The 144,179-nt window shown below is 31.2% G+C and overlaps 7 protein-coding genes and 5 pseudogenes across 18 annotated transcripts; 5 read left to right on the top strand and 7 right to left on the bottom strand.

The window, feature by feature from the left end:
* Positions 1-3,779: 3,779 nt before the first annotated feature.
* LOC111295969 (GPCR-type G protein 1) lies at positions 3,780-19,501 on the bottom strand. 6 transcript variants are annotated; one of them, XM_022889889.2, is made up of 15 exons: positions 19,113-19,501; positions 17,757-17,857; positions 17,184-17,291; positions 16,453-16,573; positions 14,403-14,532; positions 13,859-13,937; positions 12,700-12,788; positions 11,806-11,898; positions 9,759-9,785; positions 9,580-9,666; positions 8,320-8,391; positions 7,589-7,719; positions 5,533-5,697; positions 5,291-5,348; positions 3,780-4,022 (listed from the first exon to the last, which is right to left on the bottom strand). In XM_022889889.2, exons 1-13 carry the CDS (start codon positions 19,325-19,327, stop codon positions 5,544-5,546), a joined length of 1,407 nt encoding a protein of 468 aa, XP_022745624.1. In that variant the 5' UTR covers positions 19,328-19,501; the 3' UTR covers positions 3,780-4,022; positions 5,291-5,348; positions 5,533-5,543. The 6 variants fall into 6 exon arrangements, with proteins under 6 accessions (XP_022745624.1, XP_022745625.1, XP_089625255.1 ...); XM_089769129.1 differs by lacking the exon at positions 3,780-4,022 and adding an exon at positions 4,226-4,644; XM_089769130.1 differs by lacking the exon at positions 3,780-4,022 and adding an exon at positions 4,226-4,604.
* An 11,339-nt stretch (positions 19,502-30,840) lies between these two features.
* On the top strand, positions 30,841-42,301 carry ORC3 (origin recognition complex subunit 3). The gene is made up of 17 exons (XM_022892008.2): positions 30,841-31,017; positions 31,236-31,439; positions 31,525-31,699; positions 31,865-32,034; positions 32,119-32,246; positions 32,663-32,936; positions 33,075-33,152; positions 33,597-33,673; positions 33,777-33,867; positions 34,461-34,660; positions 35,374-35,443; positions 37,139-37,224; positions 37,843-37,932; positions 39,274-39,349; positions 40,026-40,153; positions 41,235-41,408; positions 41,995-42,301. The coding sequence occupies exons 1-17, from the start codon at positions 30,952-30,954 to the stop codon at positions 42,098-42,100; spliced, it is 2,193 nt and encodes a 730-aa protein (XP_022747743.2). The 5' UTR covers positions 30,841-30,951; the 3' UTR covers positions 42,101-42,301.
* A 26,545-nt stretch (positions 42,302-68,846) lies between these two features.
* Positions 68,847-73,540, top strand: LOC111296546 (gamma-tocopherol methyltransferase, chloroplastic-like). Of its 3 annotated transcripts, none has more exons than XM_022890916.2 (7): positions 68,847-69,394; positions 71,767-71,936; positions 72,095-72,199; positions 72,308-72,511; positions 72,866-72,968; positions 73,056-73,195; positions 73,350-73,540. In XM_022890916.2, the coding sequence occupies exons 1-6, from the start codon at positions 69,028-69,030 to the stop codon at positions 73,157-73,159; spliced, it is 1,053 nt and encodes a 350-aa protein (XP_022746651.2). In that variant the 5' UTR covers positions 68,847-69,027; the 3' UTR covers positions 73,160-73,195; positions 73,350-73,540. The 3 variants fall into 3 exon arrangements, with proteins under 3 accessions (XP_022746651.2, XP_089625254.1, XP_022746650.2); XM_089769128.1 differs by having other exon boundaries at positions 68,880-69,394; positions 73,056-73,155; positions 73,300-73,540; XM_022890915.2 differs by lacking the exon at positions 73,350-73,540 and having other exon boundaries at positions 68,880-69,394; positions 73,056-73,321.
* A 2,026-nt stretch (positions 73,541-75,566) lies between these two features.
* LOC111297110 (uncharacterized) lies at positions 75,567-78,753 on the top strand. 3 transcript variants are annotated; one of them, XM_022891728.2, is made up of 4 exons: positions 75,567-75,732; positions 76,584-76,821; positions 76,895-76,996; positions 77,731-78,753. In XM_022891728.2, exons 2-4 carry the CDS (start codon positions 76,638-76,640, stop codon positions 78,285-78,287), a joined length of 843 nt encoding a protein of 280 aa, XP_022747463.2. In that variant the 5' UTR covers positions 75,567-75,732; positions 76,584-76,637; the 3' UTR covers positions 78,288-78,753. The 3 variants fall into 3 exon arrangements, with proteins under 3 accessions (XP_022747463.2, XP_089625252.1, XP_089625253.1); XM_089769126.1 differs by having other exon boundaries at positions 75,579-75,732; positions 76,883-76,996; XM_089769127.1 differs by having other exon boundaries at positions 75,599-75,732; positions 76,560-76,821; positions 76,883-76,996.
* A 1,269-nt stretch (positions 78,754-80,022) lies between these two features.
* Positions 80,023-83,292, top strand: LOC111297184 (uncharacterized). The gene is made up of 2 exons (XM_022891821.2): positions 80,023-80,359; positions 81,525-83,292. Exons 1-2 carry the CDS (start codon positions 80,331-80,333, stop codon positions 82,528-82,530), a joined length of 1,035 nt encoding a protein of 344 aa, XP_022747556.2. The 5' UTR covers positions 80,023-80,330; the 3' UTR covers positions 82,531-83,292.
* A 676-nt stretch (positions 83,293-83,968) lies between these two features.
* Positions 83,969-86,802, bottom strand: LOC111297447 (cytochrome P450 89A2 pseudogene; annotated as a pseudogene).
* Positions 86,803-88,202: 1,400 nt separating this feature from the next.
* Positions 88,203-90,097, bottom strand: LOC111296200 (cytochrome P450 89A2 pseudogene; annotated as a pseudogene).
* A 3,338-nt stretch (positions 90,098-93,435) lies between these two features.
* Positions 93,436-95,026, bottom strand: LOC111296183 (large ribosomal subunit protein bL17c-like; annotated as a pseudogene).
* Positions 95,027-101,063: 6,037 nt separating this feature from the next.
* LOC111297446 (tubulin alpha-3 chain-like) lies at positions 101,064-102,860 on the bottom strand (annotated as a pseudogene). Its single transcript, XR_016346847.1, has 3 exons — positions 102,736-102,860; positions 101,823-102,645; positions 101,064-101,667 (listed from the first exon to the last, which is right to left on the bottom strand). The product of XR_016346847.1 is annotated as a tubulin alpha-3 chain-like (transcript).
* A 2,024-nt stretch (positions 102,861-104,884) lies between these two features.
* LOC149515595 (uncharacterized) lies at positions 104,885-106,390 on the bottom strand (annotated as a pseudogene).
* Positions 106,391-114,946: 8,556 nt separating this feature from the next.
* LOC111298041 (Amidase family protein) lies at positions 114,947-120,444 on the top strand. The gene is made up of 10 exons (XM_089769125.1): positions 114,947-115,538; positions 115,628-115,939; positions 116,603-116,782; positions 116,876-116,970; positions 117,238-117,313; positions 117,407-117,484; positions 118,271-118,364; positions 118,540-118,589; positions 119,073-119,186; positions 120,042-120,444. The coding sequence occupies exons 1-10, from the start codon at positions 115,008-115,010 to the stop codon at positions 120,132-120,134; spliced, it is 1,623 nt and encodes a 540-aa protein (XP_089625251.1). The 5' UTR covers positions 114,947-115,007; the 3' UTR covers positions 120,135-120,444.
* Positions 120,445-120,800: 356 nt separating this feature from the next.
* On the bottom strand, positions 120,801-134,659 carry LOC111298042 (uncharacterized). 2 transcript variants are annotated; one of them, XM_089769124.1, is made up of 18 exons: positions 134,107-134,659; positions 132,784-132,842; positions 132,570-132,705; positions 131,769-131,909; positions 130,769-130,825; positions 130,001-130,095; positions 129,414-129,546; positions 128,206-128,379; positions 127,339-127,529; positions 127,116-127,182; positions 126,439-126,572; positions 126,080-126,146; positions 123,706-123,768; positions 123,373-123,617; positions 123,162-123,291; positions 122,526-122,618; positions 121,939-122,124; positions 120,801-121,294 (listed from the first exon to the last, which is right to left on the bottom strand). In XM_089769124.1, exons 3-18 carry the CDS (start codon positions 132,594-132,596, stop codon positions 121,001-121,003), a joined length of 2,097 nt encoding a protein of 698 aa, XP_089625250.1. In that variant the 5' UTR covers positions 132,597-132,705; positions 132,784-132,842; positions 134,107-134,659; the 3' UTR covers positions 120,801-121,000. The 2 variants fall into 2 exon arrangements, with proteins under 2 accessions (XP_089625250.1, XP_089625249.1); XM_089769123.1 differs by having other exon boundaries at positions 132,570-132,701; positions 134,107-134,545.
* Positions 134,660-144,179: the final 9,520 nt, after the last annotated feature.

Raw genomic sequence — 144,179 nt, 5'->3', positions numbered from 1 at the left:
TCCTTCCTCCTCAGCTTTTTTTAACATAAGGGAAAGGACATTCTGACAGAGAATGAATAGATGCGGGGAAAAGGGATCGCCTTGTCTCAATCCTCTGTGTGGTTGGATGGGTTTGGATGAGGCTCCATTCACAAGAACTTGGTAACTAACTGTACCAATACACTCACCAATGATTCAGATCTATTGCTTATTAAAGCCCATCATACTCAACACTTCTTTAATGAAATCCAAGTTGATCTTATTATATGCCTTGCTCATATCAATTTTTAATGCACCTATAACACCCTTACCTTTTTTTTTTTTTTTTCCTCCAAATGGTATTGATGATTTCACCTTCCAAAATGATGTTGTCTGAGATAAGTCTACCATTGACAAAAGCATTTTGGTAGGGTGAGATGACATCTTCCATAATAGGCTTTAGCATATTGGCTATTGTCTTTGCTATGATCTTGTATGCAACATTGCAAAGACTTATTGGTTTGCAATCCGTGACCTTCTCCGGTACTTGTTCAACTCTTTGAGCATATAGCTCGGATTAAGAAAGGACAAGGAGAAAGCTATTGTAAGGGCTCCAACACTATCCTAGAACTTCTAGTGGAAAAGACCCGATTTTCCATCAACTCCCAGTGTTTTAGACGCCCAATTTGGAATACGACACTTTTGATTTGCTCTGTCATGAAGGGCTTGTTGAGGCATTCTTGATATTTGTCAATCAATCTAGGTAACTCAAGCTTTTCCAAGCATGCTTTAATTTCCTCTCTCTTCGTTGTGTCTTTAGCTTGGAAAATATTTATGAAGTACTTGTAGAATGCATTTTCAATCTTTTGTGGATCCTCTTCCCATCGGTGATCATTTATGAGTAGTCTTGAGATTTTATTCCTCATCTTCTTCTCGCGGTAGTGGTTGTATCATCAATTTACCCTGGATTTCTGCATCCAGTGGATTTGTTCTTGTTTCGCCAACTATTCCAACTCCTTACTGATTTCCTTTTCTCTTTTGCCTGCATCTTTAGAATTTAGGTACTTTTGTGCTTTGGTGAGATCACTTTCCAGTTTTCCCTTCTTTCTCTGAGATTCCTAAATATATATTTGTTCGTAATTTTCAGTTTCTACACTAGAATGAATGAAAGAGAACCTTTAACCACATTGCACCATAAATTGCTAATGATTTCTTTGCATTGTGGATGTGTAACCCACTGGCTTCAAATCTATAAGGCCTTCTTCTGAAATGTCTCTGTTCTTCTGTTGCAAGGATCATCGCCCCATTATCTGAGAAGGTCACTGGCAGATTAGTCAATGTAGCTTTCTCAAATAGTCTAAACCATGTAGGTTTTGCAAAAGTCCTACCTAGACCTTCCTATACCAAGTCCTCGCCATCCTAGTTATTTGTCCAAGTGAGGAAATGTCCTTTGAGAGGGATTTCAACAAGGTTACAAGCAATTAAGAAGTCGATCAAACAATTGGCATCTTTTAGTGAGAAGTTTCGAAAGGAGTTTATCTTCTGCTCTAATAACTTGGTTGAAATCTCTAAGCATTACCCAACTATCATTCTTTTCTATATGTTTGATTTTGCAATTAGTTCCAAATAGAGTTCCTGTGTTGCAATTCAGGATGACCATACAAGCAAGTTATCCAAAAACTTCTATGAACATCAATAATGCATGCTAAAATCATATGATTATTTTTAAAGTAGATGGTAACATTTAGACAATTGGTCCACATTACTATCATACCCTCATTTTTCCCAGTACAAGATATGCCATCAACGTTTGAGAATGCCCATCCACTTACAATCTGTTTGCCTTTTTCCAAGGCAACTTTAGTTTCCATAAGAAAATAAATATTGGGTTTGTGTTTTGGGATCAGTTCATGGCAGTCGAATGAGATTAGGGGCTGACCCAACCCCCTAACACTCCAACTGAGGATGACCATGCCTGATGGGAAGGTTGTTATGGGATAGCTTAGCTGAACCCCATATCTTGGCCTCTATCTTTTTGTTGTTGCTGTTGATCTGTGACTTCCAATATCTGCATCAAACGTCCTACCTGTCTTCTATTTTCAGTTTCCTAATCACTGTCTACTTCATCTCTCTTCCTCTTCTGATCAGACATCTCATTCGTGTTCTGTGGTTAAGAACCTTGCTCTTGATGGTCATAGCTAAGTATAGAACCTTACTCAAAATTATCCCCTTTGGGTTGATCTTGTATTGTCTACAAGGGAAAATCTTGTGTTGGTTCTGTCTCTAGCCTTCAATCATTTCTAATCCCTCTTTCTGTTAAAGGAATGGGGACCTTTTGCTCATCGTCTTGCAAGCTAAGTTCTTTGCAGAAAAAGTGGGTGTTGTCCTCACTTTCGGATTCATCATAAGGTATAAGTATGTTCTAAATTGTAAAGTTGTAATTTGCTAGACCTTCTCCTTCAGAGAGATTATTTCCTATTTCTAACCTGAAACCTGGCAGGAGTAAGTTGGTGGTTTCTAACATTCGATCATTGTTTCTCCTTTCCCCTATGGCACTACTGTCAGGTCGTTCTTCTCTTGTCTGTTCTTCAAACCTGCCTTTTGTAAAAACAATATCTCCATCTGGCAGTCCTATCCATCTGGGGATGTTATCAACTGGTTAGGTGAAGAGTTCTAGATGTTGTCTGCTATTTGTTGTGTCCATGAGTCGTTCTTTATTTTGAGCCATCTCTTCAAAAAGCTTATCCAGCTATCTCTACTGCTTCTCCCATTCCCTTTGTATATCAGACCGCATTGGTTCTGTTGATGAAAGTGGGTGTAACTCTGGGCTCTGTTCAACGGTAAAACTATCCTCTAGGATCTCGAACGTGTTTCCAAACTGCTGGATGTCTTCATTTTGTGCTTGTGGTTCTTGAGCCTCCGGAGATAGCTGCTCAGGGTCTAAAATCTGGGCTTCTGATTTCAATAGGATCTGCTTTCAATGGTTGATTCTCCATTTTGATGTGGGTTGCCCGCATATTATCATGCATACTTGGGATTCTTGTGGCATACTTAATAGTTGTTGTTCTATGAGTCCCTCTTTTGAAAAGTGCTCTTATACTGTTCCTGAAAAGGATATGTTGCAGATCATAACCAGTGTCTTAGCCAAATCTTTCAGAGATGCTTTCCATCTGTTCGTTAGTCATTCTTTCAATATCTGGATTTTGATGGGGACAATTTGGTTGTATGCGTCCAATGATACCACATCTTGCGCATACTTGCAGATTCTGTCATATCGGAACTCAAATCCACATCATGGCACCATCATCTCTTCTAATCATGCATCCTGCTATAAGTGGATGCCAAGGACAAATCCAAACTCTAGCTCTCATAAGTCGAATATTTCTCGAAATAACATTATCCCAATCAATAGCATTGACTTCACTAGTGATTTGATCGAATCTATTGGCCATTAACGGTTTTTGGTACTCAAGAGAGAGACCCTAAATCTGTGGCCAAATAGGTGTTTGAACTAGATTTATGAAGTTGAGGATCATATTTACATTTTGATTATTCAATAATTATGGATGTAAGTAATATTTGATTATGATTATGACTATAACTTGTACTTTTTATTTAAATGTAAAAAATGTAAAATTTTTGTAATTGATTCACGAGAATGTATGATTACTTAATAAATTTTTTTCTTATATTATTATTAATAATACGAAAATAATACATTATATTTATAATATTGATATGTGAATAACACATTATTAACCTTATATAGAGAAAACATACGGATTAACCTTTACAATAAGATCAAGGTGGAGGTTGTAAAAGATGGTAAACATTTAAGTTTTGCATACATGTTGAAAGAATTGGAATTTAATTGATGAATTAACAAATGTATTATCAACAGAAATAACTATCTTCCTTGCATCATAAACTATGCACAAAAATTATCGTAACGAAACTTTACCCTGGTGTTCTTCATCCTGAATATAGATCACCATAGACCCTCTTGGAGTGTGTTCAGTCTCAAGGGGTTTACAAAGTTTTTTTTTAGTAAGTAAATTTGCAACCTGCAAATAAGTGGCAATGATTCATTTTCTAGAAAGGAAAGGAAAAAAAAAGAAAAAAGAAAAAGAAGATGGAAAAATAACATGCATGAAGCGGTAAAACCATGCAACTATCAACTAACAGCAAATGTGGCGATGGTGAGCAAACAATGGTTGGCTAACTGTTACCATCTTGTTACAATCCCTTCATTGTTTAAACAAGAAACTAGATGAATAAATTTACTTTGATTCAGCTTTGCAGTAGTATATACAACATATCTAAGAAATTTTTGTTGAATCTAATGTAGGTATCCTGAAAAAAAGTTGTAAATAATATACTAGCCAGCATTTTAATTTTCTTAAAATTTGAGGCTTTTGCATTCTTGAACAGCAACACCACACAATGCTTATCTTAAAGATAGATCTAGAGCTGTTTAGCATGGCAATGGAAACCAACTCTTTCTCATGGCACCATCATTCATGGTAGTCCTGTTTCCTTCCTTGCAAGTTAAAGCACCCTCTCCCCTACCAGATCATTCTCTCTCTAAAAAGAAACTTGAAGTGCTTTTCCCTCTCTACAGCACAAGCCATCTTTCTCTTCGACAGCTGTTTATGGTTTTTGATGGGAAAAATTGGTGGTTATCAACTGACGTGTGACGTATGTGGAATGGGTTTAAAAAAGAACATATCAGTGAAGAGATTTTGTGCTGAGCAAAACTTGGTACGATCCAAATTAACCAGTGCAAGGCGGCACATGAAGCAAAACGGAAAAAATATGGTTGTATGTTATGCTTTTGTGAAAATTTGGCAAGTACCAACCAAAACCAACAGTGACGGTATGATATTAACAACAATGATCTTCAATAATTAACCAACAAAATAGGATGCTAATGGATTCCAATAGTATTTCAATGTTATGCTAGTGAAATTATCAGCTGCCGTTCAAGATTCTATGTTATGACTTTCCAAGCCAATCTCAATGATCACAGAACAACAATGTTTTAACATACATGAGATCTTAGTAGCAGCTGCCTATCAAGATGAGCTAGACAAAGTTTAAGCATAAAAAAGAAAGAGGGAACAAATAGTTTTTGGGCCCTAGGCAGATTACTCAGCTTTTAAATAATGAGCAATAACAATAATGACAGACTTAATTCCACACATATGAATATCAATTCAATTCAATTCAATTCAATTTAAAGAATGAAAAAGTGAAAATATGATTCACATATAAAAGGAATGAAGAGGCATCGAATGATATAAATAGCTTTGGAATTCATTCGTATTGGTACCTGGTTTTAGGCTCGAAACTGAATTGAGATTGTATAATAACGCTTTGTTGTGGCACATCTAAAACAAAGAAAACAGTCCAATAAGATGCATCTAGTATGAGAGAAGCAGGCGAGAAGTACCATTTCTTTTTTCCTCAGTAAATTGTGTTGCTTTGGCGGAAATAAAATTCTGTATTGGTGCACTCATGAAAAGGGAAAAGTTATGATGATGGAAATTAAGTGATATGTTGATGTTTACTTACATGATAATACATCAATCAATAGGATGTTTGTCAGCCTGGCGAGATGTATAATGTGCAGAAAGCAAAAGCAGAGAAAGGAATGCACTGGCCACAAAAATTGCATCAAACCATCGGTGGTAGAAGTCAAACTGAATATCTCCACCCAAAACATCCGTTATAATCAACCTGCCAATGGATACACATAGCTAAAAAGGATCCAGGTTTTAATGCGAATAATTTTAAGTTGTAGGTTTTAAACAATAAAAAATAAAAATAAGAGCCTGGTCCAATTTAAGTCCAAAAAGTTCATGCGAAAACTTGTCCACCATTTTGCAGTTCCTATACTGAGAAATTCAACCATGATAATAATGTAATTATATTGATTTAGATATGTCCAAAGACAACTACACAGAGAACAAGACCAAAAGGAACAAAGATAGAGTACATCGAGTAAAAGGTCCATTGAATCGTAAAAAAAATTTGATGTGGTTTATTACCCATGCAGATTATACTAAAACACATAAAACGAAGCTCCATATTTCCTGTGCCCTGCAGCTCTTAAAGGTTTGGTCAACCTTAAGTTTTTCTAGTTAGCAGGATAGCATATATTAAGGATCCAGAAGGCTTCATTTACTAACCTCTGAAAACAGTTCTACATAGTGAATCTAACACTCAAAGGCAAGTCTAATTAATTCTCTTTTAGGCAAATAAAACTTCATAAAATAGCTATCCAACGCACCTTTTCATTGTATGCAAAGACAAGAATACCAAGGTTGCATCAGCTTGACTTCCATGATGGTTAACTAAGAATGATGGGGGGTCCACCACATCACCTACCTGACAAGGAACATCCACTTTTACTCAGACAACCAGGCTTTTTTGATTAAGTGACCTTATTCATCCCTTTCTCCTCAGCCATTTTGAGTCATCTCTAATTATTCATTTCTATGTGTAACACAGCAAGACTAACTTCTGCACATAACTAACTTCATCTTCACCCATCTCCCATTTCTTCTCTCTTGTCTCGTGTTCTACTTTACCACAGCACCTACTGGCACATACCATTTATTTTTACTCAGAAGCCTAGCTGTTTGAATTAAGTGACCTTATCCATCCCCTTGTTTTCTGCCTTTTGAGTCATCTCTAGTTATCCATTCTGTGTAACACAGCAAGACTAACTTCTTTTCATTTCTTCTCGTCTTATGTCCTACTTTGCCAGAGCACCACTTGACACATAACATCTATGTTTACTCAGAAACCTAGCTTTTTGAATTAAGTGACCTTATCCATCCCCTTCAGCTTTTGAGTCATTTCTTTATCCATTCTGTGTAACACAGCAAGAATAACTTCTGCACAGCATTGCATTTTCACCCATTCTCTCATTTCTTCTCTCTTTTCTTGCATTCTAATTTATTGGTGATCTAATCATAAAGTGAATTCAAATTGCACAAGACCAGAGTTTCTGATCAAAGACTCGCCAAATCAAGGGGCTTAATATCATAGATTTAACTTTTTCCTCAACAATCTCTAAGGATGGCCCAGTTGCCAGAAAGGCTGCTCAGATATGACACAAAGGAGTAGTTATACCTGCTTTGGCTATACAGCTCTCAGCTAACTGCTTTATCTAAACAGCTCTCAGCAAAAATAGCATAGCAAGCATTTAATCTGATATCTCAATCCTAGGTTTCACTATTAGCCTTTGAAACTCGGATCTTATATGCAAATCAAGTATATTCAAATTAAAACTGGCATTTCATATGGTTTCTTACAGTACTATTTATCAATAATGAACTCACATCAATATAGAAAGATTTGATTCAAGAGAATTTTGCAGTAACACTATAGAGGTGAATACTATAAATTTGCTGAGAAAGTAAACAAAGTTTTGTGGATTCCAGAAACAACCATTTCACATTAATGATTAAAGAGCATTCTACATGCTTGACACTACATATTAACAATTTTCGTCCCTCTAGAAAGGATCTATAACAAAACATTCAGAAGAACTTTACAAACTGAGAAGAATTTTTTTCCTTAATAAGCAACACAAAAGATATATTAGTTGACATGGGCATACCTGTATTCATTCCTCAAACTTTTTCGTATCAGAAGAATTGAAGAAAGGAAATACATTCCCATAATTTCTGAAAGGAAAAGGACAACATTGCTGGAAGATCCACTACCAACTCTGGAAACTGCAAAGAAAAACTGCATGCAACCAAACATTAGAAGTTAAGCCGCAGAATACCAGACAATAGGAAACACATCCTGCTTCTAAAAGAAAGATGATTTCACTTTAAAATCAATGATGATAGGGCACACAGGTTGACATGATGCCATAAGCATGTATCAGTGCTCGTCATGCAAATAGTGATAAACTGAAGATAAAAAAGAAGAAGAAAAAACAACATTCTCCATAAGAAGAGGTAAATTGATACTAATAACAACAACAGCAATGAGTAAATGACCAATGACAATAATGACAGCCACAAAAGCTGCCAAGCTAGATAATCTTGCAATGCTAGCACGGTGTTAGGACATAGGACCAGCAAGGATGACCAGAAAAAATCCATACTTGATTGATTATATTCTGAAAGGTTTCAAAGTTGTCAATTAGCATCCAATGACTAAACATTTGTTAAAACAACAATGGACTCACAATGCTGACGCTTAAAGATTTTCAGACAAAATCAACTAGAAATAGCATAAGGTAACTAAAACAACTCAACTATAAGAAACATAAAACTAAAATAGCAGTGCACCTCCTTCCCCCTCCCCCAAAGCCCCACAAACAGAAGGCAAGATTACCTTCATTAGATTAGTTAAGAAACCCCGCACTGATATGGCAATTAGGATTCCGATAAACAGCAGGGAAATATACTGCAAACGAAAAACAGAAAAAATGTAAGAAAACAACCATCAACCCCAGCAAAGAGACTGTACATAGCAATTGCATTCATAGCTACTAAAAGTGTTATTAATAGAGTGAATACTGAAGGCAACAAGATGGTCATTTAACTTTTCCCAATCACAAAGTGCTAGAATTATTGGTGCCAACTGACATCTCAAGCCCAATCACCAAGCTTGGCATGTCATATTTTCACACAGCATGCTTTTACATTAAACCCCTCAAATATTGTTTTGGGTTTTCCTTTCCAGGTCAAGCACTAAATTAGTGAAGCATAATGTTGACAAACTTGCCGGATTGAAATACTGTAGCATACCAGTCCATACCATACTGGTTTAAGGCAGAAAGAAAAACGTGGCAACTTTATGATCTGATAATTGAATGTACTAGAACAGTGTAGAAACTGAAATGACACAAATATATTACTGCTGATCTTTAGAGAAACAGATATAATGCCACAATTATTGTTACTAATATTAACTAGGGAGGAAGCCCCCCCTCCCCCCAAACAACACCAAACTACATAAAGAGTTTTAAAACATTAATATAAAAGTCAAAACTTATTTATAAACACTAATACCATAGCAAAAGAATGTTTGCTAATTCAATCTTTGTGCAGAATATCTAAAAATGAATCAAGAGATAGGACTTTAACTGGCTCATTAAAAATCAGACTTATTCAGATAAATCCATCAGCAAGTAATATAATATATATTCAATATTTGGTCATGCACTTGAATGAACGAAATTTAGATCCTGTCTTGTATTTCAGAAACAACTCCAGCTGAAATTTTAAATACTTAAAATTTTTAACTAATTTCACTATAAGCAAGAATTGGGTAAAAGGTAGAGACTCTAACTTGGAGGTCTCAAGTTTGAAGGCTGAAACAGGAAATGTGGGATATAAGGGATGGGAAAGGGCATCGATGTGTCTCCATATGTATCAAAAGAAACAGAAAAAAATTTACTAAAAACTGTCCTCCCGAAAAATTAAAAACATGGAACTTCAAGCTTAGTCAAGTATAGGACAAAAACAGGAGGCGGAGAACATTTCAACACTTAAGTGGTGAGTTATAAGCATATGTTACACGCAACAACTTTGGGTACTTTAACATAGCTGCAGACTATCAATCTATTCAAGTGCAACACAATAGACTGACCTGTGATAGCAATGCAGCATCTATTCCAATGTCAAAAAACTGCAACAATATGGTAATTGACATTGTAACAGGGTCAACTGAACCAGCCTGCGAAAGAAACAGATATTATTGATATATACTGACTGTACAAAAAAAGGGAAAAAGATAAAAATAGCAGAGATCATTCAGAGATGAAATACCTCCTTGAAAACAACACTTTGCAAAGACTGCACCAAAACAACAGATCAATCAGGCACCATTTTCCACATTAAATCTTAAATCAGAAAAAAATTGAGAGTTGAGGAAAATTTGTGAGCAAAAGGATACTGAGATATCAGAAATTTCAGGATTTCAAAATTGAGCACCGAACTTTTAATGACCTAACCTGCCTCAGAACCCCTTAACATAAAAAGCAAATAAATATTTAAAGCTGTTATCCCAAATTCAGTGATAGAAAGTTGTTTAATTTGATCCATCTCAAGAATAAAGCGATGTAGTAAGTCCATGTTCCAGTGTCCTTTCCCACAATATTCTGATGGGATCAAATCCTAACCTTGGAAATCAACAATGCAACCTTCAAAAATTTTGATACACAAACACCTGAAAAAAGATTAGAGGCATTCTACAGTCCAATAAAAGGTCTGATTTTGGGTATTGTGCTAGGTTAAAGTCAAGTAAAGATGATTAGCCTTCTTAACAATCATGGAGATCAAGGGAGCAAACAAAATGAACTTTCAGACCAAGATTAAATAAACAGTATACCAGAGGAATTCTTAACTGAAAATTAGGGCGACCAGAGGAGCAAGAAAAATTAATTTTCAAACCAAGATTAAATAGGCTATCAAAGGCAAATTGGTGAGCATAAGTCATGAGATTTTAGGTGGTTCAAACAATGTAAGAAAGGATGAAAATAAATCTTAAAAGTCAGGCTTCAGCTTTCTAGGAACTTTTCATTGAAGAATATTTCTAAAATCTCACTTAAAGGGAGGAAGTTTTAAGATTTTATTCAGATATCATCACCCAGTTATAGCACCATGAAAATGAGGCCTGGTAAATTGGGAATTGTAATAGTAATAACACTTTTGCTAAACTAACCACTTGTAAGACTTGAACACACGCTATCTCACTTGTTGGCCCGTGAACTTTGCTGATGCAGTTTACATGGCACTAGTGTAAATATGGTGGCCTCTTTTGGGAGTTTCTATTTGCTTTCACCAACTAGCAAGCAGTCTCAAGCTGCTTGAAAAAGGGAATGTGGGATCCTAAATTTTAACACAAAATCAAGTACTTTTCTATAAATTTTTATTTTATTCTATTTCATTTCTAGAAGGGGATTCTTTTTTTTCTTAAAAAAATAGATGTTCTTCCAATTAAAATAAAAAGCTATACAAGTATGTTTGAAATAATTCACTTATAATTGACACGTTGTTATAAAGCCATCATGTACCCATTTTTCTCAAAAATTTTTTGAGAAATACTCAATTCAAACTTAGTTTGGACACAAAATGAATCAATCACTGATCTATGCTCTTCTTCCTATTCTCAAATGCAAGGGTTGCAAATGTTTTGGAGGACTTTTCGACTTTGGCCTAAATGTAGGCTACTTGAGTAAAAGGTTCAATAGAGCTTTTATTGGCATAAAAAGCCTCATCACATCTTGTAATTATCCATTGATATTGTTTTATTATTTCCCTTTGTTAAAGCAGTGGTTGCATAATTTTGTTCTATCATTTTGATAGTATAACCTTCAACAATAGAATTGAAGTTAAATGATTTTGAAATATAAATCTTCATAAGTTATTTAAAGGAACTTGTAAGATGTGCAAATACTGTCTCATATCTAATAAAAGATAAAGTCTCCCTACAACAAGGAAAAGTAAAGGCTTCCAAAAGTAGCAACAAAAGGAAATCCTACAGACAAATTGCAACTCAATTGAATCACTCAGAATATAATTAAGTAGAATTGCATAAAGTCTAAACTCCAAAAATCATCGAGTATCCATGAAATCAAAAGGATTATGAACTTTTAGCACATTACAGGAATTAGGGCTCATTTCCGTTACATGATTGCTGTAGACCTATGGTTGGGCCTCTTGTCAGGCATGTCAGCTTTTTTCTAATCTTAATGATTGTTACCTTCATCATATTTCTTTATAAATGACATCTCATTTTCAGGCCACTAAATTTTACTATTTACTTGAACTTAATCGTGTAGCAAAGGAAAGTAAAAATTCATTGGTCATATACCTTAATCATTTTGTATACACAATAAACTGAACCTGCATAGCCAAGCAAATTCTGCAAATGGCCCCTCCATGTTCGCGAATAAGCAGCAGCCTCCTGCAAAATATAAAAAAGAAGACTGAGCATTGCTTTTACTGAAACAAATCTAAAAGAGAAAGCAAAGAGGAAACATCCATTTTAAATAACTACAGTAGCCGTACACGACTAACTACGCCAATTAGCAGCTAAGATATCAATTTTCATTAAAGAAACAAAAAACATGTCTACAAAACAAACTTCTGAAAGGAAATAAATAACTTGCATTAAAAAGGCATTATAATTTATATGTTAAGTACAAATTCTAACTCCACAAAGCAATTGAGGTCCATCAAGATAGTATAATTGTACATCTTCTGTGAGCAGATCATCACAGGTAGCCAGTATTGTGACAACCCCATGTACTAAAATAGTTAACATGGACTAGAAATTCAAACAATAACAAACTATAAAGAGAACGAAAAAAAAATATATATATATATATTTTTGGCTACCATTCTGTTAATATCAATCTCTTTTTCTGTTTCTCCACATCTTTCTGGTTTAATGCATGGTAAACCTTGTACATGAGAACAGTCCATTACAACAATTTTCAAGACAAATAATAGAAAATGTGACAGCGTAATATCACATGTAAATTTGATTTCAACTCTAGCTAGCTCTAAGGCATAACTCCGCCACCTATAAAATTGGTTTTAAAGTGGCCCTTATGAAAGTAATGGATGTGACTAAGTCTAAGCCTTCATTCATTTACACTTTGAACGATTTAGAAGACCTTAAGAGACGGTATTGACCTCTAGGTCAAAGGCCCACAATCATGATTAATATAGTTAGAATACAAGTGTAGAGCCAAAGGCAAACCTTAGCTTGCCGGAGCTCATAGATTTCCAGGAATAGTTGCTTTGAAAGCTCTTCCAAACCTTGAACCTCAGCATCCAAGATTCTAATATCTGCAAAGAAAGAAGATAAACCACTTCATTGATTCGAAAAGATTGAACCAGAAGTATTTATACCTCTCAAATGTAGAAGTCAAATGCTAACGTAAAACAGTGTAAAAAAACATCTTTGTAAGCTTACATAAGTTACATCAAAACAAAGTAGCAAAGCCACTGCAAGACACCGAATACATCAGAAACACTATGTGAAAACATAACATTAGTAAATCTAAATCGGCAATTCAGACCATCCACAAAAACTTGAAATTTTGAGTTCAATGTTTTTAACACAATAAAGCTGAAGGCCATTTTCAAAACCAATTTAAACCCAGAAAGTTCAGCAACAACTTTTCTTTTCCTGATGCTTATAGCTAATCCATCTTATCCTTTGGTACCAGAGCTAATGCTTAAGGGCAAGATTAATCTCTAAGAGTCCTGTGCAAAATAGACTTCTGCCTTTACACTAGAACAGTAGAACTTGCATTCTATGCTTGAAACACCTTTCTAAGCTGTGGATAACTTGTTAGTTTTCAGCATGCCAAAAATACGGTTAATTGCACCAAAACTACTAGGAAAACAATACTGCATATTTCTTCTTTAGTTCATTCTTACACAATCTACAATCTCACAGTTGATGTGTAATAGCTATAGAATATTCAATGTGCAAGAAGTGCCATGGCACATGCAAACATCACAAAAATATAATCTATCCAATGTTTATAGTAAAGATGGAGGAGGTCAAAATCCAATTAAAAAAGAAAAGTGTGACATATGAATGCATATTCCTTCACTGGTTTAATGATCAAAATATCAACACATAAGCCCATTGCCATCATTAATTAAAAAATGATGTATCCAAAGTTGACACTATTAGATGATAGTCGAGGTCCTAAAAAGTATGATTATCCAAGAAGAAATTCTAAGAACTTTATTGAGGCAACCAAAAAATAAAATAAAAGGAAAAACATAAAAAAAAGGCCTACTAAGACAGATTTTATCTAGAACATACCACATCACAGGTTCATTATTATAGGGAATTTTACAGCATATGACTATATGTTGAAGATGAGAAAAAGAATGCAGACCTTGCTCCTTCTGATCATCTTGCACTGAACGTACAACTGTGCCTACAATCCTTTTGAAGAAGGATCCGGCCTTTAAGTTCTGAAAGATACATCTTTAATTAGCCAATATATATTTATATAGGAACTATAATCAAAGTCAATTCCACGACTTGAAAAATACTTAAATTTTAGGGTCATTTATAAATATATATATATATATATTGAAAAAAAAAAAAAACAATGGCAAGAAATAAAGAAACACACCAGACAAGAACAACAACATGGCAAACAAGTATAATGCATGTAAAATGACTTTTGGCACCATGATATGATCCACTGTGGTAGAACGTGCCAAACCAAATTCAGCCTTGATGGCATTTAAAACCAATGGAATTAGCTTAAAGAAGAACACTATAAATGCATTTTGTGTTTATCTCCATCTTAGCTGCAAATTATGCTTCGCTCATAACCTTACATATTTTCTATGGGGGGTCATAAAAGACCTCAATCCACAACATTGCATCAATTTCAAAGCATTAAGATAAAAGGAGCAAGATCAGTAAACCTCGTCAGATCCTTGAACTCGTTCCATCTCCTTTTGACAAAGAATGATTTTCTTTTTCTTTGCAACACAAGTCTCAATCGATTGCATTAGTTGCCTCTCCAATGCCTTAATCTCTGATTCCTCAATCTCTCTGCCACATTTACAGGCACAAATACATAAGAAATCAAAGTCATCCAGATGCATTGAAACAGACATGATACAAAGAAAACTAAATTCGCCAGAAAAGGCAGCTTTAATCTGTCTATCAGTGTCAATAAAGTACCAGTATCAGCTTTCAGAACACTATAAGATACATTTGAATCTTCTACTCTTTATATGATTATACCAAAACTACAAACTCCAAGCTTTAAAGGGAAAAAAAATGGTCAGCAATCCCTTCACATTGCATGCGTGGTTTACAGGCTTAGCCATGAGAACTAGATCCAAAGTTGGCTTGTGCAAACTGTTACCATGTTACTTTCTACATTTATCAAAATATGAAAGGCTGACAATCATGACATTCACCCCTAAAGACATATACAGCCAATACCTGTTAAGGACCATGCTTGTGATACCTTGCATAGATAGAAATTTTATAATATATTTTACTTTAGTGATTCTATAAAATGTTATCATATAAGAGGTACATCTAAGAGTTTAGCGGGCTATTCACAAGGTTTCTTCTGTTTCTAGGCTCAATTTATCATATAATCAACCTCATTCAGTTTAACATTCAACCTTTAACATAACATTCGAGTATATGAATCAAGGGCAGCATCCATTCATATGATAGTACAGACAGACTGTTACATGTATTTTCCAAGTAAAGAAGCTGGATATCAACACACATATTTTAAAGCTGCATACTCAGCAACTCAACAGATCTTTTTGCAATCATTTAGAGGTTTTTTTTTTTTTGGCCAAACCATTCGTTTAGAGTTGGCAAAGTATCTTTTACAACCATTTAGTTTATCCAAGAACATAGTTGTTCATATCATTCCTGAAAATATTTCTGTAGTTGCAATTATTTGAGAGCATACAATTATGTCTTCTTGTTCAAGTTCTGGAGAGCACTTGAGAGGTTGCAATTATTTTCTTTTTCTTCTTCTTCCTACTTATTATAGCAATAAACATTCTAAACACCCAAAACATTAATTTTCCAACATTTAGATAGACCTTTTCCTCTTGCTGCACCACAAAAGTCAAATTCCCAGATATGTTTTCCAACCATTTTCATTGCATTGTATGTAAACTTTAAAAAAAAAAAAGGAGAGAGAAAGAATCTACCTTTACTTTGCAATTAAATTCCAAAAATTAAAGTAATTAATCTCAGTAATGTTCCCATAAAATCTTCACCTATTCAAACTTCATATTTAACTCTAAATCTCTACACTCGTGCATCTGAAAAATTGAAGTCCCAATTTCAGCAAGAGAATTCAAGTACATCCATCTCAGGCTTCTTCTCCTCAGCCATAATCTTAAATAAGTGAAACCTCCAACTTCTTACAGCTGAACTTTTGTCAAGCCATAACATGTTCATTCTTGACCAGCCAATCCTTGGACATCACACAAAATTACCAAGCTTTCTTACCTTGGAGACATAGTATGGCTTTCTCTGAAAGTCTTCGATTATAAGCACACCACTCTATCTTAATCCACCTTGGCTAAACCTCAAGCCAAGAAAATATCTCTCCTGCATTTATTGGTCAACTCTGTAACTACTACCGTGGTTTTCCTCTTATCCAATCCTCAAGCACTTTTCATCAGTAACTAAGCAAAAATATACATGATGCCATTATTATGTTCAAGGACATCCTATCTTTCTGGAATTGCTTCCAAATAATCATTGGAAGATCACATAAATCAAAGACAATGTAAAAGAACTAAGGTTGAACACAAAGTTATTATCAAACAAAATACCAAGCAAGCAATGAAAAAAATGTGGAAAATGATATTCTAAATACAGTAGAGGGGTAATGGTTATTTAATATGAAGCATGCAGGAATAAAACTCTGTTTAACTATCCTGCATCCAAAAACCAAGAAATCAGACAATCAGTACATGTCAATACCTGATGAAGAGTGACAAATAGCTGTATGGCAAGTTTACGGCACCAAAACCAGATAGGACAGCCATGACAGTTACTCCAACAACACCAATTCGACTGACCAATTGAGGCATTGTGAAGAAACCTGAAAAATAAAAATCAGGAGCTAATATTTCTGAAACACTTGCATAAAAGATGTATGCTTAAAGTTAAAAGGAGACTTTTTTTTTTGTGCTGATATATTAAAATTAAATCATTATCCTTTAATCCAGGTTACTTACAACCTGCTAGAAAATCCAGTTTTTGGCCTCAGATTATTGCCACATAGAAGCATAATCTTCAAAAGAGCTAAGAAATACAAAAATGCAAAGGATGTGACTGATCTCCTTGCCTTATCCACAACACAAAATCTTACTGTAGTGTTTTGTAATTGAAACCTCCAGACCTATCATAAATTTCTCTTTGGCCTCCAAAACCATAAAATAAATTCCAATCACATCATCCAGCTAATATTCCAGGAATACAGCGGCCAAATTTACTCCACTACCATCTAGTTATAAATTCTCCAATCTTTAAGCTAAGTCCCAAAAAATTTTCAGGTGTCGTTCTCAGATAATTAAGATTAAGGTAAAAGATTGAAACCAAATCCAATCAGAATAAAAGAAGAGAAATTTGTTAACAAAACATGGTGAGTTTGTGCCTGTGCATGCGAGACAGATTGAAACTATGAACTTAGATAAATGGAAATCAAAAACCTTTGTCAGGAGAGGGCATGGGAAAGTGAATGCCCATGCGCCAAAAAGCATAGAGAAAAGCCAACAAGAATAGAATAGCTCCCAATCCAGCCCGCTCCTTCCTCACACCTGAGATGAACATCTAGAAAATGTTAGGCCTAAAAGATAAGAATTGAACGCATCTAAAGAAGTTATTTGTTTTATCTTTCACAACTTGCATTTAGGCCTCAGAAATTTCACTCACAATATTGCCAAATATATAGGCTCCAAGTGACTACTTTAAAAACACTCTTAACTACTTTTGCAGATCCATCTAAGCTCAGAACTCAATTGTGTGAAAAAGACATATAAATCAATCATAAAAACAAAATATATTCACCATTCTAGGGTGACGTAACTGATTGAGAATGATTTTCATATTTAAGAATGCAGACATTTATATTTGGGGGAAGGAGACACAGCATAGTTCTCAAAAATGTTAATACCTCAACATTAACTCTCACAAGAGAAATAACAAATCATAGAAAACAATTCTAGATTATAAAAGAAAGTTGAAGTTAAAAGAATTCAATTAGCATTTAGGAAAAAACTCACCACTGTTGCAAAGCATCAAGTAGCAATGGTAATAAGGCAACATGAAAACTAGTAGCAAAATCAAACAGAATAGATCAACCTTCCAGTTTACCAATCTTGCCCTATCAACAAAAGGGAAAATGCGAGTTAACAATAAGACTTATGACTTCAAATAAGCAATCAGAAGGAAAGCAAGACTTAAAGTTAGATGCTAAAAAATGGTAGCAAAAAGTAAAATGAAGCGAAGTGAAAGGACATAATAGACACACACAAGAACTAGCGGCAAAAAGGTCAGTATTACTCTTTTTTTTTCTTCTTGAGATGAAAATGACATCCTGGAGACATCCCTAGTGGCACAATTAATTAAGTTAATGCGTAAAACCACCCTAGAGAGGATTAACAAAATGTAGAACAAAAGAAGCACAAACCAATAATAGTAATTTCTCCAGAACAACAAAAATAAAAAACTTAATATTCAGAAGTCTGATGTACTTCATAATCTTATGACTTTAGAAAAGGGGACTTCTAATAAATTAAATACACGATTTCACATTTCAAAGAGGATCAATTTATTAGAAATTACCCTTTGGACAGAAGATTAAGCTCAGTAGTTGCATTAACACCAATACCATCAAAATCAACTCTAAGAACACACCTTTTCCATCTCACATTCTCTTCCAAGAAACTAAATATCACATATACATAGAGGTGACTTAGTTACAAATAAAGATTCACAAATGTAAAAGCCATGCCCTACAGATTTTCTAACAAAGACAAACAACCACACCAATCTTCTGAAAGCAAATAAAAAAATATGAAAGAAGAAACTAATAACTCAATATGCAAAGTACATTCAGCAGTCTCCAAGAGTTGAATTTGTACCAAACAACCAGGAAAAATGCTCATATAGCCACTCATCAGATTTCAATTCAACTCACTTTTTTCCTTTCACAAAGCAACCAAAAGAGAAACCTAAAACCCACATAACTAGAAACACTCTAAATCACTAAACATAAATGGAAAGTTAACTCCTAGTAAAGCACGAATCACACATGATAAGTTTTAATTGTTAAAATAAATCCAAAACTATCAAAAACCCAATTTTCAAAAATCCTAGCCATTCCCACTTCTCAATAATAAATTCCCCAAAAGAGCCTCTATATGCACACTTACTCATATATATTCAACTTCGTTTCCTTTATTTACAAAGCAAAACCCATAAAATAATTACACTGACAACCCCTAAACATATATAGAAATCTAGTTAACTCCTAAAAAAACCAAAATTAGACTAAACTAACAAAAACCCAATTTCCACAACAACAAAAAGAAAATGCAAAGACCCGCACCGAGAGAGAGAGAAAGGGCGACTCTTACTCTCTGGAGAGAACGGGGATGATCTCGAAAAGAACGAGCTGGAGAAGGTTACAAGAGAAAGCGAATACAATGCTGAAAATGATTTGAACCAAAGCTCTTTTTTCCTCGTACTCTTTGTAAAGTCTTCGGTTTAAGAACCAAAGACCTGTCCATCCTAGAAGAACTAGCGATCCCATAACCACCATTCCTTCGTAGATCGCCCATCCCCAACCCATCTTTTTTCGAACTTTTGTTGATCTCTACTCGAAATCCTTTGCTCTGTCTTGTCTTCTAGAATTTCTCTCTGGTGTTTTTATGTTGCTGATATGGTGTAGTTTCCTTAGGAATGTGAAGGACACTACGTTTCGTTTGGAAGCGCATTTCACTGATGAAATGAGACGTCTTCTTTTGGTTTCTTTTTTTTTTTTTTTTTTTTTTGAATTGATTTTTTAGGAAGAATTACAAAGTGAAGCAGTAAAATAGAAATATTTAATGACTATGGTATTGAAAAAAGATATTTATGAGAAATTGCTCTTACTATATTGCCTACCGATTAATGGACTTGTTCCTTTCTTGTTTTTGTTTTAGAGTTGTACATTATTGTTGGTATTTTCAGTGAGGATGATATAGAGGTTGAGATGGGATTGATTTAGATAATTGTTTATAGTATTTTGAGTGAGGATGAGTTGGATGATGATTTGGAGGTTGAGATAAGACTAGCCTAGACTTGTAGTAGGAAAGTATTGTTCAAGGGTGTTGGAGTTTGTTTTTTGAGGTGCATTTTGATGTTTAAGTCAATTAAATGTCTTAAGATTTTTTGGAAGAAAAAGGTAAATTACAACGAGTATGGAGGAAGCTTTAAAGTGAAGGGTATAGAATGTGTATATGGTTTCACTCTTACCTTATACAAGAGATATGGGCGGTGATATAATTGGAGTCAATAATAATTGATAGAAAATCCACATGAAACTCGAGGAAGGAAAATATTAGTGAATGTGAGTTATATTTAATTATTTCATAAATTATATTTAATAATTTCAGATAAATTAAAAGTAAATTAATTTTTTTATGAAATGATATGTTAATGAAACATTAACAAAAATAATTAAATAAGCTTTTTTCATAAGCGTAATAGTCTTGATAAACGAGTAACTTAGAGGGCGAGCTCACATTACGAGGATGAGCTTGGATATTATCCTTCCTTAATGATGATGTGACAATTAAGCATGCATTAATTTGGCGAGTATAAAAGTTGACCCTGTTGACTAGAGTTAGGTGTAACAATTGTCCCACGGTTCTGATAGAAGGTTAAAAAGTAATCGCCATCAAACTTTACTCAGACAAGTGATCAAGTTAGAATAGTGTCGAATAGATGTTGGCGAAGCAAACCATTCAAGTAGTGTGGTGGAGGTGTTGATTAGCAATAAGGGAATGACATGTTTGTGATGAGTTGAGGTGATAACGTGTCTTTTTTGGCATGACGGCTCATTTTTGTGAGCCTATTTGATGATAAATGATGACAAGTAATAGAGGATAATAGGTAAAGACTTTAGAAAAAAATTTTGGCTTTGTTTGTTGTGGATCCCCTTTTGATGTAGGTGAGGAAAGCACGTTGTGAGGTATGTGATCACATTTTTTATTTATGCAGCTGTATAGAACATGTGGTGCAAGGTGATTAAGGTAAAATTTATTCTATTTGAAATTTGAATGTACAGTTTCATGTGTGAACAAGATTCACCCTAAAATGAATAGTCAGCCCGCTTCAATAGATGTTATTGAGGTTAATGTATGTTTTTAAAAGGCTGAACTGAAATGATCGGTTGGTTCAATGAATGTAACTGAATAATTTCAAAATAGATGGTTTCATTTGAGGAATTTAATATAATTGTTTCAATTAAAATGTTTGGCTAGGTATAAATGAAAAAACAATAAAGGTTAGGGCTCACTTTACTATTTTCTAACAAAAGCAAATCTATTGTGTTCTTTATCTTTTATGATTTTTGCTTCGAATTTTTAAAGTTGTTTTGGTACGTTCATAAATATCTCTTTAAGTTATTTACTTGGGTTTTTTTTTTTTTTTGGTTTTTTGGGAGTGATTAAGATGGTGTTGAAGAGAAAAATTATTGGTGAGGAATTAAATGATAATGAAAGCACAATTGTGCAATTTACTAGTAGTGGAAATGGTAATGTGGCTTAGGGAAGAATAAGTGGGGCCAAGAGAAGAGTAATGAAGTTAGAGGGTTAATGGTTGGGATAATGACATTGTGATTCGAGAAGGAGGTGGCATTAGGTCCATTGGAGGTAGCTATGGTGGTGGTAAAAAAAAAGGGGAAGAGGTGGTGGTGGCAAAGCTAAAAAACTTTAAGCTAGGGCGATGGCCACTGGACGTGTATCAGTCCAATGCAACTACGTGGATGATGAATTAGACCTTAGATAGGGTCACTTCTTAAGAACCTTCTGTTTACTATGTTGTTGTTGTCTGAGGGTTTTACCATTAGCCTAGTTAGGACTGACGAGGGAACTGTAGGGTTCTATTTGCCTAACTTCATATAGAGGTTTCACCTTTCTCTGCACCCATTCTTTCAACTGGTCTTAGCCACATTCAACCTAACCACATTATAGCTATCACTTAAGTCTTAAGGGATCTTGGTGGCATCTTTCATCACCTACCATCAAACAGGGTAGGTTCCATCAATGAATGTAATACTAGCTTGATTCTCTTTTATCTCCCTAAAAAAGAATAATTGGATGTTGTATTACCTTCAAGCGTAGGGGCATACATTTGTGGTTAGGTTGTCTTAGAATAATCATCCCAATGCAACTACAATAGGTTTGTTATGGCGTATATAAAGACCTTTAGCATGCGATTCCCCATTAAAATAAAGTGGTTGTACACTAGTGCTTTGACAAAGGGAACACTAAAGCTAAATGATGATGAGGCAGAGCAAGTGAATGTTTTAAAGGTTGAAAGACTCTTTCGTGGAATTGGTGATGAAAAATAACATTCGTCAACACTACTTGATGACTGACAAGGATAAAGATTTGGAGGCTTTTGTCCAAAAGGTGTTGGATGAAAAAAAACCAACACTTGCATCCAAAGGCAAAGAGGAGTAAGGACCAACCTCCTCAAATAAAAGGTAACCAGTATTATTGCATAAGTTTACTTGTATACTTTATTGTTTATCCATGTACAGATAATGTTTCTTTGGTTGTGAGTATGTGCTTGATATTAATGCAATGAAAAGAGTTACTGTGAAACCTAAAAATTTTGGTGCTAGTTAAAGAATGGGTACGCCAAAGATTGATGGCATGCAATGAATTATTGAAGGGAGCATATCTATGGCTCCTATTGTTTCATGTAGGAGGGAGTTAGCTTGCAAATTGTTTAAAGGCCTAAAAAGGTGGCGTAAGGTAGGGTAATGAAGGTGTTTTAGGGTTTAACGAGTTGGTGGAGTTAGAGTCTGGTGTGCCAAATGTTGGGCCCATAAATGAAGGTAATTAGTGTTGCTTTTATGTGTTTTAAACTGTATGATACTAATTCTAATGTGTTATTATTTATTTTGTAAAAATAGATCGTGCTTCTAAGCTTCAAAAGATCCTAAAGTAAGAGAAGTTGAAAAGGAAAAAGTCATTGCAAGTCAATCCCCCTTCGGCTAAGAAGCAAGCTTCGAGTACTATTAGGGTGCTCCCTACAATGGTGGCTAATAGTGAGGTCTCAATGTCAAAACAACATCTGGCATGACCTTACCATCCATCATTTTTAGCACGTCATCAACTATCACTAGCGTGCTTATGATTTCAGCTTTTGTAGGAACAAGGGCCAAACCGTAAGAAGAGCAATAGAGGGCCTTGACCTTCTAAAATTTTGAAAAAAATCTTTAGAATATGTGTATATTTACATTTTTTTAGCCAAAAAATATATATTTATGTTAAATAAATTTAAATTGGCCCTTCAAAAATGTTAATATTATTTATTATGATTTCATAATTTAATTTTACGTATTGTAATTTAAAATGGGTTAAAATAATATTACTATTTTCTATTTATTTTACCCATTACTCACATTTTTATTTGTCTAATTATTGTATTCACTAATTATTATTTATAAATCCTTAAAATCAAGAGTTTTGTTATAAATTTTAAATCACAATCATGTGATTTTAGTAAAAACCAAATTAACTTTTTAGTTTTCTCAATTATACTAAATCTCAACCAAATATTAAATGTGTTTTTTTTTTATCAAAAATTGAATATTGTTCATCGAACCTAGAAATTCAATACTCAATTAATAAGCCACATGATTGTTGATTATTTTCATTTTCTTTTTAGCTAATTACAAATTTTTCTTGAGTATCATATTTCACTTTTAATTACTTTAAATCTATATCTCATGTTATCTTATAATATTTTCAATAGAAAAAATCATATTAGAATCATTTTAAAAAGTTAGAAAACACCATGGATTTTTATTTCCAAATTTTTAACTTCATTTTTTAAAAGCATATATATTTTTCTTATTTGGATAAAAAAAAATTTTAACTATCGATCCTTATAAAAATATTGATTTGTTATTTTTATGAAAAAAAAGTTAAAATATAATACTAATTGGCCCATCAAAATCAAATGTTAAGATATGCAATTGCTGAGTATCATAATTCTTGTAGAGGTTGTTGTTCCAAGCTCTTTCTCTACCTTGCCTTCAACCATCCCACCAACTGTAGTGACCCTTTTAGTGGTGGTAAGCATTTATACCAGTGCGTCTGCAAATGAGGAAATGGAGGCCTCATTAAGGGTTAATGCCCTGGTAACTAGTTATGTAAGCGAGAGACTGGATTGTATGTCTATTGCAGACTTCAGGGTAGTCCATGATAGGCCTATCAGCATCCTGCCTCCTGAAGTTGCTTGTTTATGAGCTATGACTAGCTTGTCCCACTATGTAAAAGAAAGGATGCAGTAGTTTTCGGTGTTCAAAAATCTACAAAATGAGCTGTTACTCGTAGTTGATGTGTGTATTAGTGTTAGCCAATGTTTTGTGTATGTTTTGAACTGGTAAATCTTTTGCTAATTGCTGATATTTATGTTTGTGTAACTGTTGGCAAATAATGTTAGCTTGTATAAGTAAGGCAGGTTACTTGTAGAGGAGTTGCAAAACAAAGGAGAAATCTTGTAATAAGAGGTCAGGTCATGATAGATCAAAATACCTTTTTGCGTGAGGACATTACAATAGAGGGGGCTTAGAAACTCTAAATGCCATTCTACAAAATAATGTAGCACAGATGGAGGCAGAGTTAAAGAAGAAAATTGTTTAGATGCCTAGCTGAAATAAGCTACTAGAAAGGCCATTACAATGTAGCAATATTTGGATGTTGCCATTATTCACCTAGTGGAGGTTAACCAAAAAATGACCAAACTATAGGGGGAGTAAATGGCAACTATTACTCACATCAATCAAGCAAAAATAAAGAGGGATAAGAATGTGGAGCGAACCTAGAAGTTGAGGGGAAACTTGCCAAACTGAAAGTTGAGTTGGAGACTGAAAGTGTTGAGTCATCGAAAAGGTTGGTTGAAAGAAAACTAAGTAAAACAAAGTGTACATGGTTATCGATGAGCAATATAGGTTTTTAGCCATGTACCAAGTATTGCTCCAGTTGGGTCCCCTAGACATGAGAAAGGTGGATTTTTTTAGATAAGGTGTCCTTAAAAATTTCAGCAGAGAGTTCCTTAATGATGTTGCCTAATTGGAAAGGGTTAGAGTCTTAGAGGAAGTGGGTAAATGTCTGCGGGTCTCGACTTGAATGCCTTGCTGGTTGTGATTTTAAATGTCCAGACAAGTAATTCTATGACGAAACCAATTCCTGGTGACCTTGACACTGGCACCATGTATTCCCTCCAATGTGGCTAATCTTCTATATCTTGTTATAATATATAAATCCATAAAATTACAATTAGATTTGATTTTAAAGAATTATCACTAATTTTTTTTTGTTAAGTATGATTGGCCACTTGGTGAATTTATTCCTTTTAAGGATGTCTTAAGCTTGACCAAGAGACAAAAAAAAAATTCTGTGTCTACTAATCAGAATAAGGTTCGAAAGTTCGGTTATGTGTGAAAAATGTTATAACACCCCTACACACCCATCCAACGGATAGTACCATTTAATTTTAAATTATCCTACAGATCTTTAGTTATAATGATCTTTTTATTAAATTTTAATGTTTAAAATATTAAAAATAACTTTTAAGATTTTTTCATCAATCTAGCAAAATTTCTAAAAATATTTTCTTACCTCAAAAGTATTTAAGAATCTTATTTATTTTTTTGAAGATGCTCTATCGTCGGACAATGACTTAACCATTTATTAAATCTTGCTTTATTGAAAATATGTATAATTCTACCATTCATGCTAAAATTAAAAATATTTTCTCATTTTAAAATTTTTTAGATAATTATCTATTTGCGATTACTAAGAATTTCATCTTTGAATCTTATTCTTTATTTATAAATTTAAAAATATCTTTCTTGGAATTTAGATTCTTACTGTTGAATTTTATTTGTTATATATTTCTTAATTTTTAAAATGAAAATAAAATACAAATTACTGTTTGAAATCTCTTCCAAACTCTTTCACCATTTTGGTTGAATTTTGAAAAAACTTTTACCTAAAAATCTCTTAAAAATTCAACCATTTTTTATTTTTTTGATATTTTATCATTAACTAATTGTCATATATTTTCAAAAAAAAAAATTTATTATTTTTCTTATTTTTGGTTTGAAAACTAATGCAATTATTTTTATTAAAATTTTATCTAAATTATTTCACCATTTGAGCTAAATTTAGAACAAACAATCTCACAAAAAAAAAACTTACCATTTTTTTTATAACGTCATCATGGAAGTTATTTCCATTCATTTCTATAACCTAATTAAAAATTATTTAATTGTACCAATTGGCGTAAATTTGCACATTTACTTAATTAAAATTTACTTGATTTTTTATTACGTTTTCTGTATACCTATGCATTTTATATATTAAATATTTTCTAAAGATATATATAATAAGAAATAATAAATATATGAATAGAAAAAAAAAGTAAACAAATGATAGGAAAGAAAAAATGACAATACCAAAGCTAGGGCAAATTTGAATTCTTGATTTTTGCTTCTCGTTGCAAACTTGATATAAGTTGTTGAATCAATAGATTGGACAGACTATGAGCAAGCTATGCAATGGGTCGGGCTACCTATTCTTTTTTCCCTTTTTATTTATTTAATAATTCCAATCCCACCAAAATGGCTCATTTTAAATCATCTTTACTAACCTATAGTAAAACCCTAATTTCATAGACATTTGTTTCTTTTTATAAGAAATGGCGTCTTTCTCTACCTCTTTCTAAAAAATTCATAAGCAGATTTCAAGACGTTAATAACCTTAGAGCGATCGACATAATTTTTATTTTTCTACATCGCTTGTTGCTTGTATTCTCTGTTTCCTACATTGTTTGTCGCTTGTATTCTCTGTTTTTATGACATACCTTGGGCTAATTGTAAGTTTGTATTTTGATTGTCTATTGGATTTCGGGTATTATAGATTTTGGGTATTTCTTGGCTTGTTGATTTTGGTGGTGGTTGCATTAGGTATAAATGGTTGGGTGAATGTGGGTTTAATGGCTGAAATTAGGTAATCCACAGTGATGTAAGGCTTTCAGGTCTGTGATTTCGATGAGTGATATTCTAGGCTGGGTTGTTTATATTGGTGGTCCTGGTAGGATTGTTGGTAGTTGAGTGTGATTGCTTTGGTGATTGGATCAATGATGGGTTTATAGATGGTAAAAGATGAACTCTAATAGTTGCAATACGACCAAAAGTTTCAATGGCTGATAGTTTGGCTTATGGTTGTGGTGTGTCTATTGGTAACTATGAATATTTTTGTATATGTGAATTGTAATCTCTATGTTGGTGTGTGTTTTTGGGTTTGTGAGGAGTTAGGTTGAATCTCGATTGTGGAAGGCTTAGGTGTTGATTGATGGGAATTGATAGTAGGGAATGGATATGAAGACTTGGTATGCTGGGAATTTGTTAATCAATGGGGTGATCTTGGTTCATGATTTTTCGATGTTTTTCTCTGTGAATTGCCTTGTGGTTATGTCTGTTGATTCACTGTGAGCTCAAGTTTATTTATAGGACAAGCTAAAGGAATTTTAGGTCACTTCAAACTCAGTTTGAAACTGTGGATTATTATTTCTGATTTATTAACAAAGCCAATCTTTTGATTTTTTATTTATTTTAAAATATCAGATAAATTAAAAGATAATTGAATTAAAGATAATTAAAAGATAAAGGTAACAAAATTTTTATTTTTTTAACAGATAAAGAAAATAAAAAAAGATATTAGAATAAATTAGATAAAAAATATATGCAGACAAATAATAAAAATAATCATAATTAAAAGAAATCATTGGGATTTGGATAAATATGAACCTAATAGATTTTGGACTTTAGGGTTTAAAATTAAATTAGACTCAAATGATTTAGACATCGGACTAAATTGGGTGTTTATAATTTTTTTTAATGCATTTTTTTGTAACATGAATTATGTAAAGATATAAATATCCATTATATCCGAGTTTGAAGATGAAATTATTTAAACTTAGTTGAAGGTCAAAATGAATTGACTTAAACTAGATTAACGATAAAAAAAAATATCTTGAACTAAGCCAAAAATAAAAAATGATGACTTAAACTAAGTTAAAGGTTGAAACATGATGACTGAGATTTACCTGTAGTTAGAAAATGAGATAACTTGATCTTAGTTGAAGTCAAAAAATAAAATAATTTGGCCTTAGTCGAAATAAAATATATATATATATAATTTGTATTGAACCCAAAAGTTAAATGATGAAGGTGACCTAATTAAACCAAGGTTGAAGATAAAAGTACCTGGACTGAATTAAGGTTAAAAATGAAAGTGACCGGATTGAGTCAAGGTCGAAAATAAAAGTGACTAGATTGAGCTAAGATCAAAAACAAAAATGATCGGACTGAGCCAAAATCGAAAAGAAAAATGATCGGATTGAGCAAAGGTAAAAAAATAAAGGTGATTGGACTGAACTAAGGTCGAAAAATGAAAGTGAATGGATTGAACTAAGGTAAAAAATAAAAGTGATTGGAATGAGCCAAGATCGAAGATGGAGATGATTTGACTAAACCAAAGTTGAAGATAAAAATGATCAGACTAAGCCAAAGTCTTAGATAAAGGTGATTGGACTGAGCCAAAATCGAAAAGAAAAATGATCGGATTGAGCCAAGGTAAAAAAATAAAGGTGATTGGACTGAACTAAGGTCGAAAAATGAAAGTGAATGGATTGAACTACGGTAAAAAATGAAAGTGATTGGAATGAGCCAAGATCGAAGATGGAGATGATTTGACTAAACCAAAGTTAAAGATAAAAATGACCGGACTAAGCCAAAGTCTTAGATAAAGGTGATCGGATTGAACCAAAGTAAAAAAAAAAAAGTAATCGGACAGAACCAAGTTAAAAAATTAAATGACTTGGATTGAACAAATGAAGAAAATAAGTGATCGGGACTAAATTGTAAGTCAAAAAATTAAATGACCTGAACTAAATCAAGGTAAAAAATAACTAGGTCAGACCCTAAGTTAAAATATAAGATCAAATTATTTTAAAAATAATAAATACATGTTTTAATGATCATGCTCGAATGGCTCACAAATCCTATTCATTATTAAGAAAAACAAAATGCTCTTTGAGACAGAAGAATGTTTCGTGAAACTTTTCAATTAAGAGTTAAAGTTTTATCATTTTTTCAATCAAAGATTATCTAAAATATTTTTCTCAACCAAGGACATTACTAGTTCAAAATTCATTTACTCTAAAAATTCTCAACCTTTTGCTAATTTAAACTTATTGTTTACAATGAATGTTATCAATGCAATGCATGAGAACTAATGAATGCATCCATAATTGTAGTAAAAAGGTTTTCAAGACTTTTTTTTCTTTTCATCTTCAAGACTAGTTATCTTAATAACTTCTATCAACCACTCTATGAATCAAAATATTTTTTTCACTAAATCTGAACTTTTCTAGAAATGCTTATTCCTTATTTTGAAAGTTCTCTGGCTTAACATTTTCATATATTTCTTTCATCACGCTATCTTTATTTTGCCAATGTCACTATCGATTTTCATTTTGAAGTAATGTAAGAATCTTTTATGTATTTTTTTCATTTATTCCTCATCATTTTAATTTCATAAAAAATGCTATTCCTTACATATTTTCTTATTTTAGGATTTCAAAAAAATGATGAAAAACAAAGTGATTTGAAAAATAAAGATATTCGACACAAAGATAAGTCCAGTGAAGGATAATAGACAAATAGATAATCTCAAATAATATTGTTAGGATTAGTTCTTGGATGGGATTTGAACATTCAAAATAATGAATATTCAGATAATTTTTAACACAAATCCAAAATTCTTTCTTAGAAACTCATTTTATTAATATATTTGATCTTTTTGGGCTTAAAATCTAAATCTTGCCCTTAGCCAATTGGACTCTTAAATACTCTTAGGTTGTCTAATTCTTGTTTTCAGCTAATATATTTACTTTTACTTAAATCGTCATTTAGAGTTTTTAATTTAAATATTTATTTTCCCTTCTTTTCATTTTTCATTTTTCCTCTTTTTATTTTTTTGTTTCACTTCATTCCTCATTAGCATTCAATCAAATTCCATATGAATTCCCAAAATACAAAATCTCATTATCCATAAGTATGCCTAACTCAATATATAATTATTTAATTTCAACATTCATATTTGATCGAAATAGACTTTTAAGGCATGTAATTAAGGTTATGGTGAAAGGTTATGAAAAAAATAATAAATAAAGTAAGCTCAAAATATGTATTTGAAAGGGTGTAAACTAAAGGATCATCTTTTATTATTTGAAGCACTTTGACATTTTACCCCATTCTTTATCAGGTGCCTTCATATTTTCTCTCTTTTTCATTTTTTCCTTTCATTTCACTTTTTCCTTTCAAGAAGGATTCACACACAAAATTTTTTTTTTCATTTTTTTGCCTCAATAATAATTTGTGACTCACTTTTTTTTGTGAATATATATTTTTTTCAAACTTTGTCTCCATGATGTGGAGGGTGATCTTTGGTGGATTTTTTTCAAATAAATCATAATAAGTTTAAAAAGAGTGTCAAATGAATGGTTTTATTTATTTTTTGTGAAAGGTAAAATAAAAATGATTATTTATTATTTTAAATATGAATACTTTCCTTGAACAACTTATATTGAATGAAAGCAAATTTGTAGATACAATGAACCACATTCTCTTTAAATAATTTTATTTCTGCCTTTTAGTTTTGGATAAAAATAATTTGAAATGATAATGTGAGTTTTTAGATCTCACGAAAAAGTCAATATAATTAACCATATATATTTGTTTTTATGATCAATTTATTAATTTTTTTTATTTTGATCTATAGGAGATGCAACGATACGGTAAACTCAACTTGCAGGGTTTAAAAATTTCATTATCAAGTTATAAAATCGTTTAAGTTTTGCAAGAAAAAATTGCTAAATTACCAAAAAAAAGTCCATGGCCCAGTTGAATTTGGATATTGGATTTTGAAGAGTTGGACAGAGATCCACAAACACAGCTAAGCCCAGCCCAAACCAATAGAACGATTTTGACACTTCTACACCGAGCCATTTCCCGCCAAAACAGAAAGAGAGAGAAAAGCCCCAGGACTCCCGAAATACTCATAAACCCTAAAAGGGCACATAAAATCCTCTCAAATCTATCAAAACGACCAAAAATAAAAACCAATGGCTTCCTCTCTAGATGATGCTTCGCCGCCTTCAATCGATGCCGTCACCGAAAACAATCTCCAGGTTCCTTCTCTCTGCCTATTATATATATATATATATATATATATTTTCATTCCATTTTTTAAATCATCACTTTATTTTTTTTGTTTGGTTCTCAGGAAAAGACGAATTCGCTGTTAAAAAAAAGAAAAAATATTTAATATACAATGAATCGTTAAAATTTTGAAGAGGTTGAAGTTTTGAATAGATTTGTTAATTTATTTTTTTCAAAAAATTGGCAGCCGTTTTTTGTTCTTCAAAAAGGATCATTGAGGAAATCGGAGAGAAAATCATCAGGAACAGGAAAAACAAGAAGGAGAATTGATTTGTCTCCAGCATTACCTAAGAATTCCGAGAATCCTGAAGACGAAAAGGAAGATGAAAACATGAACTTAAGAATGGAAGCTTTTGAATTTGTTTGGTCAAAAATCAAGTCAACCATCAAAGTAGGTCGAAAGTCCTAGTTTTCATTTTTGTAATGTTTTTTTCTTCCATTTTACACTTTTTAAAATTTTAAAGCTTTAATTGCAGGATGTTCTGAGAGATATTAATACTAGTGTGTTTAGTGAAATACAAAGTTGGGTGCATCAAACTTTTGACACGATTAGATCACTTGGAACTCCTGATTTTCTTGAAGCGACTCAATCTTTCCCTGTTAGAACAGATGCTAATTCTAGAAAGCTATTTACCGGGCTTGTTCTCACTAGTAAGTTTTATACTATGTACTTTTAGTTTAATGTTTGGTCGGAGTAATTGACCTTAGCTGGTTTAATGTTCCTAAATTCTTTGGTCTATATTGTTGGAAGCGAGATGTGCAATAAGTATGTGCTGTTTGCGAGAACTATTCTTTATAGTGTATAATGATTGGCAGAGAATATGGAGTTTGTTGATGATCTAATGACGTTTGACGCGCTTGGGAAACATTTGAAATCTCAAGGATGCCATGTTGCTAACCTTTCCTCACTGGACTTTATTGCCAAAAATGGGATTGGTGGTTGTCTAAGAAGCTTATTAAGACAGTTTTTAAAGTCTACTTTGGATGTAAGTACAGATAGCTAGTTTCTTTGAGTGTTGGACTACAATTTACTTGCAAAGTTTTGTAAGTTGTTTTTTGTTTTTGAGCAGCCAGCTGACATATCAATCTTAGCATCATGGTATGGAGAAGAGAACTACAAAAATCCAGTGGTTGTGATTGTTGATGACATTGAGCGCTGTTGTGGGTCTGTCTTGTCTGATTTCATCCTTATGTTAAGGTATTACATGCATCCTGTTATTCTTTTTCAACCTAAACTGTCTCTTTATCATTTGCTTATCTACTCAGATTCTCCTCTTGCTCAGGATCAGTCTTATTTCTGGAATCAGACTTTGCCTTGTTTGTCAGTACTTTTGACACTAGGTTTAATTTGACCTTACTACTCATCTGCTAGTATAAGCATTGCTTGTTGTAAGTTTTAGGCCTAAGAGCCATTTACTACCTTAATTTATATTTATATTTATATTTGCTTTTATATCGAAGTATACTTACCATCAGTCTTTATAATGCTTATATCCAAACACATTTTTTAATTTTTGCTTTTGGAAACAAAATGCAAGTACCAACTGTAACAACCAAACCAAGCCACAGTCACCTCACAGTCTGTAATGAACTTGCTTTTTTGTTTCTGATCAGTGAATGGGTTGTCAAGATTCCAGTTATTCTAATAATGGGGGTTGCAACAACCCTTGATACCCAAAGAAATATACTTCCTTCAAATGCTTTACAGCGCTTGTGCCCCTTTGAGTTCACCTTGGGAACCCCAGCTGAGAGAATGGATGCAGTTGTTGAGGCTGTTCTTGTGAAACCTTGTTCTGGGTTCAGTATTGGCCACAAGGTTGCAGTTTTTATGAGAAACTACTTTGTAAGCCAGGATGGAACTCTAACATCTTTTATTAGAGCTTTAAAGGTTGGTAACTCCATTGGTATGGATATAGATAGAAGTTTATTATTTTCACTGTGTTTGGAGTGTTGCAGCTACTTTCTCCCGTCTTGTGAATGTAATTACATTCTTGCTGATGTTATGTTTTAAGGAAGTGTTTTTCAGATAGCATGCACTCAACATTTCTTTGTGGAGCCTCTGAGTTTCATTTTACGCGAATTTGTTCTTGAAGAGGAAAACTGGGTTAGTTTTCTTAGTTATCTCTGACAAGGTTTTAACTTTTGCATTATCAATAATAGTGTATGGTTAATTCTTGAATTTTCTTTAATTTATCATGAGGGTATTCTTTATTGTCTTCATGAATAACCATATATTCTAGTGTTCACATTTGCACATCATCTGGTTCTTTTGGTTTTATAATCTTTAAGGATTTGAAGTATGGATTTTCTTTTTTCTTTTGGGGTGCCCTTAAAGAAAGTGATTCCAATTCAGTTAATGGCATGTAGTTGAAGGTTTGTTGCTACCTTTAATGTTCTATGATTCCTTCATACAATCAGAATTTCATACATTGCATAACTGGATACTGATTTTTGCACTACTTTGGTTTAAAAGTCTCTTTGTTTTTACCTTTTTTGTTATAGATCTATGTATCAAAGGTTTTGTTTCGCTTGTATTTTGTCGTTGTAGGTATTAGAAATTGGACGGTATGGATTATCACCAGAAGTGATGTGGAAGCATGTTTTTAACCTCCCATCCTGTCAGAGGTATTTCAAATACCAACAATGTAACTTTTGTTGCATTTGCAGTTTATGTAAATATGTTGAATAGGGAAGTAATTCTCTTATGGGTTCCCAAATCTGCAAGCAGGGTTAAAATGACCAAACAGACCAATGAAAGTTTGGCTCATGCTTTTTCAGAATTAAAGAGATTACAGAATCAGTGGAGAGCTGTGGTTTTGGTGAGATTCAGTCTTTTCCTTTCCCCTGATGTTTTGACATGAATTATGTCATTTTAACATTCTAAGGTGGACCTTTTTTTCTCTCAAATTGCAGCCATAAAATTTTTTATTTTGTTATTTACTCACTTGTGGCATTGCTTGCAATGGAATTTGACTTTAGCTGATGATACTATTGGCGTATTAATGTTAGTGTAGATATGATATGCCAATTCATTATTAATTTATTCAAAATATAAAAAGCTTAAAAAAAAGTCTACACAATCTTGACCAACACATCGGTCAGATGTGAACAATCTGATGCTAGGTTGAAGCTTATTGTTTATGATATTGAAGGTTATGCTAAAGTACTTGCATTTCTGGCCTTTTGCCTTATTTTCACCAAAAAAACTGCTTGATTTTTGGCTAAATTGATGATTTTATGAGTGGAGATTTTGCTTTGAATTGCTGCCCTTCTTTCGTAATCATGCTTGGCTTTATGATTCCACCTTTTTCTTCCTTTTACAATTTTCTCTGGCTTCATCCTTTGATCTGGTTACACAATCATGTCATTCAACTAATTTCTTTTTTGTTTCTTGACATATTTTACATTGTAGTGCCTATATGTAACTGGTAAGGGTGAAAAAGTCAGACTGCTGGATTTATTCTGTGAGGCAATTGATCCAGAATCATACAACAAAAGAGAATTTGCTACTTGCACAAAATTAGAGAAAGATTCTATTTTATCTCCTTCTAGTCGACAACGTCCTAGCTTAGCAAAGGGACGTGTTATCTTTGAGGCAATTCATTTGGTGAGGTATGTTTCAAATTCTTATAATGCTTTGTAGTTGCAGTTGGTCTTATGCATACTGCCGTAGGTTTCCTGTGGGGAACATGGCTAGAAAGTTTTCTCAGTGCTCACTGAAATCAAGTTTGGTTGTGGTTTCTACTATCTAAATATTTTAGAAAGTTCTAGTTCCCAAACATTTTTCACCTCATTATGTCCTTCTCTTTCTTTTTGCTAAGCCATTAGTTCAATTTAATGAGTATCCTTGGTACTCTTGTATGAGAAACAGTTGAATTTTCATTAATCCTGGTTGGAAGGGGTGAATAATTTTTGTGTCCAAACCCTTATCTTCTTCTGACTTCTGTTTGGTGAACCTAATATTACTAAGGGTCCATTTAGTTTTATAAAATGTTTTCCATTTTCTATTTCCACTTTCACTCTAAATATGATTAATAAGATACGGTAAATAACAAAATTTTGGAAATTGGAAAACCATGGTTTCCGTATGTGGTTAAGAAGTTGGAAAGCAATTTATAACTATTTTCCAATTTTACAAAAATTGGAAAACAAGGGATTTCAAATTTAGTTATTGTCCTTATTTATTGATCATGTATAATGCAAATATGGAGATGGAAAATGGAAAACAATTTTTATAACTAAACAGGCTCCAATTTTCTTGCTATTGATTACGTGATAATAGTTTTTGTCATTTATTCACTGTACTGAAGTTGAAATTCAATTAGGGATCTTTCGACTGGACAGCTTGGTAAATTGCTTAAGATATGGAAAAACCTTACTGTGGGCATTCCTGAGGTATGGTACTGCATAAAGCATTGATCCATGAAGTTAACAACTGTATCTCTATTTACTGATACTTTCCTAGAAGGGTAAATATTCTTCAGATGCTTGCTTATAAGGAAATATTAACAAATTATGTCTTTTTAAAGAAAAAGAATGATTTTGATTCTCTTGATCTTGCTTATACAAGAAGTACAGCTATATTATAATCAAAGTTGTTTCTTGGCTCTGTTAGCCTTAGTTTTCTGTTTTATATCTATCTCCATATTGATTATCTTGGTAATAAAGTATTATTTGTTTTTCTTGACTCTCATCGATAGAAGTTTAAGAGGCTTGGCTAGTCTCTTCCAAGCTTTTGAATGAAGCAGTTGCTCGTTATGATATCTTAAAATCCTACCAGCTTAATTATCAAATTTACATCCAAATTAAATTATTTTTGTCTTATTGTTTATGCGCTATCATAATTTTAATGTATAATCCATCTTGAATAATTTTTACATAAAATTGTTTGTGCTTAGCACATCTAAAAAGGTTGCAATAGGGGATGGATAAAGCTTCGATGCAACTTAGGATTTTGTTAGGTGGGCATGGAAATATTCAATTATGATTGCAATAAATGGCTCAGATGTATAGCCTAGAAACTAAAGGGAGAAGAAAAATTTCCAAAGTATGGCATCAAGTTTTCATGTGCATGACACCTAAGGTAAAGAGCTCCAAGGCTGTTGAACTTGTATCTGTTCTGGATTGCTCTTCACTGCATTACATGAAAATATGTAGACCTCTAAATGTTCCTGACATTCAAAGATTTAGACTGCGATATCAGAAGCTATAGAAATTTTATTTTACATGCATGATAATGACCTAATAACATTACTTGGGTCAATCAAAGACACATAGACCATAATTAAGGCCATCTCCTGCAAATGTAACAATTATGAGCATACACCTTTACTTCTAATGCCTAGCTTAAATAGTCTTAAACAAAACCATTAACTTTCCGTTCAAAGAATTATAGGAATGACAATACTATTTCAGTTTCCTGCTTATGGAGGGTTTCAAATAAGGCCGGAAATGAATACAGGTCATATTTGCTAGATCTGTTTTATTCATGATCTCACATTTTTGTTGACATCTTTGTTTCATTGGGGGAAGGGAATAAAGATCCAAAGGTATTCTAATTGCTAGGGGGAAATATGAAAACCACCCTATTTCTGGGCATTATTTAAAATTTATTGTTCTTTGATTCACTGTTTCATGGGCAGCGCAAATGGTTCATTGTATATTGGGCAGATTCCTTTGAGTTTCTGATAGCATGGAGTATTTTTTTCAGTAAGTAAGAAAGAAAAAAGGAAAAAGGAGAATCCTCTTGGTGCATCTTTTAAGAATATTTACTTGAGAGTAATAATACAGTTAAGATTGTGTTGAGCAAAAGAGCTGTTCCTATTCTACAATTTTATATAAATTCACAAATGGATGCTATCTTGAAGATGGCTTTGGTATGACTATGAGATGCTGTGTGAGGATCATATTCAATCAGCAGTTTTATTTTCTAGCCGTTTATGATTGGGAAGTTGAAATGGTCTTCTATCTTCTTTATCCTTCTGTTATCTGATCATTTTTTATTTTTTTTTCTTTTTGCATAATTGCTTTAATGTTCCTTTTTAGCTGGCAGCCCACATGACTTTTAAGATATTTGTATTCTTGTTATAGATAAACGACAAGGTGAAGGAGTTGCAGTCTTTACTAAAAATAGAGGATGGAAAAAGTTCAAAGAAAGATTTGATTATAACACCCAAGTAATTACTATTGCCTTTTCAACTGCTTCAGAAAATAAATCATACCCATTTTTTGGGAAAATTGATCACATAATATGATAAGCTTGGGATTAAAATCTCTTTTCCAGTCTTGTGAATATATACACACCATTTTGAGTTTTAGATTTTGATATCTTTGATGTTGTGATCATTATTAAATCGGAAGATTAACCATCCTTACCTGAAATCATTTTGGTTCTTTTTAGAAAGATTTTACGATGTATCATATGGTTAAATATTTTCTATTGTCATATTTTGTTTAGATAACCTTAATACTAGGCTTTTATCACTTTTAACATTGTCAGATAAATGCCTTGTACCTTCTGTTTTTATTAGTTTTGTTTGGTTACTATTCAACATTCTCTCTGTCTAATAATGTATAAAAGCATAGAGAATTTGGAGATGTTGACACATGTGAAGCTCATATAAAATAGCAATCTTTATGAATTTTTATGTTAATTTTCTTGCAAGGAGTAATTGCTTACTTCCTCTAAGCTTCCGTAGTAGTAATAGCTTGTGATTTCAGAAATGAATTGTGTTTTTCTTTGCTATTCTTTTCCTAATTGTTTACTGTTCGATCCTCACTGATTTATATGACAGGAGACATGCATCTCGAATCCAATTGGATAATATGAAGGACTCAAAATCATTGAGTGATAAGGCTGCCAATCTATTAGAGTGCATGGTTAGGTAGCGGTGCCCATCTTTACAATCCCTATTCTTGGTTGTTTTGGTTTTGCCATTTCATGACTCTGTCCATTATACTTGATGGAATGATACTGATCTGTATCTATATATTCTGATTTTCTCCAATATTTTATCCTATGCATAAGAAAGTGTGTGCATGTTATTGATAAGCAGTTGAATGCAGCCACCTTATGAATGTTTTCATACATTATCATGCATTATAGGTATTTTTCTTAGTGAAAATATGGACTCTTTGGTATCATGATGCTGAATAATCTACAGCATCCAAATTAAAAGTAGTGATGTTATTTTAAACTTCAATTATTTCTAGCTGAGCTTTTGTTATGCTGTGTTTTAATACTCTATTTTTAAAACTCCTGTTTGAGAGTTTTGACATATGTTTAACATTCTCAAAAGTTTCCTGCATTTAAATAATTGAGATGACATAAACATATCAGACACATGAAAGTGAAAATTGAGAGCAGAGAGAGCTAAAAACATTGAGGTGAATTCCATAAAATAACCTAGTGAATGAGATAGAATTTCCATATCATTGTAGTTTGAAGTTTGTTTTGGCCTTCCATTTAGGTTGGGCTTCCATCATTGTTGCCAATTGGTTTAGTTGGGATGCTTAACACTGTTTTATACACTAGGTTGTTTGTTGCTACGTTTTCGAGGTACATGTGAATTCTGATGGACCTACACATGGGTTGAATGAGATAGAATTTCCATATCAATGTAGGTTGAAGTTTGTTTTGACCTTCTATTAAGGTTGAACCCGTTTATTGCCAATTGGTTTAGTTGGGATGCTTAACATGGTTTTATAGCCTAGTTTGTTTATTGCTATGTTTTTGGGGTACATACTTGTGAATTCTGATGGACCTACACGTGAGGGGAGGCACTAAAACTGTTGCTATGGATTTCTCTGAATTGGATGTATTTTACATGTTTATTACTTGTGCTTCTTTCGTGCAAAGTCTGATTGCATTCTATTTGTGCAAAAATAATTTGGGTCAGTTGCATAAATATTTCCTTTTTTCCTTCGGCCCCATCTTGCTCTTCATACAAATGGGAGGCTCTGTTTATGAATGGTGTTTTTCAAATGGTTAATTTCATTCTTATTTCAAGGAGCTGAAGGGAACCGTCTACTGTTTATTCTCTGTTTTGGCATACTGGCTACTTATTTGCATTATAGATAGCATGTAAAACTTGTTATAGCCATCGCATATTGGTTACTGTGTTGTGAAAACGATTTTATTCCCGTGCCTTGTCTGTCTCTTCTGCAAGTTTGTTCACTTTATACCCTGTTTGTACATTACTGACTTGTAATTTCTTGTGAAACAGGGATTATATGCAGCCCATTGAATGCATACCTTTTCATGAAATTTTCTGTTTTAAAAATGTTGACAAACTTCAACTGGTAAGCACTGACTTCTAATTTGCATTATTTGAATATGACGAAGCAAGCTTTTCTAAAGCTGCAAAGAATGTTGCTTGATACAATTTCCTGGCAATCATAACTGTTGCTGCAGCATTAACAAAGTGCTTGCTGTTGTAAATTTGATATGGCAGTTTGTTATCACTTATGTTTGTCTCCCATCTTATTATGAAATAAAAAAAACATGGTTGTCTACAATAGCAGCCTAATTATATGTCTAGAGTTGGTGAACATTAGGAATAAAACCCTTTTTTTTATACTTAAGGTTGCTAGGATTTGAACCTTGGTCACTAGAATTAAGAGACCAGCACTCTACCAAAAAACCACTCGGCTTTCATCAAGGAATAAAACCTTATTTGATATGTTTGATTGAAGCTTGAATTCACTACATTTCATTAGAGGAAAGTAACATAGTGGAATATAAAAGAGTAAATGACTATAAATGAACCTTGCCTTCGATTATGTAGAGCAAAAACCTTTGCATTTCCCAAAAAATATTACCAGATAGGAATTTTTATAAGCAATAATATATAGCATCATAGTTTCTCATTTTCCTTGTTCCTTGTTTTGCATGAAGTTTAACTTTCCTTCCACTTTAGAAGTTCTTGGAACTTAAATTTTGGTGTTTTCAAAGTTCTATATTTTGACTTTGTATCAGGCTTTGATTGGGGACCCTAGAAGAAGGATTCAGGTTGATCTTCTTGAATTCCAGAAACTCCTCCACTGTAGTTGCTGTATCAGTGGCAGCAATGCCCTATTACCATCCATGCATGATACGTCCATAATGTAAGTATTTTTGCATTTTTAGTTATCTTGACAAAGAGAATGATTATTTAACTTAAATGGTAGTTATGGTCTATTTGAAATCGTACTTATGATCCCCAAATTGTTAATGACTGCCATCTCATGTCCTATCCAATTTCATACAAGACTTGTGAGTTATGGACACATATTTGAATGGATTGGATTTCATCCTTTTGGTCTTGTCCTTTCATTTGAGTCTAGATTGCATGACCTGCTCATTTTATTAATACAGCATCTTATTTGGGGTAATGAACAAGGTTGCTGGATTTATTTTCCCTTTTTTTGGTCCCTCTAATGTTGTTGTCGATGGCTTTTAAGCATTTTAGAACATCGATGCATTTCCCGCCTGGTGATTTTTTCTTTATTTTCTCCCTAATGAAGTGATAAGTGATAGATTTTAAGTTCTCAGCAGCATTTATCAACAAAGGCTGCTTCTCTGCCTGTTCCAGCTAAGTAGCTAATTGCTGCCAAAACCTGTTGCTGAATGATACCCCTCCTCCCCTTTGAGTTGAGTTCTGCATGAGATGTCAGACACACTCCTTGTTATAATCATATCAATTCTCTCAACTTTATGGTTTCAGACACTTGGAGGAATAAAATATAAGGGCGTTTTTTCTTCTTTTTCTTCCCTCCCTTCAGAGAATATAATGCTTGCCTTGATCCATCCTGTGAAAGGGTGCTATGTCTGTGGGTTCACATCTTTAGCCTTTCATTGAAGATATATTAGTGTATTCATTCCAGTTCAGCACGTGAAGTTATGTATAATTTCCTTCTTGAAAAACAGAATGGGCAGGGACCATTACTGTAAAATTTTAGCTCCATATTTTGCTTATTATGATTTATTGGGTTTAGGATCTGAAGAGATGCATTTTCCTTAACCCACTTTCTCCAGACCTGTCTGTTTTTAGTAATTGGTGTATCATTATGTGTCAACATCCTTAATGGACCATTATGCCTGCTTGGCTAGTTCTGGAGTTATATATGCAGTTTTTCTTTTTCTTATTGAGACATGGAATATCATCTTTGTTTAAACTTAGTCTATTGCCATCATGTGTGGTTTTAGGTATAAACTTGCTCAGGAGCATGGTGATCTTATCAATCTCCATGACTGGTACCAATCATTCAAATCAGTCGTTCTCCGCCCTAGTAGCAGTAAAAGGAAATCAAGACAATCCCCATTACCGAAGAAAAGAAAAGATATAAACGAAACAGAAAACCAGAGTGAAGCTTCCACACAGTATCCTTTGGTGTAGCATTCTTCTAGATTTATTTTCAGTAAGTTGATGCGGTATATATTTTTTTTGGCATGCATTGCAACTGGGTGATAGGCATATTTAGTACATAATTTTCTTACTTTTAGCTATAATAACAAAGTTGACAAAGCCCACTCGGCATCCAGATCATGAGGACACATTCAATTATTATATTTTGTTAGTCTTTTCACTTAATTGTTTCTGTTACAAATTCTTTTGTGGCTGTTTCGACTAAAGCAACTCAGTCCATGTTAGGAAACCCATTAAATATTCATGTTGGGATCTTATTTGCTGCAGTGCATTGCTTATTGGCTACTGTTAGTCTTAGGTAATTTATGTAACTCTAAAAATTACAAAGTAAACTGGCTCAGCTCAAGATTCCTTGCAGAAAGGAGTGACCATGATATATTACTTTGCCCCAAGTGTATTTTGCTGGAGCCCTTGGGGTGCAAGGTCTTATGTTATATTATGACTTTTCAACTTAGGACTAATGTCCTGTATAAAGCCTGCTTTCACTGAACATTGCTTCTCTGCTTCTGTTATGAGACTCCTTAACCATTCTTGCTACAGAGCACGCTTTTGCAGGGCTGTAACAGAGCTCCAAATTACAGGACTTCTTCGAATGCCCACTAAAAGAAGACCAGATTTTGCTCAAAGGGTGGCCTTTGGACTGTAACATAATTGGTATATTAATATTTGTAGGTACGTTTTTGCTTGCTTTGTTTAAAATTTTAGAATTGTTTCTTTTTCTTTTATAAATATTATAAAAACTGTTCTTAGAAAATGTAAATTGATCTTGTGATTCTTTAGCAACAATATAGTTTTTCTTTGTAAAAAAGGGTATGGACATTATGTTTATACGTACTTAAGTTATGTATGGCGCATAGGATGATAATAATTTTATATTATATTTAGTTTGTATTCAAAGAAAGAGATAAAATTTTGTAGAAGATTAATCATCTTTTTGATATAAAATGATTCAATTTTTTTCAAGCACAGATGATTATTTTTAATCTATGGGATTAAATTTAGATGTTTTATTATTTTAAAAAAATTACATTAATAATTTAAATTATAAAAATTTTGAGAAAAAATAATTTTGAAAAATAAATAAATTATATTTTTTTAATTTTTGTGTACATCAAACACAAAATAAAATAAAAATATTTAATTTAATCTCATTCATAATATTATTTTATCTTATCATAATTATACACCAAACATACCTTTACTATATACGTGAATTTACCTCTGCACTAAGATCAGCGAAGAAAATTGCTTTAGCTGATTGACTATGTTGTTCTGAATATGGCTTGATGTTGAGCGTAAAAAAATAAATCTGCATCCAGCTGTAGTTTCGACTTTTGAGTTTCATATACTTGAGCTAAGCTCGAGGTTTTCCTCTTCACCTTATTACTTGCTCGTTTTGTTGGGAGAAGTATTGTAAGAAACTGTTACTTCACCTTACCTTGCGTATTTTTTTCATCCAGGTCATGGTATATAACTTCGGATAAAATTTGAATACCTTTTTTTTTAAAATTTAAAAAGTAATGGCATAAAATAGGGCATTGTGAATTGTGATATTTATCCTACTATGTTTTTTAATAATTTGAATTGAATTGATTATAATCAAATATATTATATTTTATATAAGAAATTAATAAATTAAATTAAATGTTTACTTATAATTAGATAAATTCAATATTAAAATAAATCAAACTTGTACAGAATAAGACATAATAGGATTTGGACTTGAAGTTTCAAAAATAAAATCAATAAACAAGTTTATATGCTTGCATATTGTCTATTTAACTATAAATATAAATAAATTATCCCATAAAAATTTAATCATTAAATAAGCTCTTGCAGTAAAAGAACACATGTACATGTGCAGTATGTGAACTCAGGAGTAGAGAGAAGTTACACGACTTTGATTTTATATGAAATGTCATTTAATTTTTAGTCTACATTTATTTATACGTCGAATATATAATCTATATTTATATATACAATTTATAATATAAATAAAAACATGAATATGAAAAAATTTTGAATTGACCAAAAGAATCATCATTCACTATATTTGTAAATTTTCGTTTTATATATATAATATGGATGTGAAGCAACTTTTGAATTGATCATTCATTGTATTTCTAAATTGCCATCATAAATATCTTGTATTATTAATAAAATTTATTAATTTATAAATAAATATTTAATTTTATGAAAAAACTTTTGTTTGATAATAAATAAAAAAGACTTGAAGGTCTCATTGAACTGTTTTATTTTTAGAGTTTTAATTTTTTATTAATCTTAAATGAATTTTTTTGATAAATAAAAAAAAAAATTAAAGCTCACATTGAATTTTTTATCTTCATAATTTTAAATTTTACATTAAAAACAATAAATTTTGTATTAATTTGATATAATTTTCACATGGAACACACTATATATGTTAATATAAATTTCGATTCATATACATTTTATTAGTTTTATTTATTTATAAAACATAAAATTATGCGTTCAAAAATAGATCAAACTGTGAGTATTCACCTACATTGTATGCCACAATAAATATTAATAATATGTAAAAGTACGGGTGTTAGTAAAATTTTTAACCGGAGAAGGTAGACATATTGATTATTATATTTTTAAATTGTTATTTTAAAATTCTTACATAAATATTATCCAATTTATAAAAAAAATTTTATCTTCGTTGATAGACATTCATTAAATAGATTTATTTGATAAATAAAAAAATTAATTTTTACTTGAAATATTTTATCTTTAAAGTTCTAATTATGTTAAAAGCAATAAGCTTTATATTAATCTAATAAATTTTGCTCATAGATAAATATTACATATTAATGCAAATATTGTTTAATAATATGCTTTTTATTTATTTGTACGAGATGCAATTTTTGTTCAATATATATTATTATTTAAAAATATATAACAAAAAAAATTATTTACTGATGAACGTTTATGATGGTGTAAATGTTGTAAGGAGACTGAGTTAGAAGATGCTGTGCAGAATATGGGTTAAATTGATGAGACAGGCTGCTTCAAAGATCAATGATTTGGCTGGCGATGGAACAACCGCAGCAGTTGCTTTTTGTTCAAGGTTTGATAACCAAAAGTATTAAAGTATGGATAAATTTTATAAATATATTTTGAGATTTAATACAATTTGAGTTTATTGAAGTTTAAAAAGAGACATTTAATCATTTTAAGTTGTATATTCGTGATATTTCATTAGTTTTTATTAATACTGTTAATATTTAATTAATAAATCATAATTTTTTTTTAAAAAATTTTATTTACTTTTTTTCGTATTCAAACTCTTTTAAAAAAATTGGGTTGGAAACATAAATTTTTTACAATGTTCTTCAATAAGAGAGGATCAAATGTTAAAAAAATATATTATTATGGGGGTGTGTCGCCAATTAATCTTCTCTTTTTTTTTTTTTTCATCTTTGTTTTAAAAACTCAAAAATTTTCAAAAAATTTAAATCGAAATCCACAAAGAGAAAAATCTTTGTTGATGAGTTTTTGTGGCTATTATGTGAATTTGTGGTTGTTTTGTGGGTTTATTGTATGTGAATAATTCAAGTTGGATTTGGGTTCTATGAGTTTTTCTAGTGGTTTTGTGATTTTTTAGTGGCTATTAGGTTTGTTTCTAGATTTTTTGGTTTGTTGATGGTTGTTCCTGGATTTCTAGTGGTTGTCCAATTGAAATTGGTTATTTGTTTGATGTTTGATACAATTCCTAATTACAAAATTTTCATTTTTAAAAAAACACAAAATTTAAAATTTGAATACAAACAGATAAATAAAAAAATTAAAAGTCTCAACCAAGAATAATCAACACAGCCAAAGAACATCATAAATCCAAGAGTAAAATCAAAATTTTGGGTTTTGGTTTGAGATTGCTTTTTTGGGTTTGTGAAGAAGAGTTTTCTATGGTTTTGCATTTAGTTGTTTAGAGAGAATTTATATGATTTTAGAGAGAGAAGATGAATTATAGAGAGAGAAGATGACTTGAAGATGAAAAAAATAAAACAAAAAACAAAAAAAGTAACATTTTTGGATAAAAATATAATAAAACAAATAATAAAGTAATTAAATGTCATATTTTAAACTTTAGGAGGTAAATTCAAATCACGTTACACCTCATGATATATTTATGTAATTTACCCTCTAAGGTAGTTGCTATTGCTACAAATAAGTACACTGATTTTATTAAGGCCATGAAAGCTCTTAACATAACTGGAATCGATCTAAGGGTGAAGAAATATTATGATGCCACATACTAATGTTTTTCGTGGACTTAACAAGCAATAGTTGTCACAATGTTCAATTGCAAAATTGGGTGATCAGCTGGTCTAATGAAAGAATTTCCCAAGCTTTGCCTAGAAAAACTGTTAGGTGATGATATACAAGATCTTAGACTTTCAATCATTTGATGAATTCATCTAGAATGTAGCCCCAGCAAAGAATAAGTTAAAAAAAGATGGTATTATGAATGTTGAGGTTGCTTCAAGGATCCATATGCAAGATTGGAATGAAGATAAAATTCCATGTTACACCATGCTTGGCCTTATTCCATATTCTGCCACCACTATAGGGATTTTGATTTTTAGTGGCGTTTTTTTTTACTGTTTAGCGACATTTATTAATGCCACTATAAGGTTTGCGGCGTTTGTGAAAAACGTCATGCAGAGTGTCGCTTATATACGTGTTACGATAAATAGCGATATTTTTAAAAAATGCTTCAATATTAACGACGTTTATATTTGAAACGTTGTCATTTTAGCAGCGTCTATATCTTTGAGATGCCGTTACTTTAGAGGTATTTGAATATGAAAATGACTTAATATTAGCGGCGTTTGTATCTTTTAGTCGTCGCTAATTTAGTGATATTTTTATAAGAAAAATATCGTTGCATTGACGGCATTTGTAACAGAAAATCTCGCTACTTTAGAGGCATTTGAATCTGAAAATGCTTCAATATTAACGGTATTTATATCTTGTAGACGTTGCTAATTCAATGGCATTTTTATGAGAAAAATGCTGTTACTTTAGTGGCATTTCTATAAAAAATGCCCATAACTAGTGACATTTACTGGAAAGAGCGTCGCTACTTATAGTGACGTTTTATGCTACAAACGCAACTAAATTATTCATTTAGCAGCATTGCTCAACGCAAACGCCGCCATTATATAAAAATATATATATTTTTTATTTTTTTATAATAAATTTTATTTTTAGTAAAGAGCTTAAATTCAAAAACTGAAATTAATTTTAACTTCATTCACGTTTAAATATACATCTAATTAATACAAAGTTTAATAATTAGTATAATAACATTCAAATATTTTTAATATATTAACAAAATACAAAATTAAAATGTATGAAATGGATGATTGCATATATTTTGCTGGCTACCAATTGATGAAGAAAAATTTTCACCTTGGTCACTAGCGTGCTCAAAAACCTACTGAATAATACCATACAATTTTTAACACTTCATTGTATACTTTTTTTATTTAAAAATTTTAATATTCACTAAATATAATACCTGAGTTGGTGGAGCACCAAGATCATTTCCTAAAAATTATTATTGCATAAAATTATAAAATGATCGAATCGATCATGCAACTGCTAAAATTTTGCACGCTCTAACTCTATTCTAGCATGTTATTCTTCAATTTTGGCACGCTCATGTTCTCTTTCTGTTTTTATTTACTGAAAATGTTGTTACATAGTTTGTAACTCCTTTCTCAATATTGAAATATCTCACGAAGATTGACTTGTTGAGAGTGTAAATTACAGAGAGTTATGTCCATAGTAGACAGATGGTGTTGGACCCAATCCAAGGCCTCGGACCCGTCCATGCTTTTCCTTTCCAGCAACTTCTATGAATATCCGATTTTTCATTTTTTGCATATTGAAAGAACTTTCAGATGCTACTTCAATATCAGCAGCTATTTTCTCTTTCATTTTTTCCTGTGAATTTGTCATATACAACTATCAAGTTTAATGATTAATTGATTATATGTTAAAAAGAGTAAATATTTATTTTATGTTAAAATAGAGGATACAAATTATCACAATTTCTTGTGTTTCGACATTCATGTAAGATCTTTTTTTTTGTGTTACACGAAAAAGTTTCACACATCTAATGTACCGCCTATCTCATTCTCTTATACAAAAACATATGTTATTTGATAGGATACATATCAACTGTAACTTATTTATGCATATCAATTATGGCAATCAAGTATTAAAATTTTGAATAATTTTAATCTCATTTATTTATGTTTTAGCCCTGTAACAACACAACAGTCTTAAACATACGCAAAGAATAAAACATTTTGGGCTTTCACACATATCGATCATGGAAACCAAATTCAATTATTTTTTTCCCGATTTAATATGAATGATTGAAGCCATTTAATATGTTGAAAGGCATCCAAAATTTATTTGTATATTTACCTTTTACATGTAAAAATATTCTCAAACAGACATAACTGACAACTTTTTCTTTCATATCAACCATAAAAACCAAGTTCAATCAATCGAACAAGCTTAATATCAAGTATTGAAGCTATCAAAACTGTTAAAATACAACAATAACAACAACCAAATATTAAAAGCGTAAATATACGTAAACAATAATTTTTCATACATATCATCTGTATAACTAAGTTTAAAACTTTCGATAAGTTTAATATCATATATTAAAAAAATCAAATCTATTAAAACAGAAGAATAAATGTTAATTTGCATATTTACCTTTTAACGATAGAAAAAATTCATTCATTAAAATAAGTTAATTATCATAAACTTATGATTTCTTTTTGCTTTCTTGCAAAACTTTTTGATCCACTTGTGTGGCTATATTTTTGTTGCTTTTTGCTACCAATCCCAATTTGTTCTCTTTCCTGTCATAAAAAATAATTGTGTATATGATAGAAAAACAAATATTACCAACTAAAACTATCAACACTTTCATCATTTCATTATATTATACAAAGTTATAAACTAGTATCTCTCTTTTTCTTAAGAACTAAAATCTAACCAATTGTTCATATTACCACCTAATCACATTACGAGGTAGATTTTGCATCATCGCCTCTACAGTAGTATTTTGATCAAAATACTTATTCTTTAAACTATGCTTATACTTTTTCTATTTCTTTCCCAATGACTTAAGCATAAATGAAGTTGGTATTTCAAGTATAAATCTTGACTGTAATAATACAATAAGAAAAGTTTGAATAAGTAAACAAAATGTAAAATAAAAAATTTGAATATATCTAATTAATTATATTAATACCTCAATAAAGTTTAACGCATCGACCTTAATTTCTTCTGGAACATTATGCCATGTTTCATAATGAATAGGTAATTTCATTTCATTACGGGCTAGCATGCCTAGAAATTCAGCCAATAATTGAGCCTTTTCACCAATTGGTTGCCTATTAGAGTTTGCAGATACTATAATACACTCATTAGGAGGTAGTGTAAACAATTCCTTCAAAGTTGTTCGACCTTTGATCCTCCGTTGACCATTGTTATCAACTGTAACAAATATAAAATATATTTGTAAAAAAGCAATACTTTTATCATTATACTCAAATTCTAAAATTGGAGTATATCATACCTGCATTCAAATTTAAAGCATAATCAATTGATGGGGTACTATCTAAACTTGGACCTCCCATATTGCTAGATCCAATATCAGTTAAAGGGTTAGAAGTGATAGAGTTAGATCCAACAGTATGATCATTTGCTTCTAAAGGATTTAGTTTATAGCCAATATCTACAGGTGCCACAGACGATTCTGAACTAATATCTCTGATATGTTTTTCTTTCAACCTACTTCTCCGTATTATAGTTTACCTACATCATAAAAGTAAATATAGAAAAAATATTAGTTCAGAAGATATATAAAGACATTGACAATTTAAGAAATCAAAACCTACGATATATAAAGAACATATCGATTTAATTAAATCAAAATATAATGTATGACTTAGAAGACAATAATTATACAATAATGAATGTGACATTATTTACATACTATTATTTACTACATTATGTCTTAAATACTCGAATTACAAATTATAGATGCACGAAATCATAGTTCGTAAATGTATAACATCTTTGCGAAACCACTGAGTGTAAGTACTGGAGATATTCTTATCCCATATCAAATAAGTCTCTAAGTGTGTTTCAAAGAACAACAAACCAACCCAATTCTTTCAGATCTTCAGAGTAAAATACTTGTTTGACTTTAGATGAAAATACATAAGGTTCATTGATGAGTTGTTGTCCAGTATGAATTAATTGAGAAAAATTCACAAGTGTAAATCCATATTGATCTTTCTTAAGACCCATCAACTATTCGCATAAGCTCAATTACATCGAAATAACACAACTTTTCACTTACCATAATAATCCAACTCAATGATGTCATTAATCATGCCATAATAGTCAACATTTTTCTCTAAAGGGTTTGTGTCCCTAGCACTAGCATAGCTAGTAGTTGATGAAGTCACAAAAACTCTTGAATTTTGTGTACTTCTAAATTTCTCATGAGATTTTGTGTAAAATCTAAATCCATTGATGATGAAACCTTTGTATCATTTCACAATCCGATTCAAGCCGTGTGAAAGACACTTCACCTTTTCACTAACAAGCCTTCCACTTTAAACCTATAAAAGTGGAATATATATATATGTTATTAATGTTATTTTTATCGTAAGCATTGTATGTAGATAAAAAATAATGGGAAGTATGGCATTACTTACAGTTGCTCCTAACCATTCATGAAAGTTTTCAGCAAAGAACTTATCAAGCTCCGAGGATTTGATCGTTAATAATATGTAGGATCTCTCATATTATTTCTATACTCACTGTAAAGCATCATGATAAAGTATTAACAATAAAAAACATAATAAATTATGCCTAATGTAATGAATAATTTTTTTGCTAAACAACTTACGTGCAAAACGATTCAATTGAGTCATGTTGAAAAAAACATATCGATGTGCTTGTGCCCAAGATTTGTCATCTAACTCCACCAATTCAGCTTTGTCTATGGGTTGTCCAAAACTTTGAAAAAGATAATTGTAGGTTGAGTCTGTATGCTGTATACCAATATTTCTCGAAAGTCTATTAAATCTCGTTTCAACATCTTCCAAATAACGAGAACAAAATGTCATACACTCTTCTGCTAAATATCTTTCAGCAATAAAACCTTCTGGATAGCTTTTGTTGCGATAATAAGACTTTAACCTCTTCAAAAACCTATAGCATAAAACATTAGTCATATGTTATTTTAAATAGATTTGCTTGATAATCAATAAATATGTAATCAATCTATTAATAAATAATACCTTTCAATTGGATACATTTATCGATAATAAATCAGTCTATCGACTTTTACTTCATATGAAAGATGGATAACTAAATACATCATAATAGTGAAAAAGTTTAGAGGGAATATCTTCTTTAAATGGCATAAAGTAATCGTGGCTCGATCTTGAACTTTGTCAAGCTCTTCCACATCATACATTTCTGACATAGAGATTTAAATATGTTACTCAATTCAATTACCACAAAAGTCACTTGCTTTGATATTGATGAACGTAAAGCAATTGAAAGTAAATCTTGCATCAAAATGTAATAATCGTGTGACTTCAATGAAGAAAGTTTTCGCTATTTCATATTCACTCATCTTGATATATTTAACGCATAGCTATCCAAAACTTTGATATTTTTTAAAACCTTACAAAACACATCTTTTTTAGCTTTAGAAATCTCAAAACAAGTAGCAGGCAATCGATATTTTTCATTTGAAAGCAACATCGGATGAAGGTCTAGTCGAATCTTCATATCAACTAAATCAAGCCGACTCTTTAAATCATCATTGGATCTTGTATTCATATTGAGAATTATCCTGACAAAATTTTCGTAAACATTATTCTCTATGTGCATCAAATCAAGGTTATGGCGTAATAAATTATATTTTCAATAAGGTAATAAAAAAATATGCTTTTTTTTTCACAACTCATACTCATTGGGGTCATCTGTTTCATCATCTTTTTCATCATTTTGAACATTAAGATCATCAATTTTTGTATGACTATCACCAACTTACGTAATACAAGGTTAGACACCTTCAAAGATGTCCCTCACTCTTTTCTTTGATGGAGTCATTTTTCTATATGCGAAATTGATATATTTTAACTTTGACAAGATATTAGACTCACTAATGGGTAAAAGCAATCTCTTCAACTCTTCAGTTCCATCAAAGAGATATTTTTAGAATCTAAATCGATGATTATCATTTAACCATCGATGATGTTCTATATAACAGAACTTCTTACTATTACATAACCACGTCGAACATGTTTGTGCAGCACAACATGGATAAGCATAACAACCTTTTGTACTTCAACTAGATAAATTTACATAAGCAAGAAAATCATTAATAGTTCATAATAAAGTAGCACGCATATTAAAGTTTTTTATTTTTAATGCATCATAGGTCTCGACTCTTTCTTATAACTACTTTAACTCTTTAATAAGAGGTTATAAATAGTATCTATATCATTATCCAAACTTTTTTTTTAAAATTATCATAGACAATATAAATGACTATTACTTCATAGCAATTCATAATGGTAAATTGTAAGGAATCAATACAACTGGCCAAATACTATAAGAAGTACTCATCATTTTGAACGGGTTGAATCCATCAGATGCTAGTCCAAGCACAATATTTTGAGGATCAGATGCAAAGTTTGGAAACCTAGAATGAAATGACTTTCATGCCAAAAAATTTGTATGATGCCTCAATGATCCATCATCCATCCACTTCTTATGATGTTACCTCATTGAATCTGTAGTTTTGAAAGACATGTAGATTCGTTGAAGTCTTGGTATTAATTAAAAATAGTGTAAAATCTTAACAGGCTTCTTTTTGACACATACTTCATCACCATCATCATTCAACCTTTTATCAAGATTTTTATCGACCCAACGAGAAATATCACACAAATGACAAGATTCTTGATTTTTTCTATCCCCATAATACAACATGCAATCATTGGGACAACTATGAATTTTTTCATATCCGAGACCTAAATCTTTTATCATTTTTTTTGATTTTTTATAAGATTATAAAACTTTTGCAAAAGAAAACATTTCTTTCATAAACTGTAATAATAAAGCCGGAGAGTTTTTCGTCCATCTACATAAGCATTTCAAGTGAAAAAGACAAACACAGAAAGACAACCTTGAATGCTTCGATCTTTAAAAAAGTTCTTCATTCATTTCTTCAAGCAACCTATAAAACTTTGATACTTTTTTTCTAGGTTGTTGGTCACATATACCTATCCCAGGTTCACCAAATTCATGCATTTAAACATTGGACTGATTAAATCCTTCATTTTCGAGAGAAAGATTATAAAAATTTTGGTTATGAATGTTAAAAGTATCTCGCAATATGCCTTCAATGTCATCTGTTATAAAAGGATCATGTTGGTGATAAGGAGTTTTTGATGTTAAAAGAATTGTAATGAAAAACTTTGACGGTACAGACTCTCCATGAAAATACCAATTAACATATCCTAATAGAAATCCAATACAAATTAAATGCTCATAAACAATTTGATGCATTTGCCACTGGATATTAGCATATTTCACACATGAGCATAATATCATATTATCTTCACTTGTATTCTCAAATACAAATTTAAGAAAATTTTTCACTCTATCTCTATACTGTTGACTTAGTCTTGATTTTTGCATCCAACTCTTATCCATTTATTAGTTGCTACATTATCAGACCAAATGTATATCAATAATTAATATGATAATGAACATGTACAATACTTAAGTTTACTATATTTTAAACAAAAGATAATAACAAGACCAGTACTTGCACAAAACAAAAACTCCTTGTTGTGAAGTAATTTATTAGTTACTAGATATTATGATTGTTAAAACTCTGCTGCTAACGTAGACAGTACCCAATAGTATTTGTAGTTGGGGTTGACATAAGGTGAAATAAGGTGGGTTTTGGTGAAAAAATTTTTCACCAAAAAGAAAATCGTAAATTACAAAAGCTGAAGGAATAGTTGAATTAAGTAAAAGCTAAAGTCAATAAGTAATAAATAGTCAAAATAAGGTTCTAAAAGATAATACTCGAATACTAAAAAGGAAAGAAATAGAAAGTAAATTGTACTTGGTCTGAAAAGAGAAATAGTATAAGAATGAAGATGAAGCTTGAAGTTGGTGATTGGATGCGCTAAGTTTGAGAAGATTTTTATTGGACAGGATTATGAAAAGCGTTTACTAACAAAAATGCCAACAATAATTTCCTCTCAAATATTTTGTGAATATATCACCTTGAACATATTGTCACATAAATTTTAACACGGTTATTGAAGGCGTATATCCAAGAAAGACGCCTTTAATAATTCATATCACAATTTGTAGATAATTAATGAAGGCGTTTAAAGATAATTAGTGAAGGCATTTTCTACGTTAACGGCTTTAATAATTTGCTTAACAAAAGTTTTTTGGATTATTAAAGGCGTCTTTTATTATGAAACGCCTTCAATATATCACGATGGTTATAAAAGATGTTTATTTGAAAATGCGCTTTCAATATACCTTTAAACTTAGTAATTCATTATTGAAGGCGTTTGCTAATAACATACGCTTTCAAAATTTTCTCACTAAAAATTTTGGGAATCATTAAATGTGTCTTCTACTGTAAAATACGTTCTATATACCGTTACACAAATTTTAACATAGTTATTGAAGACGTATATCCAAGAAAGACATCTTTAATAATTTCTATCACAGTTTATATATAATTAGTGAAGGCGATTGTAGATAACAACGCCTTCAATAATTTCTCTAAAAAAATTATTTCAGATTATTAAAGGCATCTTTTATTATAACATGCCTTCAATATACCACAATGGTTATGAAAGGCGTTTCTTCGAAAAGGTGCCTTCAATATACTTTTAAACTTAGTAATCCATTACTGAAGGCGTTTGTTAATAACAGATGCCTTCAAAATTTTTCCACTAAAAATTTTAAGAATTATTAAAGGCGTTTTCTATTGTAAAATACTTTCTATATACTGCCACACAAATTTTAATACGGTTATTGAAGGCATATATCCAAGAAAAATGTTTTTAATAATTTCTATCACAGTTTGTAGATAATTAGTGAAGGCGGTTACAGATAACAACGCCTTCAATAATTTTTCAAAAAAATTTTTTTCGGATTATTAAAGACGTCTTTTATTATAAAACGCCTTCAATAATTTGTTATAAACTTTGAAAATCCATAATTATTGAAGGTAATTTTTTACTGAAAATGCCTTTTATAATTTTTAAGAATTAGAAAAGGCACCTTTTTTTTTTATATAAAAAATGCCTTTAATAAGTTGGTTGGACAATTTTAAAGGCTTATAATTAAAAGCGTCTTTTTTTGTAAAAAACACCTTCAATAATTTCTAATAAATTTTTTAGGTGATTATTAAAGGCATTGTTCCATGGAAATGCCTTTAATAATTAATTTTATAATCATTTCCCTGCCTTGAACATAAGAATTTACAGAGGGCTAGTACACAAAATGATTAAAAGCTGCATTATTCAACCAAACAAACCAAACCCTTAAACACATTTCTAGCAGACCATTGGTTTCTTTCTTTCATTTGTCGTCATCGACCTTCAAAAAATCACGCTGTGAACCTTTGTTTTAATCGGTAAGTCTTTTTTTTTTTAGTTTACTGTATTATTTACAATATTCAATAGAGAATTTTTGTTTTTTCGATTCTTTAATATTGACATATGCATTTATATATTTTCATTAACATCACTATTAGCATAGTCATCCAAGATTCTATTCATTTTACAAGTATGTTGTTTCTATATAGTACGCATTAAATATTATGGTTTGTTAAACCTTGTTGACTAATATTGTATTATCGAATGGTATTGTATGATATTAGGGGTTTGAATCATATTTCATGCTGAATGGTTTGTTGAACCTTGTTGTCTGATATTGTTTTACTGAATGGGTTTGAATGAAGTTGGAGGGTTGAATCATATGTTGAATGGTGTTTCCGAGTGGTTTACTGAAGGGTGTGTATGAGCACATTGTTGAATGGTGTGCTAAATACTGTTTCTGTACATAGTATGGTATTGGTTGTATTAAATTAAGTATAATGATCAATTTAAAAAGTCATATTATGTAATTCGTATAATTATGATCAATATTAATGGTATTATAGACTCTGAACAATATCATTCTCCTTTAAATGAACATACAGAAGAAATAAATGTAGGCTAAAAAAGAAAAAAAATGGGCCCAAATAAACAAATCAAAGTGGCTGACACAAAAATTCATGTTGACTTCAATCAAAGTGGGTAGCTTGTGTCAGAAAGAGCTGTCAAGATGGCTACTCATATTGGAGCCATCGTCCGTCGAAAGATTTCAATTATGTACACCGATTGGTGATGAATTTCTGATGATTTAAAAGATGAGATATGACAGTCCATTGTGGTATGTTTATTCAACTATTTCGTAAAATTTGTTAAATGATCATTTAATTAAAATTCAATGTGTTGATACTAATTGTGTTAACTTATTTAAGAACGGTTCGATATCCAAATTGAGTGTAAAAAGATTGTGTTACAATCTGCTGGAAAAGCTTTCAGAGACTTTAAAAACAGACTGACAACCCAATATATTTTACCACTTGCTAGTGAATGTGATGTTTTGACTGTTCCACCTGCGGCATATGCAGATGTCATAAGTGTTAAAGATTGGACAAATTTTGTTCAATATCAACTTTTAAAAGATTTATTGGTATACGAACCCATTACCAAAATAGTCCAAGTTTATAAGTCTTTATGCAATATAGCCTTTGATTTTCATATGTGATTGACGTAATTTTTTGATTTTATAAAAAATCAAAGAACAACATCGAGACATTCGAGCCAAATAGTAATATCACCATCGGACAGTAAGAAAAGGATATGCAAATGTGAAGTATGAGCTTGTATGTATTCACACACTTGTTTTATACTCATTAATGAATATTTATGAACATTCATTTCATACATTTTAATTTTTTTATTGTGATAATTTAATAGGAATCAGTGAGCTCAAACACAAAAGTTTTCATATAGGATGTTTGGAAACAAGGACATCTACAAAAGGATGGATCCTTCGCAAATGAAGCAACTGAGAAAATAGTAAAAAAGATTATATGTATAGCTACTTTTTTGATATAATGTATGATTGACATTGTGGTTGTATGCATGAGTGTATACTAGCTTGTGTAGATTTGTTCTAATAGCCCAACTTATTATTGTCTTTTAGGATAATTATGCTGCCAAAGTAAAATCTAGTGAACTGATAACCCAATATGGTGAAGATCTTTTGTCTTTAACATGAGGCGCTAAAGACAGGCTTGGTCGGGTTCGTGGGGTTGGTAAATTTATCTTGCCATCAACGTATTTTGGTAAACAACCAAAAACTCCGTGAATGAGAAATGCACAATATAAAGCAATAATTGAGCAACAACAATAATAAAATAATGACCAAGAGCAACGCCTCAATGACCAACAGTAAAGACTCGCTACTTTGGAGTCCATGTTGGCAGCAATGCAGTAGGTTATGCTAGTAGCCCGACCTGATAGCATCTTTCCTGTACGAAAAGCTTTCGTTGTAAGTAAAGAAGCGATTCCATCATCTGCTACCACCTAAGAAGTATGATATTGTTTATAATTTGAATATTAATTAATTTATTATATTGATTGATTTGGTTTTAATACTTATATTTCATTAAATATTGTAGGAAGATGTTCAGACTCAAAGTATAACCCTTGCCTAGGCTTCCATGGATGAGTTGACAAAATATTCACTGAAGCATTTATCCGATGAAAACTTTATATCCATTGAGTCTGAAGAAGATTTATTTGATAAACAATCATTTTCTTTCATTGGTGTGGAAGAGGTGAAAGAATTTTATGAAATGGATGAATTATCAGCTGCTGAAATCGTTGCTTATATGAGGTTAGCTTATAAATAAAAATTTGCACATTCAATATGTAGTAAGTTAGTATCAGGGTGTAATACTAACCAGTAGTGTTGATTATTATCGTGTAGCTTCCTATATAGAGAGTTGAAGGGAGACAGCTGATGAACAAATTTAGATTCATTAACCCCAACTTCATTAGTGAACAGAGTGACACAGTCGTGTATTGTGCTAATCATGTGATCCTATGCATGAAAAAACCAACTGATTATTATTTGTTCTCGTATAATGCGTAGTAAGCTATATTCCAACCTTAATTACTCCAACCTATTCCATTCTATGATCTGATGTGTACTCCGAGTATATCATTGTTATTATTTTGCAATCGTCATTGGGTGCTTATTGTGATTAACACCAAATCCTTAACGCCATACCTTTTTAATTCTGTTAATCTAATGGTGATGCCTAACCTCGATATTCAAACTTTTATAAAGAGGTATTACAGTACTTTATTATATTATATATGTTATGTTTTTTCATAAGTAATTTTATTTATGTTTCCACTAATTTTTTTTCAATTTAAGGTAATATCTGCATTCAATAAAAAGATAAAGAAACCGAAATGGGTGTCATTACCAGTAAATGTGAAATATATTCTTTTAATACTGAATTTGTGTAGATAAATATTTTTTAAACCGACTCAATTTAATTTTCAAATACCTCGTCAACCCGATAATGTTGAATGTGGATATTATGTCATTCATTTTATGCGAGAGATAGTGTTACATGATTTTATGACTATACCATTCAAGGTTAGTATAAATTTCATAAACTTGTTATATATTCAAAAAAATAAAATGGTACATTATGTTCTCATTTCTTAACATTTACTTTTGATTTTTTTTTAGTGGGAGGGTAAAGAAAGCTTCACGGAAGAGGAGCTGGATGAAATTCGTAAAGAAGGGTGTGATTATGTATTGTCATTTATCAATGTTGATAAACCTTCAGGTTAGACATTGTTGCTTGAATGTAAATATGAACAAATTGTTATAATGTTTTTAACATGCCATGTTGAATGGAAACTTTAAGTTTGTACATTGGGGGTATTTGTTTAATATTATTGTTATACTTAATATGAATACACTATGTGTACTTAATAAATTACTGAGTACGATTATTTCAGAAAAGTATATTAATATGACAACGTTATTTGTTTTAATTTCGGATGTGTGGTCAATTTATTAAAATACAATAATGTTCATTATATAAATTCTAAAATGTAATTCATAGTATCAGTTATATAAACTAAATGTTTTCTGGGCATAAATATATAACTGACAGCGAACGTTTTTTTGGACATAAACCTACAACTGACTTCACATATATAATATCAAATATGTTTTTTTGATGCGATTAATGAAGGCATTTTTAGCAAGAAAACACCTTCAATCACCCCTAATAGAAACATTGAAGGCATTTTTTTTATCAAAATCTTCTTCAATAATCCCCTCAGAAAATTATTGTGTGAAATATTAAAGGTATTTTGGGTAAAAAATACCTTCAATAATACCAACTAAAAATTAATCGAATGGATTATGAAGGGCGTTTTCTTACGGGTAACGCCTTCAATAATCCATAACAAAATGTTTATGAAGGTATTTTTGGATATAGTCGTCTTCAATAATCCGATCATTAAAATTTATCGTTGGGAATATTAAAGGCGTTTTAAGCCAAAAACGCCTTCAAGCATCCCATCCAAGTTTTGTCTATGTAATATTGAAGGCGTTTTTTACAAAATCGCCTTTAAAAATCACAAAAAAAAATTTATTGATTAGATTATAGAAGGCGAGTTCAACAAAAAACGCCTTCAAGAATCAATTTCATACTTTTTCTATAGATTATTAAGGGTGTCTCTCCAAGAAAAACACCTTCAATATTCTATGCAAATTTTTTTAAAGTAATTGGTGAAGGCATTTTTTTCAAGAAAATGCCTAGAATAATCAATAAAAATAATCTGTGCAAAAACTCAAAAAAAGGTTAAAGGACGGATCGAACCAACAATCTTATGATAAACATCCGTACAATCCAAACAATTTGATAAGCTTAATATTGAATTTATTTTTGAACAAAATAAATTCAATAAGCCTTTGAAATTTTTTCGTCCAAATATTAAATGCGTTTCTTGTAGACAACGCCTTCATTAATCTCATATAATTTTTTATGACATGATTATTGAAGGCATTATCTGCCAAAAATATTGTGTGGTCACATACCAAACCTTGGGAATCATTTAAAAGAGGAATTTCAATTGGATCATTCTCATGTACAATGGATAATAGTTTGGTCTGTTACAAAGCATGATTTTCAGATTTTTTATCCTTTAGGACAACGATGCTTTAAAGAGGAAAGCATTGTTACATGCCACATTTGGATGAGTAAAACACAACATATCTAGTCATTTTATCTAGTTGTTAAGTAAGATTTAAAGGTAGTTTTTTTTTTTTGTCTAAAATTTTTTGGTATTTGATAACTACTTTGGATTCCAATTATTCTAGAGATGAACCCCATAAGAGGGATAAGTTCTCTCAGCGCTTATTTTCTCTATTCATAAGACCCGAAACCGATACTTTACTTAAGAAGAATCAAATTTTTTACCATTCGAACCAATAAACGTTAATGATTTGAAGGTAGTTAATATTAGTTAATCGCCAAATAATGTAAATGGATGGGTAAGTAAAAGGGAATGGCTAGCAATTGTGCCAGCACAAGAAAATTCCATATGCTCTCTCTCGTTGGTTACTCTTTCATTCTCTTTGTTTTTCTCTTCTCTTTTAAAAAACTATAAGTTTCTCTTTATTATTCTTTTTTTTCCTATGTAATTGAGTTTGCAGTTGTCTTTCTCTTTTTGAACTGCAAGACCATGTCATTTTTTTCAATTTCTTATTTTTTGAATATATTTTTATAAAAATAATACTGCATTAACTAAATAAAATAAAAAAGTAACATTTTCTAGGTTTTTCTCACAAGTTGAATTTTCTTTAAATCAAGAATTACAAGTATTATACAAGAATAATTTAAGTTGGTTCTTCATTTTTGGGTTTCATTTTTACTATGAAATTAAACTTTTGGGCTCTTATCTATGTATTTAATAATATGAAATTTTCATTTACGTGCTTAATTACAGTCGTTTCCTAGGCAAACAAGTTTATCGGAGGAATCAAGGCCACGACCTTAGTAGCTTTTTCCCACATAAGAGTGACAAAATCTTTATTTCCTAACAAAAGTAATTTTAAACTTATTTTCTTTAATAGGATACTTTCAGCCAATTAGTTTCATGTCATTTTTTCAATTTCCTATTTTAGATAAATAAAATTTGAATTCAAGGCAATGGATACTTTGTAATTCGATAATTATTATTAGTTTATTGAATTACAATTAAACTCAACCCAATCTTTTACTAAAAGGATTGAGCTGATCCTATTATCTATATTTTGAATAGATATATTTTTATTCAGATATACAAGATCTTAAATACAAAAATAAAATAATATATCTATTTTTATAAAAAATAAGATGATATTAACTAACTAAAATAAAAGGTAAAATTTTTAGGTTTTTCTCACAAGTTTAATTCTTTTTAAATTAAGAATTACAAGCATTATATGAAATAACCATGACAATAATCTAAGTTGGTTCTTTATTTTTGGGTTTTGTTCTTACTTTGAAATTAAACTTTTGGGCTCTTCATCTATGTACTTAATAATCTAAATGTGTTTTTCATCTACATGTTTAATTGCAATCGTTGCCTGGACAAACAAGTTTACCAAAGGAGTAAAGACCACAAACGCTTCGATCCTAAAGTCGATCAGATTAAGATTTGGGTATTGTTACCGCTCTTGATTTGCTAAGGTTACGAATGACGTTGGTAGTGGTAAATTGAGCCATATTGGTGTCGGATTAAAAGTTGAGATATGACTGTGTGGTGGTACTTGTTGATGATCTTGCAAGAAGTTAGGTTGCTCATTTTTGCAATTGAAAACAAGAAAAAGGTTAGTGTTAGAGATTACAAATAAGAAAAGAGAGAAGGGGTTGGCAAAGGAAAGATTGAGTCTTTCAAGGATTTATTTACTTTAATAGCAAGAGAGGAAAATGAGAGAAAGAAAGGTGGGATTGTGGAAGTGAGATATGTTAAGGTTTACCTTAAATCTCTTAATCCCACATTAAAAGTTAAATGAAATTATAAGTTGAGACTTTGTTTTAAATCTCACATGAAAAGTTTAGTAAAGTTATAAAGGTTTCCATTTGCAAATAAGACATTTTGATTTTAACTTGATAATCCCAAAATAGTTAGATAACAAGAAAATAGCTAACTGAGTGGACTATTAAAATGTTATAATTGGATTTTAGTTTAAGTTTTAAGTAAAGAATTTTTGGTGAATTTTCTAATTGCAAAAGTTTCATAGTTGTAAAGATTTATTTGTTAATGGACTGGATTTGGAATATGTCACGTTGGGTTGGGTCAAAATAAATATATTTGTGTATTTTTATTTTTGTTTTAGGCTTGCACTATTGTTTGTGTGTGTGGGTGCCATGCGTGATTGTTTTTTGACAAGTAGTTTCAGAGCTATTATGATCTTAATAATTGGTATCAAAATCGGGTTTGAAACTTGTGGGTTAGTCGGTATCAGAATGAAAGTTTAAAATATAAGAAAAGATAAGTTTAAAAGAGCTCTAGTTAAGGGAAGAATTTAAGTTCATGTTTTAATATATCAGTTTGTATGAAGCATGAAGACATAAAAAAAGATTATTATGACACTTACATTACATGTGAAGTCAAACATATCTAGCATGAAAATTAAAAATTGATGGAATTTAAGTCTAAGTAGAGATTGTTAGGAATAGTGACCAAATCCAATAAAAAATTTGTTTAAAATTGGTTAACTATTGCTTGATGGATAAAAAAACTTGCAAAAGAAAAGTTATAAGAGGAAATTAATTCTTGATAGGCAAGCTAATATGCTTATAAACATATAAAGTCTCTGTAAGGTTAGATAAAAAAAATGTAAAAGACTTTTAAGATTTTATTAGGTAGACACCTTATAGGACTAAAAAAGTTGAGAGCGTTTTTATGGGTGTATATGAAGAGAGGGTCCACATAAATATAGTGCATGGATGCATATGGATATATGTTTATTTGGGTTAAGAATACTTTATAGGACTAGAAGATAATTAGAGGGTCTATGACTATTGATTGTAAGTGAAATTGATTTGTTGATGTGTTTGTAATTCTTTACAATTAGTGAATTTTTTTTATCTGTGAATGTAAGCCGATTGAGCTGAACCACGTTAAATTACTATTTCTTGGTGATTGATTGATTGTTTAATTTTGCTTTCATTGGCTTAAATGTTATTAAACAAACAACTCCTAATGAATTAACCATTCAAGCCAGCAAAAGTATAATTAAACAATCAACTAACTACAAAAGAGATAACAATTTAACGTAGTTCAACCTAACCTGTTTATGTCTATAAATGAAGAAAAAAAATCTACTAGTTGTAAAAAATTACAAACACATATAAAATCAAATACTTATAATCAATATCCATAGATATTTTCATTCTTCTCTAGTCTTATGAAATATTTTCAACCCAAACAAATATATACATAAGTACACCCATGCACCATATCCATGTGAACCCTTTTATTCTCCTTTAGTCCACTCAACATTCACACTCATAAGAATCTTATCTTCTCTAGTCCTATGAGGTGTTTATCCTATAAAACGTTTTAAATTTTTTTATCTTTTTCTTATACCTAACCCTATGAAGATTTCATTAATTTATAGTTAACTTAACTATCAAGAATTTCTTTCTTCTTAGATTTCTTCTCCTATAAGTCTTATTATTCCTAAATTAATACTAATTAATCTCAAATAAATTTCATATAGGATTTAGATTAATGACAATCCATTACTAAAAAAATAAAGAGGAGTTTGAAAAAATAAAGACAATCCATTATGAAATTAATAAGATAATTTTAAATAATGAAAATTAATATTGAAATAATAAAAATTGTAAGTGAATAATAGTATAATATTAGTAAAGTTATAAAGGACTTTATCCTTATAAATAAGATATTTTGATTATAATTTGGTAATCCCAAAATAATTAGGTACCAAAAGAATAGCTAAGTGAGTGTGCTATTAAAAGGTTGTAATTAGATTTTAGGTTAAGTTTTAAGTAAAGAGTTTTTAATGACTTTTCTCATTCCAAAAGTCTCACAGTTATAAAAATTTATTTGTTAATAGATTGGGTTTGGAGTAGTCACTTAGGGTTGGGTCGAAACAAATATATTTGTATATTCTTATTTTTGTTTTAAACTTGCTTTATTATGTCTGTATGTGGGTGCAGTGTGTGATTGTTTATTTTTTGACAAGTGATTTTAAAGCTATCATGATCCTAACAACTAGTATCAAAACTAGGTTTGAAACTTGTGGATCAGCTGGTATCAAAATGAAGCTTCAAGACATGGAAAAAAAAAAAACCTAGAAGAGCTCAAGTTAAGGGAAGAGTTCAAGTTCATATTTTGATAGATCAATTTGTATGAAATATGAAGACATAAAAGAAAATGATTACAAGATTTACATTACAAGTAAAGTCAAACATGTCTAGCATGAAAATTGATAATTAATGGAATTTGAGTGAAAGTGAAGATTGTTGGGAATAGTGACCAAATCCAATAAGAAATTTATTTGAGATTAGTTAAATATTGCTTAATGGATAAAAAGACTTGCAAAAAAAAAAAATTTTAAGAGGAAACAGATTCTTGATAGAGAAATTAGTATACTTCTAAATATGTGAAGTCTCTATGGGTTATGTATGAGAAAAAAATATAAGAGACTTTAAGGTTTTATTGGGTAAACACCCCACATAGGTATGATGCATGGGTGCATATAGATACTAAAGGAAAATTAGAAGGTTTATGAGTATTGATTATGAATGAAATTGATTTGTTGATGTATTTGTAATTCTTTACAATTAGTGAATTTTTTTCTCATTCATAGACGTAAGCTGGTTAGGTTGAACTATGTTAAATTATTATATCTTGTGTGATTAATTGATTATTTAATTTTGCTTAGATGTTGTTAGACAAAAAAAGCCTAATGAATTAACCATCCAAGCCAGCAAAAGTATAATTAAACAATCAATTAACTACATAAAAGATAACGATTTAATGTGATTCAACTTAACTGACTTATATCTATGAATGAGGAAAAAAAATCTACTAGTTATAAAAAATTACAAATACACATTAAATCAAACACTCATAATTAATATCCATAGGGCATCGCATTTTCCTCTAATCTTATAAAATATTTACAATCCAAACAAATATATACTCATATATACCCATACACCATACCTATATAGACCCTTTCATTCTCTACTAGTCTACTCAAACATACACATTCATAATCATATTCTAAATTTTTTCTAGTCCTAAAAGGTGTATATCCCATAAAAACTTACAACTTTTTTTTTTTTATCTTTTTCTTATATCTAATCATATGAAAATTCTACTAATTTGTAACTAATTTGCCTATCAAATTTTTTTTTCTTCTTAAGATTTCTTTTACTGCAAGTCTTATCCATAAAATAATACTAATTAATCTCAAATAAATTCGTATGGTATTTTTAAATTAATCATAACAAGATAAGACAATCCATTATTAAAAAAATAAAGAGGAGTTTGAGGTTAAAGAATTGAAAAAAAAAAAAAGCTAAAAGAAATTTAATGAGACCTCAAAAGTGTATGCTTGAGAAAAATAAATATATTAAAAAATTAAGGAGTAAAAAAATGTGACATGACAATAATTTGTCTTAGACTATCTCTTTAACAGAAATAAGTTAAAAATTATCTCTATTAAAAAATAAAAAATTTAAATTATCCCTCACAAAAAAAAAAAGAAGAAAAAACAAACCTCCTCCAAAGGAACCACTTCTTAAATTCCCTTGCTTGGTTTTGTTTGGTTCCCGAGAATCGGCAAGAGAAATCAAGTTAAACAAAAACTAGAATTTTCAGTGTCAGATTCTTAACTGATTGGCCCTAAAAAAACCATTTTCTGTCAAGAAATAGAAAATTTCCCCAATTTTCTTCAAATTGTTGAGTATGAAAGTTTATGGAAATTACTGTATATATTAACTGAAATGAAATAAATTTAAAAAAGTGCAGATCTACGTTGTGGAAGAAAACTGCTACTAACAATAACTTTGGTTAATGCCAATGCTCACCAAGTTACTAACAATAGCGATGGAAGCAAACCCTTCAAAATCTTCGTTGGTTATAATCCACGTCAAGATCTAGCGTATGAGGCCTTCATTCGCTGAAGGGGATGAGTTGGTGAGGATCGTAACCAATGTTGTTAATTTTACTTTCGTACGGATAAAAATGATATATTTAAAGGTAATTTTTTGTATTGAATTTGATATCGAGTTGAAAGTTGAATTTATTTAATTTTTTATTATAATTTAATTTTTTATATTTTACTTTTTAAAATTAAAATTTATAAATATTTCAATTTTTTTTAAAAAATTTATATTCTCTCTTTAAAATTTAATAATAATGAAGCTAAGATTAATTTTTTTTATTTTTATTTTAAAATTTACATGAAAAAAATTATTTTTTAAAATATTATACGATCATACTAAATGTTTAAAAATATCATAATAAATTAATGATATTATTTTTTATAATTTTAAATTTATTTATTCAATTTTTAAAATTATTACATATTTTATTTTATAAATTATTAAAAATATTATTATGTATAAATTTATATATATTTATAAATATATTTACACTAAATTAAAAAATTTAAAATAATATATTAAAATTAATATTATATTTTAAAAAAATCAAATAGTTCTAACACCTTACTTGGGAAATTACCATGGTTGGGCAATGATTGATTTCCTTTACTTTAGCTGATATCAAGGAGTTAACAGAGTTGCCAGATGATAAATACGCAGTCATGTCACCTGTGTTCATCATGATTATTCCCCGAAACACATCACGAAAAATGAATGATTTTCATGAAAGATGAAGCTTTGAGCAAAATGGAAATCATGAAAGCTGAGTGAAAACAAATAGTTGAAACCGAAAAGCATAAAGAATAAAGCAAAATATAAAGAAAGAAAAAGATAAGATGCTTATTTGGCATAAAAAACATCATTTTGAGATATAAAAATAAAATATCTTATTACAGATATTAGAGAATATAAATTTTATTTTATTCTAATGGAAAAAAAAAATCCTAAATAGGGATTATTACAATAAGTACCAGTCATACTTAATCATTGCAATAAGCACCAATCATCATTAAAACCCTTTTACTATAATTTTTTTTCCTAAAATCAAATGCCATCTTTTTTTTTTTAAACAAGTTCTTGAAAATATAAAATGAATTTATCTCCCAGAAGCTAATTTTATTTTTCAAAGTGAACAAATCAATAAAATTATAATGTGAATATGCCACATTCAACATTTTAATCCAACTTTACAAAAAAGATGTTTTTCTTCAATAATGTGTACACATAAATTTAAAATAAAAAATTTTAAATAAGATCATAATTTCAATTTATCAAAAATGAAGAATACATATTTTAAAAAATTTTAAATAAAAAAATTTTACTTTTTTTCTTCAACAATAATTCTTGATCTTAATGATTATATAGTTGGAAACTCATTTGGGATGGCTAAATTCTTCGACACAATCAAATTGAGAGGAGACGAATTTTTTTTTATTATTATTATAGGCTTTGACTTTTATATGCTCATTAAAAAAAAAAAAAACATTCTCTTTCATTTTCTGTAAAACTTTCAGAGCCATACGACAGATGTGTTAGATCAATATGTTTTTTAATTAATTTAAATTTTGAAGTAAATAATAAATTTATTAAAAAATTTGAAATATAATTATAAAAGTACATCAATTAAAAAATTAATAATAAGTTTGAATCACCCAAATAAATAAATAAATAATTTGTTCTTTATGCCAATAATAATAATAATAAGACGCAGCCACCTAAAGCAAAAAAAAAAAAAAGTGCAACTTTTTACAGCTTAAAATTCCTCCTATCTCTTTTTTTTTTTAAAGATTGAAAGGAGATTTTTTTTTTTTTTTTGGTTTAGGGATATATTGATTGACATTTAAAATTTCAATAAATTTTAATAAATAATGATTTTAAAATACATAAATAGAAAAAAATTAAAAGTAAAAAATCTATTAAAAATCAAACATGAAATACTCCTAATAAAAATAAAATAAAAAATTATAAGGTACAAGAAAATCAATAGTAAAAAACATTAGTATTATAAAACTAAAAATTTCAATAAATTTTAACAAATAATAGTTTTTAAAATATTAATAGAAGAAAATTAAAAATAAAAAATTCATAAAAAAGTTAGACAACCAAAATTAGAAATCCATAAAAATTATGTAAACAAAAGCTTAGTTTGTTTAATGTAATAAAATTAGGAGATATAGATTTTAAATTTATGTAAAAAGATTTAGCATTTATTATAAAATATTTAAAAAATATATATGATATATGATATGATGATTGTGACTTTAAAAAAAAAAAACAGATATAATTCAAATAAGCCAAAAAAAAAAGGTGTTAACATAGTATAATTGATACATGAGATTAAGATGATACATAAAAAAAAAAAAAACAATGCGTTGTTTTTTTAATTTAATAAAAATAATACATTAAATAAAATATTTTTATTAACAGTAACACTTCTTAAAATGCAATATTCACACGTTAATAGGATTAAAAGAAAATATCCTTAAAAATATATGAAATTATATAATGATATCATTATATCTTGTGATATGAAGATGTTTGATAGAATCGGTAAATGGTAATTTAAAATACAGCACATGTAATATCATGATAAAAAAATGATAAAAACAACGAATATAGATTAAAATTTTAATAAAATTTATATATGAAATTAATAAAAATTAAAAACAGTTTTAATTGGTATGTTTTATATTGATATAATTATGATTAATAATTTTTATATAAAATATATTATAAATATATAAATTAATAATATTTTATTTGATATAAATACACGAATAATTAATTTTAATATTCTAAGTTTATACTAATATAAAATTTTTTGACGTATTTAAGTTTGTTTTCCTCCACTCAGTTAATTTGCAAGTTTGTGGGTAAACCAAGGGCACAAATTTGTAAGTTTGTGGGTAAACCAAGGGCACAAATGTCAAAGTACCCATGAAATAGCAAACCCTCACATTCCTCGAGCGTCACTCTTCAATAGTCCACACAGTCTTTCCACATTATTCCATTCCGTTCGTTCACTCCGTCGACTGTTTCCTGAATTCCGACGTCCCTCCTTCCCCACCATTCTTCTCTTTTTTATCCTTCACACACTCCCAGAATCATCCGATTGCCACCACCGTAACTGAACTAACAAGAACTATAAATAAATGACTTCCGCGTTCCAAACTTCCTACTCCCCACTCCCCTACTTCCTTCGCACGGGCCTATTCTCTCCTTCACCAACTCCACGCCTTTCTGTTTCCTTCCCTTCCTCTTACACCCGCACGTGCCAATCCCACCCACGCTCCATGTCGACACCCGCCAATGCGTCTGCCTCGACCACCTCCGACGTACGTGCGTTGCAGGATGGAATAGCGGAGTTTTACGACGAGTCGTCTGGTCTTTGGGAGGACGTTTGGGGTGACCATATGCACCATGGCTTTTACGACCCGGATTCGAATGTTTCTGGTTCAGATCATCTATCCGCTCAGATCCGAATGATCGAAGAATCGCTCCGCTTCGCTGGAATATCGGGTTCTTTTTTTTTAACTTTTATTCACGTGTCGCGTTTTGCACAGTTGGTTTTATGTGGAATTTAAGTTATGTGGTCACAAATATCGTTGTCAACATCAGGATTTAAAGAAGAGGATCTTAATTCTCCAGCTCGCTTGACTAAAAGGCGGCTATTTAAATTTGGTTTTTTTTTTTTTTTTAATTTTTTTAAAGGTGGATTTTACCGAAGTTGGTCTACGATTTAATTCAATTGATTATTAAATTATATTTAAGAAAGTAATATTTAATTAAATAATAATATCTATAATTTTTTTATTTTTTAAAAAAATTAAAATTAAAATTTCATCATCTACAAATTTAATTTCTTTTTTCAATTTTCCTTTAAGTCTTGACCAAAAAAACTGCTATTAATTTATGATTAATTAATTAATTTTTGAAATAAATAAAAATTAATTAGAATAATTACTGTGTAAGTAGGTCATGTTAATTCATGATTTCTGGAAAAATTCGTTTAAACTTTAATTGATTGAACCTTAGTGCTTTTGTATAAAACTTTCTTTATGCTATGTTTGTCTTATTTATTTTGATGATAATAGAGAAAATATATTTGACTTATTTCAATTTTTTACATAAATCCCTCAAAATACGCTTTAAGTTTTGATTTCCATTCAAATAAATTCATTTGAATGCAAGTTAAAAATTAAAAATTTATTTGAGCGTAGTAAAAATTTAAGAATTTATCTAATTAATGTGAAGAAGTTCAAAATCTCTTGCTAAAAGATATTTTAAGTTTTAGAATCTTGATTTAAGTGTGGTTGTCATTACCTTAATACCGCTTAGCTTTCATAAGCTTTAGATGGAATAAATCTAACAATTTATATATTATTGTCATTTTTATTTTGTATCAAATACATGTAAAATATAAAATTATATGTCAAATATAAAACATATTTTTAAATTTTGTTAAATTTTATATGATTTTTATCAATTTTAAATAATGTTATTTTTTGTATTTTTTTCATATATTTTCATGTCATATCTAAAATTTATCAAATCTAACATTGATCTAACTACTTTTTTAAAATATAATTAAATGGAATTTTTCATTAAAAATAAATTTAAAATTGAAATTAAACCTAACACTAAACACAATGTTATTATTAAAGATTAATCGTCTGTCTCCATTCCAATTCGGGAAGTTGCTCTTTTGGTGAAAGTTTAATTGATTGTCACCTTCTTTTGGTGCAACTTTAATTGATTGTCGCCTTTTATTTTACCCAAGGAGAAAAAGTTGATTGTCTCTATTACAAATATGTTTTATGTGGGTTCCCCGTGAATTTTTTTTTTTTAAAGGCTTCTAACATATGCCTAACTTAGTTACGGCTTATGATTATTGTTGTTATTTGTTAGTATTATTATTTTTTTCTTCTCAGAATAAATGATACAAAAACTTGTTTGAATAATTGGATTGGAAAAATATCGTAAAAAATTTAATATTTAATTCAGTTAATTCATATAAACATTCTTAAAAGATGACATTTAATAGGATTTAAATTTAAACATCTTTTATTTTTTATTTTTAGAGTACAATTTTTTTTGTATAAAAAATATATTGTTAAGAATTAAAAATTAAAATGTGAATATTCTTTTAAAGAACAAAAAAATTATGTTTATACAAAATAATTATGCTAAAATCGGTAATCTTTAGGGGTAATTTTTTTTTCGATCAAGTATAATTGCTATGTTTTCTAGTAACTTTTTTAGAAGCAAAATGTAAAAAAGATCAAGACGTGAAAGCAACATCCAAAGATAGTCTTAATTGATTGCTGTAAATTGATATATTTCATTAGTTTTGTGGCGATGTTTCTTTACCTTGTCATGATTGTTTCATTTCATTCCTGTAAATTCAGATTTTTATTGTTTTGGTAACAATTAGATCATAGCAACATTGGCAATTGAGAGAGTGGTTAATTTCTGTTTACTCTCTTCTTCTTGACGAATTTAGTTTAATCATATCCTATTTGGTCTCGGGCTCAGGTTTAGTATGAGTTCAACATGGATGCATATGTTTAAAATGCCTTCATTGACACACAGATTCTTAATTTTTTGTATGGTATTTGTGGAAATAGAGAATAGGATTTTTTTTTTTTTTTGTTTACAAAGGAAATCATAACTTATGATAGGAAAAGAGATGGAATTTGAATTTTGCGCAGACGAATGCCAATGTCCTAAGAGTCACTATTTGATCTAACTGAATTAAGTTTCGGGCTCAAGCAAAAGCAATAACAGTAAATATGAAAACGTGTTGATCTATAGATGCCCTTGGTCCTTGTTGGCTGGTACTGTGAATGAAGATAACTAACAATTGATTTTACCTCTGAATTGGCTTTCAGAGGACCCAGCAAAGTGGCCCAACAGATTGGTTGATGTTGGGTGTGGGATAGGAGGCAGCTCTAGATACCTAGCAAGGAAATATGGGGCAAAATGCCAAGGCATTACTTTGAGCCCTGTTCAAGCTGGAAGGGCCAATGTTCTTGCTAAAGCTGAAGGACTAGCTGACATGGTATGTGCATAACTCTCACAGTTTGCTACATTTCAAGCCCTTATCCTGTCGTTTTCAGTTGATAACGTGATTGTTTTTCTCCATGCCAAAAACATGTTTATGCGGTCTTTGCAAATATTTAGTTTTATTAATTGAATGATGGCTACTACATACTGCAGGTTTCTTTTCAAGTTGCAGATGCTTTGAAGCAACCATTCCCTGATGGGCAATTTGATCTAGTTTGGTCTATGGAAAGTGGAGAACACATGCCTGATAAAGCTAAGGTTTATTTTGTCCCAATTAATATGTTTTGACTTGTTGAGTTGCATGGAACTCTGACAACGACGCTTGAATTTCATGTTAATTTCCCCCCTGCCTCCAAAAAATGGCAGTTTGTAAATGAGTTGGTGCGAGTTGCAGCTCCTGGAGGGACAATAATAATAGTTACATGGTGCCATAGGGATCTTGGTCCCCATGAAGAGTCTTTGCAGCCATGGGAGAAAAAGCTGTTAAACAGGATATGTAATGCTTACTATTTACCAGAGTGGTGTTCTACTGCAGATTATGTCAAATTACTTCAGTCCCTATCTCTCCAGGTAATTACTTTCTTGAATAGGATGAAAACCTCTTTCAAATTCAATATTTCATTTAATTCAAATGCTTGTAAAACCTTTTGATGAGATATAATAGTTGACTTAATTATGACGAAAACAAACTAGTTAATCGTGCCAAATGACTGATTAAGGCTTGATTTGGACGCATGGTGGGAGGATTCCCACTGCAACGTAGGTGCCGTTTTATGACTAGACCCCTAATCCTGATCAGGTCTAAAACTGACCTGAATGTTTTTGAACGTTCATATCTGTGTTGTCACGTCTTGCTTCACCGGGTTAATAAGTTAATTTTTGCAATACTTGTAACATATAATCAATTCGCAAGCTGCAATGCAGGATATAAAGGCTGCTGATTGGTCTCAGCATGTTGCCCCATTTTGGCCAGCAGTGATACGCTCAGCATTAACATGGAAGGCCTTCATATCGCTGCTACGTAGTGGTAACTAAATCTAGCACTAACAGGTGTATAGTCTCAACAGTGATACTTTTCTTGTTCTTGATTTTGCTCTTATTGTGAGTTGACTAGGATTAAAAACCATAAGAGGTGCGTTGGTGATGCCATTGATGATAGAAGGGTACCAGAAGGGTGTGATCAAGTTCGCTATCATTACCTGCCGGAAACCTGAGTAAATCACTAGGATAACCAAATGTTATCTGTTTGACAAAGTACTAGATTCTTAGTTTCAGTTATCAAAGTTCAAATCCTTACAATCTCATATATATATATACATACATATGTGTATATATATATATATATATATATATATAAGATAACCAAATGCTTGGAGTGTATTGATTATGCTGCATTCAATCTTGGTAGATGGTGGAGGAGGATGGTGCATTATCTGAAACATCCAATATTTTACAGCGGTCATAATTCAACTTGAAAGTCATGGTAGGGGTGTTTCTGTCACCCCAATTGTTTACATTACAAGTTTACAAAAAAGTGAGATTCAAATATTGTAATATTTTCATCGATAATAAAAACTTCATTCAGGCTTTTTTTTTTCTACCTCGTGCGGTCTGTACCTTAATAGAATCTCCCGAGAAAAATTGTCGTCTTAATCAGTTTATTTTGGAGCTATGGGACTAGTGGTCCTCTAAGTTTAAGTGGGGGAAGGATTTTCAACTTATAGCTGTGTTTTATGACTAAATCTAAAGATGAATAAAATAGCATATACACTACGATGGGAGTTCTTTTACCATGCAATATCCAAAGGAATTCTTTAATTTTCGACCAAAAATCCTATTGAAACTAAATCTTTTATTAATTATTTTCAAATTAATTGCTTATTTCCATATGTTTAATTAATACAGGAAGAGATTTTCCTAATGAAAATATGAAGTTCTTCGACAAATTAGAATTATGAGACATCGGTAAACCTGAAAGTTGTATGCAGACGTATATAGAGTTAACAGCAGACTGAAATTGGAGGCTTGTCAGTGTAGGATAAGGATTTGTGTAGATTGTTTTGGGTAGATTTTATAAAAAAGGCAGCAAAAAAACAACAAAGAAAAAGATAATATCTTAACAGGGAGTCCCAACTCCCAAGTAATTTAATTTCCCAAGAAAAAAAAAAAAAACATGCAATCCTTCTCTTGTGAGTGCAACAGGCATAAGCTTAAAACTTTTTCGTTCCTATCTCCAGCTTCATTGAGCTTCGTTTCCTCAAAATTGAAAATTAAGTTCAATTATTAGTAAGTCAAAATCAAATATTTAAATTAAATTTAATTAATTGATGTAATATTTTTATTCAATTAGATTTGATTATTAGTAAGTCAAAATCAAACATTTATTGAACATAAGATTTAATTCAATTAATTTATTAAATCATTCTTAAAAAATACTATTAAATAAATTTAAGATTTAAATTTTAATATTTATAATTTTTTTATCTTTAGGCTTTAAACTTTATACATTGTAATTCAAAAAATTAAGCTAAAAAATCTTTTATGAATTAAAGTAATTATTATTTTAAAGCATCTATTTAATAATTAATTTTAATAAAATAATTAAAAATATTTTAATAAAATATTTATCAATTATTTAATTCAATCGATATAGAATTTAAAATTCTATTATCAGTTTATAAAATAATTTTTTTATTCTATACAACTCGTAATTAAATTTAATTTACTTATAAATAGGTCTTTTACAATAATTAAAATTCAAGTTAATTTAAAAATTTTTATGTCGAAATTTAAGAGTGAGATAAAGATTACATGATACAAGTTTAAATTTTTCTGATTTTTTAATATAAAATAATGAAATTGATAAAAATTTACCATTATATTAATAAAGTATCACGTGCAATATCTCAATTCTTAAAATATTTTTGTCCAAAATCAACAAAATTAAAAGTGAGAGAGCCAAATTTTCATTCAAAAAATATGTTGAAAAATATTTCATTTTTATTATTTTTGTCTAAAATTAAAAAAAAAATCAAAATATAATGATTAAAATTCAATAAAATAAAAATTTTCAACTAATTCCCTCAACCGATCAATCAAATATATGGTTGGTGCCTCTAACCTGACCGATTTAATCAATGCTTTCAATTTTTTTTTTTGAAGATATAATTAATGCTGATTTAATCTTTCTAACATATCATGATAAATAACAGTAATTCATGGACAAAACAATGGTCAAATATCAACATTAATCTTTATCAATTTTTTTCTACAAGTTCAAAATAATTTTTGATATATAATTTTTTTTCTACTTTTGCATTCAAATATAATTTAATTCAAATATAATGTACTAAAAATTTAAATAAATCATAACGTATTATAAATTTATAGATTAAGGGCATGTTTGATAAAGTATTAAAAATTTTTAATTTTTTAAAAATTTAATCTTTAATATATTTGATAACTCATGATAAATCATTACCCAAAACTAACATTTAAACAGAAACAGACGGAAAAATAAAGGCCAAAACGACACGCGTCGTATGACGTGGAAAATTCCATATTTTACATTAAAAATTTTATTTTTATTTTCTAGTTGAAAAAAAAAAGAAGAGGAAAATCATGTACCAGCCAAAACGTGCATTTAAAAAACCCTCTGTTCTTGTCATTTCTAGAGAGAGAAAGAGGCAGAGAGTGAATAGTGACAGAGGGAATCACTTATTGAAAACGACGCCCTGTTAGACTTTCAGGAGAAACTTGGTTGAAATGAACCCTAATTTTTCTTGAATGAGGTTTGTTTTTTCACTCATCGATTTTTTTTTTCTTTTGCTTCAGTTTTTTATCGATATCTTTTGTTAGTGATTAATATTACTCGATTAAGTTATAGTTTTCTGTATGATGTAATGTGAGCTTTATTTGTTCGATTGTGAAGCCATTTTCTCTTGAAGCAATAACTAAGAGAAGGGGAGGAATGAAAATGGAAGGTTAAAGATTTAGTTGAGGATTTTTTTTGTTTAAATTGTTCAGGAATTTTATCGAAAACGTTTAGGTTTTAGCAATACTTGGACTTTTTTAATCAATTCTTGCGGGGTTGAGAGAAATGTAAGCTGAGTTGTAAAAAATGCATGCTTGGGATTTTATAATGTTTTTGGAATTAGAACATGGCCTTTGAATTATCAATTTATCATTGCATTTGGTCGTAAAATATTGATTTCATTGCATTGTTTGTTATTCAGCTTGTTACATAAAGTAAAGCACGATGAGAATATTGTGACTATGTTATTCAAAAGGTTTTTGTTTTATGATATTGAATCAATTCGCTGTGACAAAAGCTCATCTTTAAAGAGCTAGAGATGCCTTGTCACTATGCAGCAATCTATCAAAAAGTTTATAATGTTTAGAAAGTCTGTGAGATATGTGGAAGGTGGATATTGATTTGTTATTTAAACATCCAATTGCTCTCAAATTTAAAGTCATGGAATATAAGTATTTTACATTAATGTATTTAATTTCACGTTCAATTCATGAGACCCCTTTTTTTCTTGTGAAGATAGTGGACTTAGTAGAACTTATGGCTTTCTTGATGCAATTTCACCTAAGTTCTGTTTTACTTGGATAGTTATGGCATTTGGGTGCACTGTAGGTCATATTTTGATGATTCAGAGTTTTCCCCTCTGACCCCTCACTTGTTCTTAAAATGAATACAAGAGGTGGCCAGGTATCTAGGGGTCAGAAGTCAAAAAATTTTCAGGGTGAGGGGCCAAATTGGATTCTTATTGCTGGTTGTGCCTTGCTGAGTACCTTATCTATCCGCCTTGGTTACAAACTGAAGCAGGCTCTTGAGACAAAACAACAGGACAATGCTACTATTAGCTTGAAAGGTATACTAGTATCTACTGCTCTAATAATTTGTATTGAATACATAACTGTTTATAAGTTTAGAGTCTGTTACAGGGAATGGAACTTCTGACAGGAGGAGATCATCGGGTTGCCATTTACACTCAAACATGTATTCATTTACCCAAGAAGATGATGATTGTTTCAACTGCATTTCAGGTGTGATTTGGCTATCTTATAATTTGAGCTGTCCAAAGGTTATATAAATAAATAAATGTGTGTATATATATATATATGTATATATATATATATATACATATATACGTATATATATGTGTGTGTGTGTGTAATTGCTTTAGTTTTCACCTGTCTTTGCTTTTAGTTTGGATCTTTGGATTGGGATGGTAAAAGCGATGAAAGAGTAGTGCTATGAATCCTCCAGTTTGATTTCTCATCCAAAACCTCTTTTTTCAGTGTAAATAGTCACATATTGACTGAAATGAGAAGAAACGAAGTCTCATTTTTAGATTTTCCTCTAGGATAGAGTCTTTTATGGATCCCATCCTAACCTCAAATTCCTTGCCTTCTGGTATTAATACTTAGAAGTTTCAGTTCGAAATTTTTAATCATACCCACTTCGAGCATTGGGTGTTAATGTGTTGCAGACACTGTAGTTTAGAAAAATTTAGTTAGATCAACATAATTCTGAAATGTTGGTTTTGGCATTTATATTTCCCTTTTCTATAATATGTTGCTCTTCATAGGACAAGGTCCTTTTGGAGTTCTCCATAGCACTCAATTTCTTGCCATTCTTACTTTGGCTAGTTATAAATTGATATTCTCTCTAATGCTTTGTCGATTTTGACAATGAAAGTTAAAGTGTGTGTGCGCATATGATTTTTTATGTTTCTCTGTACCTGTTGGTTTCTTATTTAAGTTTGGATTCCGAACAGGAGCTGAAAGCATAGGGGGGAAGCACCCACCAAATGGCCAGGTGCTGCCTGCATCTGAAGTTGCTCTCTCTCTGGTGACAGTTCCCACCTCTGAGTTCAACAAGGAGAATAGTTTTATGTGGGCATCATCTCCTGATCGCCTTGAGTTGCCTCCAAAGCCATTCCATCATTCTAACTGCTCTGACTCACCATGTGTCTCAGAATCAGGCTCTGACATATTTAGCAAGCGGGAAGTGATACAGAAACTAAGGCAACAGTTGAAGAGAAGGGATGATATGATTCTAGAGATGCAGGACCAGATTATGGAGCTGCAGAATTCACTGAATGCTCAGGTGGCACACTCAAGTCATTTACAAGCACAGCTGGATGCAGCAAAAAGAGACTTGTTTGACTCCACGAGACAAATCCAAAGGCTAAGGAAGGCAATTGCAGATCATTGCATAGGACATGCTGGTATGAATGAGAAGACTTCAATGGTAACAGCTTGGTCATCTGACATAGGCAATGGCCATGCCAATGGGTATGTTGATGCAGAAAGCAACTTGGACTTCCCTTAGAAGGGAAGGGGAGATGGGGAGAGAATTGAGATGCTGAAGATAGAAGTAGGAGAGTTAAAAGAAGTGATTGAAGGAAAGGAGTACTTGTTGCAGAACTACAAGGAGCAGAAGATGGAGCTTTCCATGAAGATCAAGGAGTTGCAGCAGAGATTGGATTCCCAGCTCCCCAATATTTTGTAGGTATTGTTTAGGATTTTGTGCATTCTGGCTTGTTTTCCCCTGTTTCTTTCTTTGATTCGAGGTTAAAAAAATGCATTTTTTTCTCTTTTCTTTCCCACTATCTTTGGCTTTAAGTTTAGTTTTAGATATGATCTTTGCTTGTGCACCTGTATGTCTGAGAGAGAGGAGGGAAAAGCAAAGCAGTAGGCACTATTATCTTGGTTTGTGATTGACATTTCTCTTGCTTAGCGATGGCTTCTTTTATATAGAAATTAAAAACCAAGAAAAAAGATGGAATTACACATCATTGCATTTGATAAGGTGAAAATGTTTATATAAAATCAGCTTTTTAGAACGTCAATATGTTTAAAGGGACAATAATCAGGTAACTAAAAAATTAGTATGATCCGTCCGTCCAGATTACCAGCCCATTTGATGTCACTAGATCCAGCATGGGATCAAATGCTATCATATGTGATTAACTCAAAGCCCAGCTGCTTCTATGGCTACTTTGAATTTCTCCTTTTGGTTTGGTTGAATTTACCAACTATGTGCAAAGAACATTTAGCAGGATAAATAGAAGCCTCAAGTAGCTCCCAAAAGCAAAGAAACTCGTGCACGATGCACCTATTTTGATTGCTTGCTTAGCCAAGACATAAAATACAGATAACACAAGGCAACCTAAAATGAAAATGCCATTCTAAGCACCTTTCATGACTCAACCACCATTCAAATCAAACTCTCCACCTTCGCGCCAGTCGTTCTGCACACCTGTATCCCCGTTTTCAGTCTCTTCATCATTCAAGAAATCTTCAGAGGGCTCCTTTTCATCCCTTTGGTCGTTGTTCCCCCATCTCATTAGGGTTTACACCCATGTCATTACCAATTGGAAGGTTGCTTCCTTGAGGCCCAAGTGCATTTGCCCTTATAGGTCCTCGAGCCATCATTTCAGTACTAACAAAAACAATGATAAAAACTCAAATCTAAATATTATACATCCAAATTTTAAACTTTAACCATTTGCATCAACCCCTATCCGCAACGCTAACTCTTTATTTATCAGGCTCCGCATTGGATAGGCTAGCTTGGGCTTTGTACTTTCTTTATATATATAGAGAGAGAGAGACACACACACACACACGCATACACGAAAGAGAGACTTGTGAAATGTTAGCGGCAGTTTTCCTAGGAATCGCTTTGGACATACGAGCCCTTGTAAAGCCACGTCATTTAATATTTTTTATCTAAAATCGACAATTTTAAATCAAAAGTTACTTGAGTAGTATGATTTTTTCAAAATTTTCTTTGGCCTTTTCATTGTTCAAGTAAGAAGGAAAGTTCATAGCTAAGTCTTTTTTATCAATAACAATTTTTTTGTTTTCTATTTTAAAACTTTTCATTAACGTTTTCTTAATACTTTTTTAAACTTGTATATTACAGTCATTAATAAAAATTATAAGAAGAAAAGCTAGAAAAAGAATGCTCAATAAAAAAAAAAGGACTTTTCATAAAGTCAACAGTAAAAATTACAGAGTACCTATAAATTGGAACAAAAATATTTATCGGTAAAAACGGTGATAAATTTTAAATTAAAAAATCAGAATGACATGACTCTATGAGATTTCGGGTATTGAAAAGCATCTGCAAGGGAGACTGCCCCTAGCATTGCGATATTACTGTACTGTCCATAATCGAGTCAGTCTATTCGTGTTGCCAAACACGTTTCTTTTCCTCCGTGTCTAAAACACTTTTAGCCTAAAGCCCTTTCTTCTTAAACTTAAACCCTGCAACTTCATAGCTTCATTTCTCAAAGGAATTTTTTTTTTTTTAAACATGAATTTAATTTGAAATGATTTCTCTTTCGTTTCCCCAATCCCTGTCTCTATGCTTCGTCCTTCTCACGGGCTTTCGTGGTTAGTCCTTCTCTCTTTCTCTATCGTGGATTTTTTTCTTTTTTTAATGTCTTTTCTTAAACATTTGTAAGTGTTTGATTTTTTGTCTCAGAGTTCTAACATTTTCTTTCTTATAAAAATTAGATGCATGTTTTTATACTTTTGATTTTTTTAGCACAAATACCCTTCTTTGCTTGTTGTTTGATTGTTTGCCGACGTTGTCCCTTATAGTTTTTAAGTGTCTCCTCTGAAGTCAAATAATCACTTTTATTTTCTAGGAATTAGTATGAAATTCAAACATTTGAGGCTTTTGATGACTTTTCTTTCTTTATGAAGAATCAGAGTTGTTGATTTAATTGTCGGACAGGTGGTTGTAGGCTGAGCTGTTGTGCATGGAGAATAGAAGGTCAGGGGTACAGGAGTTGGGACTCCGGGCCTTGCTCCGGAATTCAAGCTAGTATTTTCCTTTAGAGGGGACGATATGAGAGAGAGATAGATATATAGATAGTGAGAGGAAGTAGAGAGAAGCTATTGGTAGTACTTGTGTTACCTGATCTATCCTACCTCTTATAGCTTCTGGGTGATGAAATGGCTAGATGGGCTGCCATGTGAGTCATGCTGGTGTGGCCTCTTATGTGTAACAAGAGTCTTTTTGAATTATATTGCGAATGGACTTGTTTTTATTGGTTAGTAGCACTGATGGTATATGACAGTCCAGTGACAATATATAAGTGTAGGAAGCTTTTGATTTTTATAGCTTTGTTTGTTTGTTGTTTGTTGTTTTTGCTACGTGTTTTTTCCTACTTGATTTTTGCTTCCCGAAAAGTTGTTAAAAGAAAAAGTAGAGTGTAAAAAGCAAGACCATATTTTGATTAGATGAGTAAACGGCTTGAATGGATCACACATTTAAACATAATTGATAATTGTTCCCTCTAAATGTAAACTTTAGGTGTTTTATAATTCAAAAGGTTAAATTTCTAAAATTTAATTGATCAAAATGATTATTTGCTTTTTGTATAAACACATCTTCTGCAAATGGAGCCATGATTTTTACAAAATTTATTGCTTTTACATGTTGTATTTTTTTAGTGATGATTGCTTACCTTACCTCAATCAATTTGTATTATAGATTCCTGCCTTCGCTCATAATGAGTTAATGCAACCATTATCTTTTTCTCTTGGGCAGTGAAGAACTTGCATATCGCTTTCCCTTAATCGTTCAACTATCACGTTACAAGAGCAGGAATAAGCATAACATTGGTTTGCTTGTCAGTGATTTGAAGTATAGGAGAACGTATTCTAGCCAGAATCTACTTGAGCCAGTTAGTGAAGGGCTCATAACCAGTAGTCAATTTCTAAATCATCCTCAAAGAAGTTCAAGTCAGTCTAGTTGTTATCAGAAATTTGCACCTGCTGAAACTTATTCTATTCTTAGGTCCAGTAGTCTTCAGCACTGGTTCAAAAATTGGCAAGAAGAGAGAAGGCATAAATTGACCGCAAGCACATTTGCTGGGGCTATAGGCTTTTGGCCTTTTCGAAGGGCCCAGCTCTGGCTAGAGAAACTTGGGGCAATCGAACCATTTTCTGGTAACTTGGCTACCTGTTGGAGCAATATAAAAGAAGAGGAAGCACTTGAAAGATACAAATTGATTACTGGAAATACAGTTGCTTTTCCTGAATTTCAGGTTTATGGTAAGATGAACCCAGAAGACAGTTGGTTAGCAGCTTCACCTGATGGTTTAGTGGACAGGTTTGTTTATGGGTTACCTCTTAGAGGAGTATTGGAGATAAAGTGTCCATTTTTTTGTGGAGATATGAGCAAGGCTTCCCCTTGGAAGCGAATCCCCCTTTATTGTATTCCACAAGCTCAGGGTTTAATGGAAATCATGGACCGGGATTGGATGGATTTCTATGTTTGGACACCTAAAGGAAGCAGTTTGTTTCGGATATATCGAGATGTAGAATACTGGGAGGTTCTCAAATTGGCGCTCTCTGATTTTTGGTGGAAGCATGTTCAACCAGCAAAAGAAATCTGCAGTAAATATGTGATCACAGATCCCTTCAGAGAATTAAAATCTCTAAGGCCAACAACCAGGCATGAATTATGTAGCTATATAGTTTATGAAAGCAAACGTGTTGTTGATAATTCTAATTTGTTGATGTGTGAAATAAATGGAGAACTGCAAAACTGATTTGATGAGTGAGATATTGAATTTTAAACCAAGTCTAACTTATTTCTGGAAATGCTTTCTCCGAGGTTTGAACAGTTATTGAGAATTTCAGTTACCATGAGTTCTCTCCTAGGAAGATCAAGGTTGGAAGTTTTGGTTCAAAATAGTTGTTAACCTGGATGCATGGAATTACCATTAGGTGCCATTCTTCCTTTAGTTGGACAAAGTTGAATGCATAGGGCTGCTAAAAGAGTTCTACGAACCTCAGCTGATAAGGCAATATTGAGAAATAAGGAAGGCCTAGGCCATGTTGCTAAATGGGTTCATCTGAACTGGTAAGGCAATATTGAGAAATAAGGAAGGCCTAGGCCATGTTGCTAAATGGGTTCATCTGAAGTTTGTGATCCATCATGCTTTTGATTGCATGATAATTTGTTTTCCTACAGTGCTTAAATTGGCTTGGGATAAAATGTTAAGGTGGTTCTTGGTTGAATCTGGTTCACTTTTGTCATGGAGTTTGGACACCAAAATCATCTAAGCATGATTTCAAATACAGTTCTTGTAGGAATGATTCTAGTAAAGCAGGTCTACATGGTTGTAGAGATTTCTTCGTGAGAGCTCAGCCTTGATATGTTTGGTGATCCTTCGGCTCTTCCGATTCCTTCCGTAACAATTGATTCTTTTTTGTTGTTTGGGTCTGGACTTGTCATAATAATAACACGAGTAGCCTCAAAAGCGGACAGGAAACCGCATTCCGGTTGGGACCTGCAATATTTTATGTAAGTCTTCTTTCAAGTTCTATTTTACTTGCAATTCATGTTAAAAATTCATATCATATCCTATGCTCAACAAGTTGTGGCTGTGTTAGGATTCCTGACAGAAAGTTCCTAACTTTTAATATTTCATTCACAGCCTCTAGGTGATGGTTGCATCTCCCTTGGTTTTATTCATCAATCAAATTACTCATGAAAGTTAAGAATAAAGATTTAGATGTCGGCCTGAAGTTCACAACTGTGACAAATTGGGAGAAAGGCTACAACCCAATTCAGTTACTTTCTTTTTCTCTTTTTATTTTCATTTGGCCTCACTTTTTTATTTGTTAAAAAATAAATTTAATATTTTAAAAAATATTTATTTTAGCAAAAAATTTTATAAAAAAGTAGTTATGTCACGTGTATATTTTTGAAACACGTGAAATAACCACCATCATATTTTATGATTTGTTCGAATAGTAATTTAAACATATTAACAAACTATTTCACGAATAGTTTATTTTAATTAGTTCTAATCTAAAATTCATTAAAAATGAAATTACAGTGGCAAAATTCAATGAAAAATGAAAGTACCATAGCAAAATTCAATATTCACATTAGTATATCCTAAAAAATTTTAAGTGAAAATCTTAATTTATGTTGGTTTTGTGAACTATTAATTTTTTAAAGTAAAGAAGATCAAATGATACAAAAAAAAAATGAAAATCAGAATCTTTAAATTGATAAAATTGTTTAATAATTGGGGACTATTGTAACTTCACAGGTATATATAACTCTAATTCAGGTAAAATGAATTGATGTGTACGACTATCGTTTCATTACATCTTAATTAATTGGCATTCCAAACATGTTAGCTGTTTAATCAACCACAGCCATTATAATCACCCAAGCCTTGGAAGAATGTGAGCCTGCAAGGGATTCTTCATTACCATTGTAAAGTTTTCCTTCTCTGACAAATCAATGTCATCACCATTCACAGGCTTCCACTCAAAAGACCAAACTAAATTTGCCACAAAAAACTCCAAATGTAGCATAGCCAAACCATAACCAGGACAAATCCTCCTTCCTGCCCCAAATGGTATCATCTTCATCTCCTTGCTGCCTGTTATATCAACCATTTCCTCCCCACCATTACTGTCAAGAAACCTTTCAGGTTTAAAAACCATGGGATCTTCCCAAACCTTGGGATCCCAACCCATCTCAGCAATGAAAAAGTATATAATACCTTCCCTTGGCACCAAAAAGTTCTTCAAAACAGTATCTTCTGTTACTCTATGAGGCAACACAAAGTGTGTAGGAGGGTGCCTTCTTAGCCCTTCCAAGATCACTGCCTTCAAATAAGGCATCTTTTCCAAATCATCTTCTTTGACCTCTTCTGCATCTCCCACAACCCCTTTAATCTCCATGAATAGCTTGTCTTGGATATGAGTATATTTCACCAAATTCGCCATAACCCATTGCAATGCTGTGGACGTAGTATCTGTGCCAGCATTAAGAAATTCCGAGCACAAACTTACAATTTCCCCTTCATCAAGTTTCCTGTTCTCTTCCTCAGGGAGTTGCAGATCCAGCAGTGTATCAACATATGACAAAACATGTTCACCTTCATATTTTATATCTTTATCCTCTTTTACTTTCTTTCTGGCCCTTATCAAAGGGATCAATATATCTTCCTGATTTTGGCGAATTTGCAAGAACTTTTTCCACTTCTTATAAAACAAGATCCTCGTAACTCTTGGCCAAAAGTTTAGTATATTGAATTTCTCTAAATTCAATAGCATGCAACGCTGAGCATCCTCAATTTTTTTAATCTGAGTTTCATCAAGCTTGTCACCAAAACACATAACGACTAATAAACAAAACTTGGCATATCTAAGATGGTTCACCACAAAGACAGCATCACCAGCCTTTATGGTGAGCTGCTCTTTGAGTACTTGCAAGACCCATTTACGGGCATGGGAGTAAGATTTGGCACGAGAAGGATTAAGCATTTCTGATGTGAGGTTTCTGCGTAGAATGCGCCATATAGGTCCATAAGGAGCAGTATTGATAGTATGTTGATTGCAACTAACTATTCTCCTTGTGGTAACAGCCGGAGGACGATCAGCAAAAACAGCACCATTTTGGATCAAGGCCTGGTGGATAAGGGAGCGGTCAGAAACAAAGATAGCAGGACGAGAGCCAATTCGTACTATAGGACCAAACTTTGAATGGAGATTTCGGAGGAATGATTCAAGTTCAGAGAAGGATTTGTGTTGCCAAAAGTAGAATCCAAAGAACTCAAAGATAGAGGGGCTCGGAGAAAGGTTATGGCGGGTGCGTTTTCTTGAAGATACAGGCAAATTAAAGAGAGCTCGAAAGATTGCAGCAATGAAGACAGAGGATATGATGATGAACAAGTTTCCATTCTAGCAACTCAGAAGTTACTAACAAAATAGCTCCTGGCCTGAAATATTTGGAGCAGTAATTGATAAATGAAAGGATTAAAAGCTGAAAGAGTCTATATTGACTGCCATTTTCGTTTTTTCTTTTTTTTGTTATATCAGAATCAATTAATTTAATAAACTATAAATCTGGGTTTCAGACACGAGGATCCTTTCTTGTTCTGCAAGGATTAGAAATCAACTCCAACACTCCTACAGATTATTTTATTATCTTTTATTTCTCGTGACAATACCATGCTTAAGCACTCAACACTTTTTAGTTGGCAACTGAGGAAATGAATGATTGCACGACGCTTGCTGTCACAATCAGACTGACTTTTTAACGGTTTTCACTTTTTTTTACAAGAATATAAAATAAAAAAATAGATTATAATAGTTGGAATTTAAATTGTAAATTTGTTGGATATTTAAAAAGGCTGCCTTCTCTCTTAAGTATACGGTATATTGACAATCAAAATTTTCTTTTTGTCTGATAATTCAGAGTTGGACATAATGAGATTATTATATTGAGACCTAGAAAAATGCATCCTATGGTGTGAACACAGGATTAACTCTATATTAATTTCATCTGAAACTTGAGAAATCACAGATGTACTGGTTGATTGAGTCTTGATTAGTGCAAATTGAAAAGGAGTTTCACTTTTTTTTAATATTTCTAAATTCATTATTTAATTTGATTCATAAAGAGTGATAGATAATAAATTATTTAAAAATAGCTATTACCTGTTCATTTTGTACTTACCTGCTGGAAGCAGCTGCGAAGAACATTAAGGAAACTTGAATCTGGGATACGGATGAACCGCAATAGTAATAATTTGTGCAGGATTGAATGTTTCCTTTTGAGTTCTGACCAAGAGCTACATTGGCCAAGCTGGAGAAACTTGGAACTTAATTAAAGATTTTGTTTCCTCCTAATGACTTGAGTTCAGGAAAGTTACACAAAGTTCACATTGTTTTTTTGTTGCATGACCGATATCATTACTACTTCTGTTAAGAATTCATCCAAGAAAATAGAATCCTCGCATGAATGGATACCTGTTAAGAAAAGTGGATGAATCATCTAAGTTAAGCCTCATATTTGTGCCTAAACTTATATTTGAATCCGAGAAAACAGAGAGACTCAAATACTTATTCCTTGCTACATTAAAGTAGGATTACCTGACAATTCAAGTTAATTAGGTGTGGTTCAAAGTTGAACATGGACATTATTTTAAGAGATTTTTTTTTTTTTTTTAATTTGTGTTGGTATCATGATGAATTATTCACTTATATAGGCAATAAAATATATACATATGCCAAAGCAACATATGGCAATCTTATGATCCGATTCAATGGAAAGAAGAAGAGCACCAAAAATTGGAAACTCGAGGGATGACATGCAGGTAAGGGCAAAATCTGAAGGGAGAGACTCGAGAGGGCTTTAGCAGCTTCTCAGTAAAGGATTGTCTAGATTATGCAAAAGTTCCTAAAAAACCATCATCAACAAGTTTCTGTAAAGATGCATTTCCAAAAGCGAAATGAATACATCGACATTTCATTAACAGTTGTTGTATTATCAGCCAGCGCTGCCTTGCCTATGCCTGCAACAAATGCAAGCTCGCAATGGTTTTTTCATCACAAATGTAAATTCTTTTTTCTCTGACAAATCAACATCATCCCCATCCTTGGCCTTCCACTTAGAAAACCAAACCAAATTTGCTATAAAATACTCCAAATGAAGCATACCATGGGGTCAAACTTTGGGTTGAGACTTCGAAGGATTGGTCCAAAAATCCGAGAAGGATTTGTATTTGTGAAGCCATAAGAAGTTGCCAATGATTGGAAAATTAGGGGTCCCGGAGGGAGCTTGAGTCCAGGTTTTTGGGAGGGGAAGAGATTGTTAAACGAGGCTTCGAGGATTGAAGATAGATCCGCAGTGAAGAGATCATAAGTACCCAAGTTTCCAATTTTGCCAATAGTAACTGATAAAGTATTAACTCTTAATTTTAATTAAATCTTGATAATTTTAATTATGAAAAAAACTTATTCAAGAACCTTAAGTAATGATCAATTTTGCCAACAAATAACGTGTATGTTGGTAAAGTATTAATATTTTAATTTTAATTATCAAAATTCAAAATTTTAAAACTTTCGAATATAAAAAAACAACTTTTAAAGATTAGTACTTCTATAAGAGCAAAGTTTGTGAAAATCTCTTAATTTAGTGAAAAAAAAAAACCTTAAAAATGCATAAAAATTTTGAGTTTTCCCATCCCTAAAACCCTCTGATAAAAAAAGCCTGAATCGAGAAAACAAAAGTAGCAGCTGCCTGCTACTGTCATGTAAAGAAATTTCAAGAGTGACTAAAATAGGTTTGATCACTTCTTGTAACACTACTAGATGTCAGGGTTTCATTGGATGATTTTTGTGACTAGGGAGGAGGATTTGGTTAGTGAATGGTGTTTCTTTTTGTTGAATTCTTTACTATAAATTAGTGTAGAATAATAAAGAAACCATTTATACAAATCTGAAAGATATAGATTAAATAGTGTTCTGGTACTCATCTAGCACAAAAAGTGAAGGACAGGAAAAGAAAAGAAGAAAGAAGAAGAAGAAAGTACTATATCATCAACCATAGCTTTATCGAGGCCTGGAATATAAGTGAGCCTGCAATGGAGTCTTCATCACCATTGTAAATTCTTGTTTCTCTGACAAATCAACATCATCTCCATCCACAGCTTTCCAATCAAAAGACCAAACTAAATTTGCCACAAAGAACTCCAAATGAAGCATTGCCAAACCAATGCCAGGACAAATCCTCCTCCCTGCCCCAAATGGCATCATCTTGATTTCCTTGCTGCCTGTTATGTCAAACAATTCCTCGCTACCATCACTATTGAGAAACCTTTCAGGTTTAAAAGCCATGGGATCTTCCCAAACCTCAGGGTCTAATCCCATCTCTGCTACCATGAAATTTATCATACCTCTCCTGGGAAATAAAAAATCATTAAAAACAACATCTCTTGTAACTTTATGTGGCAACAGAAAATGTGCAGGTGGGTGACGCCTTAGACTTTCCAAAACTACTGCTTTCAAATAAGGCATCTTTTGCAAATCATCCTCTTTGACCTCTTCCTCTCCTTCTCCAACAACCCCTTTAATCTCCATGAATAGCTTCTCCTGAATGTGAGGATATTTCACCAAATTTGCCATAATCCATTGCAAAACTGTGGATGTAGTATCTGTGCCAGCATTTAGAAATTCTGAGCACAAACTCACCATTTCCCCTTCATTTAGTTTCCTTTTGTCCTCAGGGAGTTGTAGCTCCAACAAAGTATCCACATATGATAAAACAAACTCATCTTTTACCTTGCTCAAGTTCTCTTGCTTTGCCTTCTCTCTTGCCCTTATCAATGGGATCAAGATATCTTCTTGATTTTGTCGAATTCGCAAGAACTTTTTCCAAAACTTATGAAACAAAACCTTGGTATATCTAGGCCAGACATTGAGTATGTTGAAACCTCCAAAATTCAACAGCATGTCAAGTTGAACATCCTCAATTCTTTTGATCTGTTTTTCATCAAGCTTATCACCAAAGCACATAAGGGCTAACAAACAAAACATGGCATATCTAAAATGGTCCACTACCGTAACAGGTTCTCCACTACTTCTAGACTTGATCAGCTGTTCCTTGAGAACATTCAAGGTCCACTTACGAGCATGAGAATAAGATCTAACCCGAGAAGGATTGAGAATTTCGGAGGTGAGATTGTTTCGAAGAATACGCCAAGTGGGTCCATAACTAGCCGAATTGATAGTATGTTGATTGCTGCTATCAATTTTGGCAGTGGAAACAGGAGAAGGTCGATCAGCAAAAACAGCACCATTTTGGACTAAGGCCTGGTGAGCAAGGGAGTGATCAGAAATAAATATTGCAGGGTAGGAACCGATACGGAGAGTTACAATGTTCCCAAATTTTGCGTGGAGACCTCGCAGTATTGGTTCGAGTTCGGAGAATGATTTCCAATTGCGTAGCCATATGGAGCTGCCTATGAAGGGCAAGGTCGGAGGCCCTGGTGGGAGCTTGGGTCCAAGCCTTTTATAGGGAAAGAGAAGGTTCAACAAGGCTCTGAGGAAAGCAAATATGCAAAGAGTGGAAATGATGAGCAACCAAGGTTCCATTTTCACGAAGAAAACAACTTCCCAGAGAGTTAATTGCTTGGACGAAAGTGGAATTGGTGCAGTTATGCAGCAGATACTGGAGCTTTAGCAAACAGTTAAGCCCATGTTTGGAAATTACGAGAGAAAATGAAGACGAGAAAATGGAGTGAAAGGACTCGGTAGATTTCTCTATTCAGATTGCTCAAGTTCCAAGAAGAGAGAATAGAGGGGATTTGATAATAGTCATTGGTTTATATTTGAAATGTATAATGCTAATATTGAATTTAAAAAATTTTAATATAGTATTTTAATCATAATTTTATTAAATAATATTATATTTAAAAAAATTTTATCAGCAATATTTATTATTTAAAGTTGATCTAAGACATAAATATTATATTAATTAATAAATTTATAATTTAAATGTCATATAAAAAATTTTATAAAATATAAATATTTTATTATAAGTTAAGGATTATTTTATTATAATTCATGGGTAATTGGTGATATTTGAAGCTTATTTATTTGTGGTTGAGTTTTAAAACTTTATTACAAGGTAAAGGATATTACAAAGCAATCAAATTCAATAAATGGACAACCCAAAGACTCCAAAGACCATGCTACACAGCGGCATCATGTGATTGGATACTACAACGAATTGGAGTCTCCACTTGTTCTGCTATATATCTCTGGTCAACATTTACATGCGCGGATTTTTCCACGTATTATGAAACTTGTTCATAATATTAATTTCGTATAGAATGGAGGACGATGAGGTGTTTACGTCGTATTTTTTTATTTTTTTATTTTTTTAATAAATAAATTTTATAAAAAAAATTAATAAAAATAAAGATAATAAAATAATTCATATTTGATTGATTTTATTCGCTTCAATCCAAATAAGTGTATTTAAAAAAAACACAAATCAAATCGAATTTTTATTTTAAAATAAAATAATTAGAGACAGACTTAAGATATCATATTTCATCTTGGGTGTCCATGTGATAACTTAATTTTTTTTTTTTCATATATATTTTTTAAGTTTTTACCTTTTTTTTGGGTTTTTTTAACTTTTATTTTTTATTAAATAAATTTTATAACAAAAAAATCAATAGGATAAAATAATTTTATCTATAAGTTTCGTTTTGACCTTATCAATTTGTGTGCTTTTTAATTCGAGATAATTTGGTTAAATTTTTTAAATCAAGCTCAGATCATAACGAGGTTTTGAGTGTTACCTTTCGAATTTGGTATATATATATAAAATATTATTATTTATTTAATTTTATATTTATATATCATTAAAAATATTATTAAATATTTTAATTTAAAAAATTTACATACCATCCATTTGGTTCTGTATTTTGTTATTTTCTTTTATTTTTTAAAATTTTATTTATTAGATAAATTTTATAAAAAAAAATCAATAAAAATAAAGATGACAAATCAATTTATATTTGATGAGTTTCGAGTCACCACCATCTAATTGATACAATTTTTTTTTTTTAATGTGGTTTAGGTTAAGTTTTACGTTTTTAAACAATTTGAATCAAGTCAATACCGGGTTTGCGGCATTTTACCTCGACCTTTCTTAGGGTCTATAAAAAATATATTTTATTATTTATTTAATTTATATTTATTTATATATATATTATATTAATAAAGATGTTATTTAATACCTTAATTTAATAAAAAATTACATTTATATATAATTAAATTATAATTTATATTAAAAAAATAAATACACTTATATTTGTTTATATATATTGTCATTGATTAAAATTTGACAAAAAAAATTTTACTTCTCTTATATTTAAAATATAATTTTTTAAAAATAAAAACTATCTTATAGCAAAGCGCTTGTCAAATTCTAATATTTATAAATAGTGATTAAATGTGTTAAAAAATAATGAAAATAAAGTAATTAGGTGCGTAATTGTGTGTTGTTGCAGATAAATTTTTTTTTATTTTGTCATCTTTATTTATCGATTTTTTAAAATTTTGGTTAATTAAAAAAATGAAAAAAGTCAAAAGGTATAAAAAAGCTTAAATGAGATGACATGTAGATATTTAAATTGGCATCTTACTTTCACAAAATATATTATAAAAAATAATTTTAATTTTAATTTTCTTGTTTGTATGATCTATTTAGTACCAAAATTTCAACAAAAAAAAAAAGGTGAATATATATAAATAAACAATAAAACATATACTTTAATATATATAAATAAGCAATAAAACATATTCGTTGGTGAAAAATCATTTTGGTACAAATTCACCTCGATGAAAATTACTTCGACATAGATTCACCTTGGTATAAATTACCATAGTACAGAATTATATCGATATAAATTATCTCGATATAGATTCATCTCGATATAAATCTCCTAAACACAAATGAATTTAAAATCTCATTATAAAACCTATTAAGTATTATGTTGGTTATTCGGTAACTAACTTAAAAGACCTAAAGGCTCCAAGTCAGTGAGCTATTAACCTCAGCCAAATAGCAAGCAAAGTCAAACCATTATTGGGATCTCAATAGTCATCCACATCAGATAAATCATAAAATGACATTTCATCATGTCGATACCTCAAACCACTTGTGTCCCTAAAAAGTTGGACAACAAAATTGACGCTTAAAGTTCAAACTCGAATGTATCCTTAAATTTTAACAAATCAACTAAACTTAAAATAGGTTAGAGACTTCGTCTCAACTTTCATTTGAACATTCAGATTGTTTGTTAAGGGACATAATTTTAAGAGCATTTTTTATTCATAAGGGTATAATTATTTTTTACCTTAAAAGAGTGGCTCACAATTGGACAAAGGGTGTTTTTATTATTTAATTCAAGCTGACTTGTATAAATACCCCACTCCTTCTAGGTAAAGGGGCCAATTTTTCTCTCGACTCTCTCATTCTTACTTTTGAGCTTTTTTTCGTCAACTCTTAAATTCCTACCTCTGACCTCTTTCCTCAATCTGAACTTAGTACCAACAAACTCTATCAACTATTATGTAATGTATATATGTCATGTGATAACAAATTTGAACTTTCACTTATGACTTAGAATCCCCCTTCTCATAGAAGATAATCGATAACATATTTGTATGGTAGAATAGATGAGTGATAGGAAAATGAACAAATTTAGGAACAAGTATCTTAAGTAGTACATCTAGTTCTAGGGCATACATGTGAATTTGGATTATTTAGTCCTTTTCACTGAATGTTCACCTGCCATGTGAAATGTGTTAACATTGCACCATTAAAAGACAAATGAAAAGGTAAACGTAATTAAATTTATTTGAACTGACTTAGCGAAGAAATGTACTAAGAAAATTCTAGAAACTAGTATAGGTGTGTCAATTATAAAGAAAAAGGCAATCCATCATTCATTAGTATTTATCTATGTGGATTTTCTTATGATATCGTTCATTCAACAAATATTAAATAGGTATGAAATTTAGCTAAAACATCATTTAGCATCAAACTACATACATAGTTGAAGGTAAAGGCTTGAAGAATTAAAAGAAATCTTGTTTAGCTGTACTAATGTATGTCAAAATAGGCAATTTTTCATATAATTAAGCAATGTTCCATGACACCAGAAGGTACCTAATCAAGTTCGATACAGGCCATTAGTGCATTGTCCCCTTGCCTAGGCAAGGTTGTAATATTTTTGTATATCCACCATTTGAATTACAATACCAGTCTGACACCTTAACAAATAACGTATGTACTATTTGTTTCTCATTTCTCATAAATGAAGCGAAGGGTTTGCCTTATTTTGTGAAAGAAACCATCTTTGGCTAAGGTGATAATTTTTTCAACATACTTCCTTATGGCACTTGCCCTACTTCTAGTGGTTTTGATCCAACCATGTTTAAGGAGCAGAATGGTGAGGCCTCAAAGGAGAGCACGTCACTGGTCAGGAGGCCTACTAAGTTTAAGTACTCGTCTGCAATGCCTCATAGCATAGATAGAATCGACAACCATTATCAATTATGGCAACATTATACTCAAAATTGGTGAGGTCTACCAGCATTTATGTTATTAGTAACATAATAGAGTTATAGATCTTAAAAGTATCTATTTTATGTAACTTCAAAAAAAAAAAAAACTAGTCCATGATGCTATTGCCTAATGCCTACTAATAAATATGGCAAAGTTCTTAGAGAGGAGAAATGATGTAGAATAAGTGATCTCAAATAAAATAGTCAAGAAGTAATAAAATTGAATTCTCTAATCTCAAATCTCAATAGTCAAAATCACAATTATCAAAAGGTATAACTTTAAAGTCTCGGTAACCTAAATTTTAGTAATTCATAGTAAATTAGTTATCAAGGAGCTAAAAAATGCATAGTCTCAAAACTACTAGAAACTAGAATAATAACAAAGGTAATTCCAAGAAAAAAATCTCAAATCCTTAATATATGCAAAATAACAGAGCATAACCCAAAAAAACCCATACACACTAGAAATAACATAAAAATCCCATAGAAATACAACAAAGTAATTTCATAAAATCCTAAATAATTTTAATACTTTAGTCAGCTTGTCTTTGTTCTACATCAAGAAATGGAATAAAAACAAATGGATAAACCAGTCTTCCTTCCAATCTGTTTAGTTTTAAAAGGATTAAGTGATTAACAAAACATTTCACCATATTCTTTACACCAAGTTTTTAACTTATCAAACTTGGAGGTTAACTTAATTCAATTGGCCCATATAATCATTCAATAGCTTTGATTCAAATTTTAATACATGTAATCTCTTCCTTTATTTTTAGGTTGCAATCTCCTTTCTACAGTTTCTAGTTTATCACAATAAAGAGTCAGCTGACAGCTATTTGAATGATCATCCAATAAGAAAGGTTTTAAGTTTTTCAAATGAATGATTTAAAGACCTATTGATTCTAAGAACTGATTGCAAAGTTGATCATTTAGACCTTTGGATTCATAGATATGGATCTCAAACTTATGAAAAGGGATATTCCCAATGAAAGAGCCAACAAGTTGAGGGCATTTGGTAGGATGAGGAGGAGGTGGACATGGTAATTTAATGGAATAAACTATGGAAGTGAGTGGTAGCATAGCTTACTTTAAAGATACCATGCTCCATCGACTAGTTCCACAATTTGAGGTCATTGCCATTGCCATTTTCAATTTTGGGTTATTTTAGCTGACCTTTGAAAATGGTGAAATTTGGAATGGATAAGGAATTGTTGTAGAAGAAAAATAAACTGAAAATTTGAAGAAAAAGTTGAATGAGAGAAATTGAGCTCATATGGAACTGGATAGAGATTCAGAGAATAAGGTTGGGTTTATAACAAATTTGTACATCCTTCGTTTTACTTTTTGGGCTCAGATTAGTAAACTGAATCAAAATTATATTTTGTCAAAAAAGGAAAAGCCTTTTAGATTGAAAATCTGTCAAATTTGGCATGCTTTGTTAAGAAATTATTTTGTTTCAACTAAAATGTAATTGAGCTGAGTCGAGTCAATACACTACTATACTTGAGCTCAAGCTAAACTGAAAAATTCAAGCCGAATTTTATTTTTCAAGCTCGAACTCAACTCGAGAGACTAATTTTGAGGCAAGATGATTATTTTTTTTAAAGTTCAATGAAACAATCATACGGTAAGAGATATGATTGCAAAACTAGAGGAATGAAATGTGGATGTAAATCAAGTTTTGAGGACGAAACTTCTTATAAGGAGGGGAGAATGTAATACCCCAGCCCAAATAATAATTGGGCTAGACTAATACTAAAGCCCATCAGTTTATTAAGATATTATTTAGTAAAAGAAAAAGGGCTGAAGTATTAGATGAAAAAAAACCTAACTATCGTGAAATATAAAGGAAATAGAGTTCTTCTTTTTCATCTTCCTTAGAGTTACAGAATATGAAAAATCAAGTTGGAGATTCACAATCAGAGGTTACAATCAAGTTAATCCCTTAAAGGTGAGTACATGCCCTCTTTTTATTTGAAAAGAAATATCAAGTTGATTACTATTATTTGGAGTTGAAGTTTTGAGAGAAAAACCAAGAAAAATCATGAAATCCTTCATTAATCTTGATGATCTATTTGGATAAATTACTGGGCTTTGTTTATTTCATGTTCTTAAGATTTATTGATGATTATTGAATGGAGTTTAAAGGCTGAAAGTAAGGATTTGAGTTTTTAAAGATTGAAGGAGAAATTCTGTTTTTGGATGAGATGTTGTGATATGAAATAATGAATTAAAATAGAATTTCATATTAATGGATAGATTATTGCTATGATTATTATATATCATTGGAAATCATGTTGAATCTAGTTTCTAATGAAACAAACGAAAGTTAAATCCAAGTTTTCTATGAAGAGTTGTCTAATTTTAACTTAAGGATATGCAGGCTATACGATAACAACATCAGGGTTGAATTACGAAATTCTTCTTAATTTGTATACAAGGATTTACAGATTAAGCCATATATGTTTGAAAAGCTTATTGAGTCTACTTTTCAATGAAATAAGTGGAATTGAATTTGAAATTTTCTTTAAGATAATACGGCCATGTTACGTCTTAATCTCGGGACGTGACAAAGCAGAGCTAATGTTAAAGTTTTTGTTGGTGACTAGGGGTTTGGGGCGGTTAGCAAAGACGGCACCATTTTGGATTAAGGCCTGGTGAGCTATGGAACGATCGGCAATGAAGATGGCGGAGCGGAAGCCAATCCAAAGGGTGACTATAGGGCCAAATTTAGCATGGATAGACAGGAGGCTATACATAAGTTCAGAAGAAGACTTGCGGAGCTATAAGAAGTTGCAAATGATGGGGTAGGTTGAAGGCCCGGGAGGAAGATTGTGGGAGGGTTTTCTTGTGGTGAAAAGAAGGTTAAATATGAACTTGATGAAAGCAGAAATGCAAATAGAGATGAGGATTATGAACCATGGCTCCATTTTACCATAACTTGTGGTTAGTTGTAAGGCAGTAACAGCCTATTTAACTTGAAAAATAGAGGAAATGTGTAATTAGTTTGATGTTGAATGATTTTGTTGATTACTGATGTCCTGTTATGAAGACATCAGGTTTTTGAAGGTAGTACTCTTAATTTGGCCTCACATTTGTGTATGTTCTAGACATTGTTAGGATTGCTTACATGTTTATTCACTTCAAAGGTTTGAAATTGCAATAATTAATTTGATTAGATTTGATACATATATACAATATATATAGTTTATTCTAAATGAGCATTTATGCATTTCTTGTATTTGATGTAAAATAGTTTCTCTGTTGTTAATCTAATAAAGAATTCCTTTAGACATGCTTATTGGTTTGGAAGCAGAGCTAATTTTGAAAAGATTGTTCTTATGTTTCATTTACTTCTAAATGAGTTTCGCTTATGTTTTACCTTGTTTGTGCAGATGATGCTAGAAAATCTGGAAGAGGTAGTGCCAATGGTTTTGGTGTTAGTTAATGATTCACATCCTTGGGTTCAATTGGCAGCTATTAAAGCTATTAAACAGTTGTTTATGGGCTTATGTACGAAGTTGCAATACCGATATCATGAGATAGTTGTAATCACATTAGTTGAAATCATGAATGCTGACCTAAGTCCCAAACTAAAGGTCTGTGTGCCCATTAACATTTGATAAGCATTTACCATTGGTACTACTGAGTTTCCTCTCTACTTGTTTCTTCACTGTTAAGTTGTTGCATTTCTATATTTATATATGGTTATCAACTTTCTGCTAGGAGAGAGATGCTTGGTTGTTGTGTTTTATTGTATTTGTCTTTTTTATGTTATTGCATATGCATTTAATGATAGTTAGACGCTAGCTTTTCATACTTGTCAATTATTCATTTTTCATTCACACCACTCAGTTAATGCCATTTGCTTTCTGGCAGTCATGTAATTTGCAAATACATAAACAATATATTATGCAATAATATTTGGATTTTCTTAAAATTGTTCATGCAATTTTTAAATATTTGAGCCTTTCCTTAGGTTAGGACTTAGGATTCAGTCAGTGAGGGATATTAGATGGAACATAGGAAAATAAGCAAAGGAAGAGAAATATTTTTGTTTATGTGTTAGTGTGATGTAGTGTAAGAGATGTAGATGGTGAAAGTCGCTAAGAGAATAATTATCATTACATGCACTGATTATTTTACATACATTTTAAGCAAAAATAAGGTGAATTTTCTTATCCATTCAAGTGTTATATTTTCGATTGTGCTATCTTAGAATGAATAGTGATAATGTGTGTTCACTTCTGACACCGCAAGTTAATTATGGAAGTCTCCAACAACTATCCAAGACCAGTAAACATGCCTTACTCGTTAAATACTTGTTTCTGTTTTGGTTTTTTCTTCTTTTCATTTTCTAGTCAAAATTGTTTAGGATAAGTTAAGCATTGAAATAACCAAATTGGTGAATGTATTAGTTACAGATCTAATAATATAATATGTAAAGAAAAAAGGTCTAACAGTGTCATAGAAAATATACTACTGAAGTTTGAATTGTTTACTCACCTATTCCTCCGCTTCCCAAAATGAAGAAGAATCAAAATTTCAGTTTTTGGAATCTTTATTGGTGCACAATGTTTGGTAAATGTTCTTCATAATTAATTATGTGTTCTAGAAGCAATAGCATGGTATCTTATAGTGATTCATCATTTTTATCTTATTTCTTCATTTAGTTGTTTGTAAACTATATTTTTGTAGTCATGTTTGTTGTTTCTGTGACATAGGCCCCTGCTACTTCAGCAGTCTTCAGTTTCATCAGAAATGGCAGTGAACAAATCCAAGTTTTTTATAGGTGGACAATTTGGCATGAATTTTGAAAATTCATTAGGGTATATAATCTTTTACTCGATTATGGCATTTGTTTATGAGAAATTATTTTTTTAACTGAGTTATGGAAGAAAATTTTAAACTACGGCATAAGATGCAACTATCATCTAATTTATACTCGAATCATGAGTTGTCCCTTGCGTTGCAGACTATACCTTTGTTTTCTTAATCCAATTACTAGCATTCTTTCTCCTCTTTAACTACTAGGTAAACTCTAAAGCACATTTTCATTTTTATAGCTTTGATGGTATACTTAGTACAGAACATGATTGATTAATATCTAACTTTTGATTTTTTTGCTTATCTTCTGTTCTTACTTCGCCATCTCATAAGTTGCTTCCAAGTCACACTACAGGCTCATTACATCATTGGTCATCTGGATCTATGGGTGTTGTCATGTGGTGTTGATGAGCTTTTACGGTGTTCAGAAGATTTTGAAAGAACTATAACAAAACTGTCGAAATTCAATTTTCAACAACCAAACTGAAAATGATATTAATGATCTTAAAAGTTTGCTCGAAGTGGTTCGATGTTAAATGTAATAAGTCAAAAAATAAATTAAAATAAAGTATTATGTGTTGGGAATTTACTTATGGACTATAATAATTTAATGTTGATTTGATAATTTATGCATTTATATTATATTCGTATTGTATTAAAGAATTATTATATTAAATTTTTATTAAATACATATAATTTTACTAAAATTTTAAGTATGTTGTTTTTATGTTTTTTTTTTTCTTCTTAATGGGTGTCAACTGTTTAAAATTATCAAGAATTTTTTTTTATTAGCAAATTTGTTGGATGAATCTAATGTACATTGATTCAAACTGCAAGGTGAAGATAATGTTCTTCAAACATTATATTTAAAAAAAAAATAACACTCTTTCGTCGTTTTTATTCAACAATTGATTAATTAATTTAAACCTTGGTCGGATCATTTTAATTTACCAAATTGCCATTTGGGTTAATAAATTAAGTACTATAGTATTTCCAAATGCGCACAAATTAATATAATTAATCTTAGTTAATAATGAGTTATGGTGAACTAGTGAATAAAAACCAATAAAATTTTATGATCTGTTAGTAAAATATTTTACCTATATTTGAAAACTTTAAATATTATAAAAATAAAATAAAATCTTTTTAACTACAATGAATTATAATTGATAGCGTAAATTTTAATTTGTTTAAATAATATATAATGTAATATAATTTAATTTTGATTCCTTCGTATAGTTATATTACTCACGTATCAAAAGTTTATCATGGATTCAAATTAAAATTTATTATCAATATCTTTTTTAAAATAGTTAAAATATTATTATAATAAAATTATTATATTAAATGTTACATTTGACTTTTAAGGGTTTGAATTTTATAATGTAAAAAATGATTTAATATAATAATAATTTATACTAACAATAAAAATTATACTTTTCTTAAAGTTAATGCTCAACTCTTAAAGGATATAAGTTTTCAAAGTTGAAAAAAAAATCTAAAACTTTTGAAGATTGACATGGATAAAAAAATTTAAAAAAAAAAACAATGAAAAAGAGAGGAAGAGGAATCAACCGCCTACTCCATAAATACTTGTAATTTTAAAAATTATCTCAAGATAATCATTAACAAAATCGTCTTTTATTTAGTCAAGTCTAACGACCATTGATCAATAAATACTATTGCTGATAAAAATTAGTTAGTATTATTAGACATTATATTTAAAAAAAATCTTTAGTCAATAATTTGATAAAATATTAAAATTTTAGTTTTAATAATAAAATTTCGATTCTAAACAATCTCAAATATATAAATATAAGTAAATAATCTATTAATTAATTTATTTTTGATGTCTTAAAAAATTATTCACCAGTCAAGATAGCTATATTTCTATAAAAAATTTTAAATAAAATTTATGAAATTCAATATTAAAAATGATTTAATAAAATTTTTAATTTGAAATCTTTTAATTTATGAATTTTGATTTTAGATTAAAATTTTTAATGAATCATTTTTAATATCGAACTTCACAAATTGTAAATAAAATTTTCATTAAGTCCTAACTCTCTTTGTAATAGGAAAAAAAAAGTAAGGTTCTCATCTATTTAAGTTATTTATTTGATGAATAAACGAGGCTCGTAATTACATTTAAAATAATAATAATAAAAACTCATTGGAAATTTTTTAACAACTTGGACTTTATTCATCAATCCTTTTGTTTTTTCTTTTTTTATTAAATTCTGTTTTTCTTAAATGGAAAACTTCTGTTTCCAATTACATACCTCTCAGTTTGTAGCAAAACATTTAATCACCCACCAAACAGAAATTTATCGGGAAATCTTTAATTTCTAGATGTTTTTGTTATTTTTATGGGAAATTTTGACTTGCACTGTATTAAATCATGGCACAAGGCAGAAGCTTTATTAGACATTGAAAGGGGCCACATCTCATAGGACACAAACTATAGGTTCTCACAAGTACACTTAAAACTACCCACGTTCAGAGCAAAAACATACAAAGGTAGACAAATTGGAGACATGAAGTACACATGGACAAATTTACAACAGTAAGAATAGCTGATGAACTGAAATGAGTGCAGGAACATGATGGGCCATTAGCTGCTGCTTTCATGAAATATAGATCTAGTAATCTTCTGGTTCTTCTTCGTCTTCTGTACCTTCTGGCCCAACTTCCTCATAGTCTTTCCCGAGAGCAGCAAGATCTTCACGGGCTTATGAGAATTCGCTTTCCTCCATTCCTTCACCTACATACCAGTGAACAAATGCTCTCTTGGCATACATGAGATCAAACTTGCGGTCAATTCGGGAGAAAACCTCTGCCAATCATGCATAGTGGGTGGCTGATCATGCATGCTGCACATTGAGCCCTAGCGAGATCACCCCCTGGTGCCACAGTGGGTGGCTGATAGTTGATACCACACTTGAAACCAGTAGGGCACCTGAAATAAAAGATTCATCACAATCATTCAGATAACAAACCGAAGGCAAAATCAATGTTTTCCCCTTGGCAAACTCTATGTAATAATGATAATCAGATTGCTTATGCATAATTATTTGGAAATGAAATGTAAGAGATGTCTACTGACCAATATAGTAATATACTAACTGAACAGTCCGCTTAGTTTTGATGGTAGCAACAGCAGCATTGACATCCCTAGGTACAACATCTCCACAGTACATTAAACAGCATGCCATGTACTTCCCATGCCTTGGATCACATTTAGCCATCATGCTTGATGGTTCAAAAACAGAACTTGTAATCTCAGGAACTAATAGCTGCTCATGGGAAGCCTTTGTAGCTGAGATTACTAGGGCATATGATGAGAGCATGAAATGGATACAAGGATATGGCACAAGGTTAGTTTGAAACTCTGCGATATCCAAACTCTGCGATGTCCATGTTTATGGCATCATCAAAACCTAATGAAGTGGTCAAAGAAGAGATAATTTGGGATGTCAAGTGGTTCAAGTTTGAATAAGTTGGTCTTTCAATGTCTAAGGATCTCCTACAGATATCGTATATGGCTTCATTGTCAAGAAGCACAGCAACATCATTGTGTTCAAGGAGAGAATGAGTTGAGAGCATGCTATTATAAGGTTCCACAACAGCAGTAGAAACCTGCACAATTGGGGATAATTGCTCAGTGAATTGCACACACATAATAGTTCAAGCATAGGGAAAATGAAACCTGTACTTTTCCTTAAAGTCTTCAAGAAATTACCTGAGAAGGGTAGATGGAGAAGCCAAGTTTTGACCACTTTCCATAATCTACAGACAAGCACTCCAAAAGCAACGAACCCAAACCAAAACCAGTTCCACTGCCAACAGCATTAAATTCAAAAAATCCTTGAAACCAGTGCAGTTATCAGCCAATTTTCTCACTTGGTCAAGGCAAAGATCCACAATTGCCCGACCAACTGCAGTATACAACACCAAAGAAGTTTAAGCCAGTGATCAAATCTAACAAAATTGCGAGTACTTTGGAAATGCAGAAAAGATGCTTGTACCTGTATAATGTCCTCTAGCAAAGTTATTAGCAGCATCTTGTTGGGAATAATGACTCAAATCCCATAAGAGATTTGTTTGGGATTTGTTAGAGATTTGTTGGGGATTTTTCAGATATTGCTTGATGGACAAGAAGACTTGCAAAAGAAGAATTCTAAGAGAAAGAGGATTCTTAATAGGTAAGTTTGACTTGCAAGAGAAGAATTCTAAAAGGAAAGGGATTCTTAATAGGCAAGTTTGACTTACAGGAGAAGAATTTTAAGAGGAGAGGCATTCTTAATGGGCAAGTTTATATGGTTATAAATAGGTGAAGTCTCTACAGGGTTAGGTATGAGAAAAAGATGTAAGAGAGTTGTAGGGTTTTGTGGGATAGACACCCCATACGAGTATTGGGGCTCTACGTCTTATGGGTGTGTATGTTTGTTTGTGAGTGGACTAGAGGAGATTGAGAGGGTCCACTACGTCTTATGGGTGTGTATGTTTGTTTGTGAGTGGACTAGAGGAGATTGAGAGGGTCCACATAGGTATGATGTATGGGAACATATGGGTATGTGTTTGGTTGTGTCGAAAGGGTGCACAAGAGTTTGGGTTTGTGTTTGTTTAGATAGAGAATACTTCATAGGACTAGAGGAGATTGAGAGTGTCTTATGAGTATTGATTGTTGAGTGAGGTTGATGATTTTATGTATGTTTGTAATTCTCTACAACTAGTGGATCTTGTTTCTCATCCGTGGATGTAGGTCAGTTGGACCGAACCACGTTAAATTGTTGTCTCTTGTGTGTTTGATTTATTGTTTGATTTCGCTTCCGCTGGTGTGATTGGATTGGAGGCTTTGAGCCTAACACATCTTCCTTGCCAGAAATAAGTTGCTCCGGGTTAAAGAGTTGTCTATAAGTCCCTCCTCCAACTTCATCAATGACAGTGGACTCTAGATCAACAAATATAGCCCTTGGCACATGCTTGCCAGACCCAGTCTCACTAAAGAAGGTATTAAAATCATCGTGGCAAACACCTAAGGTGGTGTCACTGCAAGCAAACACAAATGAGTTTTATAGGTTCAGATCATGAAATGATAAGAGGGAAAACCATAATTCAGTGATCGATTTATAAATCCCATTCTATGTTTATGTCCACTTTGATCTGAAATTTATTTTAAGAAAAATAAGTAGTTTCTGGCATGCATTTGTTGCTATTAAAGTTGTACTATACATCTGAGTATGATAAGCAAAGAGTAAGGCAAGTAACACAAAAGAAATTACACCAACCAAAAAGAGAAAATTGCAGGACAAGAAGTTTAATCAAATTGTTCAAAGTCCCTTACTAGGAACAATAAAGTAGAGGAAAAATTGAGAGGAAAACTATAAGAACATAACTACATAAATTTATATAATAAGGAGAATAAAGGAAAACAGAGATGCATTATATTAGAATCATGTCAATTAATAATAGATCCAGGGCAATTTTTTGAATTTCAGTACATAGAATTCAACAATGTGATCCTATCCCTGTAAGATGTTCAGTTAGAGCAGACAAGGCAGCTAGCCATGCCAGTTCCCCAAATGGTGGAAGATCAACAGAAATCCTGCACCACCACAGGAGATAGCTCTGGTGACTTTGCCATCTAAGCATAGGAAATGCATGTCAAATGGAAATTTATGTTAATAAAAAAGAATTATTTAAATTCTATACCATTCACTTCAATTCAAAACCAAATATCTCATTTCCATGAAACAAAACTCACAACAAAAAACTTTCAAATGCTTCCAGTTCCAAAGAAACACCACCAGGAAAAGACAATATGATTATAAAGCAGGATGAACGAGCATTGACATTTGTTCTGCGAAGGAGAATATTTTATGTTTTGCATGGTTATCAAAACTAGAATGAATGTTAAACCATTAATAGAGCCAAACGCTGCTATGCCTATAGGTGCCCTGGAAGAAAAAAAATCAAAAAAAAAAAAAAGAGAAGAGAAAACGGTAGAAAAAAGAGTACCTGCAGGCTGAAAAATTCAAAATCAGCCCTCTTCCTGAATTTAATAGGATACTTGCATGCTGCCTAATGCCTAATCAAGGAGTAAAATACTGCCTTCTATGAAGTTCATATAATGGAATTAGGGACTGCTTAGATATTTATTAGCAACCCCTACAGATTATAAAATTCTTTTGGATTTATTGCACCAATATTGGCTGGGAAGAAATCACTCCATATTAGAACTTGGACAGTCTTCAAATTTTCTGAACTACTGCACGAATATAGTCACCCGTTGAATAACTAGACATCAGATCCACTAGCATGGCTGCTACAGATGCATTTGCAGAAAATCCTTTGTTAACCATTTCACAAAGAATGTGTACTCCCCTTGATATGTCATTGTTTCGAAGAAATCCTGTAATCATCACATTATAAGAGCAACTATCTGGCATGCAGCCATCCACTTCCATTTTACTAAACAGTTTGTGTGCTTCATTCTGCAGCCCTTCTTTACAAAGTCCTCTGATCATTATATTATACGTGTAAACATTAGGGTGTATCCCTTTGACTTTGAGTGCACAAAATAATTTCCTTGCAACTTTAAGTTGCCCAACTTGCCCACTATTCTGCATTACATGAAAAAGTCCCAATGCGTCATGAATATGACCACACTTGCATAAGCCAACCAACAAAGTAGAGTAAGTGATCACGTCTGGAACTAGGCCACGAGCACTCATTTCTTTGAAAAGTTCTTGTGCAACTGCAAGTCTCCCAACCTGTGACCTGCCACCTATAAGAGTGCTGTAAGTAACAACATCAGGGATTAATCCATTTTGAGTCATTTCATGAAAAAGTTCCATTGCCTCATCAATCCTTTTAGCTTTACAATATCCATTGATAATGATGTTGTAAGTAAATTCATCAGGTACACAACCCTTGTTAGTTATTGAATTGAATAATTTTCTAGCCGCATCCATTTCACCTTGCAAACAATATCCACCAAGCAATGAATTATAAGTAAACTATATTAGGCTCAACGCCTTGTTGAATCATTCTTTCAAAAATATTTTGAGCCTCTAAAACCCTACCTTCTTTACAAAGGGCATCAACCACTATATTATATGTGATGACATCAGGTTTGCAGTTGTTCGCCATCATTTCATTCAATAATCTTGTAACCTCCTTCCACTGACATGAATTACACATAGCATGAATTAAGGAATTATAAGTGACAACATCAGGAGGAATGCATTTACCTCTCATTTCTGAGAAAAGCTTCAAAGAATCGGTTACATGCTTGTCCTTACAAAGGCCGTCGATGATAATGTTGTATGTTGCAATGTCAGGTGCAAAACCTATTTCTTCCATAGTCCTTAGCAGTAGAATAGCCCGAGTAGTGTCACCTATTTTACAAAGACCATTTACTATGATATTATAAGTGATTAAATTAGGCTGACACCCTTCTCGAACCATGTCATCAAACAACCTCACAGCTTGAGCGACTTTACCTCCAATGCAAAGTCCATTGATCAGAGTGGACAGTGTTATAGTATTTAGTTTAATGCCCAACTTCAACATCATCCCCAAAACCGAAAACCCAAATTCCACACGATGCAAGCGGCAAAAAGAATTTATCAAAATGCCGAGAGTACAAACATTAGGACAAATTCCTACTAATTCCATTTGTCTAACTCAGCTCACACGCCTTCTTTTAAAGGGAGTTTTGCCTTAAATAGATCAAAATCTTCCATTATTAGGTTTACATTAATTTACATAAATAATTATTTATTATACTTGAAATTTACAAAATTTATGATGATATCATATTAAGATATCAAGATAATTTTTATAAACTTGATTTAATGGGGTACATGAAAATTAGATTAATTAGCTTCACTAAACAATTTATAGTTTAATCATTACTAGAATTTTAAGCATTACCGACAAAATTTTATAAACAAAATTTTTTCATCGTTAGACGAAATAATAATAAAATTTTAAAAAAATCATTTTTATTGACAGATTACTGAATAAATTATTGATGAAATTAAATACGTCAATAATCCGTCGCTAAAAGTGTGGTGTGAATTGCAGCCAATTTTATTGATAAATTTTTTTGTCTGTAAATTCATCATTAAAAGCTATTGATGGATTTACCAACGAAAAATTTCATTGGTAAAAAAATTTGAAAATTTTTTTTTTGACATTATCGACGGAAATTCTATTATTAAAACCATTGTTAAAATTATTTTTAAAAAAATTTAATATTATTGACGAAAGTTTTGTCGATAAAACCGTCATGAAGAGTTACAAAATTTAAAATCCTTTGTTGAGGCAACTCATTTTTTCTCCAATTTCTTTACTAAATCCTGAATTCCCTTTCCCCTCCCCTCTTCTCTTCTCTCTCTCCTTGCCACCTTATTGTTCTACACCGCCATCCAAGTGCTCAGACTAGCATAAATGAGTCTCCTCCCTCCAATAAGTTTTTTTAATTATTTTATTTTATGTTATATTTAATGTTGTATATTTGTTGAGTTTAAGGTTTAATTTTTTGTTATAATTTGTTGAAACTTGTTTGAGTTTTGGTTACCAATGTGTTGAGTTTTTGTTAGTTATTTATTTGTTGAAATTTATTTAGGTTTTGGTTACCAATTTATTGAGTTTTTGTTGGTTTTATAGTTGTTGAAATTTGTTTCGATTTTGATTAAATTTTTGTTGAAATTTGTTGGTTATATATTTTTGTTAGATTTTTTGTTGAGTATTAATGTTGAGTATTATTAATTTTTTTATTTGTTGAGTTATTTATTTTTTATTTGTGAAAGTTTTGTTAAGATTTGTTAGGTTTTGTTTTAAATTTATTAACTTTTTTGTGTTTAAGATTTATATTAGTTAATTTAGGTTTAATATGTATTAAGATTTAAATATATTTTGATTGATGTTTTATATTTAATATTTTTTACATTTTAATAATAATTATAGAAATTAAAATTATTTATGTTGATTTGAGGTTATAATTTATATATTACTAATAGTTTCTAATTTTGAAGTAATTTATATATTATTAAGATTTATATTTGTTTTGAAATAATTTATATATTTGATAGTTTAGTGAAATTTATATATTATTAATTATTGAAATATTGTGGTTTTATTGTATTATCAAAATTAATATAAATAAATTATTTTATTTTATTTTATTTTATTTTTACATAATCTATTCGTGAATGTATGTTATAAAAATGAATTTAGGTGGATGTATATTTTGCAATGAATATAATTTATTATTCATTTTTATCATACTAACATCTTTTATTCTCCATTTCAACTACTTTGAAAGTAAAATAAGTTTGGTATGTAGAAGTACCTCGATAAGAGAAATTCTTCGTAAAATCAACAGAATTGCATTAAAAAGGTCAAGATCAAAGGTAAAATTCTGTCATTAAAACTAATAATAATTTGTTGTGAATGTATTATCTTGTAGTATGTATGATGAATTTTTGCAAGACCTTTTGTACCATTGATGCACTATTTGTTAAAGTAGACCAATGATTATTTCATATTATCATTTAAATAATTTTATTTAGTACAACAATAATAGTTCATATGATCAATTAATAAAAAGGTTTAACACTTTATATGACTTTAATTACTCATATTTCAATTCAATTAAGATTCAATAGTGGACAAAAATTGCTCTTAGTTGTACTCTTGTGTAAGATTAAAATGATACATAATTTCAACCATGGTAGTTTAGTTTGTAGTTAAAATGATAAAATTTATAAGTTTTAGGTTTGTCTGTTTGAACTTTGTTATTCTTTTTCTCCTTGAAATGTGATTCAAAGCTCTGACTTCTTGTTGATATGATAGTTGCACTCAATTATGGTTGAATTTTTGTTCATTATTTATTTGATTAGATCATTTTATATTGAAATATTTGCATTAAATGTATTTGATAATTCATTACAAAGAATTGCTATTATTTGATAGCTCTCTTATTTCACAGTCATGTTTCAAATTTTGATATATTTTAATGAAAGATCAAATTACTCAATTATTGGGGAATCAATTGTGCTTTAGATCATGTTATGAGTGTGAACCTAAAAGGGTAAAAAGCCCTAAACAAAAGTTTAAAATCTAAAAAAGCCTGATGAGATAAATGAGCTTTTGTTATGTTATGTTACCAAAAGTTTCATATTTATCAATTGCTACTTTCATATTTATAGAGAAAATCATCAGTTTTAGCTCTTTCTTCAAGAATAACAAAGGTATTCTACATGTTAAGTGAGGGATCGAATTCAAAACATGAGGTAAATTATACATCCTTTGATTTGAGCTTGTTTGAATACATGAAAAAAAATACTATTTTTCATTAATGTCCGTCTCATGTCTCTACTATTATTTTTTTATTTTTTTATTGCATGTGTTATAATATCTACTGTTAATCATGCGAATTCAAATACCTGAAACTTAGAATATAACTCTGTTCAAACTATACTTGATCAAGTATTTCCCACAATAAATCTAGTTGTTCTAGATCAGTTGTCAAATATGGATTATATTATTTTTATTATGGGCTCTTTTTTCACTTCCCTTCCTTCTGCCCATCACTAGTAATATTCTTGATTATTTGTCATAATATATTTTTCAATCTGTTAATATATAACAAAGACAAATGCAATAACATACCTCTTTAATATGGATTACCCTTTTATACATGCAAAGACAACACATCTACATGTAATTTACATATATGGATTGATGGACATAAGCTCTTGAATGAGCACATGTAGACATGTGATGGTAGTGTAGTTATTCTTAAAGATACTGAAGATACCACCAAAGTTAGAATTTATAACCCTTTTGAAAGAAAGATTAATCCTAAGAGTACTATTGCTTTTTCGTAAAGTATGCAAATCATTTTAAGGAATATAGGTTTATTATCTTGCATGTGGAACTAAGATTGTTGAGTCGTAAGTGGCAAAGTTTCTTAAATTGGACATTGCTGATAAGGATATGACAGAAGCTGTCAACAATAATAAATCTATTAGACAAGTCTCTATTCCTTTGCCTAGAACACAGTGTTATATTGTGTTAGTGGCCATAAAGAGGAGATCAGGGGTAACAAGATACAAACCCTTATTCTATTGATCTTGCTCTTATTGATGTACCGTAAGTCCAAGAAAATAATATTGAAATGCCTCTAAAGAAATCTACCAAACATAAAAGATCTACCATTTGTAATGATTCTGTAATTTATTTTGAAGAGAATGACTATGATATTAGTCATGTAATTGACCTTGTAACTTTTGGTGAAACTATTAGGAGTTCATAATCTGATGTATGGATAGATGCAATGAAGGATGAACTGAATTCTATGGCTCAGAATAATGTCTACAAACTTGTTGAACTACCAAAAAAACGTAAACCCATTAGTTGTAAATTGGTGTATAAAACCAAGAAAGATTATAAGAAAAAAATTAAGAGGTTCAAAGCTAGATTGGTGGCAAAGGGATTTAATCAGAGGGATTGATTAGATTATAATGAAACCTTTTTACCATTGTCTTTCAAAGATTCTTTTACGATTGTTATGGCCTTGGTAGCACATTTTAATTTGAAGCTTCATCAAATTGATGTGAAGATAATTTTTCTTAATGATGATCTTAAAAAAGAGGTTTATAGTATAGCTTGAGAAATTTCAAGAATTTGAAAATGAGCATTTAGTATGCCAACTTAATAAGTCAAGTTATGGCCTTAAGCAAGCTTTTAAGAAATGGTATCTAAAGTTTGATAAGGTAGCTATTTCTCTGGTTTTTTTAAAAAATAAAGTTAATCAATGCATACACTTTAAAATTAGTGAGAATAAGTATATTTTTTTTGTTTTGTATGTGGATGATATCTTGCTGGCCTGTAATCATGTTGGTTTGTTGCATGAGACTAAGTAGTTTTTGTCTAAGACTTTTGACATAATAGATCTTGGGAATGCCTATTTTATTCTTAGAATTGAAAGTCATAGAGATAAGTCTCAAAATCTATTAAGACTATTGCAAAGGTCTTGCATTGATAATGTGTTTAGTAGATTTAACATGCATAACTATAAAATCGGAGACACACCCATTATGAAAGGTGATAGACTTAATCTTAGCCAGTGCCCAAAGAATAATTTGAAAAAATAATCTATAAAGAACATACCATATTCTAGTGTAGTTGGGAGTCTCGTGTATGCACATGTTTACACTAGGCCAAACATTACTTTCGCAATGGAAGTTCTTAAAGGAGATATCTTTCAAATCCTAGTATAAATGATTTAGTGTTCATCTTCAAGCACTATTTTTTAATTGTAATATTGACATTTTGGATTGTATTTTTGTTTAGAATAGAGTAACAAAATCCAAGAAAATAAGAAATCACATTGTCTATTTGTGAAATAAAAACTATGATATTTCAGAGAGATTAAATTTTCTTATTGATTGCATCATGAATTTTAAATCATATGAGAACAAAATATGATCGATTTTTACAGGGCAATTGTATTCTGCATATTAAAGGTTGGTGAGCACTAGCTAAAGATTCTATAAAGAACTTTGGTGGCTATTAGAATGGTTCTTGTACTATTCTTTATATTTTTTATCTATTCTTTATATTTTTTATCTTACTTTCCATGTCGAGATATTGTGATGATCTTATATAAAGACATTTAAAATTATATTTATGAAACATTTTTTGAATGATAAAATTATAAAATATTTGGATAAAAGCGAACAACACCTTATAAGTTGAATGTTAATCTTCATATCATTAGGTGAAAAAGTTTTAATTTAATATTGTTTTGGGCAAGAAGAATTCTCCACATTAGCCCTTTGATAGTCATTTAAGCCTGAGTTATACTTTTCCCTACCAGACTTAAATCCTTTGTTTTTTTTTTCTTTTCTTTTCTTTTTTTTAAGAGAACAGAGATTGTTTTTCAATAAGAAGCAGAAAAAGCTATTTTCTTCATATTAAAAGAAGTTATTGAATCTCGGATCCATATCCTTTATAAGATGCATTGTTTTATAGTAGCTTTGTGATAATCGGTTTTTTAATCTATTAATTGTGTTTTTTTACCTTTTCATTTTTTTTATTTTAAAAATAATATTTATTAATTAATTGTATATCTTTAGCTTTCTTTATTTTTTTTTATTTCTTCAGTTTTAAAATTAATGTTTATCTTTTAATTATGATCATTGGTTGTGTCTTTTGGGTTTTATTATCTCTTGATTTTTTGCACTATTAAAGATAATATTTATTTAAAATTAGATTAATTGTGATCATTTATTGTGTTTCTTGGGTTTTATTTGCCTTTTGATTTTTTTTTTATTTTAATAAAAATAATATATATTTATTAATTGTGATAATTGATTGTGTTTTTTTTTTATCTTTTAATTTACACAATTTTAATGAGATATATTAAATTAATTATGTATTACTTTCTTTACCTTTTGGCTCATACAACTCTCACTTTAAAAGAGGTAAAAAACCATAAATTACAAGAAAATCAAAAGTAAAAAATATAAATGTTATAAAATGAAAGGTTTGATCAATAAATTTTAACAAATAATAGTTTTTAATAAAATGAATACAAGAAAATCAAAAGTCAATAATCAAAATAATATAACAAACAATAATTGAAATAAAAATATATAATAGAGACATGAAAGACGCTCGTATAACTTTTACTTTTAAAACAGATAGAAGATTATAACTCATAAGAAAATTAAAAGTAAAAAATGTAAATGCTACAAAACTAAAGGGTTAATCAATACATTTTAAAAGTATTGGTTTTAAAAAACAGAATACAAGAAAATTAAAAGTTACTAATCTAAATAAATATTAGACAATCAAAAGTTTATTGTGTTTTATGTAATAAAATTAATATGTATAAATTTATAATTTATGTAAAAAAAAACTTAGCATTTATTACAAAAATTTGAGTTATATATATATATATATATATATATTTAAATTCACTTATTACTCCCATCAATCTCTTTTCCTTTATGAATAGTTGAATCCTTATGTGATTATAAACGTTTAACTTTTCTCCAAATAGATTAATTATTTAATGCTTTATTATTCCTAAATTAAACATTATTGTTGTATTTGATTTTTATCTATTTTGTGACTATTGTGATTCTTATATTATTTTCCCTATTTCTTGATCTATTGTCATTGATCCATAAAACATTTATTCATATATTATCTTAGAATCTACAAAATTATCCATTCATAATTCATCAAATTTATAAACGAATTTATAAATTTATTTTATTTATTATTACAAATTCATAAATTGATTCTTTTTGTCATTTTATTTCGTTTTTCTTTAAATTGATTTGTGAAATGTTTATGCATATGCCATCTTAGAATCTATAAAATTATGCATTTATGATTCATCAAATTTATAATAAATTCGTAAATTTATTTTGTTTGTTATTACAAATTCATGAATTAATACTATTTGTTATTTTATTTCTTTTTTTAATAACATTTTTTGACAATTTTTCATAAAAATCACATTTTAGAGACTTTTTAAAGGATTTAATCACACATACATATAAATTATTCAAACTCCAATGTGTGTGTACCTTAAGGGTTCTATTCCAAAATTGTTTCCAATGGAATTAACCAAAATTGAAGGCTAATTGTGCTTTCAAAATAGATGGAAATGCTTTGTTAATATCCATGCTCTCAAACCTCAAGATTTATTAAATTTCAAATATAGTGAGGATATGATTTTTGAGGTTTTGCTCTCTGCCTAGCCAAGTACATTTATAACTTTAAATGAATTGCTGATAAATTAATTAGATGACTGTTTTATATATTTATATTATGTATATTTTCTCTATTACAGTGAAACAAAATCAAATGAATGATGCAAACTCTTCTTCAGTTAATCAACCAAATTCTATTGAAATCATTGATGTTGAAGTTTCGAACAACAAATCAAATAACCAATGTCAAGCTTATGACCATGAGACATTTGGAAATGATGAATACGTTGATGATGATATTCTAATGTTTTACTGCTTAATGAATGAGACAAATGTTGAAACATTTTACATATTAGTAATAAATCACATATACACTCTTTTCATACATCGTTATATCATTTTCATCATTAGCAATTTTAAACTTACTATACATCAACATATTTATGGTTAACACCTTATAAATAATTATGCCTCAATACTTTTCATCAAATAGTTTTTCTTATGGATTTCACTGATGACTTTTGAAATAATTTTCTTATAACAAGAAGTTTCATCCGAATACCATGGCTATTTGCCAAACTACATTGTATCTATCGCTATATTTATTCTTTCATCAAATAAGATTTGGATTGTGTAATGCAAATGTAGCAATTGAACCAAAGTATTTATAGCAGGATAAAAGAAAATTTTCTATGTCAATATCTTAAAATCCGACGATCTTCATCTTTTTTAAATTATCATTTATCGTAATTATAAATGAACACCTATAATTAGGGATGTAAATGATACATTAGTATTCGTAAATTATTCGGGTTCGATTCGAAAAAAATTCGAATTCAGTTCGATTATTGTCGAGTCGAGCTCGAGTAATTCGACTTATCGATCGAGCCGAATTCGAGTATTTTTATATTTGACTCGAGTAGCTCGCGAGCCTAATCGAGCTTTTATATTTAAATATATTTTTATTATTTTAATTAATAAAATATTTCGAGTCCGAGTTCGAGTTTAAGTTCGAGTATGAATAATCAAACTCTTGTCGAGTATACGAATTATTCTTATTTTTACATATTAATCGAACGAGTTCGAATAGCTCGAATTCGATCACGAATCGAGCTCGAGCTTAAAAAATAAAACTCGATCGAGCTCGAACCGAATATCAAACCCCGAATTATGAGTCGAACTCGAACTCGAACTCAAGCTCGAACTTCTCATTATTCGTTTACAGCCCTACCTATAACAACTTAAATTAGTAAACACTTGATTTGATTTTTTTTCTACTTTTATGGTCGTTAATCAATTTTATACTTTTATTATATATTATTATCTTGTTTTTAATTCGTGAACAGATATTATTATCTTTTTATCCCCTTTTTATGAGATAAAAATTCATTTTTTAACTAAAAATCAACCCACGGCAAAGCACGGATAAGCCTAATTTTAGCGTAGAACTTCAAAAAGGCCAAAAAAAAAAAAAAAATCATTAAAATAACTTGCTACCGCCCTTAAAAAAAAAAAGTCCATAATCTCCGTCCTGCCGGGTCATCACTCTAAAAATGCTATCAACAATTCAACCCCCGCGTTGTCTTTCTCGCATTGCAGTCCGCGGCCGTACCAAATCCCGCTCTCTCCACATCCTCTCTTCCGCTCAATCCGTCACCTCAGCCTCCCTCATAGGCCATTCACAAATCCTGTCCATCCGTGACTCCCTCCTCTCTCGCCACCTCAGCGCAGTCCAACTGACCCATTCCTACCTGGACCGCCTCAAACAGACGGAACCCCAAATCAAGTCTTTCCTCCACGTCTCCGACCCGGACAAGGTTCTGAAACAGGCGCACGAGATTGATGAGAAGATAAAGAGGAATGAGGAAGTGGGTCCCCTTGCTGGGGTCCTTGTGGCTGTCAAGGACAACATTTGTACGGCTGATATGCCTTCCACCGGTGGCTCCCGCATCCTGGAGGGGTACCGTCCACCGTTCGATGCCACAGCCGTGAAGAGGTTGAAGAACTTGGGTGCCATTGTGGTTGGGAAGACCAACTTAGATGAGTTTGGCATGGGGAGTAGTACTGAAGCTTCGGCTTTTAAGGTTTGGTTAAAATCTCACTACTACCTCAATCTCATCCTTGGTTCACTTACTTCAGGTGATAGTTAGAGATACATCTATTGGTTCATTAGGTGACAGCAAACCCGTGGGACCTCTCTCGGGTGCCAGGAGGATCATCCGGAGGCTCGGCTGCAGCTGTTTCTGCTAGGCAGTGTGTTGTATCACTTGGGAGTGACACTGGTGGAAGCGTGCGGCAGCCAGCATCATTTTGCGGTGTAGTTGGTTTGAAGCCAACTTATGGACGGGTCTCAAGATTTGGGCTTATGGCATATGCATCATCCCTTGATGTTATTGGGTGTTTAGGTTCATCGGTTGCTGACACCGGGATTCTTCTTCATGCAATTTCTGGTCACGATACACTTGATGCCACTAGCAGTAAACGTGTTAAGTGCTCTTTGAATTTTAAACCTCACTGGTCTTTTTCTAGGTGCCAATAATTATCTCTTATGCTTCGCTGCAAAAGAATATCTTGTTAAGTTTAACCATCTAATTTCTTTTTTTGAAGATTCTGAAAGTGATGTACATATTCAGGAACTAACTTGTCATACATATGTTATTCATTTGTCGAGATGTTTAGGAATTAGTCTAGCTCAGTACTACCATCTATGGTTTAAGCAGTTGCGTCCTTTATCAACTCTAATGCACCATTTGACTGTACTTGCTGAAGCAAAAGTACTTATGATGTTATTAAAAGATTAATGTGACCAATTTTGGATGAGATAAGGTTATTTATTTGTTTGATTTTTCTGTTTACCTTTTTTGCTACATATTCTCCTAAACCCTGATCTAAGGGCTTAAGTTTTCTCTTCAACTTATTGGTTATTTTTTCTTCCTAATTCTTCACTTACATCCTATATTTTCTCTACCCCTCATCTTTTAGTCACATCAATGGTGATACTATGCATTAGAATCTCAGACTTTGAATTCTGCTACTGCTCCTTTGGTGCTATCTGCTCTATTTTTAGTTGAACACATGTGAGCATTATTATTTGTTGGCTTATTGCTAAAAATTTTTGTTCTAATTGTGTAAGAATTTTGCATTTCAGGAAGTGCCTGATTTCACTTCTCAATTCACTTCTGCAAGTTCTTTGGAATCCAGACCATTGGAAGGGCTAAGGGTTGGTCTTATCCGTGAAACTGTTGATGGTGGTGTTGATTCTGGAGTTAAATCAGCAATACAGAGTGCTGCAGCTCATTTGGAACAATTAGGATGTATTTTGAAAGAGGTTTAATTTAAAACTTCGATGTGTTTTTTTTGCTGAATCCCATGAATGTTTGTTTTATGTATTCATTTGAGTTTTCTTTTGAGATTATTGCAGGTGTCATTGCCATCCTTCTCTCTTGGTTTACCAGCTTACTATATTCTTGCATCATCAGAATCATCTTCAAACTTATCGCGATACGATGGTGTCAGGTGATATGCTAGAATGTTTTTTCATTTTGAACCTTGTGTTATGTAGATATATAAAAGCTAGTTTATAATTAATAACCATTTATTTTTACTTTATCTGTACATATTTGAAAGAGCGAGGTCAGAGAGGGGGGAGGGATGAGTGAAGAGGGAGATTCAGGAAGCAGCATCTAAATTTGAGAATGCAGCCTTCAAAATGTATTTTTAAGAAGACATGATAAAAGTTTCTTATACTATGGTTCCTGGTTCCATGATTTTTAACAAATCCAGGTATGGAAGCCAAGCTTCTTCTGATGAGCTAAATTCACTTTACAAAGAATCCAGAGCTAAAGGATTTGGGCCAGAGGTCTGTCTCTGAATTAATTGTTGAGAAACTTGGCATGATGTTATATTAGATTTGTAACAATCTGGAATCTTGAAATGAATTTCATTTTTGCAGGTGAAAATGAGAATATTAATGGGAACTTATGCACTTTCAGCTGGCTATTATGATGCATATTACAAGCGTGCCCAACAGGTATCATTCCTATTGCAGTAAATACTTCCCTATGTTGAATGTCTTATGGGTCCTAACCTGAGGAAGATGGATAACTGGCTGGGAATAGCCCTATATTTGCATTCTCATAGAGTCTAATGTGTCACCTTAAATTCAATTTTCTAGCTGCTAAAATTCTTAATAGCTGTTGCAGATGCATGAAACCTCTTTTTGATTTTTAAATTAATTTATTTGATTAAGTAATTATGTGCTCATGACAATTAAAGTAGTGATATTTTAAATCACAAAGTTAATTTATACTTTCTAACAAACTCTTGGTTTTTCATTGGTATTCCCAAGTAAGATATTTTTTGGTCCTGCAATTTATTTATAAAGGTTAATTACATATACGGTACTCAGCTATGGTAAAATGTTCTATTTGGTACCTTAAGTCTAAAATTAGCTGTATGTTACTCAAGCTTTGTTTCTGTTTACCAGATTACACATTCTACTAATTGAGTTTGAGAAAGTGTGATGTGTCCACAACATTCCACCCCACTTGATGACATGGTGATGCTACACACTTTTTCTGCTAATGGAGTTAGTAATATTTCCAATTTGGTAAACGGAAGAAAAATTTGAGCACCACATTGCACACTTTTAATTTTAGTTACCAAATTAAACATTTGATATAGTACTGGTACCAAATATGTAATTAACCATATTTATGGACTAAGTTCGTCTTTTAAGTTGTTATATACTAAAACCCATTATATTTAGGAGCTTTTGCTATTAAAGGAGACATTTGTGTTTATAATAATGTTTTAGGTGAGGACCATAATTCGGAAAAGCTTCAAGGCTGCATTGGATGAAAATGACATCCTAATTTCTCCTGCAGCTCCTTCTGCTGCATATAAGATTGGTATGCTAATTGTATTGTCCTTATTCTTTTTCTTATTTTACTTGTTTGTGTAATCTCCTTTTTGTTCCTTCTTTGTGCATGTGAGGGGGAGGGAATGGTGGTGTTATGACTTTTGTATTGGGGGTCTTCATTTGCTGTAAACAATGAATTACTAAGTTGCTTGTGATGTTTGCAGGTGAGAAGAAGAATGATCCATTGGCGATGTATGCAGGAGATATCATGACTGTAAGCACCTTTTAGTCTGCTTCAATTATATTTTATTTAAGTCATTCCTTCCCCGGATAAGGCTTTGACTTCCCATCATGAATGTTTGGTTGGTTAAGAAGTAAGAATCAGGAGAGAGAGAAAAAACCATTAGGGCATATGGGGAGCATATTTAAATTAAAGATATGGCTTTCCACATGTTAAGATTATGGAAGCGATTCTAGGTTATTAACACTGACCTTAAATATGCTTTGGCTTCACTTATTGATTCTCTATCACTTTTTTTTTTTTTTATGCGAGTAATTTTATGTCACTTCTTTAAAGATAAAAGAGGAGTAGAAATAGTATATTTGATTTAAGGATGCATGAAAAATGAGAACTAAGGTTAGCCCATTTTCCTATTATCAGAAATTGTTGCATGTATGTGCATCTGTTAACTGATTAAAGCATAGTTTATTATTGTATACTATAATAAAGTTTATTATCTCGAATACTCAATTACAGGTCAATGTTAACATGGCGGGCTTACCTGCATTGGTTTTGCCATGTGGATTTGTTGAAGGGGGGGCTGTGGGGCTTCCTGTTGGCCTTCAAATTATTGGTGCAGCATTTGATGAGGTATGCAGCTGCCCCTTTTTTATAAACTTATTAATTATTTTTACTTTCGAAAATTTTCCCTATATTAGTTGAAAATAAAGAAGATTCAGGAAGGATCCAACACTGCATTTGGTTGGTGGGAAAGAGGAAGGCAAGGCGGTGGAAGGAAAATGGTTTTTCCCTCAGCTTTTTCCTCTGTGCTGGAAGAGGGAAATAAGAAGAGTGATAAAAAATAGGTGGATTTGTACCTTTCATTTGCCTCAAAATTTAATCCTTTCACCATGACAAGTGAAGGAAAAGTTCTCGTTCAACTTAAATCAATCATTTCTTTTATGATGTTATCCTCAACTCCTCACACTTTTCATTTCTTGTACTAAACATGATGAAGGAAAGACAAATGTCCATCCTTTCCTTCCCCTTACCCTTCCCTTCATTTTTCTTCCTAGTTGCTGCCAAACTGTGTTAAGAGTGAAGGGAAAATAGGAACAAAGAGAAATAACCTCCTGATTCAGCTGATGGTATCTCTCAAGTTGGCAGCTTTTCGGTTTTGTCAAGGACCCATATTCTTGGAATGACTCGTTCTAGTCTAGACTATAGTTTGGAGACATCCAGCACGTGATGACCATTACTCAAGGAAGGGTTGTTAGAATAGTTATAGCTATGGTGAGAAAATATTCATTTTAGGAAAAAGCTTGTACAACCATCGTGTTAGAGGAGCCACAGATATACACTGACAAGCGTGCAACTTAATATATGCTTTGTTTTAATAGTTTAAAGTCTAGATCTATCATTATTTTTTCCTCCTTTCCTGTCCTAACTCAATCTGCTGATATTCAAAGTCATCATTCTTTTCTTCTTTGGTCTTATTTTTTTCAGGAAAAGTTGCTCAAAGTGGGTCATATCTTTGAGCAGACACTTCAAGGTTACAATTTTGTTCCTCCACTTGATGCAGATGGTGTTTTCGCCTAAACTTGGATGATCCATGCTTTTCTGAGGACGCTTATGGCTTGAAATACAATTGAAACCTGTAACGAGTGGATCTGCTGGTTCAGTGGGTTGTGACTTTTAACTCTGTTTTAGTGAGATATGGTTTATGGCATGTCTTGATGACTAGAGCTTTAGACCCCCAGCAGCATTGAAATACAATTTTGTTCTTCAAAAATATTGGTAAGCAGGCGTCTAAATTTGGCAGTGTCTCCATAATATTTCAATGTAGTATATTGTATGCTAACGTTTTGGGTGCATATTCATGAAAGTCAGTGTTGGATTTCATGGCCAATTCCAGTAAATTATAGAGTAGCCCTCAAATTTTATGACTCTGTTTTCATAAAATCTTTATACTTTTATTGTATTTAAATAAATTTTTAATTTTTAATTTGTATTTAAATGAATTCTTAAATTTTAATTTATATCTAAATAAGTATATAATTTTTAATTTGTACTTAAATAAATTTTCATACAAATAAATCTTTTATTTAAAATAAGAGTTTATATAAATATAAATTAAAGACAAAGGGACTTTGGGAAAGTTGAAAAGCTTTAGCTGTCTACCTTTTTCCTTGCATGGCAAACACTGAAAGATCTGAAGTAGCTGTCATGCATGTCACCCAAGTGTTTAATAGGAGGGGGTAGAAGTAGAGAAATTTTGCCTTTCATTCATGCTCTACAATTTTCTGTATTTACATTGAATGTCAATGGAATCCAATCACAGACCATCATGCCCTGCATACTTCGACTCCACTCACCCATATCAACTACTTTCACACTTGATAAATAAATTCCAATGAATTCTGTTTTTCCCTATGATATATGCAAATCAGTTATGTCACGTATATTTACAATCTTACTTCTACGACATCACCATCTTTGAGCTCTGTGCCAGGCAATACAAGTTGACCATTAACTAGAACTAGCTTTCCCTCGAGTCCTGCTCTTCTTGCAGCATCTGCAGCAGTGCTTCCAGTTCTCAATCTCATTATGTCACCATGAGGCCAACATATAATAACAACCTCCCCAAGGACAACAGAATCAGGGTTGACATTGGATTTTGCTCCACCATCTCGTCTTCCAAAACTTGATTCCGAACGTAGTTGCTCTTCCCACCGAAGCATTTTCCGCAACAAAAGCACCTGTGTAATGTTTGCATTTAGAGAAAAAGTGTTTGAATAGGTTTACTGTTGTGAAAAGTAGAAATGTGCATTCAAATGACGAGAGGATCATAGGATCACTGAAGTAGCAAAGCAGGATGGTTGGAGTAACTGAAATCTCTAACTTAATAGTTGGATACATGCCATCCAGATTGATAGTCTTAGGCTCAAGTCCAAGAAAAAAGAGAGAAATAAATATAGGATCAGAGGAAAAAAGTTTATAAAATTGTTTAAATGTTTAATAATTTTTTAGAGCAAAGTTTCATAGATACAAGAAACAAGGAAAAGCAGCTCTCTGCATATTGCATGTTAGGAAAGTTACACTCCTACAACCCAACATGTCTTGCATATACAAGTACCAAGAAAAAGCATGTCATAATTCCGACAGTTTTATCAAAAATTTCTTAGTCTAATCTGATATTTTTTGCATAAATAAACAGGAACGTCTCAATCTAAATAACCCTTAAATTAAAGAATTAGATTCATGCCATGTGCTAGCTAAATGGAAGTACTAACATGGTATCTTTGAGTGGAAAATACGAACAGAAGGAAGATACTTCTAATAAACCCAACTAATCACAATGCCTACTTTAGTGATAGAAATGGTAAGATTATTGCAACCAGACCTTGCGGTTGATGCTAGCTTCAATTGAATTGGAAGCAACATACTCTAGGCTGGGCCAAGATGCAACGGATTCAACTGGTTTGCCTTCAAAAACAGCAGACACAACAGCCCAATATTCAGATTCTTCCTGATCTGTCAAATCAATCACTTGGATGAAGGTTGGCAAAAGGCGTTCAAATTGGTCTTGCTGCATGGAAATAATTCAAAAAGGTATGTAAATCTGCCTATAGTTACCAACTATAATGATCAGTTAAAAATTGAACAGTCAAAACAGGAGATGCTGGAAGAATGAAAAGCACACTGATGAGCACAAGTCCTGAAAAGCTTAGTAAATACAGTTACTGCTGAAAAATCTGAGATACTCACTAGATATGGGATGTGCCATTGATCTTCAGACAAATTCGAAAATGGTAGCAAAGCAGAATAGATTTTATAAATTCTTGGATTCTAAATTGCTCCATTTCTAATTTCCCTCATTTCAAAGTCTAAGAAATTTTGAAATACCTCATCCAAAGACACCCTAAGCATCAGCAAAAAATTGAACACATTTAAATTCATCAATAAGTGCATGCTAAAGCCTAAATATACCTTGTGGTATATACCATCTCGACAAAGTGTATATTTCTCAAGGCAAGTACGCCAATCCCCATGTCCTGGTTCACACCACCACTCGTCCGAAACCTGGTAAGCAAATTTGATATCAGCAAAGCTAGTAGTTCTAAAGCTAACAAGAAAAATCACCCCAGTTTCGGTATTAAGACTATCAGAACATGTAAACCAATCAAAGCTCAAGGCATTTTAAAGATTTGGAGTCCTAAAGATACTGTGATGTTGATCCAGTATGAAGGGTAGCTTAATCAATACCACAACATTTTGCACATGGAAACCAGCTCTCAAACTCCATAAAGAACAAAAAAGTCCAAGCACAATACAAGTTGTGAGATTCTCCTCTAAATCATTTCAATTTTCGATTTTTAATGGCCAGCTTTTCTTTTAAATAAAGGCAGCAAATGGCAAAATTAGATTAGACCCAACATTGTATTGCAGATTTTGAGAATCCTTATTTCTCATTAGTCTCCCAGACATCCATCATTGGAACCCACACAGTGACACATGGGGCCCAACAGGTGACATATGGCTGGTGATTCAGAGTGGAGTGATTATAGCATCATCCATTGCGATGTACTAGACTGAATAATCAAGATTAGAAGCAAAGCAAAGCACCTTTTTGTATAACCTTGCATAAGCTTCCCATCGCTTTATTTGGAAAGAAGACCTTCTGTTAGCAACTGCTTCAGAAGCTGCCAACCCAAAGCTCACAGCAACAAGCAACTCTCTCCCCTCCTTATCAACTCTGTAAATGCAATTTTTTGCAGCAGTTAGTTAATGTGAAGGTTATGAGGTAGATTTTGAACATTGGCTTAGAGTTACAAACTTGATTATAACTGCAGCGAGTAAGTTACTTCCTTCCACTCTAAGGACAGGATGTCCCACTTTCAGGGAGCTATACTTTTGAAACAAATCATAGTCCAGGGAATTTTGATCATCCAGATTGTTGGGGAGATAAGATGATTCTTCTATTTCAGATTCATCCAAGGTGCTTATGGAAGGTAATTCATTTCCTGTTTCTTTATAAAGCCAATGGGCAGCAAGTCCATGTTCAGCATATTCATGCATTCTCTGAGCAATTATTAGCATACTATTAGATAAATCAATCTCTCTCTAACTCAAGTATGAAATCATACAAAGAATGGAAGAAGTTTGGAACCTGTGTTCGAATCTGAACTTCCAAAGGTGAGGCATCAGGGCCTTGTACTGCAGTGTGCAGAGACTGCAATTGGCAAAGGAAAGTTTGTCTGAAAAGAGACCCAAAATGTCGGCAGAAAATATATAATGCTTTGTGCTTCAAGCATGAGGAAATTACTTATTTGTAGATTTTCATTTTAGATATTTAGTAAGCCTATATGTTTCTTGTGAGTTGTAACTTCATTGTGTAGTCTATAATTATTGAACATATAAAAATTAACAAAATCTATTACTATTGTCTCCTATGTACACTCTTTTTCCAGTATTGCTTGTTTGTTGTTTGAGTCAATATTTGCTTGGGTACATAAACTGTTGCTTGCAAGCCACACTGTCTGTATATAGCAGATCACTGTTCCATGCTCCTATTTTAACTTAAGCTTCATCTTTCCAAATTGTATTCTCTTCATTGGATTCTCTGATGATCACATATAAATCAATAACAATCATCATATGAAAATACAATGGTAAATAATATGATAACTTCAAGAATGATATTTCATATTTTATTTTGTTAAAACATGCAAGAATAAAAGACAACCTCCAAATCTTTAAAGGCCCTCTATATTGTTAATTTTTCAAATTGTATTATATTCACAAATGATTTGGCTCAATTATCACTAGTCATAATGATGCTCAAATCAGTACAGAACATTGTTAAGGTCACAGATAGAAAAGCTTACACCAAGTCCAATACTAAGATTACTAGCAGGATTCTAGGAGTATTTCCAGCTGACATGATACTATGGAGAGATTTGACTTAACCTTAGTGATGAGAGATCATGGCCATGTAGAATCATTAAGGTGATACCAAATAGGGTGATCCTATCACCTATAGCTCTCACCCTCATCATCCCCTTTATTACTTCATGCCAAATGCCTTCACAAATAACATCATCTAAAGACAACAGCAAAGTTAGAGATTTTACCCTCCAATAAGTGAACAACTTCTTTGAGAAAAGAGAACTCCTAAAAGAATTCCTAATAAACTACAAAATGTCTATCCATTAATGAATTCAGTCCATTGTCAGATTAAAAAGTTGATAAACTGCCTAGCATTACCTAATGGTTTAATTGAACTCACATGGCAGAAACCAATTCAGCCAATTCCCCAACATGTACAACAACACAAGATCCATTATTGAGTGCAAATTATTACTAAGTTATGAAATAGACATTGTAATTTGATGCGGTACCTTGTGAAAGAAATGAGTAAGCTAAATTTAAGGAACCAATAGGCAAGAATAGAGTAAACAGCATGAGATACATCAATATATAACCAAGCTTATTTGAAACTACAGGAATTAAATAGGTGAGACTGTCAATAAAGATGTCTAATCCCCTACCATATGAATCTCTAATTTCTCAAAGACTCGTATGAAGTGACTTCTAGGGGTAGTAACAGTCTTTGAACTCTTCTTAGGTCCAACATCTACTTAGGCACAAAAATGATAGTTTGTAAACACGACAGATATTCAGATAAATTAAATAAAGCATTTACCCCAAAATTTAACATCAAGCACTATTTTCACATGTTGACTCCATTAAAATGACTTGAAAGGGCATCTCAAATTAATATACTGACCATTATATTTATCTGAATATCCTTGTTACAGCTACTTGTGCAATATATCTCCGACTTGCATAGCACATCATTGTGGAATATTAGGTTGCCTGACTTTAATGGTTCAAGGTTTAGATAGTACTTACATACTTCAGATTGGAACAATAGTCTTGCTCAAGGATATTAGGTATTCAATCCCAGCCCATGCCCTTATCAAAGTTAATGTCCTTCCGGGTCTAGCCTTGTTGCATGATAATACTTGTACATGACGTGAAATTCAGAAGGAAATACAGCTTAATACAGTCTATGAATCTATGTTAAACCTTTACATTGGATTAGTGGTTCAAAATTGATGTTAATAGTCCATCCAGAGGACAAGTTAGATTTCAGATGTTCTTAAAGTCACTTTAAGATTTAGACTTTGCTTGGTAGGAAGGATTGAAAGGAGAAAAGATAAAAAACTTGTTAATCTAATGGTTAAGCTACAAAGTGGGAAGTTCTTATGAATTTTAATAATGGGATTAACAAATTTTTCATCCTCACCCTTTTCCGTCCTTCCTACGAAGCAAAGCCCTAGCCAATAAGGTACTAGTTCTCACAAATAATTTTCCAGCTACTGTCTAGACAGGAATATTTGAAGGTAGAAACTTATTACCATTTATTGTGCATATATGTATGCAGCATGTTATATACATGTTTGGCCTATATTTGCAGAAGGACTACTGTTGATATATTCACTTCTGCAATAAATCAATAAATAATTGCAAAATATTACCTGATAGCCGCTGGCCTTTGGATTAACAATGTAATCATCAAATTCACCATCAACTGGAGTCCAAAGCCTGCAGAGAAAGAAGTGTGAGTAACTAATAATAATTTCTTTTAAAATAAAATCAGCATGGTGAGAAGTATGGCTTAAAGAATTTTGGTAAAACTGAGAACTTATACATTCCTATAAAATATAGCTACAACAGGCCAAAGAAATTATCCACAAAAATAAAACTATAAAAAAACAAAAACATCTATTTTGTTTCTTCTACTATACACATATTTTCTACAAAAACACGATGCATTAACTAAAATTAATTCCAAAGAAACCAGGCTAATTATAATAGAAGAAACACTTTGAAATACCTGTGTACAATGTTGAGAAGACTGTAGCAACATTGCACTGCAGGCCCATGTAAGGTTCCATTCTTGTCTCCAACAACTACCCTCAGTGCACGTGCATCATATATTTTATTGATGCCAACATCTTTCCTTTTCATCTACAGCAAGATAAGAACAAGAGCTTCAACATCAGCAGGAGACTGTAAAGGGCTTTTGGAACAAAATTACAGTCACACTGCTTGCTCATTTTTCACTAAAAGATTTAAGAATTACGTTTTAACTTTAGCTTGACTGACAATAAGTTCTTCTGAATGGCCAAGTGAAATGCTTCAAGGATCCAATGAGTCATAAGGATTTTCAGTACAGAAAGTCTCTTATATAGATCCTACATGATGATAAGCGTTCAACAGCATATAAGAAATTGAGTTCAAGATTGATTCTTAGATGTCTCTTCAAACCATGGAGTGAAATTAACTCTACTATGAGATATGCAGCTAAGAGCTGCAGTTACCAAATAATCACAGTTGTACACCTTCAACAATACTGTTAATTATATATGAAGACCAAGCAAAATTTTGAACTATGGCAAAGAAAAAGATTTGATTGCATTTGGCTCTAAAAACATGCACAATAATATTATTTTACAGTTAAGAAATAAAGCATCCAAAAGTTGATACAGATACTTCAGTTGTTACTCATACCTTGCTGTAAATGCTATACAAACTTTTTAATCGGCTAGATAAAGTAACCTCCATCCCTGGAACGTAACTGCAGTGCAAAAGAGGAGTGAATGAGAGCACCTAGAAGATATGATTAAACTAACAATAGTTGCTCCTACATGCACAGGAAGTAAAACTAAGAAAACCAAAATAGTTTTATTAGAAACAAGCAGCAGCAAGTGATTATAAGAAGAGCAAAACATACGAAATTGATATTAACAGCTCCCTCTCAAGTGCCTCCTCACAAACAACAAGAGATGCCAGAGCAACTCCAGCATCCTGCACAACCTTCGGTTTTGGTTCCATCTTTGAACTTCTTCTTACATTATTAAGAAAGTTAGCCCGTTTTCTCCTATCCAACAAGATGTCAAAAGGAACCACAGCTTCCAAAAGATCCTGCACATATAAAACAACTGGAACTAATTACTCAAAATAATCAATTTGCTTCTTGAATTTTATTTTATGGTAAACAAAAGGTATCCAACATATAGTCAAGGAAAAGCATGAAACTCTTCCAAAATATCCAGTAAAGCTAAACAAAAGAAATGTGACAGAAAATTAACAATAACTACAGATTGCAATCATCACATGGTATTTGACATGCCTAGTTTGGACAGAAAATTCATGTCAACAGCAGAAAGCTCCAGCATTAAATTCATCAACCAAATGTCTTTTACTTAAAATTTGAAGCAAACAATGCTGTTCAGTGGTCAATATGCGGTATAGAATTATAATGTAACAGACATCTTTCAAGATCATATGTTGAAGGTGCCCAATGATGGAGCATATTAAGTGTTTTGATTACACTATCTGTGGTTCGCTAAGAAGAAAACAAGTTGTATTTAGTCTATCAAAGGGATGCTAAAATGACCTGTCTACCAGAAAATTTTCATCCTTTGTTGATTTCTGGCAGGAAGACAGGATTTCTCAACGTTATGCATTACAACTTTTTGCTATCAGCAGGCGGTCATTAAAATTGGCAAAATCCTAATACATCAAAAGCAAGCTTTCAACCAACCACAGAATATAATGAGCGTATAGACACATCACAGTTTCTGTCCTATATGCTTACCTTAATGCTAGTGATATCTTCATCACTGATAGAATCTTCATCCTCAAGCACTGAATCATTTTCATGTATAGAGGACCAGCTGGCTTTTGCAGATATTCGTCTAGGATACACTCCTTTATTGATGGGGCTCCACATTGAAGCCAGATCAGCTCGCAGCTTCCTAAATATTTGAGGCTGCACCAGTGTCCACAAAATTGAAACAAATGTGGTTACAAAATTTATTTGATATGCATAATCTGAAAGGATTCAGAATTTTAAATTAGAGGTCAAGCAAAAAAGAAGCTATACTATCTGCCAGAAAAGAATTTTAAGTCATGACATTGATTGTTATAACACTATGGCATAAGGGTTCCCAACAATCAAAGCTTGCCATTATTTTCTCATTCTATATCTTTGATAATCTTAATCATGCTATATGCAACATTTATATGCTTGATGGCACACTCAACCAAAGTGTGCATATAGCATGGACCTAAAAGTCAATGCAAAATATTGCTGTTCCTGCATAAATCTAAAAGGTAATAAAAAGCCCATCTGATGCTTGGCTGTCAAGAGCCTTGTAACCACAGTTTCATATGCCACTGCTGGATTATGAACATAGAATCCATAAACCGTACTCTAACTGACGTTAAACTGTATGAGTGTTAGGACCCATATTTTGTGTATTTACAAAACAATTTTCTTGCTACATTTGGAAGAAAAACAGAAATATATTTCTCATTCAAAAAATAAGTGAAAAGTTCATGATTGATGTCCCAATTTAAAAACTCATGCAAAAAATATGTATCCCACTTTCTGATAAATTACTTTAGCCTCACTGAACAATAATTTAAAAACGAAAAAGAGAAAGAGGGCTATATCATTTGGACATCATGAACATAGTACCATGAAATGCTCTAATATCATGATAAGCATCCGACCAAAATCCAATTGGCAATAAGTAGAGAGGCCCACTTGAAAGGCCAAAATACACCCCTAAGCATAATACCACTTAAAAATAACATTACCAAACTCATTGTATCAAAAGTTCCAGAAAGAAATATATGTCCCACTCAAACAGAGTTAATAATGCTCAAACTACATGATAAATGGATTACAAGGTTACAGACCATATGCAGAATAAAATCATCAAGAACATCTAATATTTTTAATAATATTATTATAATATGCTCTTTCAGATCCCACGAACTTGAAACACATTCCTTTACCTGAAGAACAGCAAAGCACAGATCTTCGAGCTCTGCTTTCACTGCCCACAGACCCAATCTAGAAGCTAGGAAACACCAAACAAGTAAGGTTTCCTGTGCGAAAGCCTGAGCCTTTGCTAGTGGCAGGGCATAACTGTAAAGAATGATCACACCTTTGAGTGCAATTCATACAACAATACCATTATGATTAACCTTCAACCCATTGAACCATAAAATTCAAGAATTATAGTACCACAGATTTTGTCATAAATTTCTCAGAGCTTGACACGCATGGAGCAACATCTCCTTATACATATGTTTAAAGGATGGGAAAAAAAAAACAGTGTCTATAATGCAAGATTCCTAAAATTTAAAATTTAAAAGATTCAATAAATGAATTAACCAATTTTCCATTTCAATGAATTATAACGAAGTCCAAGGGGGGTAGTGGATCCAAACCTTGGACCTTGACCCTCTTAAGTAGGGATAACAACAGCTAGGCCAAGCCTTGGTTGTTTTTTCAATGAACTAGCATATAGAGAAACAAACAGGAAATATGTTTTCATCATATATAATAAATCTAACAGGTAAAATTTAAGAAGCATTACATGGTTCTCATATTGTGAAGACGGTCTGCCAGCTTGATAAGCACCACACGAGGATCATCAACCATTCCCAAGAGCATCACTCGCAGATTATTTGCCTTAAAGGAAAAAAATAGAATGTGAAATTTAGAAAACAACAGCTTCTAAATGGTGTTCACATACTTGTAACTAAAATCCAATTAATTTATTTATCTATCACCCTATATTACAGTTTTCTACCCAGCTAGTTCTTTAAGGGCATGCCATCCTCACCACCCATATATATTGAGATAAATATAGAAGAGGACCACAAGAACAAGTGCTTCAAACTATAGAACTTAACACGCCCTTAGGGATAGAATCAACACAATTGCTACCAAGACCCTTATATCACAGTGACTTGTAACTACTATCACTTAGATCCATGCAATATGCATTTTCTACAGTTTCTTTTTTCCTTTTCCCTTATGTATTAAAAATTACTTCTTGACCACTCCTTTTTAAGTGTAAAACAGTACAGACTTAAAAGTTCACTGCAAGTCAGCAAATGCACTCAAAACCATTATGACTGACCTCCCAACCAGAAGCACTAAAAATAAATAATTAAGTCATACACTGAATTTACAATTTAGTTATATCATAAGGAAATACTCAGTTGATATTTAGCTTATTTTAATGTGGACCACATAAATCATGAAGTTTCACCTATGGTTTAGCTTACAAATCAGTTTCTAAATTCCATCAACCACGTTACGCTTATTTTTTTATAGTGAAAATTCTCTAACCACATACCTCTTCATGACCAAGGGTACTCTGGTTAACACTTACCCTCCGATGTCTCCGTAGAAGCTGCAAAACAATATATTAGATGAATCACATGACAACATTTATACATACACACACACACACACACACATATATATATACTGGGATGGGTTAAACATCACCATACAAGGATCCAAAAAACAAGAGTATGATCATGAAAATGGAACATTGTACAACACAGAAAAACATCAAAGATGGCAAATATTACACTAAGGAAGCAGAAGAAAAAATAAGAAGACAGGACAAGAATTTATAATTCAAACTTTCTACTTCGACAGCAATGTCATTATGGTTCCCCTATCATTGCCATCAATTAATGAGACATTTTTCCCAGACAAACCATAATAGATATCAGAAGTAAAACCCATTCTGTTTTTTGTAATAGGAAAAAGAAATAAATAAGGATTACTTTGAAAACCTAAGTCGTAAGTTGTTTCTAGATAATTTCTCCAAATTTCCGAATTGAAAAAAAAAAATTGATAGGAAGATACAAATGCCTAAGTTATGTTTTTGTTTTCTGAAGTTTGAATATGGTGAAAGAGTTGACTTACACATTCTCGGAATTTCTCTGAATACAATCTCCAATTTTAGAACTAAAATATTTTTCCAACAATTAATTATTGAATGCAAAATGACTTATAACTGCAGAGTTGCTGGACCTTTCCATGTCAATATAAGAATATTTTATTTAACAAAAAAAAATGATACTATACTTCCATCAATATGACACTTATTTTCTTTACTTATTCTTTTCTTTCTACTTTATTTTTTCTTTTACAATTTAAAACATGCCCAAACAACCAACTATGGATTGCATGACTGGAGTCAGCTCTTCAAGACCCCAGCAAGTCAACAAGGCATAAGATACCAGATAGAGTAAGCTTTCTGCTTACAAATATTTTAATGAAAAATAAAGATTAAGGATGATCCACTCTACAAACAGAACCAATAAAAATTAAGATTTTACCTGATTTATATAACTTAATCTAGAAACAGCAGCTACCAACCTTGCCACCTCATCACCAAACTCTGCTTCTATGCTAAACAAACTTTCACATGTATCATCAACTACATCATGTAATATCCCAGCCACAACTGTGTCTATAGCCTGCAGCAAACTTTCGGACCTTAGTTAAGGAATTAATTGAGTGAAGCATGTTTTTGAGCAACCCTGGAACTTCTGAGGGCTACTTTTTGTAATAAGAAAAAATAATGCAATTGACTCAACATGATATTATCAGAAAATAACAGAATGAACTAAGTTTCCAGACCATCACCAATTGAGTTCAATTAACTATCTACCCGAGTAATCATTGTTATCATAAGAACCAACAATTAACCATTAACATTAGAACATAAAAATGGCTAGAGTTACTGTTTAAAACATCACAATGGCTATTTCTTTTACTGTAAGATGTTTTCCAGCCCTACAATAGGGCAATGATCCTTGTCCTGCATGATATCATAATGGCTCCCTAGCTTCTCTGAAAGACAGGAATAGTCATATATACTGGTTTACAAGTATAGAGATGGATTAATGAAGTAAAATACAAGTCCAATATAGGAGTCAAACAGCATCATATGCTGAAGGAATAAAATAAATGCACCTTACATGCAATTTGCGTGTGTGTGTGTGTGTGTGCGCTATTGAAGAAACACAAAAAAAAAAAAAAAAAGTAAGCCGTTGAAAGATTATCAGAAGAACAAAATAACACAGACACATCACAATGCAACAAACTTAATAGTAGTTGGTTATACAGTTTCATACTCGTAGGCCACTTGATGGAACCAACATAGCTAAGATTCTTCCTGTGTGAATGCAATGTGATAAATATGGCTCTCCTGTTTTCCTGAACTGCCCATGGTGAGCTCTTTTTGAAAATGCAATAGCCTTTTGCACCTGCCTTCACAAATTCGGTGTTTTAGTCGAAGAAGAGGACTATATACAAGTCAAACTCATAAGGCAACAAGAAATGGCAAACCTTTGCCTCCTTAAATATAGGATAGCCAGTCACATCTATTCCTTCCACTGTAAAAGAACCTGCACCACATTCAATGACATTGTTAACATGAAAATTGAAACAGAAAACATGAAGAAAATATTCAGTAAGTAGACAGTGAATGATAAGACATCTAATTATAAATTATAAAGAGCATAAATTATAGTCATGCTCTTGCTAATAAGCTAACATCAAGAATTAATAATTAATTTAATAAGGAGGAACACAAGGTTTCTAATGAAAACTATATCCATTATGCTAAACTATTATTCCATAATTTTGGGAAGGCATCAAAAGCAGTGTCCTCTAGGCTCAAATGTGTAAATCAATGTGCATGAGAGAGATAGAGCTTCCTCTAAGAAAGACACACTGAGTTTGAATCAAGATAAGTAAATAATTGAATCAGAAAGAAATTATCAAGTACAAAGCAAGTGATTAATCATAAGCTAAGGCTACAAGACCTGGGGAAGAAGTATATAAATAAATGTTTAGCTAAAATATTATAAAAAAATATGTTCTCAAATTTTCCAAATAAGCTCTAACTCATCTATTGCATCCAACTGAGCATTAAAGTTCTATTTGTGTTTTATTAAGTCCTTATTTTGAACAAAACTGTTGAAGTCAGCTATCTTTGTCACATCAGCGCACACGTGACTGTTACCTTTGCCAAATCATTGTCTACATGGCAAAATAAGAAAATATATGCTGAGTTGGTGCCTACATGGCATGTAGCACAGGCTACATGACATGGCATAACACATCAGCATTTACAGAGCTCCTACTTTGTCACATTTGTGACATTTAGATCCTAAGATAGTAAAGATAACGGATTCTTATGGTTTCCATCCAATTAAGGTTCAATTAGACAAAAGCAACAATAGAAGGATAGGGGCTTATTTGGGAAATTTAACAAAGAACAAGGGCCTTTTTTAGTATTTTAGCCAAAATGTTTTCGTAGCGTATAGCTGTATGCACAATTGTAAGAATTAAAAAACTGAAAACCAGTGCCTGCAGAATAAAATGAACGTCCAAAAAACTATACACCAACAGACAGGCTTGAAACAAGAGTTAAATTTAAAACGTAAAAGATAACATAGTCTGAGATTATTAGGAGGTTCTTAATAGCCAATTGATAACATAGCACACAACTAGTATTCCCCAAATATAGCGCTTGCCTAAAATTGAATGTAGCAAAACACTATTATTTCTAATTTATTGATGTACATAATTCTAATTCCAAAACTGCAAAAAATCCCAGCAAATAAAAACCCACAAGAAAAAGAAGAGGAAACAACAGAAGATTACCTTGTTGCTCCTCCATTTTGGGCCATAGAAAGTCAACCTTAGTGGAGAGACAAGCTCCAGAGGCAATAGCAAAGGCAGTAACAGCAACTTGGGTGATAGCAGAAGTGACGGCCCCATGGACAGTGGCACCAGAGCCAGAGGCAGCAGCAGCAGCTATGGCGTTAAGTGAAGCAGAAACAGTGAATTTCTTGGGAATACACCTGAACTTAGTAGCAGTTTTTGGATGGAATTTGTGGAGAAAAAGAGGGGAAGTTTTGTGGGCAAGAAACATCTTCTTGGAATGTATTTTGGATTGGCATGAAGAAGAAGAAGAAGAAGAAGAAAGAAAGGGCATGTTAAGGTTAAAACAAAACAAAAAATCATATGTTTTTCATGATTCTGTTGTTGTTGAGAGTTAAGTTTGAGATTGTTAATGTTTGTTTTTCATTTGTGTGGTTGAGAACATAGGCGAAGGTGGGTCAGGTTTATGGTTTGTGTGATTTTTATTGAAAGTTTTTATTTGCTTTGGAGGGAGGCAAAGACAAGTTGTTAGAAAAACAAAAGATCTTTTTCCATTTTATGAGGAGAAACGGTATCAATTTAAATCGAACTCTCAAGACTAAGCTTAACCGAAGGAGAATTTTATTTATATCCTTATTTTTACCATATACACTCCACTATTAAGTATACTCCACATTTAAACTTAAATTTTGTATTTCTATTAAATATACTTCACATCTCATTTTTTTATTTTTCCTTTCTACCTTTTTACTTTTTCATTATCTTTTCTTGTCTCTTCATTATCAATAGAAAAAACCTCTAAATCTATCAAATTAACCACAAATCATTGCATGCTTCTAAGTTTTTCATTGATTAAAGGTAAGATTCCTAGGTTCTTTTGATTAATTTGGTTGAAATTTTGTTGAAATTAATGAAAATATAGATTAAAGTTTACAATAGAATTTAGGTTAGAATTCGAGCTTTTCGAAAATATATTTTTGATAAGTTTTAAGTATTCTCAAAAATGTATTTCCAAGAAGATTTAAGTCCTATTTTTTTGTTTTTTGTATAAAGAGGGTCAGGGGATTGATCTTGTACAAACTTGAGAGTTTACATATTTTTTACCTATGCAAATTGTCTAATGTCAATTTTAATTTTTCATTTACAAAAGTTTGTTAAATATATTTTGTAAGTTTAACGAGTTGTTGTTTTTTGTTACAGATATGGTTTGTACATGAGGCAAATGTATCGGAGCTGATGTCGGTCCAAGTTGGCGGCATCTGACTAACTTTGAAAGGAGATGGTGAGTAGAGGAGACGGTGAGCCCGAAGATTGTACCTTTAATGACATTCCTCAGGCTGAGCCTTTGACTTCCACCACATATGAGCATTGCTGAAGTCTTTTCTAGGAGGTCCAATTAATACCTCCATTATATTAAGTTTTGTTTCTCATGTTGCATTCCAAATTTGGAATGACTAGGTAATAACTCGAATCATGTAATACAATTTATGCCTTTAGAGGGTGTTGGTTGATTGTTGTTATTAATGTTATTATGTATGTTATTGATCTTCTTTTTGTTATTGTTGTTATTGTTATAGGAAAAAGATATGTTGAAGTTAATTAACCATGGGTCGAAGTTATAGCAATGGCATATAGATAATGCACACAGTAGAATCTGAGCCCATGTGGTTGAGTCAGGGTTATTCTTACTCATCAATTGCACTTATCGTACCATTAACAACACTATAATGTCCATTTTTTCAAGAGATGGCAACCACAGATGAATACATTTCATATGCAGTTCAGTGAGATGACTATCACGGTGGACAATGTGTTTATCGTAACTCACATATCGATCATTAGGACTATGATTTCAGTGCCTCATTTGATGATACATAAGGCGACCAATTTATTGTCAACGTTGTTTGAAGTTACTTATGATATAACAAGATGAAAGACCACCTTGGGTAAAAGATCTATTATTTGACTATCTTGGTTATGTGACAACTTTAGGCATGTCACTGATGCATCAAATGATAAGGCGACTGTTGGTGCCTTTCAAGTTTTTTTACTATATTTGTTAAGGTGTACATTATATTATTACAATATCAGTATGAGAAGCTCGATAATGTACTTACCCCTACTAGAGGACCTCACTACCATTGGGAGCTATGCTTAGGGATAATTGGTCTCACTTATTTGTATAGCCAACTTAAGATTGTAAACATGACAAACATGTATCAAATCGCTAGATATCTAACACTTATCCAGGTATGTATTTATAATTAGTTAAAATTTTATTATAATTATTTGATTTAATTTTTATTAGTCATAAATGTGATTATCTAATGAAATATTACTTATGTATTTCATGTAGGTGAATTTACAAGCATTTTTCATTGTTATGGCCAATCATTGATTTGACATACTTAAACAATTTATCGTGTGCTTAACGATGAAAAGCTCATACTTATGCTGATACATTGCAAGCTTTACATGAGTGTCTGGATGGGTTGATAGTATTGAATGTATGCTAGGAATCATATGTCAATTTTCGAGAGGCACATCTATTGCACGAGATTGCTTTTTCACTAAATGCATCAAGTGCAGGACAATTGCATAACCATATCACCCAAAAAGGGTTCTATACTGGTTCAGCTTTATACAGACTATTTTGTTGAGACCTTTGGCCCAGTATCGTGCTAGCGAGGATCATCGTCTAACTAATACGATGTTGCATATAGTTCTTGCAACAACATTGGGAATGATGGGATATGCACGTAGTGTTGGTTGAACGTCGAGGCTACAGATGTCAGAGACATTGAGAGTGTTTATCCAATTATGATGCCTGATTCATAGCTATTTCACACCCCCAAATTCAAAATCTAAAACATCATTTCAGATTTCATCCTCAGTTGATTGATACTACACATATAAGCGATTCAATAAGTTATAAATTTTATCATTTTAAGTTTTTTTAGTTGGTTAATTTTAGTTATATGATATTAATACTGATAACATTATTAATATTTTTATAATAAAGCTCGACTGCTTTACCTTTTGTTGACCATATCTTAGCTAGCACATTTGGTCAAAACATTAACTATTGGAAAGATGCCATTATCCAAGTATGAGGCATATTAGATAAGTCTAACCATATTGTTGTAGGTAACAACAATCAGTCTAGATTGGCATCAACTCCTACACTATTAGTTCATGCATTTAGACCACCTAAACCATCTAGGCTACTCGTGCTCGCTCCATCCATAGTCTCGTTAACATTAACACTTCTAAGCCTGCTCACGCATGCTCCATCAACACCTCTTAGCCCACTAATGTCTGTGACATCCCCACCACTAGCAGCATTAGCCACATCATCATCTTTACCCGATTTTTTTTGTAGAGACAACGGTATCAACCTTGCCACAAACTTTGATGCAGATAACTGAACTGACTCCTTTTATACCACTTATATATCTTCGAGGCAAAAGGCCAATAGAGAGGCCAAAGGTTAGGAATTGATATATTTATTACTATATATTGATATTGATTTTATATTTAGTTAATTAAGTTTAGATATTAATTTTATATGTAGTTAATTATTTTATATTTAGTTTATTTTTATAAAATATTCATTAGGTTGTTATTTATTCAATGTGACACATCCCATTAGATAACATGTTCAATATAATGGGATAATTATGTTGTATTCTTGTAAATACATTTTCGAGAATGGTAAAGCATGTTTTTGAAAGTTCAAAAAAGGGTTGCAACTGCCCATCCAACTTGAGAAATGTGTTTTCAAAGCCTAAGAAAAACTTACCACTTGATAGTTTTAGACATGGTTTTTATGTGGAAACAAAAGTAACAGAGTGAAATTATTATAAAGATTCAAAAACATCAATTTTCATTTTCTAACTAGACAACTCAATTTGTAAATCTAATTATCTTCTTGCTCTATGTATATAAAACATGCTTTTTATGTGGAAAACAAAGAGTAAAATAATAAATCTCGCATATTTGAAATAAAAATTTCCCTTAATTTAATAATCGTCCTTTGGATAACATGTTCAATATATAAACTATAAACAAATATAAACCATAAACATTAATATAAACTGTTAACAATTATTACAAAAATAATGCATTAATATCTACTATTTCTTGAGTGGCCATATCAGAATATGAACTAAACAATAATTTAAAATCTTCAATGTGGGATACATATGGAATCTCCCACTTTCGAGCATAATTATATTAAATCTTACACTAGTTGCATGCAATAGAAGGTATTGGTGAGAATGGCTTCAAAAACATCTACATAATATAAGAATGTTATTTATATAATGTCAATAATACATATATAAAATAGAAACGATAAATATAAATAGTAAATGACAACACTAATTAACAGTACCTGCATAAAATGATAACCATTAACAAATCTAATCATAATTAATCTGTACTTCAATAGTGCAAGTAATGCAAATCTAATAAGGAGATATATCAGGCACTATCTTAGACTAATGTGGACTAGCATGATGTTATATCAGGAGTCAATCAAATGATCCATATAAGATAAAATCATCCACCTATCATATGAGGCAAAAATTTTGAAACACGATAACATTTGTAACAACTTTTTAACACGCTTCATGGATCCATTCAAAGGTAAATAATAGCTTCGAAACAATTAAGCTATTCAATTAAATCTTGTTGCACCTGTACCCAACTATCTAATCCCAATCCAAGCAATCCAGTAATAGAATGAAAACCATAATGTCCATCCACCTTAACATCAACGATGCTGTGTATATATGAATGTAACTCTACTAGCAAACTATCTAAATATCATATTTTTTATTTACTATAGGGTTGATGAACATAAAGTTTAGCAATCTATTCTGTTTGTTTCTTTAAGTTTACAATGGTTGGTGGTGATGTACTATCCTAAGCTGATAATATAATTTTTTAGTATGTTGGGTCACGTCGTGTAGAGGTATATACTTTTAAAGCTCTGTGACCTTTTAGCTTTACCATTTCTAATGGTGACATCAAGATAGTTATGGATGGATCACCAGGTTCTCGTAACTTTTTTTTTATGGTCAACTTACTGAACTCATCACATTCATTAAAACATTTGATGATTTGGTCAGCCTCGGAATGGATGGTTAACTTTTCAAATATTTCAGTATCTTTACTCTTTATTAAATCAAACTTCTTTCAATGCAGATGAACTTGAGATAAAAAAATTGGTCTTCCCACCCTTATATGTTTTGTAACTTCATAAGCACAAGATAATCCATGCATAATTCTAATCACGTAATCATAAGTATGTGCATTAATTCCAACATGATTAGCTCATTTGACCTCTATTAATATCATATTTAATGCATTTTTAGATATCAAACCTAGCAACTCTTTAAACAATGAAAGTTTGAAATTATGCTTCAAATAGTAAAACTTCGTTCAAATGAAGCCTTGATTTTTGTATGTTGGAGCTCAATAAGTGCATTGACTATCTTTTATAATGATTCAAAACTCTCCTAAAATGATCCAATGTGCCCTTTTAATTTGAATGTGCATTCTTAACCCTAAACAAAATAATAAAAATATATTAATGATTTGCTATGAAACATTAAAAACCATAAATAATCTTAACAATGCAACATAAATCATACATATTTGTTATAACATTGCTAAATTACATTATTTTATCTGTCCAAGCCATAATAATCTATCTTTATGCTTTGCCAGCTACTAATTTTTCACATATTTTTGCATCTAGATAAGTTTTGTAATCAATTTATAATGAGTTCAGATACTTTTTGTAGTCATTATAGGTAGATAAATACACTAGTACATTTCAACCAGATATGAATGCTTATCATTTCTCCTTTCATTCAAAAAAATCTCTTATAATTTGTAAGTACATTTCTATTAATATGCAATCTACAAAGAAGATTGATCATGCTCGAAAACACTACTTCTATGACATTCATTAATGCCAACTCTCTATTAGTAACAATGACAATAGAAAATTTACCAACAAGTATCAAATTTTTTAACTTATCCAGTGCTGAAATTTAATTCTCAAAATACTTGACCTCTATGTACATAAATGTTACAAAAATGTCATCTCAATGGAAGTTACATCAATAATTTCAAGTAGTGGCATACAGTACTTGTTCGTTTTATAAGTGTAATCCATAATCAGAACTAATGAAAAGACTTGCAATAACTCTACACCTATAGAATGAGCCCATAATAGGTCTTTTCTACAGTAGCTTAACTCGTCATACCTATGTCACTTTAGGTATTTACAATCTATCAACTTCTTTGTCAATTGTTGAAATTGGTATCTATTAGCTTTCTCAACATATTTATGTTTTTGACATTTATTGTATATTATATTTATAGTGTTGATATTCTTATCATCATGTTGTTTTATGGTTAAAAATATGTTTATGTGTTTGACTATATTGTTTGACATATCAGTAACTAATTTTTTTTTTAATTAATCGACTCGTATATGAATATCCTTTTAATTGTTATGCTAGTAGATGATTGTGAATTTCACAGATTACTTTCGCGCCTCATTCATCATCTATTCCTAAATTAATCCTATGTAACTCAAACAGGCAAACCATACTTTTTCATTCTCATTCTCTTACATTTCATTTCTTCTACATTGTCCTTATTCTTAAGCTGTCTATATTTTTCACTTCGTTCATATGCAAATTTTCTCAATCATGAAACCTTGGATCTTTTTCGATGCATCTAGCCTATGAAATCAAAACTTCTTTACTACAAAATACTTGCATAACATTTTTAACTTATTACGTCTATACAAATTAACATTCTATGCTTCTATGCCTTTCAATAATATTAAATCTCAAAAACACAATCTTACCTTTTTTGTAGTAAATGAATTTGTCAAATTATAACTAGTATCCAAATTGTCTAGTTGATCCCACTCTATCAATGTAGTTTTCAAATTTATCTACATATCATAATATGTTAAAAAAATTTTATTAAAAGAAATATAAAGACCATAAAAAATGATAATGTATTTTAAAAAATAAATTTTTAATAATTATATTATATTCTCAAAAATTCATTTTCAAAAATATAATATATTTCTCGAAAATCCATGTCTGAGAATTATATTGTATTCTCATAAATGAAGTTTCAAAAATATTAAAAATTCAAACTCGACTAAGTTTAGTTTTCATTACCTCATCAAGCTTTTCTCTCCCATTGTTGTTTTTCATTTCTGAATCAATTCTTACATGATTTATAGGATTCAACAAAGGTTTTAAAATTTTGATTTTAGTTTTAAAGACTTAGGGTTTAGTGTATGAAAAAAAGGAAGAAAAAATAAGAAGAAAGAAAATGGGAAAGAAGGAAAAGAAATAGGGTGTATAAAAAAGAAGGTATTTTGTCATTTACTAAAGGCAAAAATTAGTATTTGTAATGTGAGTATTTTTTGAAAAACATTTATGAGGTGTATAAAGAAAATTTTATGGTGTATTTAGATCACCTTTTTGACAAAATACTATGGTAAAATGCTTAAAACAAACCCACTTCTTTTCTTATTTTCAATGCCACCAAAACAATCACAAATTTCATTCATATGCAGCAATTTCATTCAAATTTATACCTTTATGGGGCATTTGGTTAACGAAAAAGTTAGATCACTACTTGAAATTTTTCTTTTCGTAATTTGATTCCTTAGTTTAGTTCATGGAATTTGATTTATGAGATTTTTTAATATTCCTAATAGTGTTAAAAAAAATGGTGATAACCTTGAATAAAAAAAAAAACCATCTTTGAGGATTTTTAAGATTCTTGAAAGAATATAAAAATTTTTTCACTTTTGATCTCAATAATAATTTTTGATGGTTTTATTTTACCCTTGAACATTAATATAATTGTATGATAAATTGAGACCTATTATGACACGAAAAGCTGCATTCTTAGCCATAAGATTGAGCAAAATTGCATTCTTAGCTATACAATTAGGCACCTAACAATGATCATGTGTTTTTAAATTTTTATAAGTTTAAAATATTTATTTTCAACTAATAAAGTTGAAAAAAGATCACATTTTTTAATTATAAATGTAGTTGAAAGATATATAAAATAAAATCTTAATAAATAAAAAATTTTTATTTACACAACGCTATTAGATTAGAAATGTAATCATATATTTAAAAACAATGTTTTTAAAAGAAAAAAGTAGTATATCGTTTCAAATTTAGGATTTTTAACATATAAAACATAGTTAATGCTTTAAGATAATAACAAAATAAATTTTATATTTACAATATCAACAATATTTTTTAGTATGAAAATATAGTTGTTATTGGTAGAGTTAGTGTAATATATTTTTTTGCTTTTAACTATGTTTTGTTTGGAAAAAAACATAAAAATTGATAAAACTAAACATTTTTTTTCTACATCAATAACTACATTTTTTGTTATGAAAATGAAGTTATTAATAAATTGTGGTAATTATTCACCTAAAAAGGTAGTTAAAACCCAAATAAATAATATATTTATTAATATAAAAAATGTTTCTTGTTATGAAAACGTAATAATTAATAAAATGTAGTAATTGCTTATCTAAAAATGTAGTTAAAACCCAAATAAATAATATATTTCTCAATATTGACAATGTTTCTTGTTATGGAATATAGTAATTGATAAAATATAGTAATTGTTCAGTTATTAATAAGCAATGATCACATTTTTTAATATCTAAACGTCGTTGATAATAGAAAATAGTAACAAAATAAGTTAAACAATTTATACATTCATATCGTATTTTACATGAAAATTGTATGTTAGAATTCGTATTAACATGAAAAACATTAAATATATTTTTTATTTTTGTTAAACTTATATATGATCTTTATTAAAATTTTGAACCGTTTCACTTTTATATTTTTTTCGTATTCATTTGTGTCATATTTTGAATTACCAAATTTACTTATAATCTCTTTTCTTATTCTCTAATTATAGGCTTACAGCCTTTTATATTAAAAAAATTAATAAGTTATATAATAAAAGATTTTTAATAAATATGTAGTAAGCATTAACTAGATTACAAATGATGAATTTAAAATTTGAAATTAAATTTGCCTTCAACTTTTTGATCTAATGACAAAAAATAATAATAATAAATAAAAACCTTAAAAAAACATAAATGTTTGGGTTAGAACCAAGCCATTCCTTCCCTTCCCTTTAATCTCGTAAACAAAAACAAATTTGAAATTAAATTTATTTTTATCACCCAAATATTTATAATATATTAAACATTTCCTTATTATATTTTTATCATATTATTTTATTTGAAATATTTATATTATTATATGTACTAAATGTATTAAAATTTTGTTAATCAACGTAGATATGACAATTTCATAAATCTAAGTATAACTACATATATTCATGTCTGCATGAATTTTTTTATTAAATTTAAAATTAAATCTTTGAGTTTGTAAAATCAAATGTAAATTTTGTGAACAGAATTTCTTCTTATTTTTTAAATAACATTACTTTAGGGTTTATTAAGATGAGTAACCATTTTTATAACAAAAAATTCTTACCTAATGTCAAAAATATTCTAAAAGAACCATTAGAAAATTAAATTAAAATTGATCTCACGTTATGTTATACGAAAATAAAATATAAAGGTTTTAAAATTGCAGTTAATATTATAAATTCATCATTTTATTAAATTAAAAATAGATATGAGTATGAAACATGGTCCAAAAATGACTATAAAGTACTATAACTCCATTAAAAAATTTTTGATGAAATTATTTGCAAGACCTTAATATTTGGTATCACCACCATCTCTTCATCTTATTAATATAAAAAATAAGCAAACAAGTTTGAAAAAAAAATTCCTTAATTGAAAAGAATTGCATTTTTCTAAAATATTTTAAAACTATAAAAACTCTTTTCATTCATTCATTCATTCTTTATACTATACTACTAAAAAACTTGCCCGTTTGGGATCAATTCTTATTTAACAATGATGAGGTCTTACCTCTATTTACTGCTAGAGCTTATAATAGGAAAAG

This window comes from Durio zibethinus, chromosome 12 (genome assembly GCF_047325235.1).
Source record: "Durio zibethinus cultivar Kanyao isolate XHJ-2024 chromosome 12, ASM4732523v1, whole genome shotgun sequence".
Lineage (NCBI taxonomy): Eukaryota > Viridiplantae > Streptophyta > Magnoliopsida > Malvales > Malvaceae > Durio > Durio zibethinus.
Note: the sequence above shows the minus strand (reverse complement) of the source record. Positions and strands in the feature narration are given on the sequence as shown.

Excerpts from the sequence above, each read along its gene's own strand:
- LOC111295969 (XM_022889889.2), bottom strand. The coding sequence starts at position 19,327 with ATGGGTTGGGGATGGGCGATCTACGAAGGAATGGTGGTTATGGGATCG. Across the intron at positions 16,574-17,183 it reads CATGCCCTCTCCTGACAAAG|GTTTCTTCACAATGCCTCAA; the intron begins GTTTTTGATTTC and ends TTTATTTTTCAG. Across the intron at positions 8,392-9,579 it reads ATGCTGCATTGCTATCACAG|TATATTTCCCTGCTGTTTAT; the intron begins GTCAGTCTATTG and ends TTTCGTTTGCAG.
- LOC111296546 (XM_022890916.2), top strand. The coding sequence starts at position 69,028 with ATGACTTCCGCGTTCCAAACTTCCTACTCCCCACTCCCCTACTTCCTT. Across the intron at positions 71,937-72,094 it reads CTGAAGGACTAGCTGACATG|GTTTCTTTTCAAGTTGCAGA; the intron begins GTATGTGCATAA and ends TACATACTGCAG. Across the intron at positions 72,512-72,865 it reads TTCAGTCCCTATCTCTCCAG|GATATAAAGGCTGCTGATTG; the intron begins GTAATTACTTTC and ends GCTGCAATGCAG.
- LOC111298041 (XM_089769125.1), top strand. The coding sequence starts at position 115,008 with ATGCTATCAACAATTCAACCCCCGCGTTGTCTTTCTCGCATTGCAGTC. Across the intron at positions 115,940-116,602 it reads ATGCCACTAGCAGTAAACGT|GAAGTGCCTGATTTCACTTC; the intron begins GTTAAGTGCTCT and ends TTTGCATTTCAG. Across the intron at positions 116,783-116,875 it reads TAGGATGTATTTTGAAAGAG|GTGTCATTGCCATCCTTCTC; the intron begins GTTTAATTTAAA and ends AGATTATTGCAG.
- LOC111298042 (XM_089769123.1), bottom strand. The coding sequence starts at position 134,440 with ATGCCCTTTCTTTCTTCTTCTTCTTCTTCTTCTTCATGCCAATCCAAA. Across the intron at positions 132,702-132,783 it reads CTATATTTAAGGAGGCAAAG|GTGCAAAAGGCTATTGCATT; the intron begins GTTTGCCATTTC and ends TTGTGAAGGCAG. Across the intron at positions 131,910-132,569 it reads TTCCATCAAGTGGCCTACGA|GCTATAGACACAGTTGTGGC; the intron begins GTATGAAACTGT and ends AGTTTGCTGCAG.
- LOC111297184 (XM_022891821.2), top strand. The coding sequence starts at position 80,331 with ATGCTTCGTCCTTCTCACGGGCTTTCGTG. Across the intron at positions 80,360-81,524 it reads CCTTCTCACGGGCTTTCGTG|TGAAGAACTTGCATATCGCT; the intron begins GTTAGTCCTTCT and ends TCTCTTGGGCAG.
- ORC3 (XM_022892008.2), top strand. The coding sequence starts at position 30,952 with ATGGCTTCCTCTCTAGATGATGCTTCGCCGCCTTCAATCGATGCCGTC. Across the intron at positions 35,444-37,138 it reads TTACTGTGGGCATTCCTGAG|ATAAACGACAAGGTGAAGGA; the intron begins GTATGGTACTGC and ends TTCTTGTTATAG. Across the intron at positions 37,933-39,273 it reads CTATTAGAGTGCATGGTTAG|GGATTATATGCAGCCCATTG; the intron begins GTAGCGGTGCCC and ends CTTGTGAAACAG.
- LOC111297110 (XM_089769126.1), top strand. The coding sequence starts at position 76,638 with ATGAATACAAGAGGTGGCCAGGTATCTAGGGGTCAGAAGTCAAAAAAT. Across the intron at positions 76,822-76,882 it reads TGCTACTATTAGCTTGAAAG|AGTCTGTTACAGGGAATGGA; the intron begins GTATACTAGTAT and ends TTATAAGTTTAG. Across the intron at positions 76,997-77,730 it reads TTGTTTCAACTGCATTTCAG|GAGCTGAAAGCATAGGGGGG; the intron begins GTGTGATTTGGC and ends GATTCCGAACAG.